The sequence below is a fragment of the Filicampus tigris genome, chromosome 21 (genome assembly GCF_054856515.1).
Source record: "Filicampus tigris isolate MCC_2025a chromosome 21, RoL_Ftig_1.0, whole genome shotgun sequence".
Taxonomy (NCBI): domain Eukaryota; kingdom Metazoa; phylum Chordata; class Actinopteri; order Syngnathiformes; family Syngnathidae; genus Filicampus; species Filicampus tigris.
Window position 1 is genome coordinate 25,001 of NC_141237.1, and position 118,242 is coordinate 143,242.

At 53.0% G+C, this 118,242-nt stretch overlaps 9 protein-coding genes across 45 annotated transcripts; 4 read left to right on the forward strand and 5 right to left on the reverse strand.

Annotated features, from left to right (window-relative positions):
• The first annotated feature begins 18,175 nt into the window (after positions 1 to 18,175).
• Positions 18,176 to 38,321, forward strand: lama1 (laminin, alpha 1). Of its 2 annotated transcripts, XM_086021428.1 has the most exons (64): positions 18,176 to 18,245; positions 21,110 to 21,280; positions 21,445 to 21,557; positions 21,623 to 21,674; positions 21,752 to 21,942; positions 22,027 to 22,206; positions 22,295 to 22,384; positions 22,477 to 22,594; positions 22,819 to 22,997; positions 23,105 to 23,198; positions 23,473 to 23,630; positions 23,708 to 23,848; positions 24,562 to 24,720; positions 24,777 to 24,878; positions 24,944 to 25,158; positions 25,235 to 25,346; positions 25,424 to 25,534; positions 25,650 to 25,777; positions 25,854 to 25,940; positions 26,018 to 26,229; positions 27,056 to 27,162; positions 27,233 to 27,413; positions 27,530 to 27,666; positions 27,729 to 27,962; positions 28,038 to 28,181; positions 28,406 to 28,585; positions 28,656 to 28,841; positions 28,921 to 29,048; positions 29,108 to 29,237; positions 29,308 to 29,448; positions 29,524 to 29,642; positions 29,723 to 29,812; positions 29,922 to 30,115; positions 30,189 to 30,331; positions 30,987 to 31,085; positions 31,170 to 31,281; positions 31,343 to 31,490; positions 31,622 to 31,823; positions 32,440 to 32,556; positions 32,637 to 32,800; positions 32,871 to 33,048; positions 33,122 to 33,224; positions 33,302 to 33,418; positions 33,503 to 33,682; positions 33,746 to 33,900; positions 33,976 to 34,119; positions 34,191 to 34,324; positions 34,391 to 34,541; positions 34,607 to 34,731; positions 34,806 to 34,956; positions 35,046 to 35,190; positions 35,272 to 35,413; positions 35,476 to 35,590; positions 35,700 to 35,852; positions 35,940 to 36,091; positions 36,172 to 36,366; positions 36,475 to 36,649; positions 36,725 to 36,831; positions 36,895 to 37,087; positions 37,157 to 37,306; positions 37,375 to 37,528; positions 37,611 to 37,744; positions 37,813 to 38,026; positions 38,110 to 38,321. In XM_086021428.1, the coding sequence occupies exons 1-64, from the start codon at positions 18,191 to 18,193 to the stop codon at positions 38,262 to 38,264; spliced, it is 9,246 nt and encodes a 3,081-aa protein (XP_085877554.1). In that variant the 5' UTR covers positions 18,176 to 18,190; the 3' UTR covers positions 38,265 to 38,321. The 2 variants fall into 2 exon arrangements, 1 of the variants encoding a protein (XP_085877554.1); XR_015084499.1 differs by lacking the exons at positions 36,725 to 36,831; positions 36,895 to 37,087; positions 37,157 to 37,306; ... (2 more) ...; positions 37,813 to 38,026; positions 38,110 to 38,321 and having other exon boundaries at positions 36,228 to 36,366; positions 36,475 to 36,624.
• Positions 38,322 to 39,592: 1,271 nt separating this feature from the next.
• Positions 39,593 to 53,978, reverse strand: LOC147126992 (protein 4.1-like). 16 transcript variants are annotated; one of them, XM_086020916.1, is made up of 26 exons: positions 53,815 to 53,978; positions 52,240 to 52,309; positions 51,998 to 52,174; positions 50,751 to 50,855; positions 50,622 to 50,679; positions 50,400 to 50,475; positions 49,910 to 50,031; positions 49,563 to 49,659; positions 49,396 to 49,483; positions 48,697 to 48,741; positions 48,414 to 48,566; positions 48,229 to 48,326; positions 47,955 to 48,130; positions 47,695 to 47,760; positions 46,861 to 46,992; positions 46,588 to 46,772; positions 45,317 to 45,361; positions 45,208 to 45,243; positions 44,963 to 45,145; positions 44,536 to 44,853; positions 43,495 to 43,590; positions 42,738 to 43,415; positions 42,343 to 42,387; positions 42,005 to 42,094; positions 41,856 to 41,936; positions 39,593 to 40,608 (listed from the first exon to the last, which is right to left on the reverse strand). In XM_086020916.1, exons 2-26 carry the CDS (start codon positions 52,297 to 52,299, stop codon positions 40,600 to 40,602), a joined length of 3,219 nt encoding a protein of 1,072 aa, XP_085877042.1. In that variant the 5' UTR covers positions 52,300 to 52,309; positions 53,815 to 53,978; the 3' UTR covers positions 39,593 to 40,599. The 16 variants fall into 16 exon arrangements, with proteins under 16 accessions (XP_085877042.1, XP_085877043.1, XP_085877055.1 ...); XM_086020917.1 differs by having other exon boundaries at positions 50,637 to 50,679; positions 53,815 to 53,977; XM_086020929.1 differs by having other exon boundaries at positions 43,329 to 43,415; positions 53,815 to 53,977.
• A 745-nt stretch (positions 53,979 to 54,723) lies between these two features.
• Positions 54,724 to 60,916, forward strand: zbtb14 (zinc finger and BTB domain containing 14). 2 transcript variants are annotated; one of them, XM_086020938.1, is made up of 10 exons: positions 54,724 to 55,043; positions 56,298 to 56,486; positions 56,548 to 56,718; positions 57,462 to 57,605; positions 57,729 to 57,872; positions 58,634 to 58,878; positions 58,946 to 59,031; positions 59,094 to 59,233; positions 59,306 to 59,401; positions 60,268 to 60,916. In XM_086020938.1, the coding sequence occupies exons 2-10, from the start codon at positions 56,298 to 56,300 to the stop codon at positions 60,406 to 60,408; spliced, it is 1,356 nt and encodes a 451-aa protein (XP_085877064.1). In that variant the 5' UTR covers positions 54,724 to 55,043; the 3' UTR covers positions 60,409 to 60,916. The 2 variants fall into 2 exon arrangements, with proteins under 2 accessions (XP_085877064.1, XP_085877065.1); XM_086020939.1 differs by having other exon boundaries at positions 54,727 to 55,043; positions 57,462 to 57,560.
• On the reverse strand, positions 59,633 to 70,831 carry arhgap28 (Rho GTPase activating protein 28). Its single transcript, XM_086020936.1, has 15 exons — positions 68,692 to 70,831; positions 66,460 to 66,538; positions 65,517 to 66,370; positions 64,856 to 65,088; positions 64,667 to 64,778; positions 64,370 to 64,575; positions 63,973 to 64,129; positions 63,809 to 63,900; positions 63,639 to 63,716; positions 62,546 to 62,699; positions 62,387 to 62,469; positions 62,100 to 62,297; positions 61,875 to 61,991; positions 61,112 to 61,239; positions 59,633 to 60,668 (listed from the first exon to the last, which is right to left on the reverse strand). Exons 3-15 carry the CDS (start codon positions 65,650 to 65,652, stop codon positions 60,548 to 60,550), a joined length of 1,815 nt encoding a protein of 604 aa, XP_085877062.1. The 5' UTR covers positions 65,653 to 66,370; positions 66,460 to 66,538; positions 68,692 to 70,831; the 3' UTR covers positions 59,633 to 60,547.
• On the forward strand, positions 67,410 to 73,233 carry l3mbtl4 (L3MBTL histone methyl-lysine binding protein 4). 3 transcript variants are annotated; one of them, XM_086020935.1, is made up of 17 exons: positions 67,410 to 67,480; positions 68,165 to 68,408; positions 68,494 to 68,598; positions 68,928 to 69,063; positions 69,131 to 69,222; positions 69,337 to 69,479; positions 69,547 to 69,623; positions 69,691 to 69,776; positions 69,869 to 69,979; positions 70,059 to 70,173; positions 70,258 to 70,357; positions 71,116 to 71,220; positions 71,306 to 71,383; positions 71,564 to 71,637; positions 71,734 to 71,885; positions 71,963 to 72,025; positions 72,092 to 73,233. In XM_086020935.1, the coding sequence occupies exons 3-17, from the start codon at positions 68,536 to 68,538 to the stop codon at positions 72,605 to 72,607; spliced, it is 1,911 nt and encodes a 636-aa protein (XP_085877061.1). In that variant the 5' UTR covers positions 67,410 to 67,480; positions 68,165 to 68,408; positions 68,494 to 68,535; the 3' UTR covers positions 72,608 to 73,233. The 3 variants fall into 3 exon arrangements, with proteins under 3 accessions (XP_085877061.1, XP_085877059.1, XP_085877060.1); XM_086020933.1 differs by having other exon boundaries at positions 69,131 to 69,479; XM_086020934.1 differs by having other exon boundaries at positions 69,131 to 69,479; positions 71,734 to 71,879.
• Positions 73,234 to 74,931: 1,698 nt separating this feature from the next.
• On the reverse strand, positions 74,932 to 98,617 carry LOC147126996 (piezo-type mechanosensitive ion channel component 2-like). Its single transcript, XM_086020940.1, has 55 exons — positions 98,216 to 98,617; positions 97,257 to 97,349; positions 95,481 to 95,588; positions 95,355 to 95,397; positions 95,146 to 95,266; positions 94,638 to 94,794; positions 94,313 to 94,526; positions 93,574 to 93,721; positions 93,244 to 93,390; positions 93,041 to 93,140; positions 91,746 to 92,116; positions 90,769 to 90,889; positions 90,482 to 90,699; positions 90,251 to 90,399; positions 90,092 to 90,170; positions 89,715 to 89,809; positions 88,852 to 89,072; positions 88,634 to 88,791; positions 88,394 to 88,564; positions 87,574 to 87,687; positions 87,302 to 87,502; positions 87,023 to 87,227; positions 86,649 to 86,750; positions 86,401 to 86,578; positions 86,245 to 86,331; positions 85,573 to 85,729; positions 85,289 to 85,385; positions 85,019 to 85,184; positions 84,856 to 84,945; positions 84,621 to 84,709; positions 84,483 to 84,548; positions 84,278 to 84,414; positions 83,928 to 84,060; positions 83,786 to 83,851; positions 83,516 to 83,682; positions 83,121 to 83,449; positions 81,909 to 82,151; positions 81,735 to 81,836; positions 81,462 to 81,618; positions 81,027 to 81,209; positions 80,771 to 80,927; positions 80,475 to 80,571; positions 80,252 to 80,399; positions 80,065 to 80,152; positions 79,863 to 79,989; positions 79,576 to 79,734; positions 79,343 to 79,490; positions 79,083 to 79,271; positions 78,921 to 79,013; positions 78,660 to 78,826; positions 78,462 to 78,578; positions 78,250 to 78,329; positions 76,893 to 77,106; positions 76,672 to 76,813; positions 74,932 to 75,619 (listed from the first exon to the last, which is right to left on the reverse strand). Exons 1-55 carry the CDS (start codon positions 98,289 to 98,291, stop codon positions 75,518 to 75,520), a joined length of 7,887 nt encoding a protein of 2,628 aa, XP_085877066.1. The 5' UTR covers positions 98,292 to 98,617; the 3' UTR covers positions 74,932 to 75,517.
• Positions 98,618 to 98,875: 258 nt separating this feature from the next.
• Positions 98,876 to 103,199, reverse strand: LOC147126997 (guanine nucleotide-binding protein G(olf) subunit alpha-like). 4 transcript variants are annotated; one of them, XM_086020023.1, is made up of 12 exons: positions 102,554 to 103,199; positions 102,237 to 102,309; positions 101,482 to 101,536; positions 101,242 to 101,361; positions 100,785 to 100,882; positions 100,606 to 100,660; positions 100,462 to 100,535; positions 100,310 to 100,368; positions 100,100 to 100,220; positions 99,873 to 100,003; positions 99,730 to 99,797; positions 98,876 to 99,647 (listed from the first exon to the last, which is right to left on the reverse strand). In XM_086020023.1, exons 1-12 carry the CDS (start codon positions 102,687 to 102,689, stop codon positions 99,501 to 99,503), a joined length of 1,137 nt encoding a protein of 378 aa, XP_085876149.1. In that variant the 5' UTR covers positions 102,690 to 103,199; the 3' UTR covers positions 98,876 to 99,500. The 4 variants fall into 4 exon arrangements, with proteins under 4 accessions (XP_085876149.1, XP_085876148.1, XP_085876150.1 ...); XM_086020022.1 differs by having other exon boundaries at positions 99,730 to 100,003; XM_086020024.1 differs by lacking the exon at positions 101,242 to 101,361 and having other exon boundaries at positions 99,730 to 100,003.
• Positions 103,200 to 103,362: 163 nt separating this feature from the next.
• sycp2l (synaptonemal complex protein 2-like) lies at positions 103,363 to 112,016 on the reverse strand. 13 transcript variants are annotated; one of them, XM_086020013.1, is made up of 25 exons: positions 111,573 to 111,998; positions 110,529 to 110,648; positions 110,319 to 110,432; positions 110,112 to 110,213; positions 110,021 to 110,045; positions 109,791 to 109,870; positions 109,626 to 109,714; positions 109,502 to 109,536; positions 109,235 to 109,374; positions 107,842 to 107,894; positions 107,660 to 107,705; positions 107,492 to 107,584; positions 107,345 to 107,417; positions 107,096 to 107,259; positions 106,372 to 106,471; positions 106,228 to 106,277; positions 105,979 to 106,087; positions 105,792 to 105,871; positions 105,672 to 105,714; positions 105,268 to 105,369; positions 104,330 to 104,493; positions 104,138 to 104,232; positions 103,954 to 104,053; positions 103,582 to 103,640; positions 103,363 to 103,498 (listed from the first exon to the last, which is right to left on the reverse strand). In XM_086020013.1, the coding sequence occupies exons 1-25, from the start codon at positions 111,678 to 111,680 to the stop codon at positions 103,450 to 103,452; spliced, it is 2,193 nt and encodes a 730-aa protein (XP_085876139.1). In that variant the 5' UTR covers positions 111,681 to 111,998; the 3' UTR covers positions 103,363 to 103,449. The 13 variants fall into 13 exon arrangements, 11 of the variants coding, with proteins under 11 accessions (XP_085876139.1, XP_085876140.1, XP_085876138.1 ...); XM_086020014.1 differs by having other exon boundaries at positions 107,096 to 107,241; positions 109,232 to 109,374; XM_086020012.1 differs by having other exon boundaries at positions 109,232 to 109,374; positions 111,573 to 111,996.
• A 670-nt stretch (positions 112,017 to 112,686) lies between these two features.
• On the forward strand, positions 112,687 to 117,627 carry gcm2 (GCM transcription factor 2). 3 transcript variants are annotated; one of them, XM_086020021.1, is made up of 8 exons: positions 112,687 to 112,951; positions 114,526 to 114,589; positions 114,655 to 114,843; positions 114,951 to 115,063; positions 115,259 to 115,384; positions 115,470 to 115,726; positions 115,796 to 116,027; positions 116,800 to 117,627. In XM_086020021.1, the coding sequence occupies exons 1-8, from the start codon at positions 112,859 to 112,861 to the stop codon at positions 116,887 to 116,889; spliced, it is 1,164 nt and encodes a 387-aa protein (XP_085876147.1). In that variant the 5' UTR covers positions 112,687 to 112,858; the 3' UTR covers positions 116,890 to 117,627. The 3 variants fall into 3 exon arrangements, with proteins under 3 accessions (XP_085876147.1, XP_085876146.1, XP_085876144.1); XM_086020020.1 differs by having other exon boundaries at positions 112,688 to 112,951; positions 115,259 to 115,336; positions 116,629 to 117,627; XM_086020018.1 differs by having other exon boundaries at positions 112,693 to 112,951; positions 116,629 to 117,627.
• Positions 117,628 to 118,242: the final 615 nt, after the last annotated feature.

A 118,242-nucleotide genomic window follows, 5' to 3' on the forward strand; every position in this document is an offset into this window, starting at 1 on the left:
CCGGATCTCTGGGTGAGATGCTCAGCGCACAATGGACCGAGGTGGACACCACTGCCTCGGGATGCACAATATCCCTCAGCACCAAAATTCTCTCACTCTTTTAGCCAAACTGGTTCAGGTAGCACCTGAGCTTCAAGAAGCGGGAGCTGGAGTTCACTTCAGCCACAGCCTTGTCCAGGAGAGAGAGAGCACAAAGGCCTGGTCCCTCTCAAGGACATGGTAGCGGCTCAGGTCTGACGTCCCTTGCTTGGACACGGTAGGGCGGGCTTTGTCCCCGGCCGGGAGCTCCCTCAAGAGACGGCGGAAAGCGCACACCACCGCGTTCAGCATCCCCAGTGCATTCTTTTGAAAAGTCAGACGGTTGTATAGTAGGGGATCGGGTCTCTGGACATAGGCCGGGATGAGGGTGAGTATGAGGGAATAACCGCAATCAACGTATCCAATTGTGTGTCCACATGCATGCCGGAGGACACTTAGGCCAGCGTTGGACACCTTAGTAAGGTCCCAGTGTTTTTTAATGTAGGGATAATGATATTGGACAAGTTGGATTCGAGGAAACAATAAGTAATGGAGCCTTGCTCTCAGTCCTGCCGCACGCGCCAGCTCTACCACCACGCCATCCACATCAGAAGCATAGTCCAACTGGGCCGGGTCCGGAACGGTGGTCGGGTGAAAGCCCATGTGGGTATCAGCCGCCAAAAACTCCCTCAAGGTGGAGTATCCTGCCATGCACTGCTGGAGGGTGTTAAGGTTGGACAGTCCCACATCCACCAAGCTGGTGGGAGTTTCCTCCACCAGCTCGTCCTCCTCTTTGTCCGACATATTTTCGGCAAGGTAGGTGGCGAGGGTTAGGGTTAGGGCTAGAGTTAGGGTTAGGGGTTAGGGTATAGGCATGACAACCACGATCAGCCACTGGCTAATCCTAATTAACCCCATTTACTCCTCGATGGTACGAGCTAGAGACTTGAAACTCGGTCCACCTGTCATCTTCCCCAGTGCGCTGCTGTGCTTAGGGTTAGGGTTGGGGTTGGGATTAGGGTTAGGCTTAATAACCACGATCAGTCCCTGGCTAATCCTAATTAACGCCGGGACTCGCCCTGTGTACTCATACTAGTACCATCATCGGGTTAGGGTTAGGAAAGAAAGCAGGAGCCCCTCTTCCACCTAGGCGGGAGGGGGGAAATACACGGTCCATCCCCCAGTAGTCTCGTCCTCTCTGATACCGGGGTGGTCGGGCATCACCTCCTCGCTGCTGATTGGGTGGACCGTAGCGTTGGCGACGCCAGCCTTATCAAACCACGGTCCAACCATCGTTGTTTTCCTCATACATAGTTTTATTTTTTTTAAAAAGATAATGTATGAGAAATTGTATGAAAGGTTAAATTAAAATGTGTGTGTGTGTGTGTTCCTAATGTGAATTGAACAATTTATGAACCCAGATATATCTTTTTTTAGATTAGTTTTTTATTTAAGTTTTTAACGTTTTTTTTAATGATTTTTAGGGTTGTTTTTTAGTTTAGTCTTTTAGAGATAAAAAAATAGGGAAAAGAAAAAGAAAAAGCAAAAAAAATGTTTAGGGTAAATTCGAACAAGTGCCCGTCGCAACGTTTCGACCTGTTGAGGTCTTCTTCAGGCATGGGCACCAATAGAAAAGAAAAAAGAAAAAAGAAAGTCTGTTCAGCGTCTTGGCTTCTGCTAACAATTGGGAGATGTTGTCTCTCTGAGAGTCAGAGCAAGAATGAACTTTAGATTGCTGTGCAACTAAATAAATCTTTTTAAAATAGTCAATTGTACACAGGGCTTTTGTAAACATTAACCATGGCGTATGACGTTGGACCTACAAGGTTAAGTATCAAAGACAAGAACATAGTACTGAATCTTAAATGATTGTGTCCATCTCACCTTTAATAGTCATTTCATGAATACTCCAGCATAACGTACACATAGGAAGTAGTGGTTCAGTCTAGTGTCAATCTTAAAATGTCATAAATTTGCAGTGTGGGACTCTGGAGCGCTGCCGGGAGCTGGGACTCTGGAGCGCTGCCGGGAGCTGGGACTCTGGAGCGCTGCCGGGAGCTGGGACTCTGGAGCGCTGCCGGGAGCTGGGACTCTGGAGCGCTGCCGGGAGCTGGGACTCTGGAGCGCTGCCGGGAGCTGGGACTCTGGAGCGCTGCCGGGAGCTGGGACTCTGGAGCGCTGCCGGGAGCTGGGACTCTGGAGCGCTGCCGGGAGCTGGGACTCTGGAGCGCTGCCGGGAGCTGGGACTCTGGAGCGCTGCCGGGAGCTGGGACTCTGGAGCGCTGCCGGGAGCTGGGACTCTGGAGCGCTGCCGGGAGCTGGGACTCTGGAGCGCTGCCGGGAGCTGGGACTCTGGAGCGCTGCCGGGAGCTGGGACTCTGGAGCGCTGCCGGGAGCTGGGACTCTGGAGCGCTGCCGGGAGCTGGGACTCTGGAGATACTGACACTCTTACCAAGACGTTCTGCTCGTGTTCCAAGCAGGTTAATTGTCCCAACATTGACTCCAAAGATGAGGCAAAGCTGACCAAGCTGCTGGACAACAACAGATGCTCAAGATGGGTCTCGTCTATTGGGCAAGATATCAGAATGTCTTTGGAGAAAGGCATTTCATCATGAGCAAACGTAAGAGAAGAGTGTCAAGAGCAGCTTTGAGGATATTCATTTTAACATAACCTCAAAAACACTTTCAAGGGGCACGGCCATTTTGTTAATAACTTGAGAAAAAGGATCAAGTTGAGGTCCAAAGGACAGGAAAGGCTCGAAGAGTTGATACCGAAAAACAACCAGTAAATGAGACTGAGAAAGAGCGAGATAAAGTTTGAGGTGGGTCCTTGGAACTGGAATGACCTCCGACACTCCTAACCCACGCAGCTCTGCTTGTGTTCTAGGCACGCCAATTGTTCCTAATGTTGACTCAGCCTACCCCTCCTGCCCAAAAAACAAAAAGGAACCACAATATTTTCACCCAATCTGACAAGACAATGCCATGACCAAGCACTACTGACAAGGTAAAGATGAGTTTGCAACTGAACAAACCAATTAAGACAAGATGATTCTTAATGACATGTAATAAGACAGGATCAAGGACAGAGCGTTAAGGTTTGGACTGGGGTTTTGAAGTTCAGAGTGTGCCACAATGGCGGACCGGTGAGATTTTCATCAGGATTGGTCAATAACGGGAAAACTATTGAGTCACTCAAGAAGGATGGTGGTGTCTAAATCCTTGTCAAGAATGGCAGTGCAGAATCCACTGTCATTGAGAGGTCGATTTTTTAAGCACGGCTGTCTATGTACAGTGTGAGGATGGAAAACATACCAGAGTTCTTCAAAAATGGTTGGTGAAAAGGTGAATGAGGAGCATCAAGATTTTGGATACAAATGTGGTGGAGAACAGGCAAAATTTATCAAGGTATCTGGGATAAACAACTGAGTGCTGGAATCACTCAAGCTCATGGGACAAGACTAATGTGTTGAAAAAAGATGACAAGGAGGCTAGGCATAGAGCTGAGATTACAGTCAATCCATCCAGCAACAAGGTTGAAAGGAACCAAAACTCTAGCTTTAGGTTCAAGTTATCCATCTCGTTTTGCCATAACGCATCACTGAATGTCAAAAGCTCTGCACTAAGAATTTTTCTTTATTTAGCAAGCATGAATTTTTTACAGAGTCGTGAAAAGCTTAAAGTAGGGGTCCAAAGACGGGCAAGATTTGCCATGTTGATGCCAGAGAAAGTAGCAAACATGGCGATCAAAAAGAACCGAGTCCTTGGAAATGGAGAGGTACTGACACTCTTAACCAAAAAGTTCTGCTCGTGTTCCAAGCAGGTTAATTGTTCCCGACGTTGACTCAGTCACTGTAATGAGGTCCACTATGAAGAGTTTTTTAGTTGGATGGCAAAGTGTTAGAGAGAAAGACGTGATAGCCAAGGGACTTAACTTTGCCATCTCAACAACAACTCCTCATGGCGGGCCTTATCACAGCAGAGTCAGTCATTGGGACAACTAACCGTCTGAAACAGAGGCAGAAGATTTCAGGGCAATCGTGTCAGCACCTCTCAAGTGTCCAAGTACCTCTGTGCAAGATCATACAATCCCTAAGGGTCAAAAGATCACAATATCCCAATCCTAACCCAACATGGGAAATAACACCAAGGACTAGGCAAAGCTGAATATGTTGCTGGACAACATCAGATGGTCAAGATGGATCTCATCTATTGGGCAAGGTATCACAATGTCTTTGTAGAAAGGCATTTCATCAGGATGTGCTAATGTAAGAGAAGAGTGTCAAGAACAGCTTTGAGGATATATTCATCTTAATCCTGAAAAACCTTCAGGGGGCACGGCCATTTCGTTAACGGATCAAGTTCAGGTCCAAAAGACAGGAAAGGCTAGCTGTAGGGTTAACACCCCCAAAAAAAGCCAGTGAATGAGACTGAGAAAGAGCGGGATAAAGTTTGAGGTGGGTCCTTGGACCTGTTAAGACATCGATACTCTTAACCCACGCTGTTCTGCTTGTGTTCTAGGCAAGCCAATTGTTCCTAATGTTGACTCAACTTACCCCTTCTGCCCAAAAAACAAAAAGGAACCACAATATTTTCACTCAATCAGACAAGACAATGCAGTGACCAAGCACTACTGGCAAAGGAAAGATGAATTTGCAACTGAACAGATGCAAACTGTTCGTTGGATTACAACCAATGGATATCACATGAGAACGCCTCTATACGTTAGAAAAGGAAGCCAAATCCCAAAGAGAATGGGAATGAGAAGCATCAAGACGGATGCACGGTGGAGAACAGACAAATGTTGACGGTTTCTTGGACAAACAGTGCCGGAATCACTAAAGCTGATGGGACAAGCACAGGGATGTGTTATAAAAGGATGAACTAGGCATGGAGGTGAGGTTACAGCCAATCCATCCAGCAACAAGGTTTAAGGAACCAAAACATGAGGTTTAGATGCAAGTAACCCATCTCATTTTGCCATGACTCATCACCAAATGTCATGAAAGCTTTGCACGAGTGGATCCTTTTTTGCAAGCACAAACTTTGACATTAACGTGAAAAGCTTACATTTAGGGTCAAAAGACGGGCATGGTTTGTCATGACGCCAAAGAAAGTCGTAAACATGGCGATGCCAAAAGGGCCAGATAAAGTAGTAGCCCGAGTCCTTGGAACCGGAGAGATACTGACACTCTTACCAAGAAGTTCTGCTCGTGTTCCAAGCAGGTTAATTGTTCCCGACGTTGACTCAGTCACTGTAATGAGGTCCACTATGAAGAGTTTTCTAGTTGGATGGCAAAGTGTTAGAGAGAAAGACGTGATAGCCAAGGGACTTAACTTTGCCATCTCAACAACAACTCCTCATGGCAGGCCTTATCGCAGCAGAGTCAGCCATTAGGACAACCAACCGTCTGAAGCAGAGGCAGAAGATCACAGGGCAATAGTGTCAGCACCTTTCAAGTGTCCAAGTACCTCTTGTGCAAGATCATACGATCCCAAAGGGTCAAAAGACCACAACATCCCAATCCTAACTCAACATGGGACATAACACCAAAGACAAGGCAAAGCTGACCAATCTGCTGGACAAAATCAGATTCTCAAGATGGATCTCGTCTATTGGGCAAGATATCAGAATGTCTTTGGAGAAAGGCATTTCATCAAGATGAGGTAATGTAAGAGAAGAGTGTCAAGAACAGCTTTGAGGATATATTCATTTTAACATACCCTGAAAAACACTTTCAAGTAGCACGGCCATTTCGTTAATAACTTGAGAAAAAGGATCAAGTTGAGGTCCAAAGGACAGGAAAGGCTCGTAGGGTTGACACCGAAAAACAACCAGTAAATGAGACTGAGAAAGGGGGGGATAGTTTGAGGTGGGTCCTTGGAACTGGAATGACATCCGACACTCTAAACCCACGCAGCTCTGCTTGTGTTCTAGGCACGCCAATTGTTCCTAATGTTGACACAGCCTACCCCTCCTGCCCCCCCAAAAAAATAAAATAAAAATAAAATTTAAAAAAAAAACTTTTTTAACAATGCAGTGACCAATCACTCCTGACAAGGTAAAGATGAGTTTACAACTGAACAACAGATGCAAAATGTTAGTTGGATCAAAACCAGTGGATGTCACATGAGAACACCTCTAAGTTAGAAAAGGAGGAAGCCGAATCCCAACGTGATTCTTAATGACATGTAATAAGACAGGATCAAGGACAGAGTGTTAAGGTTTGGACTGGGGTTTTAAAGTTCAGAGTGTGCCACAATGGCAGACCGGTGATTTTCATCAGGATTGGTCAATGGCGGGAAAACTATTGAGTCACTCAAGAAGGATGGTGGTGTCTAAATCATGGTCAAGAATGGCAGTCCAAAATCCACTGTCATTGAAAGGTCGTTTTTTTTTAAGCAGAGCTGTTTATGTACAGTGTGATGATGGAAAACATACCAGAGTTCTTCAAATATGGTTGGTGAAAAGGTGAATAAGGGGCATCAAGATTTTGGATACAAATGTGGTGGAGAACAGGCAAAGGTTGTCAAGGTTTCTGGGATGAACAACTGAGTGCTGGAATCACCAAGGCTGAAGGGACAAGCACGGATGTGTTAAAAAAAAAAAAAAAAAAAAAAAAAAAGGATGACAAGGAGGCTAGGCATAGAGCTGAGATTACAGTCAATCCATCCAGCAACAAGGTTGAAAGGAACCAAAACTCTAGGTTTAGGTTCAAGTAATCCATCTCGTTTTTCCATAACTCATCACTAAATGTCATGAAAGATTTGCACTAAGAATTTTCTTTATTTAGCAAGCATGAATTTTTTTACAATAACGTGAAAAGCTTAAAGTAGGGGTCCAAAGACGGACAAGATTTGCCATGTTGATGCCAGAGAAAGTAGCAAACATGGCGATGAAAAAGAACCAGATAGTTATAGCCGAGTCCTTGGAAATGGAGATACTGACACTCTTAACCAAAAAGTTCTGCTCGTGATCCAAGCAGATTAATTGTTCCCAACGTTGAGTCAGTCACCGTAATGAGGTCCACTATGAAGAGTTTTCTAGTTGGATGGCAAAGTGTTAGAGAGAGACGTGATAGCCAAGGGACTTAACTTTGCCATCTCAACAACAACTCCTCATGGCAGGCCTCATCACAGCAGAGTCAGCCATTAGGACAACTAACCGTCTGAAACAGAGGCAGAAAATCTCAGGGCAATAGTGTCAGCACCTCTCAAGTGTCCAAGTACCTCTGTGCAAGATCATACGATCCCAAAGGGTCAAAAGACCACAACATCCCAATCCTAACCCAACATGGGAAATAACACCAAAGACTAGGCAAAGCTGAATATGTTGCTGGACAACATCAGATGCTCAAGATGGATCTCATCTATTGGGCAAGATATCACAATGTCTTTGTAGACAGGCAGTTCATCAGGATGAGCTAATGTAAGAGAAGAGTGTCAAGAACTATAGAGTCACTCAAGGATGGCGGTGTCTAAATCCTTGTCAAGAATGGCAGTCCAGAATCCGCTGTCATTGAGAGGTCATTGTTTCAAGCAGAGCTATATGTACAGTGTGATGGATGGAAAACATAGCCAGAGTTCTTAAAAAATGGTTGGTGAAAAGGGGAATAAGCATCAAGACGTTGGAGGACAGGCAAATGTTGAAGGTTTCTGGGACAAACAGTGCTGGAATCACTAGAGCTGATGGGACAAGCACAGGGATGTGTTATCAAAGAATGACAAGGAGGCTAGGCATGGAGATGAGGTTACAGCCAATCCATCCAGCAACAAGGTTTAAGGAACCAAAACATGAGGTTTAGATACAAGTAACCCATCTCATTTTGCCATGACTCATCACCAAATGTCATGAAAGCTTTGCACGAGTGGATCTTTTTTTGCAAGCACAAATTTTCACATTAACGTGAAAAGCTTACATTAAGGGTCGAAAGACTGGCATGGTTTGTCATGACGCCAAAGAAAGTCGTAAACATGGCGATGCCAAAGAAGGGCCAAATAAAGTAGTAGCCCGAGTCCTTGGAACCGGAGAGATACTGACACTCTTACCAAGAAGTTCTGCTTGTGTTCCAAGCAGGTTAATTGTTCCTAACGTTGACTCAGTCACTGTAATGAGGTCCACTATGAAGAGTTTTCTAGTTGGATGGCAAAGTGTTAGAGAGAAAGACGTGATAGCCAAGGGACTTAACTTTGCCATCCCAACAACAACTCCTCATGGCGGGCCTTATCACAGCAGAGTCAGCCATTAGGACAACCAACCGTCTGAAGCAGAGGCAGAAGATATCAGGGCAATCATGTCAGCACCTTTCAAGTGTCCAAGTACCTCTGTGCAAGATCATACAATCCCAAAGGGTCAAAGACTGCAAAATCCCAAGCCTAACCCAACATGGGACATAAAGATGAGGCAAAGCTGACCAAGCTGCTGGACAACATCAGAAGCTCAAGATGGATCTCGTCTAGTACAGCTTTGAGGATATATTCATCTTTAAATGTCCTGAAGAACACTAATTGGGCGCAGAGATAAAGATGTGTTAGCAAGGGACTTAACTTTGCCAAAGCACAACTCCATAAGAGAGTCAGCCACCAGAGACAACCCCACCTAAAGCACGGGTAGAAGAGCTCAAAATAAGGTCATTAGCAATTTCTTCCAGGGCCGAAGTACATCCCTTGAACGTCAGAAGAATGGTGACCCTCAACACTACAAATGTCAGGACAAAGTCAACTGCTACTGGGCGTCGACAAAGGCATAAAAGAGGCAAAAAAGTGTCATGCAGTTGATACAAGCACATTCAAATGAAAATGGGATTCCTGACATATTTCATGACATCAAATGTTGGCAACTACTTACCAGGATGTTCCCAAGAAACAAATTCAGCAAAACCAGGCTTCAAGCTACTATATTACTACTAATACTATACTATACTAATATAAACTACTCAGTTAAGACACATGCACTAATAAGTGGGTCATTGTAACGGCACTGCAGCAGTGGATGCAAATGTCACTTACCTATTGCTGATATGTCAAAGGTGATCTTGCATTTCAAATGAGCAGATTTAAATTCAACATATCCTGCAAGTAGGACAGAGTCAAGCATTTTCAAAATATCTCTTCAGTGGCAGATTTAGCCCAAACAAATTAACTGAGAAACGTGAATGCAGCATGCTTTGGCAATAATGGAATCACAGTATGAGGAAAATTATAATTTGCATAGCTAATGAGGATCACAGACAAGCAACCAATATGCTCAGAATCTGTATTGTTACAAAGTGCCGAGTGCAAATCAAGTGCGCAGCAGAAGAAATGTCACTTACCTTCTAGCCGATACTCTGAGGAACTTGGTGTTCCAAATTTGCATTGATTAAAGTCGAAGCCATCATGCACGTTTCAACAATCACATGTACACGCATGAGTAAAAATGCATTTATACAAAGAGGAAATAAGCACAGACATCCAAGTAAATTAAACATTGCAGGAAACTTTTGCACTGCATAAACTTTCCCTGGTGGGTGTGTCCCTGAAGTAAGTCACAACAACAATAAAGCTTCAACTAGGTACAAGACCAATTGAGATCTTTTACAATATACACCTAACCCAAGGCGGTAGCAAGTCAAAATTTTAAGTATGAGTATACATCACATGAATACCGCGTGCAAATGCTGAATATTTGACATTGAACTCTTTGGTACTCGAGAGCTTATGACACTCATCCGGAGCCATTCCGCCGCTGCTTCAGGCAGGCGCTTGTTCCCAATTGCTGCATTGAAGTCCGCAATGAGGAGAGTGGCATGATGATGAAGTTAAGTCCCTTGGCTAACACATCTTTCTCTCTAACACTTCGCCATCAAACTTCAACTCCCCATAGTGGACCTCACGAGTCAGCTCTCAGGAACAACCACCTCCTTAAAGCAGGAGCAGAACAGTTGAGGTGAAGTGTCGGCAGGTCTCCAATGCCAAGAAGACCCTTCCGACCTTACAGAGAAAGGAAAGCCACGACAACCCGAGAGGAGCACCGCAGCGTCGCAATCCTATCAGCATCCAAAAGACGATGCGTGGCGAGACTCAACACCACGCGCTGCAAGGCAAAGCGGGATCGGAATCTACAGAAGAGCAAGTCGTTGACAGTCTCACGTATCGCCTGTACCCCGGGGAGGCAACACTTGCAAGGGGATGCAAAAGTAGGTATACAGCAGTATCACATTGGTGAAATTAGTTAGATGGGTTCTTTTTTTCCTGCTTTCTTAAACAGTCTTGTATAGTTTTGTTTTTTTGATCTCTTATAACTGCATACCTATGTTTGCAACCCCCTTGTACAATTACAGATGATCATTTACAATAACTTGAAGAAATGCTGAACAGAAATGTCGATGATATTGCTGGAGCTGGGCTGATTTATTCAGAGAATGTCGACACTACAAAAGAAAAGAAAAATAGTTGGTGAGACAAGTGTTCTATGATCACAAGTATGCATTGGAAATGAATTTGGGCTAGCTGGCAGTATAACAATCGGACTGTAATGTCTACAAGATGGATCAAATTACAAGGCACGTTTAGCTTGACTTTTCTGCATTAAACGCAACTATGCCCTTGGCCATTGTGTGCTGCGAGACTTAAAAAGGGAGCAACCAATACTTACCGACAGCTTGTCATGGCCATCTTCAGAGTCTGACGGCGACCCCGTTGGACGAGTGACGTCACGCAGGTACCGGTCCAAAATAGCCGGGTGGCCAGCGGGCGGGCCCAGCTCACCAAAATATTCCATTTTCTGCATCTTTCGAGGCCTTTTCATTGCGTTGTTTGACCAAAGTATTCGTTGGAATCTTATTCTTTGTACTTCTATTCCTTATGACAGTTAGTGTATGGGACATGAAAAAAAGTTTACCCTAAGTTTAACTGTATACAGACATGCTGAGTGTGAAACTCCCATCACGCTTGGGTACAATTTTAGGACAAAGATGTTTGCCTTACGAAAAAAAAAAAAAATCTTCAACATATTACCAATCTGAAAAGTTTAAAACATGCTTAAGCATTTCAATTAAGTTAGGGGTTTGACTTATTTCATCTTGACACCGCAGTAGAGCAGTCAGTTTGACATTAACTCCGTGGTGCTGACAATCACCAAGCATCAACCCCGGTTTGCTGATAGAATTCTAATGTTATGGTTGTCCTTAAGGGGACTGCCCTCGTGATAGTAAGGTCAGAAAGAAGTCTTTGGCACGCGAGAGTTTCTGACACTCGTCCTGAGCCATTCTGCCACCGCTTCAGGCAGGGGTTGTTCCCAATGGCGACTGTTGCTGCATTGAAGTCCGCAATGAGCAGCGCGGCATGATGATGAAGTTAAGTCCCTTGGCTATCACGTCTTTCTAACACTTCACCATCAAACCACAACTTCCCATAGTGGACCTCATCACATCATGAGTCCGGCATCAGGAATAACCACCGTCTCAAAGCAGAGGCAGAACAGTTCACGCCAAGTGCCAGCAGGTCTCCAGTGCCAAAGGGCTACCTTCAAACCGTACTGAGAATGAAAAGCCACAAACAGACTGAAGGAGCAGCTTCGCAGAGCTATCAGCATACAAAGGATGATGCATGGCAAGACCCAACAGACGCTACAAGGCAAAGCCGAGTGCTCAACCGGGACGACGACAGAAAGACTAACCAGAAAGCCAACAGGTCCGAATGTCTGACAGAGGTCTTTGGCACTCGACGGCTTCCGACTCTTCTCCGCTCGTCAGTTATTTTTCTTAAACGCGTGACATTTACCCGTAGGACCAGAAAAGCCACTGAAAGGTACACAGTGGCGTTGGGCATGTACATGTCCACATGCTGGCTGTGGCAGTGTTGCCCTCCATTGGTGCACTGGGAAGACGCAGCCCATCGACATTGACAACGCAAGTCTCAGCTGCTTGGGGACGTGCGGACTTGGTCGCCATCTTTAAGTCACCGGCGATCTCTTCAAATCACTTGAAATTAGGGAACTGTTCGGCGCCAATAAATTTGTAACTCGTCGAAATCTTTAGCGATTTTGACACGGATTGTTTGTTAGAAACCGACATGCAATTATGATAGACACCTAGGCAATTTTATAAGCGGGGCTTTTATGGCATGCTACATTTTAAAGGGATGGTCAAATGCTATTTTTACTTAAGCTGACCAAAAAAAAACCTAAATAAATGACCTTGACCTGAATTTTGTGTTTCTTGCCATCACTGACAACAAATATTCAAAAATTCTATTTTGACCTTATTTGAGACGTGTTTTAAAAGTCAAAATTGAAATATAGGCTAATGTATTTTGGCTTCATATTTTTTTTTTTTATCTGACTGCAGGGGAGTAGTGCCTCAACGCACATCACTGATCGCTCGAGGGAGACACCCACCAGAAAGAAATGCACGTGACACTGATAAACAACAAAGCACCAAAAATAGCAGAGCAATATTCTGTACCAACAGTGACATCTAGTGGAGAAACATTTTAAGACATTTGAATTAAGCACATTACAATTCGTTGCATTTAAGGCCAAAGTACAATCATACAATATTTGTATCCAATGGCAGCGTTAACTAAAGTTATGCGGGGAAACTACACTGAATTAGGAGCATGCACAGAAACTGTAGCTGAGAAATGTGAATGCGGCCTATTTTGCCAAGAATGGAATCACCGTATGAGCAAACATGTAATTGACACAGCTAATGAGGACCAAGAAAATGCAAGGTCTTGTTACAAGCTGGCTAATACAAATGTAGTACACAGCAGATGAAATGGCACTTACCTTTTTGCCGAGACTCAGAGGAACTCAAGTTGAACCATCTTGCACATCCAATGTTTCAACAATCTCATGCACGAGTACAAGCAAACGTACGCGATAACCACACATCTGACGAAATGACATTTTTCCACTGCATAAATTGATCTGGTGGGTGTGTCTCTGAAGAAGGTCACCACAATTTTTAGACCTGAAATGCAAAATGCGGCGGTCTTCTCCCGTTTTGTAGCTTCAAGACATTCGATGGTCCTGCGTCCACTGCGGCAATCCCTCTTGAGCCTCGACAACGTTCAGCCCAGCAGTCCGGTTTGCCTGGAGTCTGCGGCGTTGAGAATCGCCAAGCATCAACCGTGGTCTGCTGAAAGAATTTGGATAACATGGCGGTCCTTTATGGGCCGCTCAGCTTTCCTCTCTTGCTAGTAAGGTCAAAAAGAACTCTTTGGTACTCCAGAGCTTATGACACTCATCCTGAGCCATTCCGCCGCTGCTTCAGGCAAGCGGTGGTTCCCAATTGCTGCATTGAAGTCCGCAATGAGGAGAGTGGCATGATGATGAAGTTAAGTCCCTTGGCTAACACGTCTTTCTCTCTAACACTTCGCCATCAAACCTCAACTCCTCATAGTGGACCTCACGAGTCAGCTCTCAGGAACAAGCACCTCCTTAAAGCAGGAGCAGAACAGTTGAGGTGAAGTGTCGGCAGGTCTCCAATGCCAAGAAGACCCTTCCGACCTTACAGAGAAAGGAAAGCCACGACAACCCGAGAGGAGCACCGCAGCGTCGCAATCCTATCAGCATCCAAAAGACGATGCGTGGCGAGACTCAACACCACGCGCTGCAAGGCAAAGCGGGATCGGAATCTACAGAAGAGCAAGTCGTTGACAGTCTCACGTATCGCCTGTACCCCGGGGAGGCAACACTTGCAAGGGGGTGCAAAAGTAGGTATACAGCAGTATCACAATGGTGAAATTAGATGTGTTTTATGTTTTCTTAAACAGTTTTTTTTTTAATCTCTTATAACTGCATACCTTCATTTGCAACCCCCTTGTACAATTACAGTAGATCATTTGCAATAACTTGAAGAAATGCTGAACAGAGATGTCGATGATATTGCTGGAGCCGGGCTGATTTGTTCAGAGAATGTCGACGCTACAAAATAAAAGGAAAATAGTTGGTTAGACAAGTGTTCTATAATCACAAGTATGCATTGGAAATGAATTTGGGCTAGCTGGCAGTATAACAATCGGACTGTAATGTCTACAAGATGGATCAAATTACAAGGCACGTTTAGCGTGACTTTTCTGCATTAACCGCAACTATGCCTTTGGCCATTGTGTGCTGCGAGACTTAAAAAGGGAGCAAGCAATACTTACCGACAGCTTGTCACGGCCATCTTCAGTGTCTGACGGCCAGCGGGCGGGCCCAGCTCACCAAAATATCCCATTTTCTGCATCTTTCGAGGCCTTTTCGTTGCTTTGTTTGACCAAAGTAATTGTTGGAAGCTTATTCTTTGTACTTATATTCCTTAAGACAGTCGTTAGGGTAACTATTTTTTTTTCATGTCCCATACACTAAGTTTAACTGTATACAGACACGCTGCTGAGCGTGAAACTCCCATCACTTTTGGTTATAATTTTAAGACAAAGATGTCTATTGTCTTAGAAAGAAAAACCTTCAAAATGTTCCCAATCTGTAAAGTTGAAGAAAACATGCTTAGACATTTCTATTAAGTTAGGGGTTCCACTTTTTTTAAATTTCATTTTAAATCTTGACACCAATACTTCAACTTGCACTGCAAATGAATATTGCCTCCTTGACCAGAGTTAGATTTTAGGGCAGATTTATTTATCTATTTTTTTAATTAAATGGAGGGACAGAATGTGCAATGCTTTACTTCACTGACTGCCCAAGTATTTGAGCAGGAAATACAAATACGCAATCATTTGAAACAGAATGATTGGATTGAAATACAAATAAAGCACGGACCATAGAACTAAAATAAAACAATTTGTGTAATCATATGTTAATCAAACTCTGAAGGATTTTCTCCAAGCGCAACATCGCCATGCACTTTCAACTCGGCAGCACCCTCAGACAATTGCTTACAAAAAAGAAAGTCAATCATGTCAGAAAAATGCTCGATTAACGGAGGTTGACACCGCAGTAGAGCAGTCAGTTTGACCTCGAGTCTGTGGCGCTGACAAACGCCAAGCTTCAACCCCGGTTTGCTGTTAGAATTTTGATAAGATGGCAGTCCGTTAAGGGACGCCCAGCTTTCCTCTTGATAGTAAGGTCAGAAAGAAGTCTTTGGCACTCGAGAGCTTCTGACACTCATCCTGAGCCATTCCACCACCGCTTCAGGCAGGTGCTTGTTACCAATGGCGACTGTTGCTGCATTGAAGTCCGCAATGAGGAGAGCGGCATCGTGATGAAGTTAAGTCCCTTGGCTAACACGTCTTTCTAACACTTCACCATCAAGCCACGATGTCCCATAGTAGACCTCAACACATCATGAGTCAGCCATCAGGAATAACCACAGTCTCAAAGCAGAGGCAGAACAGTTCAAGGTAAGCGCCTGCAGGTCTCCGGTGTCAAAGGGCTACCCTCAAAACCTTACGGAAAATGGAAAGCCACAAACAGCCTGAAGGAGCAGCATCGCAGATCTATCAGCATACAAAGGACGATGCGTGGCGAGGCGAGGCCCCAACACCAATCGATTCAAAACTGGAAAAAGCTTGAAATTGTTTTAAATTTCTGATAACTACACAAGATGCTGCTAATCCTGGGATTTGCCACATGGTTTTTGTTCAAACTTAAAAAGCTACGTGAAATTTTGGAAATTTACTGTTGAAAACTTTAGGAAGCTAAACTTGTAAGACATACTGCTGAGCCTGGGAGCTCCTTTCACTTTGCTCAAATTTTAAAACAGATGATTTGTCCATGAAAAAAAAAGTACATTTATCAAAACAAAACTTATTTTAAAAAAATACTCAAAAGGAATCTCAATGAATTTATGGTTTGGCTTTGTATTTTTTTTAAATCTTGATGGCAACATCTTCACTTTTAGCGCAAATTAATATTGGCTCCAAATATTAGTTACCTTTACGACTCAGTATCAGCCCTGCCAACAAAATGTAGCAAAATAACGGCACACCTGATAATCACCACATTTGCTGCACACAAGCGTTTCATTTCAGCAGGCATCGAGGAATCTGTTGCACATTACTCAAGCAGGACGCGCGCGAATCTAAAAAATAAAAACAACTTACCCCCGACTTGTTTGTCAATGTTCCAGAAGGCGCTCAACTTGCACATTTGATGGGGTAGAGTGGCCTACTACTCACGTGAGACGCCTTCGTCAACGTGGAGCCGAGGGAGGCGAGGGAGGCGAGGACCCAAGAAGAAGGAGCAGCAGCAGTAGGAGCAGGAGCAGGAGCAGGAGCAGGAGCAGGAGCAGTAGGAGCAGGAGCAGGAGCAGGAGCAGCCAGCGAGAGCGTCTGCACGCCACGAGTTTCACTCGCACCTGACAGCAGCAACAGCAGCTGCAGCGCATCTCTCATTAACCTCCAACCCTCGGAGCTCCGCCCCTCCTCGACCCGGAAGTCCTTCACGCCCGTGGCCTTCACTTGTGCCTCACCAGTGAGAGGGGAAAGGTGGGGTGCTTCATTTCAAGTTCTTCAGAAACACTGGGCTGTCTGCGGTCATCTACATCCCTTGATACTTGGCCACAATAAATTTGTGTTACCTCATTACATATTTCTATATTTACATATATTTACATATTTCCATACTAATATATTTGCCACAATACTTTTACATTCATTGCATATTTAACAAATACATTTACAATATATTTACAATTGACCCGTACGGAAACGGTACAATAATTGTTTTCAGAACATTCAGCTCTTAGCAACACTGAGAATATTTGTGTATATAAAGAGAAGAGAGAGAGAGCGATCCAGAGAAGTAATGCATATAATAAAAGCTAAATAATCATGTGTGATGTGTATAATTTTTTTTATAGAATAACTGAGAAGAAAAACGTGGTACATTGTTACAATACAACTTTATTCATATAGCGCATTTCACAACAGCTACAGCTGTAACAAACACTTTACATGCAACAACAAAATAGCAATAATAGAACAGGTGAAAGCAATAAATGAACACAAAACACTCTATACAATAGACAACGGAAAAAAGCAGAAAAATGTCCGTCACACGTCGGATCAAAAGGCAAAGAATAGAAATGCGTCTTCAAACGGGTTTCAAAAATGGACAGAGAGGGGGCTTGCCTAACATTCGACGGAAGGTCATTGGAGCGGGAAGGACCGGCAACAGAAAAGGAAGGCGCAATCCCCTCCGAGGCAAGGCTTAGTCCTCGGCCGGCAGGCATCTCCAGCGGCGCCCGGGCCGCAGACCCGAGGCTCCGGGAAGGCGCGTAGGAGTGGAGGAGCTCGGAGAGCTAGGCCGCCGGGGACAGGCCATGCAAAGACTTGTCAACAAATAGAAGCATCTTCAAATGAACCCTGAAATGCACCGGGAGCCAGCCAAAGGGAGGCCAGAATTGGGGTTACGTGCTCCGTCTTCCGCGCTGCAGTCAGGAGGCGAGCGGCAGCGTCTAGCACCAACTGTACATGCGTACAATATGGCTTATGTCATGACAGAAGTTTTTTTTTTCCTTCCACATTGCCCAGCTCTAGCGCACAGCTAGCAAGGGTCCTGCTGGGTGACCTTTTCGTTGCAATTGGGATTTGTATTTTACCGTTTGTATGCTACCACTAGAGGGTGCTGCTCTTTATCAGTTCCAAGTGTAGACAAGTGTGCTCCAGGCACCCAACCACCGCTCAATGGTTTGAACTGAATGGACAGAGAGAGGAGAGCAACGCCCCCAACAAGCGCCCAGCCCGGGCCGGGCCGGGCCGGGCCGGGCCGGGCCGGGCCAGCCAACCATGCAACCCCCAGTCCCTCAGATGGCAGCTCAACCCAAAAGTGCGTGTCAGAAAAACCAAAAGAAGGACTCGGAAAAGAAATCATACACAGCAACAAGAGTTCTTCTATCATGAGCAACATCAACTCCTCTTTTCTACTTTGTGTGTTAGGGTTAGGGTTAGGGTTACATACTGAAAGGATTTCATGGAAAAGCAAGTCAACACATAGGAATGAAATCCCAAGGGAATGTGCAAATATGCTCGAGCGAAATATTGGCTAAGTGCAGGTTTCCCCCAAAATCAAGAGCCAACCCCTCTTCCCCGAGGGAGTGGTATAGTCCTCCCCTCCCCCCTCGCTGAAGAGAATGAATGAAATCACATTGGGATGCAGCAGAGAGTCTGCAGCAACGCATTCTTCAAGTGGGGCCAGCCGGCACACATTCCACTTGCGCTTCTCCCTCTTGTGACTTTGGCGATGAACCTGCTCGTGTTGTTGCTGCTGACGCAGCAAACGGCTTCCCAGCAGAGAGGTGAGACTATTCCTTGTCGTCATAGAAACAGAAATTGCATCAATAGCTCGCCAAACGTGAGCAGGGCCGATATCCGAAGTCTTGATGACCTGCTTTGAAATGCACCTTATTTGGGCCCATCAAATCAAGAAAAAGCTCCACCATGCTACGCGTGAACAGCGCTAGGTGAAATGTGTTTTCATGAATGGTTGATGATTGATTTGCGCAACGGCAAAGAGTTGAGAAAGCACGTGCGTCCTAGAGGCAGAACGCGGACATCCAGGTTTGGTCTGGGAGAGGTGCTCTCGTGCGATGCCTCGTGCCCACTTGCGCCGGGACGCACGCGCAGAGTCGGAAGTAGTCTGGGAGCGCGGTGGTGCGCGGTGCTGCGAGGTGGTGCGCGGTGGTGCGCGGTGGTGCGCGGTGGTGCGCGGCGGTGCGCGGCGGTGCGCGGCGCATTTGCGCGCCACACGGAGATTGCTACGATACGCCCTTGATTTGGGGGCTTGACTCGGGAAGCGGTCGTCACTTGCGCTTTGTCGTCCTCGTCAACCCCAAGCAAGAGCAACGGCGCCCCGCCACAGCGAGCAAATGTTCTCGTGAGGAAGGTTCACACGCGCAACAGCGAGTCTTTGCCAACTCAACAAAATGGCTGTTGTTCAGATAAGACGACTGGTGGCTAACGCGTGAGTGATTGGTTCACCCAGCCATGGCATTGGGCTTTACATTTTACAGATCTTGCCCTTATTTCACATTTGGGCTGGTCAACCCCGTGATACTCATTTGGTGTGTGCTTTCTGCAACACAATCCTTTGCCACCCGCAGGGAAACACACGCTGTGTCTGTGTGTCTGCATGTGGGTGATCATTTGTGTTAACAATAGAACACCACCTCCCCCACACACAAACATACCAAACAAAAGCACCCCCAAACGAGGTTCCTCAATACAACTGTGTGTGCGTGCGTGGGTGTGGGTGTGGGTGTGCGTGCGCGAGAGAGAGAGCCAGAGCGAGCGAGCCCACCCAGTTGATGCTATCACACCTTCGCAGCTGTGCGCACAAGACTGTTGACCCTCTGAAAGTGTCGTCCAGCATCCATGAACAACAGTCGTGCACTTTGGCACCAATGAGCCATTGTTTGTTTTCACGCGTTGTAAGACTTTCCACGCGTCCGTCAATTTTCCACTGTAGCGCTTGTCCTCGCTCAGGTTGCGGGTGAGCTGACATCCTGAACTGCGCGCCAATCAAATGCAGGGCCCCCACCCCATAGATTCACCCCAACTCTCACAACACCCTGGGGCAGTTGACTCTCAATGAGCCTAAGGAGCGCGATTTGGGGCGCAAAGGTGGGAGGAAGGCAGAGTACCCGGAGAAAAGCCACGCAAGCGTGCTGACAACATGCACATTTCACCCTGGGAAGTTGGAGCTAACCCACAGCCGGACTCATGGGAGGCGTCCGCGCCAACCGCCGGGCCCGCGCGCGCTAACAAAAGCAAAACCGCAATTGCTCTTTTGATTCGACGACCACGACATTTGGCACAAATGCTCGTTGGGAGTTGACTTTGGAGAAAACGTCCTCGCCACCTCAAATTCCAAAACGTCAGCCATTTTCCAAAAGGGATGCCGATTCAATGGCTAATAGTCAACCCCTGCCAAGGTCCACGCAGTGACAAATCACTTCACGGCACAGGTGTCAAACCACTCGATCCCGCCCGTCGGACCATTTCTTGCGACCCGCCAAAACAACTTATTGTGCATTCACTTCATGTTTCGTGCTAAAATACCAACTTTGCAAATGGTTGTCACTTGTAAAAATGTTGAGTCATTGCAAGCATTTTTCGTGACCGATTCCATTTTCCAAATAAATGTAACACTGTAGTTGAACAAACATTTTGTACTGGCCTCTGATTTCGAAATTTGAGAGCTCACAGCGACACGACGACCAAGATCCGGCAGGTCACCTATCGCGCCTAATCATATGCGTCAAAGAGGCCGAATCCAACAGCGCATACTTATTGTTTGAAAAAAAAATGAAATGACGGCACGCCGCCACACAAAATGTCCCCAAAAGTATATTTCGTGAAATAATAATGATCTCATCTCAAGTGTAATTATTGAGTGTGCCAAACGTGGGTCAGGTTAGTGTTCGTTCAACACTCGGCTACTATTGCGCCGTATGAATGGCACCAAGTGGAGACGCTGCTTAGCTGGGCCTTCGGCCGTCACGAGGAAGAGCACTGAGTTGTTCTGCCAGTCACTGTAAACCGCCGGCATACGTAGCAGCGTAGGCCAAGAAAAAGGCACTGAAAACATTTTTGGGCCCAGTGAAGTGAAATTGCATCATTTCCCGCGGGTGCGGCACATAACTGAGGTGAGGAATCGCTGACCTGAACAACAAGCGAGACGGACCCACGTGGAAAAGCGCACCTCCACTCATTCCCGTGTTGTAGGGCAACTGTGGGATTAACCTTGAAGCGCTGCTATCCTTGACTTTAGGCCTCGAGAAGCAGACAAAACAGGCCCATGGCAATGAAACCAGACGTTCGACATTTCCACACCGCATTTATTTCCTTTGCCAAATCGGGACTAACAGAGTAGATTGATACCATTCGGGCTTGCATCACCAAACGCTTATTTTAGCAAAACAATCACATGTAGGTGCTCCACTATTTTGCGTGAGACGTGCGCCTCCGATCGGTGGTCGGTCACTGAGGACCATTTTGAACGTGCTCTTCATCTTCTGCCCACTTGGGGATGGAAAAGAAAAGGGCCGAGAAGCAAAATGGTTACGTCGCTGGCGACTGGAAGGAAATCCGATTCAGTCGCCGCTAGCCAATGCTATGCTAGCGACCTGAGGCTGCTAATGCTTCCATTGTTGTGCTGCAGGTCTGTTCCCAGCCATTTTGAACCTGGCCAGTAACGCCGAGATCACCAGCAACGCCACATGTGGAGAGCGGGAAGCAGAAGTTTACTGCAAACTGGTCGAACACGTGCCCGGACGATTAATCAAGAACCCTCATTGTCCAAAGTGTGACGGCCACTCCGTTCTATCCAAAGGTACAAAGTCAACTGAGGGCATTGCAATAGTAACCTCTTTGCCTTGCCAAAGAATTTGGGGATGGACTGACAACGATTCAGCTCAGAGGGACCTCTTGCCTAACAAAAGAGCACGAGCCGTTTATGACGACGGGACTCACGCCAATGCCGCTTTGTCCGTCCAGAACGCCATCCCATCACCAACGCTATCGATGGAACCAACCGGTGGTGGCAGAGTCCCAGCATCAAGAACGGGCGCCGGTTCCACTGGGTCACCATCACGCTGGATCTGAAACAGGTGACGTGTGGTCAACCGACACGTTGCGTCGTACGCAGCTTGTAAGGCCCGTCTTGTCTTTGCAGATCTTTCAGGTGGCCTACGTCATCATCAAGGCAGCAAACTCTCCCCGACCCGGTCAGCGTGTGTTTGTGTACTTGGCAAACTCTGTTGAAAGGGAGCGCTCGGAGATCTGAAGCCAGTCTTTCCCGCAGGTAACTGGATTCTGGAGCGTTCCATGGACGGCGTGACCTTTGAGCCGTGGCAGTTTTACGCCACCAGCGACTCGGAGTGCTTGTCCCGTTACAACGTGGCTCCGAGACTTGGCCCCCCGACCTACAAGGGCGACACGGAGGTCATCTGCACGTCCTACTATTCCAGGCTGGAGCCACTGGAGCACGGAGAGGTGAGTCCGGCTGTCCGCGACGACCGCTTCAGATGCAGCAGGGCTTTGTTTTGTTTTTCTTCACCTGTCTCTTGTCTCTCTCAGATTCACACATCGCTGATTAACAGTCGACCTGGAGCGGACGATTTGACCTCTGAACTCTTGAATTTCACCTCAGCCCGTTTCATCCGACTTCGCTTACAGCGAATCCGAACGCTCAACGCTGACCTGATGACTCTGAGCACACGCGACCCTCGAGACATCGACCCCATCGTAACTCGTCGGGTATGGCTGGCGTCTGGATTGCTCACGTGACTGACGCACCCGGGTCGCCTTTTCCCTCCTGAGTAAAGCGTCCGTCTTTTCTTTACAGTATTATTACTCCATCAAAGACATCTCTGTGGGGGGCATGTGCATCTGCTATGGGCATGCCCGAAGCTGTCCGCTGGACCCTTTTACCAAGGTAGCACCCTGCTCTCATTCCCACCTGTTCCCCGCTCTCTGATCAATACGTAGAAGTGAAACACGTCCGTGTGTGTGTGTGTGTGTGCGTAGAAACTGCAGTGTGTGTGTGAACACAACACTTGCGGAGCGAGCTGCAGCCACTGTTGCCCCGGTTACCACCAGCAACCATGGCAAGCAGGGACTATCTCTGAGGGAAACACATGCGAAAGTAAGACTTGCGATTGAGAAGACAAATGTCTTTGGATGATCAATGAAACAGTCCCCGTTTCTGTTGTCTTATGAAGGTCTCGTGTCTTTCTAAGCTCTAGCTGGTCGCCTGCGGACTTGCCGTTGCTCTTATTAAACGGGTGGATAAACGTTGTATCGAAAATGTACCGGCGCGTAAACCCTCGACGCTAACGCCAACCATTTCTCTCTCGGTGTGCCTCTCAGAGTGCAACTGTCACAACAAAGCCAGCGACTGCTTCTACAATCAGACGGTTGCTGATCTCAGATTGAGCTCGAACATCCATGGCGTTCGCCACGGGGGCGGAGTCTGTGTTGAATGTCAGCAGAACACAGCCGGGATCAACTGTGAGACCTGCGCCGACCGCTACTTTCGACCTGACCAGGTAAGCGCAGCGACATGTACGCACACAAGCCGCTTGCACGGAAGCCATAACTCAAGCGTGTGTGCGTGCGTGCGTGCGTGCGTGCGTGCGTGCCTGCCTGCCTTCAGGTTTCTCCTTATTCCGAGTCGCCCTGTGTGGCGTGTGATTGTGATCTGAGAGGCGCCGAGTCGTCCATCTGCACCAGAGACCACACTTTGCCAGGTGCCTTTTATGCTTCAAGTCAATGCTTATGTGCGGCTTTTGCAAATGGTTTTATAGACATAGAGTAGTCTTACATGAGTATTTTATTGATACGATCACTTCCGGCTTCATTGGCTGAGTTTTGCATCGACTGTGAAGGAAGATGTGTTGCATTTGTATTCATTTAATTTATCATTCACCCAGGTAAGGAGATGTCACTTGGTAAACTAACCTGACATTAGAAGTTGAGGCGGTAACTGCTGTGTACGTGTATGTGTGCGTGTGCGTGTGCTAGGTGCTAGTGCAGGTCAGTGCGCGTGTAAGAAGGGTTTCGCAGGTCGGAGGTGTGACCGCTGTGCTTTTGGATTCCGAGACTTTCCTCTTTGTGCTCGCTGTGAGTGTAGCCTGGCCGGCAGCACGAACGGGGACCCGTGTGACGACTGCATTTGCAAAGTAGGTCCAATGGCCAGAATCGTGCGATCGGTACAGGATGATATTTGGGACCTGCGCGGTGTTGCACTCCTCCTCAGGCCAACGTGATGGGGGGTCACTGTGACTTGTGCAAATCTGGATTCTACAACCTGCAAGCCGCCAACCCGCTGGGCTGCACAGATTGCTTCTGTTTCGGCGTTTCGGACGTCTGCGAGAGCTCCACTTGGTTGGCTACGCAGGTACGCGCATCCTTTGCGGAGTGAATTTGCATATCTACAGCACAGACCAATACAATCACCTGGACCTCGAATGGCAACTACTGGCCGTACCGAGAAGTGAAGCTCTCTTGCATTGCCACTCCCTAAGCGCGCTTGACTTGATCACGTTGACGTCTGCGTGGCGCGGACACATTCTTTTCTGCCACAGTGGCGTGCCAATAAGCGTGGGAGAAGTTCCGAATGCAGATTTGAGCAGAACCAATGCCACTAAACATATTCTCTCATAAGGGAAAGCTGTGAGTGCCACTCAAAGATTCATCTGCATCACGTTGTCAGAAGCATCAACAATGACGTGAAAGTCTGCCAAGAAAATAAGACAATCACTGTGAAATGTCAACTTAGCATCCTTAAGTCACCATTCTGACGTCATATTATCAAGTCTGAATGGTGGCTGCAGCCAGTGAAGTCGGTGCTCTCTGCGAGGCTCTCCCGACTCCAGAGCGGCATCCTGGCGTCCAACAGAACAGCGGCAAAAACAACCCAAAAAGTTGGTCAGTAACAGTGGCAATGCAAAGATGGCTGCCCTCTAGCTTCAGCCGCGAGAGGCGGCCGGCGGTCTCGCTTTTGCGATCTACAGACACAAGCCGCCACCGTGCGGCGTTTGAGTCTTGCCCCCGTTGACATGACCGCGCCGACGTTGGCGATCGGACGCGTGACGTTGTCAAGTGTTGCAGGTGGTTTCCACAGATGCTTGGCTCCTGCCTTCCTCCTCCCTCCACGAATACCCCACCACCCTGGGTAATGAACTTCCCGCCTCCGGCAACGTCTCCTCTGGACATGGTCAAGCACAAGAGCTGTGGTGGGAGGCGCCTGACAGTTTCCTCGGCAACAAGGTAGGCAATCGGCCGGCGTCCATCCTCGTCCGGCGTGACGCCGTGTCTCTTTTCAGCTGTCGTCCTACGGGGGTCTCCTGAACTATTCTGTCGTTTATCACGGCTCACTGGACGACAAGCATCATTTGGTCCCGGCCCACGCTGACGTCATCATCCAGGTAGCACAAGTACAGCGGTGTCTGAGTGAGTGCGCGCAGGGTGAACAGGATCTTGTCACCGACAGGGCAACGGGCGAGCGCTCCACCTCTCGCCACCCCGCGTCCTCTTCCTCTCGCCGCTGGTCGAGCACTCCGTTGCCATCCGCATGCTCCCAAGCCAATTTGTAGAGCGACAAACGGGAGTCCAAGTAAGCCGCGACGACCTGCTGTTCGTCTTTGCTGAGGTGACGTCGCTGAGGGTCAAAGTTCACCTCAACGCCTCGGCCGGCGGAGCCATGCGGTGAGGATGCGCTCAACAGGAAGAGCCCGTCAGCAGCCGCGCTCACCTGATGCGAAATCAACACTCTTTCTCTCAGCCTCACCTCTGTGTCCCTGGACGTGGCCGACTCTCAGTCTGCGTCTGGTGTCCAGGCGGTCGCCATGGAGACCTGTGAATGTCCGTGGGGCTACAGCGGCGCTTCCTGTGAGGTGAGCTCGTCACTTCCTTTGCGCAGGCGTGCTCTTAAGAGGCTCCTTGCCGAGTGTCTGTCTTTCTGTCCGTGCAGTCGTGCCTTGCGGGTTTTTACAGGGTTGGTGACGTTTTGTTTGGAGGGAACTGTATGCAGTGCGAATGCAATGACCACGCCTCGGACTGTGACCTTAACGGCGCGTGTCTGGTGAGTCACGTCGCAACCGGTTCGAGAGAGTTCTGGGCTCCTCACGTACGAGCGCCCCGCCCCGACCGCGAGCCCAGGCAAGTCGTCAAAACGACGAGCGTCGTCTGTCTCTTAGGGTTGTCGCCATCACACCACCGGTCCTCACTGTGAGCGCTGTCTCCCTGGTTTCTACGGCGATGCCACCGAGGGGACAGCGGACGACTGTCGGCGTTGTGCGTGTCCTCTGACCGAAGCGTCCAACAGGTGGGTCTCATCGCTTGTGCTCTTCGGGCCACAGCTGCAGAATGGCAAAACTCGAAGCCGCTTGCTCGTGTGCCAGTTTCAGTCCGACATGCGTTCTGGACTCGTTTGGACTGGTGTCGTGTGACCAGTGTCAAGAAGGCTACGCCGGGAGCAAGTGTCACAAGTAAGGGGGACCGACAGCCGTTGACGGACGCGCGGCCGAAGCGAGACCGCTGCGATGACTTTCGTTCACGTTGCCAGGTGCTCCGGCGGTTTCTACGGTAACCCGCAGGTAGTGGGCGGGTCTTGTGTTCGCTGCCAATGCAACGACAATGTGGACCGCGAAGAGGCGGGACACTGCGACGCCATCAGCGGGGAGTGCCTCCGCTGCCGCAACAACACGGCCGGGAGGCACTGTGAGATGTGTGCCGCTGGTTTCTATGGAGACGCTGTGCGCCAGAAGAATTGCCAAGGTGCCCCACAGTCATGTTTTGATTGCGGAAGAATGTTGAGCTCTCCAAATCCAGATTACAGCTGACCCTCGACCTCTCTGATGTGCTGTCACGCGCTGCTGTTTGTGTGCGTGTGTGTCTGAAGCCACTCTCACGTGGAAAGTGTATAACATAGCGTCCGTACAACGCGGTCAGATCCGTTCCCTCCATAAGACGTCTTTGGCAGGATATTGCCGCAACTGTGGCACGTCATCTTGCATTCAGATCACGACATGACATCATGACATGCACAACACCACCTGCATCCCTTGCGGTGTGTACGCTCAAATAGTTGCAAGAGAGCCGCTATTGAAGCGAGTGTCGGATGTCGGACGTCCCAAAGCTGTCCCTGCATTCCGCCAGCCACCATTAACACAAGCGACCGCGTAAAAGGAGGCCCGCTGTTCCTCTGCCGTCTTCTTGCGGTCGCTGGTTCAAACTGCAGTCTGAGAGGATTTGGGAGTTGCCAGCAAATGTCACAAAAAGTTGGTCCCTCAACACTCAAGGCCGGTATTGGTCTCAAGATGGGTCTGGAGGTCTTGGCCTCGTCTAGAACTCCACTCCCTAAAGTCTTGGCCTGGGTGAGTGCAGTCTTATGTACAGCACTACTGATAATAACCCTAATCATAATAATCTACAAGGGCAGACGAGTTTAAGATATTCAGCACATGGAGAGTGAACGCAAAGAGTGTGCTTTGGCAATCGACGAGCGAGTACGTGTCCATGACGTGAACTGAAGATGAGTTTGCAAAACCTGACATTTGCCTTTGGATCTTTTCATACTCATGGGCCGTTCCTTTTTTCACAGACTGCGACTGCGATGTCAACGGATCTTTGTCGAGCGTCTGCGACGTCACGTCGGGTCAATGCGCGTGTCGAGACAACGTGACGGGACGGGCGTGCGACCGTTGCCAGGTTTGACGACGCCTTGCGCTTTTCGAGTCCATCGTTCCAAAGTAACGGCGAGGTTCCCGCTTCGGTTCAGCCGGGCTTCTTCGCGCCGCAGGGCGGCTCCGGCTGCGTGGCCTGCGGCTGCGACCCCGAGGGATCTCTGGCCGAGTCCTGCGACGACGGCGGCCGCTGCCAATGTGTGGCCGGCGTGGACGGAGAGAAATGCGACCGCTGCGGCCGCGGTTTCTTTGGGTCGCATGCCGGCGGCTGCGCAGGTAACCGCGGCGCCCAAAGTTGTCAACGCGGCGGCTGCCGAGCGCTCGGCTCCGTGGTCGTCCTCTCCCTGCGAGCGCCTGATGGCCCACGCTGCGTTGTGTCGCTCTTTTCCCAGCATGCACCTGCAACCGCACGGGCGGGAACTGTCACCCCCAAAGTGGGGAGTGCGTCTGCCCTGCCCACACAGAGGGCGACACCTGTGACACGTGTGCGGCAGGATACTGGGGTCACCATCCCGTGGCAGGCTGCAAGGTACGCACACATGCTTGACACAATTTGGCACACGCACATCTCAATCCTGTCCGTCCTTTCAGCCTTGCAACTGCAGTGCAGAAGGAAGCTCCGCCTCTCAGTGCGAGCTGACCAGTGGCCAGTGTCTGTGCAGAGAGGGATTCTCGGGCAGGTCATGTGACCTGTGCGCTCCCGGTCACTACGGCTACCCAACATGCTCGGCGTGTGGCTGCGACGTAGCGGGAACAGAAGAAGACTCGTGCAATCGAACGCTCGGCGTGTGTGACTGCCAACGCACCGGCGAGTGTGCGTGCAAGGTAACACTCGTGCCTGCGTGTGCGTTTGTTGTACCTGCGCCGCGACTGAGTATCCATCCGCGCATGTGTTTTGAGGCGGCGGTTTTGGGGCGACGCTGCCAGGAGTGCATTCGGGGTTTCTTCGCTCTGTCGTCAGCCAATCCGGACGGCTGCTCTCCGTGCTTCTGTTCTGGACTCAGTCAGGAGTGCGAGGAGCGCTCAGGCCTCCGCCGGGCTCTCGTGAGTATGCGTCGACTCCCGTCGCTTGAGCCCAACCGCTCTCACATCGACCGTGTGCAACATAGCGTACGACAGTAGATCTAAAAGGCTCAAGGGGCGCACAAGGCAACAAAGGTCAAGGGGTGCCGAAAACGAGCCAGTGAAGAAGAAAAGGCAGCAGGAAGCAAAAGGCCAAAGCAAAAGGCAGGCGCTTGCTGACGCGTCAGTGTCGCATGTCGTCGTAGATCACGTTGGCTCGCTCCCCTGCTCTGCTGCCATTGGTCAGCCAGTCCGACTTGGAGGCTGTTATAGCCGGAGTCCACCAGCAGGGCGGCGACATGCTGCTGGACACCCGCTACCTCAACGCAAGCGCCCTGAGCGCTCCGCTCTACTGGAGGCTGCCCCCCCAGTTTGAAGGCCAACAGGTAATCACGGCCCGTCGTCAGGTTCAGCTCAGGTCCGCTTCCTCCAACTTGTTCGCGTGCGTGCGTTTAGCTGCTGTCGTACGGCGGCGTGCTGTCATACATTGTGACTTTCTACGCGGACGATGCCGGAGGGCTGGTCAATCAGGAGCCTCAGGTGCTGATCAGGGGAGGAGCCTTGAGGAAGTTGCTCATCTACACCGACATGGTTGCCCCTGGCAACGGCATCAGGACCCAGCATGACATCAGGCTGACAGAGGTACGACCGGGGTTCCCGGCAGTTGCGAGCTACCGGACCACACGCTTACAATGCGCGCGCGCGCGCGTGTGCGCAACAGCACAAGTGGAGGTACTTTAACTCGGTGTCCGAGAAGGCGGTCAGCCACAGCGACTTCCTGTCGGTGCTCAGCGACTTGCAGTACATCATCGTCAAGGCTTCGTACGGGACGCGACTGCAGCAGAGCAGGTGAGTGGCCACGTCCACAAATGTTTGGTGATTGCTTGACTGACTAAAATCTCTTGAAGGATTTCAAACATCACCATGGAAACGGCGCGAGAAGAACCGGAAGCTGGCGAGCCGGGAGCCGGGTTGGGCGCGGCGAGACTGATCGAGTCGTGTTTTTGCCCGCCGGGTTACGCCGGAACATCCTGTCAGGTATGTTCGGGTGCTTGTGTCGCCGCGGTGACCGCGGCTAACCTCAATTCTCCCGGTCGTCCGCCTGTAGGAATGCGCGCCAGGTTTCTTCCGCCAGCCGCTATGGGAATTGCCGCCTCGGGCCCGAAAGTCTGCCTTGGTGCGTCCGTGCGTGGCGTGTCGCTGCAACAACCACAGCAGCAGCTGCGACACACGCAGCGGCCACTGCCAGGTGAGCGGGCGCCGGCCGCGCAGGTCCGAGCGACTCCAGAGCAGCGGTTTGCACACGGGCTCGTTTGTCACGCAGGAGTGCCGACATCACACCAGTGGGCGGAGCTGTGAGCTGTGCTCCCCCGGCTATTATGGGAACGTCAGCGGATCCGCTAGTGACTGCTCGCCGTGTGCCTGCCCCCTGCAGGACAACAGGTGACGCTGCGCCCTTTGACTTCAATGGAGTCGCCCCTTGACAGAGGGAAAAATAACAGTGGCCTATGCGCCGCGCGCAGTTTCAGTCCCACATGTGTGTCGGAGGGAACGCTCGGAGACTTTCGCTGCACTTCCTGTCTGACGGGATATGAGGGGCGCTACTGTGAGCGGTAAGTCCCAGTGCTCCAAAGGCGTCGAGTTGTGTCAAGGCGGCAGGTCCAATACAGGCACAGCACAGTATTCCCTTTGACACTCCTTGGCTCTGCCGTCGTCGCGCAGGTGCTCTCTGGGTTACTACGGCAACCCCTCATTGCCAGGGGGGGCGTGCACCCCATGCAACTGCACCGGTTGGGGTTCCCTGCATCCGCTGTGCGACCCGATGAGCGGCGGGTGCCAGTGCAAAGCCGGGGTCCAAGGGCCAGCGTGCGAGCGGTGCGATGAGCGTCACGTCCTGGAGGGAAGCCAATGCTCGCGTGAGTGTCCGTCGCGCGCCAAAATGCACGCTGACGTCTCGGGGCGGCAGACGACGGTGTTGTTTGCGTCCAGCGTGTGACGACGACTGCGCCGGCGCTCTCCTGGACGACTTGGACGGAACGCACCGACACTGGCAAGCCGTCAACATCAGCAGTGTTGCCGTGGCACCCTATCGGCAGCTGGTGGCGCTCAATAAGCAGACCAGAGACGTGCAGGTAGTCCGAGAAAAAAGGGCTCCACGTGCTACGCGTTATGAGCCTTTTCACATGCCGCCGTCCGCTCGCAGAATTGTCTGGCGATGGTAAATGTTCCGTTTTGTTCACATTCGCCATTTCCTAGCGGCTCATAAAGCAGCCAGGCCCGCTGGGAATGCTCCTGGCGCACCACATTAGCCATCCCGGCCGGGCCTGCGTGGGATGCTCAAACACGGGAGACCCGCCAAGACTTTGCATTTTCTTGTGAACAAATAGACATCCTCATTATCACAGACTGTCATTTTGTAACGATGAGTCAGTGTATAAAAGTCATCCCAGTATGAAATATTGTCTGAAATCAAACAGAGACTCCGCAAAATATATCTACTTAGCCTAAAATAATCAAGAAATGCCATCCCCAAAAAGTTGAGTGTTTAATTTTCAGCCCTGTGGCGTTTACCATCCATGGAGCGCGGGGCTTTTTTTGATAAAAGGTTGGTAAAAGAAACGTGCGCGCTTCCTTGATTTGAGCTCCTCCGCGGAACCTCCTCGACGCTCAACGCGCACTAAAGGCAACTGTGATGAACTTTCGACTGTCGCTACATGTTGCTGCCATAGATAGATGAGCAAAGATAGAGTCATCTTTCAGTGTTTCTTGAACCGCTGCGCCTGTCAGCTGATGCTCGCAGAACGGACGTCTTTGGAGATGCCATCGCACAGAGTGGAAGAAGATGCCACGCACCTGACCTCTGACCTCAGCCTTCTGATAAAGCAGGTACGCTGAGGTCACAAGACCATATGCCAATGAGGCGAGAGGAAAGAGTCTGAACTTTTGACCACCCGTCGCCTGATTGGCCAGGCCGCGAGCGCGTCACGGGACTGGGAGCGAGTGAGCGTCTCCGCCAATGACAGCTGGTCACTCGCAAGTCAGCTGATGGAAAAGCTCAAACGGGTTCAAGACCAGATTGAAGGTAACCGATGTCTGTCATGGCAACATCAAAAGTCCAACTCGCTTACTTGTGATTGCCGCAGCACTCACGAGGGAGGCGGAGCAACTGAACGGGGTGGTGCCGGAAACAGCCAGTCGGGCGCGGCTGCTGGACCACACGGCCTCCGTGACGGCAAGCATGCGAGCCGTCAACCTGAGCACAGCCGCAAGCTGGGCAAGTCTCGAGCTCAGGTTTGTCTTTACGACCTCGCTCCGGTCGCATTCGCCGCTACGCTATTCTGTGATCGGCAGGCGACCAGTCCATCATTTGCTCACCTGGATGAGCACAAGTGCCGCTTCACCCTCGACTCTCTCTCTCTCAGTCTGTCAGAGTCTCTTGTCGAGTCGCTCCAACGACACTTCCTCCCGGGCGCAGGCGACAGGCTCCGGCCCCTCGCCGCTAGCCTGGCCACTCGGGCGCAGATGCTGCAAGAAGCGCAAACACACCTGGAAGACGCTGCAAAAGAAAACATACAAACGCACTTTGTGATGAACGCCACAAACACTCTGCTTGGCCGTCATCAGGTATGTGCACGCACGCAAGCACGCACACACACACACACACATACGCACACCTGACTTAAGACGGCCATCTTGCTTTTAACCCTTGACCTCATCAAGGAGAGCACGCCTCTAAATGCAGTAGCCATATCTGGCCATTGAGGGGCATACTAAACAAAAATGACCACATAAAAGGTATTATAAAATTGTATTGTTGAATAAAAACCTTGCTTGAGTTTTAACCAGAGGGAAAAAAATGCTCCACAAAGTTAGAAAGTTGCTCCACAAATGAAGTCTTTGAGTCGTAAAACTGCTCCACAAAGAAAAGATGTTTTTTTCCCAGCCTTGCACTGTATGTGTTCTCACCATTTGCGTCACAGTAACTGTCCAGTGGCACAATTGCGTCCATGTGCTCAACGTTGCCCATCACCCAAGAAGTACTCGACTAAAAGCAACAAAGATGGACGGACAAACTCAAATGTGACACTGCACATTGCATTTTGCTCATGCATTTTTGCCAGCCTGAATGAGTTTGACAATTTCCACTTGTCTTCCGCGCGCAAGCAACAACTCCAACGGTGGCTTTTGACTTCAGCGCAGTGTGTGTTTGCGCGCGCGCGTGTGTGTGTGTGTGTGTCAGGCAGCCCACCAGAACGTCAGCGTTGCGTGCGTGTGCGTGGAGGACGTGATGGAGGCCAGCCGGCCGCTGCTGAACGATGCGGTCAACCTGACTGAGGCATTCGCCGACATCATCGCCGTAAGACGTCCTCTTGCCAAGCGGCAACAATATTCGTGAGATGCTAATGCTAGCGATTGCATTGCCGCACGTGCGAGAAGCAGGCGGACGTGCTGGGAGGCAAACTGGATCAATGGCGCCCTTTGCTAAGGAGGAAAGTGGAGGCTCTGGTCACGGGTTTGAAGAGCACTGATTCGCTGGAAAGGGTTTACCGAGCGGAGAGCCATGCCCACCTGCTCCACAGCCGCGCCCTCTCCCTGCACCGGTAACTGTGAGACTCACCCGTATCTAATGTAGCAAGGATCTTGTAAACAAAGGGTTTTTGCCCGTCTTAGTGCTCTGCCGTCGGCGGTCTGGAACTCTTCTCAGAACAGCAGCCGATTGGCGGCGCTGGATGCCCATGTCACAAACGGCGTCAACGAGGCCTGGCGAGTCAACGAGGCCTGGCGAGTCAACGAGGCCTGGCGAGTCGCCTCGGACGCCCGCCAGTCTGCCAGTCTCGCTGTCCACATGGTGAAATACTACGCTTGGACAGCACCTGCCAACAGGTCAAAAGTGTCACCGTCTCACTCGATCTGTGTTTTAGACCAACCAATCAAAGCAGGCGGTGTCGGCGGGGGGCGGGGCCAGACTGAGCGTCATCTCTGCTCTGCTTAATGAGAGTCACGCGGTCAACAAGACAGCTGAAGGTCCGTCTGTCCGTCCGTCACAGTGTCTTTGGAGGGAAATATCAGTCTGTCTTTGAAATCGATCGATTGCTCTCCAGACGTGCGGCTGGAGGTGTCCGTGGTAACCACGAGACATCAGATGCTGAGCAGCCATTTGCGCAGCACGGGCGTCCTCCTCCATCAGCCAACGGGGGAGCTGCGGAGCCTCTCCAACGGTGAGACGGCCGACTTGTCGCACCTCGTCGCGACACGTGGATACGCCGATGGGTTGACACTACCGATTGGTGTGGATTTCTCAGGGTCCTTGCAGCTCCAGGAGGCCCGGTCGCAGGCCGCGCTTGCTTACTCCGGCCTACAGGAGGCGCTGCGGCACTTGTACAGCGTCAGACGGCAGCTGCTGGATTCTTCTTCCGTGGTGGAAAAAAGCAACCAGAGCGTGGCGGAGACCAATCAGCTGATGACGCACACGCATTCCACAGGTTTGTTGAGGCGCTTGGAGGATGTTGCAAGTTTTTGACATCGACACCGTGTCACTGGTTTAGCCAATGAGGTGCGGCACAAACTGGAGGAGGCGGAGCATCGCGCGCAGCATTTGAGTGACAAAATCAAGCCGCTGAGCATGCTGGGAGAAAGTTTGAGCAGGAACCTGTCCGACATCCGCGAGCTCATCGCGCAGGCCAGAAGACAAGCGGCCTCCGTACGTCATTTCGCTTTGGGCGCCTTCGAGCGTATTTCGTGAAGTCATGTGCCGGCCCTGCTGTGATGTCATCAGATTAAGGTGGCGGTGCATGCGGATGGAGAATGCGTCCGTTCATACCGACCCCAAATTCAGCCGAGCAACTTCAACACCTTGGCTTTGACTTTGAAGACCAAGAGGCCGAACAATCTGCTCTTCTATGTGGGCAGCAAGACAACGGTACACGCACACGCATGCGCGCGGGTCGCGGGTTGCGGGTTCGCGCTTGCTGACGTTGCTTGTATATCCAGGAGGAGTTCCTCGCAGTGGAGATGCGCGATGGGAAAGTTTCTCTGCTTTGGGATGTCGGATCCGGCAGCACCCGACTGGAATACCCGGGACTGGACATCGCCAACAACAGATGGACCAGTATCAACGCCACACGGTAGCGCAACGCAACACGCCTGCTCGGGGCAGGTGACGTCGCTGATCGCGGCTGCCACGTTTGTAGGCTGGGCTCTCGCGGGTTCCTGTCGGTCCATCAGCTGGAGGCGGCGTCGCCGTCCCAAACGGTGATGGCGGCATCGCCCGGTCCGGCCCGCCTTCTGCACATGGACGACGGCACCGTGGTCCACATCGGGGGGCTGGCGGACGGCACCCAGGTGAGGCACTGCGTGCGTGCGCAGACGTGCCGTCCGACATTAACGCCGCGTGTGTGTGACGTCAGAGGCCGGCGGCGTTGCGGTGGTCGACGTTTCACGGCTGCCTGGGAGAGGCGTCACTCAACGAGAAAAACATCGGCTTGTGGAACTACTTCAGCAGACAAGGACAATGCGGCGGCTGCTTCAGCAGGTTTACACGCACGCACGCACGCACACCTGTCTGACCTGCCACGTGTTCGAAGCTTACGTGAAGGGGGTTTTCAGTCCCCAGGCGGAAGAGACATCGTTCCACTTTGACGGGTCGGGATTGGCATTGATCCAAAAGTCTCTGCGGGCCACATCCACATCCATTGTCTTCTTGTTTAAAACGCTGTCGCCGGGCGGATTGCTGTTGTACCTGGCCTCCAACAACACTGTACGGCCGGCTGACGCCGCACACGTCACCTTGGCGAACCTTGGCTGTGATGCAGCCGAAGGCTTTTGATGTGTTCCCGTCCGTTGCAGAGGGACTTCCTGTCCATTGAGCTGGCGGAGGGCTGCGTCCGTCTGACCTTTGACCTCGGCTCTGGTCCTCTGGTCCTAACTTCCAGCAGGAAGTACAATACCGGTGTGTGGTACAAGGTCACGCTACAAAGGAACCGACGCAAAGGTTAGTCCCGCCCCTGAGTGCACAGCTGCTGCGCTATTTGGCAAATCTGACGGATGTGCAATACCGTGTGTGCGTCTTTAGGTTACCTCTCAATAATGGCCGCCGACCAATCGTCAGAGAAAGAAGTGCTGGAAGCCGAGTCACCTGGAACCGCCTCCGACCTCAACCGGTCTGACCTTGATCCCATCTACGTCGGAGGACTTCCCGCTTCCCAACCAATCAGGTTTGGATCACGTGAAAGAGGAAGTGACATCACAGGCTCACGATTATGAACGTGCTTGCTAGGCGACAAGTGGCCTCTCGATCCTACGTTGGCTGCATCAAGAACGTCGAGATCGCAAGGTTGAACTTTGACCTGCTAAGAGATGCATATGGAGTCAGGAAAGGCTGCGTCCTTGAGGTGCGCGCGCGCGCACACGCTCGCACGCACGCACGCACGCAAACTGCCAAAGTGTGACCTCGGCTCATTTGTTCCCATATCTTGACTCGACAATGTTGTTGTGGTTCAGGCGGTGCGCAGTGTGTCGATGTTCAGCGGCGGTTTCGTTCAGATCGCTCCTCGTTCGCTTGGTCAGGAGGCAGAGTTTCTTTTCACCTTCCAATCAAACAACCAATCGGGAATCCTGTTGGCCGCCTTCACCGACGAGCGTGCCCAGCGACGGGTACGATTCCGCCAAAGGCGCGAGCGGCCCGACATGCCACTTGTATTGAAAGCCCGCCCGCGTGCGCGCACGCCCGTACATCCGCAGCACTTCCTGTCCGTCCACCTGCTCCACGGTTCTTTGGAGGCGGAGCTCGGTTACATCGGTGCGGACGGCCGGCGGGCGGCGGTCGCAGCAGCCGAAGGCGAATCCTTGGCCGACGGAACAAAACACTCAGTCATCGTTAACGTCAATAGGAAGTAAGTGTTACCACGGCAACGGAGAAGCTCATCAGTCGCATCTGTCTGACCGCACACTCGTCCACGCGTCCGTCTCTCAGATCACTTTCCATCCAAGTTGATGAGCGAAATCTGAAATCAGCCTCGCTGTTACCAGGCGGACTTCCCCGTCTCTCCACGGCCTCTTTTTTCATTGGAGGACTGCCTTCGGGCCGTGAGGCTCATTTGCCAATCAGATTACGGAAGATATCCAAGTTGTTCAGAGGCTGCATACAGCACCTGGTGCTTGGCGCCCGGTCAGTGTTATGCCCGCGCACACGCACGCACTGTCAATCTCTCTGCAACCTTGAGCAGAACGCTTGGATGATTGGCGTTGTCTGGCTTGATTGGTTCTGTCTGAACAGGCTCGTTGACCTGTCAGCAGCTGTCAGGTATGAGGGCGCGGCTCTTGACAGCTGCCTACTGGAGGAGAAAATCGGAGGGGCCGAGTTTCCAGAAGACCAGGATGTCGAACCCACTCCGGACCCTTTCCGAGCGTCCGCGGCCCCGCACGCTCATCTGGCACCCGCCCAACGAACGGTAATTCATCAGCAAGTATCCGCTAACACGACGCGACGCTTGGCTATTGTCGCCGACCTGTGATGCGCCTCGCAGTGTACGCCGCAAACAGAGACCGGCTTCCTGCCCGCAGCAGCTCACTTTGGGTCATCGCGGCACAGTCACATGACTTTTACCATCGAGCCGCTCGCTGTCCGCAAAAGGTGAGTTAGCCTCATTTTAGGGGCCGGGGGTGGTGGCCTCCACTTACGTCTCGCTCTGGCCAGCGTGTCGGTGCGCTTGTCGCTTCGAACGCGGGCTCGGGACGGTTTGTTGCTGCTGCTGTCCGACGCCAACCAGACGGACTTCGCCGTCCTGCGGCTGGCGGCCGGCCGAGCTCTGATGTCGGCCGACTTCGGGAAGGGCGCCGCCACCGCCGCCGCCTCCTCGCTTGCTGTGAACGATGGCAAATGGCACACGGTGAGCGGAATGAAGCTCAGGCCTATCGGAAATGCGGACGCGCGGCTAACCGCGCCGCGCATGTTGCAGGTAACCGCAGACATCAGTCGGCGCTCGGTGTCCGTCTCTGTGGACGCCTCCCCGGCGGACTCGGTGGCAGTCAAAGGCAACCAGCTGGGCGACAACGGCAGACTGTACCTGGGCGGACTACCGCGTGCGCACAACACCCGGAGAATCAATGTAAGACGCACGCCGCACCCGAGGAATCGATGCAATGGGTTGACGGAACGTCGGCGTGCCCGTCTCAGGTGACGACAAGTCTTCGGGGATGCGTTCACTCCGTGAGTCTGAACGGCGTCATGCTCGATCTCTCTCGGCCAGCCTCGCAGCACGACGTCGCTTCCTGCTTCAGTAAGGAGGAGACAGGAAGTTACTTTAACGGCAGCGGATACGCCGCGCTGAGTGAGTAACGGTGACAAGGCGTGAGCGCGTAGAAGCTGGTGCCAAATGAGTCTCATGCTGTGCGCGCTTGCGTTGTGCTTAGTGCGGGACGGCTACAAGGTCGGTTCTGACGTGTCCGTGTCTCTGGAGTTTCGGACCAGCCAATCGGAAGGCGTCTTCCTTGGTATCAGCAGCGCCAAGGTGGATGCCATTGGGCTGGAGATGATCCAAGGACAGGTGAGGGCACCAAATGAAATATCGACACAACTTCTACTTCCAATATTTGCATTTTGTATCACACTCAGGTGGTGTTCAACGTGAATAACGGGGCAGGTAGAGTGCGGGTTGCATCCGACGGGCCGGTGCTGTGCGACGGACGCTGGCACCGCTTGCTGGCCAGGAAGACCAAACGCACCCTGAGTCTGAGTGTGGATGGGCGGAGCAACTCCATCACCAACCCCTACCCACAGTCCACCTCTGCCGAGACCGATAATCCCGTGTTCGTGGGCGGGTACCCAGGTGAGACGGACACCCAGACCCATTGTGGCCAGTCATTTAGGAAAATTGATGAGTCTTTTTTTTCGGGGGGGGGGTCGCCACAGATGGAATAAAACAGAATTGCCTGTCAATCAAGTCAGCCTTCAGAGGTTGTCTGAAGAACGTTCGTCTCATCAAGTCGCACCTCATAAGCCCTCTCGACATGATCCAGGCCCACTTCTCGTTGGGTGTCCGCCCTGACTCCTGTCCTGCTGCCTAGCGACGCTTCAAATGTTCATGCTTTATCTTTCTTTGGACAAGTAAAGAGCTGAAAATGTGTGCGTTATCTTTACTGCTCCAATTTCAGTGAGGATCCCTTTGCAGTTGGACACCCAAAAGGCAGAGTTGATGATGGAGTGCAAAGGTGGGCAACTGCGGTCCTCGAGGGCCGCATTCCTGGATGTTTTTCTATGTCCCTAGAACACCTGATTGAAATGATCAGGATCCTTATCCAGCTTCTGCCGAGCTAGCCGATGAACGGATCACTCAAACATCCAGGACGTTGGCCCTCGAGAAACACGAATGTCCAGCCCTGATCTAATGCTTCACGCGTCCCACTAATTGTCCAAAGGTGCGAGTGTCAAAGTCTTCCGCTTTTCGCTGAGCAACTTTCCTTGAATATCCGAACGACACGGCCCGTAAGCACTTGGAGGGAAAAGTTGTCGCGTTCCTAACGATGCTCACGAGAGGTGCCATGATGCAACCGTTAAGCCCACTTGAGCACGGCAGCAATATTTCAAACCGCAGGCCGCTAACAAAGTGAACTGCCCCTAGTCCCGGCAAAGACGCCGAAGAGTTTCACACTCCACTGACATTAAAAATCGTCAGCGATACCGCTCGCCGTCACGCGATTACATCAGTTCGGAAAGGTGGAGTGGAAAGGGTTTGCTCATTTCCAAAGGAAGTGTTGCGTTCAGGTCAAGGAGCGAGGACCCGGGTGCAGAGAATTTGGCAAAGGTTTATGTCAGCCAAAAATGGAACACAAAATCACCACGAGTGAGGAAAAAAGTCATTCAAAAGGCAAAAACGCAAAATCGCCACCAAGGGGAAAACCTTTGACAGTATCAACTGGAAAAAGGAGACTATAGAGCAGCTGGAGAGCAGAGACGAGTGCGCAGTGGAGGCAGCTTACGCAGGTGTGGCTTCACCAGCCCTGCTCTCCGGCAGCCTCTCCGGCAGCCTCTCCGGCAGCCTGGCCTGCTCTCCAGCCTGGCCTGCTCTCCGGCAGCCTCTCCGGCAGCCTGGCCTGCTCTCCGGTAGCTCTGCCCCGCCTTCCTGCGCCAACAGAGGGAGAGTCAATGTGCTCAGTGAGAGAATCAAAGCACAACCATAACAGGAAGAATCTTTTGACTCTTGCCTTGATATGACGACGAGAAAGATGCGAGAAAAGGCGAGGAGATTTGGTTGTCCCGCTTCCATGAGAATTAGGGTTAGGTCAAAGTCCCACAAATGAATTCCACTATTTGTGGAATGACTGCAGATCATTCCGGGGTGACCCCGCCTCCTGGCTGGCACATGAATGAATCGATGAAGGGAAGAACGACTGTACACGGAGCCATGACGTTATTTTATTATGACAGTCAAGTCTCGGACGTGATGTCATATTACACAGCAGGTGGTTTGCGGATCAATAAATCATGTTTTCATATACAGGTGCAAGAACAACATACAGAGGCGAGTGTCACAAAAATGAGTCAGAGTACAACAACATGGTTTCTTCCTGTTTCATGAGAGCATTGACATGCCAAATGAGGAAAAGTGATCTTAGAGCGGAAGTCAACCCAGAAATGTCAAAATATTGTGTTTGTGGAATAGCAATTCAGCAGTAAAATCCGCCCGTTTTTGTCCATGTCAGGGGGCGGCCATCTTGTCACTTGCTGTCAACTGGAAATGACATCACAGTTGCTCAGGGCTCAGCTAACGACCAATCATGGCTCAGCTTCAGAAAATGGCTCATTTTCAGTCCTCAGAAGTAGCAAAATGGCCACTCTCTGAGATGGCTAAAAAAAGCTGGATTTTGCTGCTTAAACCAAATTTCACAAACACAATATTCATCCGAAGGCTATGTTTTGACTAGCGAGGGCTCATAAAACATATTTTTGGCAAAACATTTTGGGGGTTCACTGGAAACAGACACTGTTTTTTGCAACTAGGCAGCAAGATTAGCATGCTAACATAGCTAATGCAGACTGATGCACTTGTTACACGTTCATGGGCTGGTGTGCTAGTAGGAGCTTTTATCAAGTAGGTGACACTACATCAACAAACTGTCATGTTAGTTAACATTACAGTCCTTATTATGTTCTTTTCATCACCCAAATGATAAAATAATAATAATAATAATAATAAGACAATAAATCAAGTATCAAGTATTAGCCGCTATATTCTGCTGGCAGTCATGCTATTTGAACTTGATTGCAGACAGGGAAATGGAAACAATGTGTCAAGCCAAAAGTTGAGCAAATACTCCAGTCGGCTTGTCTGCTTGCTACGGGAACATGAGGCCGGGCTGCAGAGTCAGTGTTGGATTTGGTGACATGGCGTCGTTCGGCCCTTTAAGCATCCTGAAAGACACAAGTGGATGCTCGTGTTCATTATAGTGATGGGCACAACAGATCTTTGAAGTGTACTGAATCATTAGAATCAGTTCATTTGAAAAGATTCGTTCACCCAACTGTTCATTCCGTCCACATGGAAGTTATTGCGAATAGTGCATTGATGTGATTAAAACTGCAGTCAAGTAGGGTGTCCCCCGCCTACTGCCCGAAGACAGCTGGGATAGGCTCCAGCACGCCCCGCGACCCTTGTGAGGAGAAGCGGTATCCATGATGGATGGATGGATGGAGGAAATCAACCCAAACACATTTTTTTCAAGAATATGTTCCCAGCTGGCCCACTAGTTGAAACACGGCATTCTGATGAATATTGCCTTGTGTGGAATATGAGTTAAGCAGCAAAATCCACCCCATTTTTCGCCATCTCGGGGGCGGGCGGCCATTTTGTCACTTCTGTCGACTAAAAATGACATCACAACTGCTCAGGGCTCAGGTAACGAGCAATCGCGGCTCAGCTTCAGAAAACAGGTCAGCCGCGACTGGTCGTTACCTGAGCGGCTGTGATGTCATTTTCAGCCGACAGAAGTGACAAAATGGCCACCCCCCCAGAGATGGCTAAAGACATCCACAAACGCAAAATTTATCAGAATGCCCCGTTTCAACTAGTGGGCTTTCACAGAACATATACTTGGAAAACATATGTTTGGGTTGACTTTGGCTTTAAAGACCTTTTTTGGGTACACGCACGGCAACGCCACTGAAGGTCGGCAGTTTCCCGCTATTTTGGTCAAATCCGCAATGAATTGTGGGTAACATGCATCGGCTGAGTGGCCGTGGATGCGGGCTCAGCCCAAGTGTGGAAGGAGGGCGCAAAAGGGGCGGGGCGACAGAACACTTGGGACAATGGGGACACCCGACACGGTCCCACCTTCGACGGCAACACGTAACCGAGGGGCGCACTGAGGGGATTGGACCACTGACTCATTGGTCATCTTCAGGTTCAGTAAAGTGTCTCCCCTGCCTGACGCCGACTGCCGATTGGTCTTTTGCAAAGATTCATAAGTGAGTGACGGAGAGCATTTCCGTTGCTGCTCCCAGCCGACATGCTGGTTGCACTCAAATGAAGTGACAAAAGTCAAGTGATCCGTTGACTCACAGTCATTGAAAAGACGTGTTCTTTCGTACAACATGTGGAGCCAAGGACACAACACGAGCTAATTAGCTGGTGCTCCAAAATCTGCTGTCGGCCCTTTTACCTGATCATGGTCCATTCCCGCATCTCCAGAAATCACAATTCTCTTCTCAATCCTGCTTTCCGAAATCCCTCGATTCACCATCTGACGACAGAGAGCGAGCGGATAAAGTGACCGTCTTTTTCTTCTTGCGGACTTTCAGGGTTCTTTACCTTGGTAACGTGAGAGGTGCCGGACGTCTCCGCCAGGAAGCTCTGCGAAGTCAGCGGCAGGAGGACAGCAGGATCGGCGTCCGCTCGCCTCTGAAACACGAGCAAACACGGACCCCGCGTCAAGCTCCCCGCTCTCCCTCCGTTAGCCTGTCTCCAAATCACCTTCCAGCCCTCCCCAATAGCGCCATCTTCCGTTCCGATGACTAGGAACATTCTTTCCTTTTCTGTCGCAACTCACAATTACCTGAAAGAGTTTTCTCCCCCCGGTGGTCTCCCTGAATGTTTTTACTTTCTGAAAAATGAGCAAAACCGGGCATGTGATAGAAAAGTGTCCTCACCCCTGGAGCTTCGCTCATCAAAGTCTTCCTCACCATGGGAACCACCTGACAAAGACACATTAAGCACTTGACCCACCAAAACAACAACAACAACAACAACAACAAAAGGTTTGACTCTCAAGCAAACTTTGACTCTTCCAAGCGGGGTTAATTGGGACAGTTCAGCTCAAGCGCTCAAGGAGGTTGCCAGGGGCCGGTCGAATGCGACCACGAGTTCACTGCATGTGCTTTCACAGGGACGGGTTTCAAAGGAAAGGGTTGACAGGGAGTGCTTTCACACAAAGTGCTTCCAATAGAGCAAGTTTCACAAGGACTGGTTTCACAGGCACTAGTTTCACTGGGAATGGTTTCAAAGGGACCGGTTCATGGGACCAGTTGTTGCACATCCATGTTACCTCTCGCAGAGTTTCCCCATCTTTGTCCTGCTTGTCAAGCGCTTGGGCGGTTGAGCTGGGGGAGTCTCGGCAGGTGTGCAGCGGTGGAGTCGGGGAAGGCAAGCTTTGGCAAGTCTCCCGGCCACCCACCTCCTCCTCCTCCTCAGAGTCCTCAACGCCACGGTAGCGGAGTGATGAACTTGTAGCCGGAACAGAACGGGGCCCGATACCAGGGTCGATATTCGCCTCCGTTGTTGCCCCCGCGCGCTGGTCACGCTTACTAGCAAAGCTAGCGCTAATGCTATCTGAAGAAGCAATGTCAGCTGGTGGGCTTTGTCTGACTCCGGTCTCCATGGCTTCTTCCACAACTGCCCGCGCTATCACGCTGATAGCATCTTGGCTAGCCTCACTAACATCATTTTCACTCGCCTGGCTACTCAGCTCGTCATCGTCATCATCACCAAACTTATGCTGACAGTTAAGCCACTGAGCACCTCTGAGAGCATCCCCGACTACGGCCTCTGCGGCGTCACCAGCGTGAACCACGGAAGCCCCCGGTGGAGGCGGCGGGGGAACGCGCGGAGGAGATCCCAGAAAAGCGGCTGCTGCTACCTGACCCATTGACTCCTCCTCCTCCTCCTCTTCCTCCTCCTCCTCCTCCCCTGGCACCGCCGCCATGGTCTGAAGCCTCTCTGAAGTCTGAAACAAGCGAGGAGACGGACGGGCATGAAACGAGAGACAGATGGAGATTCAAGTACGAACAAATGCCAACAAACACCTTCAGCGGATTTTCGTCTCTGAAGCTTTTTGGTTTTCTGGCCGACTTCAGCAAAGCGTTCAGCTCGGGAGACATTTCGTTCAACAGAGGCCTCGGCTGCACACATGTCCACACGGCACACGCACACACACGCATATAAACACACACGCACGCACGCACGCACGAACGCACACACACACACACACACACACCAAGCAACGTCAAACATGATTTGCTTAGGATACATTGAGGACATTGCAGATGAATCAAATTGAGGACTGGCAAGTTGCCTGTCTTTTAAAAGGGCAGGCTACGTTTATGCAGGGGTCATGGGTCATAACATAACCGCGCTACGGCAAAGGCCGAAAGTGAGTGCAGAACACAAAGGGGAATTGAGAACCCTTGTTTTTATTAATCAAAGGTGTCCAGTCAACCCTAGCCATTCGCAAACTCCCTTTCACACTCATTTCTCTATAGAACATACGCAACACCGCTTCGATCTATTGTCTGAAAACACCAGCGATTGCCCGGTGGTCAAAGTAAGCCACTTGAAACCAACAAGGACTAACTACTCAGTCGGGCGAAGGGGCTGCCTCAACATGCCGGCGTACTAACGCGCTGATTCAATCAATACGTTATCAACAAAGTGAATGTGAGGCTTTGTAAAGTGCGTGGGACATCGTACGTATGGAGTAGGTGAAGTGCTAACTACAGTAAGTGCACTCCATTTACCGTTTGGGTCAGATTTTCATTTCCTGGACTATGACGTGTTTTTCTCCAAACGAACAATGAGTAACCCATCTGAGCACAGTCGATAGTTATTCGATGAACGTCAACACGAATAGTGAATCGTTAAAGAATGCCACTTCCACGATAGGTGTCGAAAATATCATTTGCACAGTAACACGTGTTGCTTTGACACATGGCAAGCAGCTGGCTATGTTGGGTTGCCATGCCGACCACTCACTGGCACAGCACAGCGCAGCATAGCATAGCATAGCATAGCATAGCATAGCACTGCTACGAACGGAGAGCTAGCACGGGGTCGGGACTTGCACACACCTCGTCCTGGGGCCACTTTAGGGGAGGGTCTTCACCTCTGCAGACGTTGCCAGTCGCGACTCCTCCGATTGCCGCAAGAGGCGTCTCAGGCTCAGCCGCCTGACTAATGAGGGTGGACCGTCCCCCAGTGATGACATCATCACCTGTGGACAGCCTGCCTCGTACCAACGTTACGTTCAAGGTATTCGAAGTTGCCATGGTAACATAATTGGTTACGGTGACAACGCTGCCAGAGGTGATATCGTAACTCCGCCCCAGAGTGATGCTCTTGTCTTTGATTGGCTGCGGAGCTTCCTGCTTTACTGTGGCCCCACCATGCTGGTTTGCGGGCACACACACACACACACACGCACCCACGCAGGATAACACACACTCACATATTCAGTATCCAATCACAGCGTGGAGCCCGCCCGAGTAGGAATCTCACCCCATCTGCTTCCAAAGGTTCGATCATCGGCGAGTCGTCAAGTCGGCGCACGGGCGAGCCCGCCAAACGTTTTTCCCACTCAGTCTGCCCCGCCGATGGTGCCCCTCCCTCTAAGAAAGAGCGCCGCAGGTCGCTGATGGCGCTCACCCCCTTCTCAACCGTCACCAGGCTTGACATCATTTCCTGACCGCAGAGTCAGGAGGTCGGCTCGACAAGTCTCGAGAAACAATCATCCACCGTTTTACCTGGTGGCTTTTGAAGAAATCGTCTTCCTGCTCGGACTGACACACAGAAAGACAGGTTAGGGTTTCTTCCACATATTAGTCAACTCATCATCATCATCCTCCTCCTCACCTCAGTTCCTGTCAGGTCTCCATCCACAGTCTCTGTCAGCTCTGCCTGAAGACACAAATGAATGAACGTTACCATGGTGACAGCTTCTCTTTCATGACTGACCGTGCACTACACATCCATCCATTTTCGACAGCGCTTGTCCTAGTCTCGTGTGAACCGCAGCCTGTTCCGGCTGACCTGACTCGAGGTACGCCGCGCAACTGGTTGGTAGTCAGTCGCAGGGCTCACAGCACATGCGTGAGCATCGAGAGAGACGTGTCGAAGCGTCCGGTCGGGTCGGGCCTATCCGTGCATTTTGATGCTCTTTGGCTTTGAGGCACCCGGCTGCCGCGCGCCTCGTAAGGCCTCCGGCAACCATGCAAAGTCGGCCAAGAAAGCCATGACACGCCAGGAGGACAACACAGCATGCCGCCGTTTGCCATGAAACGGATTAGAAAAATGAAAGGCCTGAGACGCTTCCACTTGTGTGATACGGGCACGAGGGAAGGATGGAGTCCGCCTCGGCCGCGCTGATGCAAGACAGCCTCCCCTGGGATGCCACGTGTACTCTACCTTTATGCCGAGCTGGGCATTGGACAACAAATTGAGCGTCTGTTATTCCTCATCCGTCTACGGCGTGGGTACACTTGGGTCGTCCGCCATTCGCCTTTTTTGCCGGGGGGAATTGTTTCTACTATAGGCCGGTCCATCTCTAATTTTAAACGGGCATCCGTCGGCGATTCCGACTAAACTTTCACTAGAGCCCCCCCCCCGGGACGAACAGAAATAGCGAAGCCCGTTGACAGCCTTGTGCCTCACTCAAATCTGTCCCCCAAGCAAGCAACAACAACTCCCTATTTTCCTCGCCGCGGCCATCGAAGCCTCGCCGCAAAAATAGACTCATGACGGACTACTGACCAATGGCGGACTAAATAAGTGCTTAGTCCGCCTATTTCAAAAACGTTCCCGTCATTGTCATTTGTCGGAAAAACGGGCATCCGACAGCGACGGCTAGACGAAGAGCTCACACCGTCATCTAGGCGGAGCGCCCGGCTCTGCTAGTTTAGGGGCAACTTGGCACATTTAAGCTTCGGCTCACTGAAGACTCCTGCAACTGGCTAGCGACAAGTTCCTGTGTCTGGCCAAAGGTCAGCTGCAATAGGATCCAGCGGACTCTTACCCTCAACAGGAAGTGCGACATAGCATGGACGGATCGATGACGGAAGATGAGTCGGAAATGATATTGATGGTGGCTTGACATGGGCTCGCACACCGCGAGTGGGGTTACAAACATTTTGAAGCTTGTCGTCGAGTTGCTCGGGAGTCAGCGAACTTTCCGACGCCTCCGTTACTTTGCTCCGCTCCGCCTCTTGCTCCGCCTCTTGCTCCGCCTCTTGCTCCGGCTCTTGCTCCGCCTCTTGCTCCGCCTCTTGCTTCGCCTCTTGCTCCGCCTTCACACCGTCCTGCACCTTCTCAACTAGCATAGAAGAAAAGATGACGACAGCGGGAATGATGAGATGACAAAAGAGAAAAGTCGTTGCTTCGTTTCCCACTTTTTCACTCACTTGATCTAAACGCTCCCTCCTCATCGCTTCCTTCATCGGTCTGCTCCTCCCTCCTCTTCTCAGGTGTCACCGTGGTGATAAGGTCACTGACAGTGATGGCTTTCGACACCATGTACAGGCCCGTTCCCATGTCTAGATGCACGCACGCACGCACAAACACACGCACGCAACGGTAAACTGTCGCAGCAGAATCCATCGCGACAAGGTCTCAACTCATCTGTCTTCTCTCAAAAGCAGCCAATCAGAGATCAGGACACATGCAAAGCAGCCAGGGCAGCAGCCAATCTGCTTGAGTCCCATACAGCCTCGCGGGATGGCCACTTGCGTTTCCTTTAACGCCGCCTCCGAGGCGCAAAGGCGCATTTGGGATGCCGCAATTCAAGGACTCGCCTTCCCCTTCCACAAATGTGAGCCCCATCAGAGCTGTGGCAGAACACAGGCCACTCTTTGCACATTCCGGAGAAGGCGTGATATTGTGGCAACATCTGCATCCCGCACTCCCATCAGTGGATGCGTGATGACTCCAGCGAGTGTTCCTCTAGACGTTACCCGAAAGACAATATGGGAGGGGCAAGCGCGTCCCTCCGCCCTTCTGTGTCCGTGCCGTAGAGCAAACAGAACATCAACAGCCACACAGACAGGACGAGAAAGTCGAGCTTGAGCAGGCAGCGTACAAAAATAAAAAAAAGAAATCAAAAAAAAGGAGGTGTGGCCACCCGTCAAGCTGACGCAGCTGGTTTCCCGCAGCCAATTGGAAGCTTCATAAGGAAACATGTCGGAACGGTGACCAATCATAGCCCAGTTGTGCTGCTTGATTGGCAGATTGCTCTCTACCTGTTTGCGTGCTTCCAGTGGCGGCTGGAGAGCCATTGAGAGAGGATTTGGGCGTGGCACTCGGAGCTGAAGATCAATCAAAACTCCGGTCACTGACACGGATTGCCCCAAAAACAAAGGATTCCAAAAACCTCAGCGGTGAACATGAAGTGGCTAACTCGATAGCCAAAGGATCCTTGATCGGAGTCGCTCGCTTTTTTCCCGCGTCTATTAAGAGAAGCGGACGCGTGGGCGGGCGGGCGGGCGACTGGGCGCCATACCTCCATCCAGGCTGCGACTCAGCAAGTTCCTCTTGCTGACGCATCGTGGGAAATGGGGCGCGGGTCTGCAAATCTGAGCGCTGGCCCTGCGGGTCTGGATTTGAGTGCGACCGCTGTAGCGGAACTTGGAACCAAGGGAGAGAAATCGTTTGGGAGGATCTTCTGGAGAGAGCAGTCTGAGAAGCAGAGAAGGTGCTGGTGAGGCGGGACATGCAAGCTGGTGGCTCCTTGCCTTGGCAACTTGGCCACTTGGCCACTTGGCCACTTGGCTTACCTGAAGAAGGAGTGGTGCTCCACGCAAACTTTCCACAATCTCTTGGCCGCTCTGTGGTTGAGCAGCTTGAAGGCGATGGTCGATTCAAACTGTTCAAACTGGACACAGAGGAGCAGTTAGTTCATCTCTCAGGTTATCTGCCGCCGTTGGACAACCGCTTGATGTCCCCTCGCCGGGACCTTCACCTCTGCGGGGCGGATCTTGATGTAGAAATTGTTCCTTTTGTAGGAGATCTTCAGGATCTTAGGCCATGAAAAGCGGTTGATCCTCAGTCGGTCCCTGTAGACCAGCAGGCCACTACCGCACACGCCCAGCATGATGGCCACGCCCTCAGAATCCTACGCACAGGCACGCACAGCGCGTTGTCAAGTGGCGCCGGTGGCTCTCCCGACATAAAAGGAAGAAAAGCAAAGCAGACACGCGCGGACCGACAGCCCGCCGCCGCCGCCGCCGCCGCCGCCGTCTTACCTCGGGCGGACCTGAAGACAAGCAAGCAAAGCGGCTTCCTACCGTCTAGTCCGTTCAAAGCAAACAAACAGACAAGACAAATACAAAGCAATAAGAAAGCCCGTTCGCAAAGGTCCACAATCATTTTACGGGCTCGGTGGTGCTCCTGCCTCGCGCGCTGCCGTCGCGTACGTACGCACGCGGGGAAAGCAAAGGACATTTGGTGGCAAAAGAGGACCGCTTGAGACTCCGCTCAAATGGCGCGCTCCGGAGGCTTCGCGCAAGCCCGTTGTCGGCAAACAGGTGCGCTCAAGGGCTCGTCTGGGAAAACTTTTTGCGTGCCTCAAACCGAACGCTTTGAAGGGAAGCGGAGAAGCAAACTTTTGGCTGCGGCGGTCGATTCGCTTTGCAGCCTTTGAGCGTGAACTGAATCAGACGTGATGGAAAAATCGGTGGACGGGCACGCGCGCGCACACGCGGGCTCGACTACAGGCAGGAAGTGGGTCGTGTATTGTGAGAGAGCAGGACTCGGACATGTCAGGCATCTCTCGCTTCTCTTGAGCCGGAACGCCGACATGTCCGACGTCAACTTCAGAATGACGCAGAATTCTGGAAATGACGAGCTTTGCCGGACAGCAAAAAACATCAAGCGCAAGCGGGATATCAATTCTCGCCATGAAATAACCGTGCGTGCGTGCGTGCGTGCGTGCGTGCGTTTACCCTGGCGTGATGGAGGTCAACTCCATACATGGAAAGTTTCTTGACGTTTTCCAGGAAAAGCATCTCAGCTTCAGCTGGTGTCATTCCCCTAATGACGATGGCAAATGTTTCAGGAGTTTGTGCATCATCACTGACACCAGTGATAGAAATGCAATCTGCATTTCAACCTGTAACTTTTGTGAAGCTCCATGATCTTCTCTTCCATTTGCTTGCTTTGGTTTGGAGCCAAGCAAAGTTCACTCACGTAGTCAGGGCCGCATTCATCTGAAGGAAGCAAGGAAGGAAGGACGGGAGGAAGGAAGGAAGGAAGGAAGGAAGGAAGGAAGGAAGGAAGGAAGGCAGGAAAGAGGGAGGGAAGGACGAGCGGAAGAAAGGAAGGAAGGATGAGCGGAAGGAAGGGAGGGAGGAAGGAAGGAATTGAGGAAGGAAGGAAGAGAAGAAGGAAGGAAAGGACAGGACCAAGGCCAGGTTGAGTGGCAGCACGGGCGGGAGAAGGTCAAGCGTGACGGCCTACCCGCGTCGTAGTCGCCCAGCTCCGACTGGACGGTGTAGGAGCCCAGGACGGTGTGAGTCGCCAAGGAACACGGAAGTCGGCCCGAGGCGACGTCCTGTCTGAGCTGCAAGCACAGGAAGTACCTGCCCACAAAGTCGTCACAGCGAGGCGGACGCCTTAGCAAACTTGTTCAATCAGGAGCCATCACTCATGCCATTTTGGGCCTTTGTGTTGCCAGCCAACGGACCGGCTGACCCCACCCCAGCTCCCGATGCCACTCACTTTGGCACACCCCTCAAAGGCGCAGGTCCAACGGTATGGGCACAGATTACAGTTTAGAAGCCCGCTTGTTTCTTTACACTCATTTTTAGATCGACGGACCGACGGTCCCGATGATCGGCTCCAAAATGGGGCAGAGCTCACATTCTTCAATGGAAAACCTCTTCAATATTTACAAGCAGACAGACAGACAAATAGATCGAGAGAGCGATCGACAGTTGCATCAAGCTACCTGGTGATGTCCTCAGAGAGCTGGGCGGGGTCAGGGGGGTAAAATTTGACATTGAAGGAGAAATTCCAGGGGATGCCTGCAAGCACACGCACACGCAAATGCTTGACCTCGTCACCTATGACCTCTTCAGGTTAACCCATTGTCCATTGTCACATTCAACAATTCAAAGTGGACTAGCAAGGAAATCAAATAGTCGGCAGGGCGCCACGATGCTCCGCCCACCAGAGACTTGCTGACCTCGGAGCTGCTTCTTCATCTCCTTCCCGGGATCCAACCAGTTCTAGGAGACAGAGTTCAGAGGTCACGGGGGCAACGTGCGAGCCTCGGCGGCGGGGCGGGCGGCTGGCGTACCTTGTTGTCGTCCGCGTCTCTGAAGGACAAGGCAAAGTAGTCTCGCTCCAGCAGGTTGACGTGCTCGCACACTTTGTCCAACAGCTGAAGACCGCGAGCGCGTTTCTGCACACGCAGCAAACGGCAAAGGCCGTCAAGGGCGGCGAGGGCGGCAAGGCCGGCAAGGCGGTCGCCCGACAATCGCCGAGCGTTTCGGAGGCCGACCGACCCGGGGCGGCCGTGTCGGCAAGCAAAAGGAAAATGATTGGTGCCATCTGGGCAGCTCACTTTGAGACAAAAACAACACCGGGTAGCTCGTCTTTTGCTCGAATGGCTCCAGAGGCAGCTCAGACCAAAGGTTAGAGGGCAAACTCGCAAGACGTCAGATACGGCCGTATGAGTCCTAAGTGCGCACGCCACGCTTAATTCCGACTTTTGGGGCTCGTGCCCAATCTTGGCTTCGGGCTCCGTCGTCCCCGCACATCTTACTGGAGTCGCCGGTGCTTCCGCCGCGCGGGACGCTTCTCTGCTTTGCGACGCTATGCTACACGCTGCCGACACTCGCAAGAACGGGAAAAGAACAAGATCATCACGTCACCGTCACGGACCGAAATAGCGCCTTGCGCTGAACCCAAGACGGCTTAAAACAGGGGTGTCTAACGCCGGTCTTCGGGGGCCGCCTTCCTGCTTGTCTTAGAGGTTTCCTGCTGCAACGCACCTGATTCGAACGATCGGGATCAGGGCCCTGCAGAACCCGCTGATGAGCTGATCATTTGAAACAGGTGTGTTGCAACAGGGAGAGATGGAAAACAGGCAGGACAGCGGCCCTCGAGGACCGGACTTCCACACCTGTGGCTTCGGACAAAGTGGACGGACAAAAACACAACAAATGGAAAGAGCAGCGCAAAAATAATAAGCACAGACCACAAAATATGAATCGGTAAGAATGGACTTTTGCTGTCAACGCATTTTGATAACTTGGCACAGTGAAAAAATCTGCACACAAACTAGTTTTCCTCCCCTTGAATCGCGCTCGCACCAAATAACTTTGCTAGCTTTCCGAGAACTGCTCAACACGTCCAACTTGCTTGGAAGGCTTTTTCTCAGAGGGGGTGGAGCATCGGGGCAAGAGCGCCAGCTGCTGCTGCTACTACTGCTGCTGCTGCTTTTGAGGCTGGCACACTCACGCCAGGACGTCACGCTACGGCGCTAGCCTACGTGTGGTCACACGCTATGATGTCACGCGGTGGATGGGCGTGCGCGCTCACCTCCAGCGCGCAGCTGAAAACGGATCCGTCCAACAGCGTGACTTTGCTCTGCACGGTCCTGAAGCTCAGAGACCTTCTGACGGGGGCGCGGGTCTCCGCACCGCTCCGCAACAGGTGAGCGCCGCGCTCGTCGGCCAATGAGACGCCTCGCTCGTGCGGCGGCCCGCCCTCCCCTACCTGAGCGGGTGGCAAGTGATGTCACATCTGCGCTGCGCCAAGGACAAGGCGCCACGTCTCTTTACCTGCACGGGCGCGGCCACTTCTGGGAGTGACTCCGCCTCCTGCGCCTCCTCAGTCGTCATGTCGCCAGGTCTGTGAGAGGGACAAACTCGCTTAACACCCCCGGCAAAAGTCGCACGCCGTATTGACCGGCGACACGAATGAGGTCAGACGCGCTTCGACAAACTGACAGAATCAAATAGATACAATCCAAATAAAAAAGATTTGTTTTGCGGATGGCGATCTTTTGACCCGCCAGCTGTCATGTGAAGGTCGCCATGGCAACGCTTTTGAGCCAGGGATCGGGAAAAAGAGATTAAGAGAACGTGCTCTAATTTTCTGTTAGATGATGTGGGTCAGTGTGTGCGTGCGGGAGGGGCGGGGTCTGAGGGGGGAGCTTACAATGGCGGAGTGGGCTGATTTATTTGTATTTTTTCAATGTGATGTGTGTCGTAAATCAATCCTAAACATCCATCCACTTTCCCAAGCGTTGATGCTCCTGACGGCTTGCGGGCATGCTGGAGCCTTTCCCAGCCGTCTTGGGGCGCGATGCGGGGTACACCCCGAACCGGTCGCCAGCTAAGCGCAGCAATCTTAATCATTTTCATCAATATGATTTGGTTTTCAAGGGAATATGGAGGGGCCCTCCCTGTGATTGGCTGGCAACCAGTTGAGGGTGTACCCCGCCTGCTGCCCGGCGACAGCTTGGACAGGCTCCGGCACGCCCGCGACCCTCGTGAGGTCAGGCGGTTCACATATTGGATGGATGGATGGATGGATGGAAAGGGGGCGGGTGCATAAAATATGCAAATGAAACATTGTGATGAATTGTCCAGTAACTTTCCTTGCTGGCAATCATCTTGGAGTACAGTGTTCACTGTTGGGCATCCTATGTCTACATTTGGTCAATTTACCTTTTTTTTTACAAATGGATACTATTGGTCAGTCTCCACATTGGCGTTTCATCTTTCCAAATGATTGCACAATCTAAAGTGTTACAATTGCTTGCTCTCTTTGACGACGGTATTTTTTTTTTCGTCTTCCTGAAAAGCGATGCTTTTGGAGATGCAAGGATTCCAGCCAGCGCTGTTTTATAACATTGGTTGTTGATATTAAATAATGCAAGTTTGTTTAAAGGTCAACTGAAAAACTTGAGTTGAAAAGGAAACAGAGATCTGCATATGCTTGTAGCTATTTTGTCAAATCGTGAAGATGAAAGTCGTCTTTTTTGAATGCACTATGTTGCATGATCCAATTGACTTTGGATGCAAATGATTGCACGAGGGCGTTCGTGCCGCTTTCATCCTGCGGGAGGAAACACCCCAGCACAGCACAGCACAGCCAGCACAGCACAGCACAGCACAGCACAGCACAGCACAGAACAGAACAGCGCGGCACTGCACTGCAACGCAGGCGCACAGCTGCAGCATGATGAAGCAAGTGCAAGTAGCAAAGGCGCAGGGGCGGGCTAAAAAAAGTCTTGATTCGCTTCAGAGGCTCCGAGTAAAGATCACGCGGCTCGCTCTTGCTTGCGCGCGTCTTCGACATGCAACATCGTCCATCAACATCGAGAGAAGGGGAACGTGTCCTTAGCTTACCTGCCGGCGTCCGGGACGCTCGCTCGCCCTCTTCGTCCCGTTCTTCCACCTCTCACAACGTCATCACAACTGACGCAGTGACGTCGTGACGTACGGGACGGGCGCGGGCGGGCGGGCGGATCTGGCTCAAGCAGTCCCAATTGAAAAGAAAAGCTTCACGGTTCGCATGTTTGCGTGCCTCACATCAACCATTTGGGCCGGGAGTGACTGCTTATGACTTAAGTCATAATTTTGTTGTGATTTCCATCGAGTCTGGTCGAGTGTTTGACGCACTCGAGGAGGAGGTAGCAGAGAAGTTGCTCGACATCACGTGACAACTTGCTCACGAAATCATCTATTTTGGTCATCTGCAGTTTTCCCAGTCGAAATCCTAGCAAGCATACACACCTATGTGCGTTGTGACTCACTAAGGCTGCGTGTGTAATCTGCCACCCATTCCCCCCTCTTAACTTCAATCATGTTATAGAAATTGTGAGCAAAGTGTGGATTCAAACGTGAATACGATACAACTTTATTTAGACGGCGCATGTCATAACAGCTACAGCTGTAACAAAGCACTTCACATTACAATAACAGCAAAAAAGTAATACTATAACAAAAGAAAACAATCAATTAAAACACAAACTACAATAGACACGGTAAACGGCAGAAAACTGGCAGTCTTGCCATTCATTTTTCTGATCAGTCGTCATGGGACTTGATGTCTGTGTCTGATGATTGGCAAGTGGGCAACTTGACTCAACAGTAGGCCTACTGCTTGTGCTTTGTTTTCTCTTGGGCACTTGCGCTTCTTTGTGACTGGTGCGGATTCAGGAGCCCATTCCGATGATGGAATTTCAGTTGCGTTCGGGGGTCCGGCGCTCGTCTCCTCGCGCCCATCGTGCCGTGCGACGTATGTTGACGTCTCGACACATCCAAACGAGCCAAACACGACGAACCGGGTCGGGAACGGTACCACGTGAACATGTGGACCGCTCTGCTCGAAAGCCGCCGCGCCGCGCGTGACGGCACCGCGCATGCGCGATGAGCCAGCAGGCGCTCCGTCCGGGATCTTCGCGTGCAGGCGCAAAGCGCGGCCTCGACGACGACGACATCAACAACAACAACAACATCAACACCAACAACAATTACAACAATAAGAAGAACAAGAATATCGACGGGCGGGCGGGCGCTCCGGGGCCTCCGGTGAGCGGACGCAGCCGTACATCTCGACCGCTGCCGACTCTGAGGTAAGAGCCCGCCGCGCCCGCGCCCTGTTCGCGGGGATGGCTGCGCGTTCTCGATCCGCTCATGGCCGCCTGCTCGCTCGTGCTGCCCGCGTGCCTGCGTCTCGCTCCCGGGTAGAGCCGCGAACGCGAACGGCCGCGCGCAGACGTCCACCACTCAACGTCCCGACCACAACCGACACGCTACGCGAAGAGCGAGAGCTGGGCGGAAATCGCCATTTTGTGCCTCGAGTCCAACGGCAACCAGCAGGCCGCGCGGCCGCCATTTAGCAGTACCAAAAACATACGAGCCGTCCAAGTCGAAGCGGGCGGGCGGCCGGTCGGCTGGCCGGCTGGCCGTCTGACGGGCAGGCAAACAATTGTGCTCCGGTCGTTTATTTCGCCTAATGGCGGCTTCACCACCATCTTTGATGAGCTCTGCGACGAAAGTCGAGCAGCTGCTTGTCCCTTGAACAAGATAACATGCGTTTCAATTTGCCTGTCGTGCTCCTTCGGCCGCCCGCTACCGCCTCCACTCCACCATTCGGCGGCGTCCCATCTTATGTCTCGGCCAAGGTTTCGTGTCCTACTTTCCCTGTTAGCGGCTCCATGCTAATCGTTAGCTCTTTGAAAAACGTCCCCGCGTGACGTCACGAGAACGCACGCGCACACACACTCGCTCTCGGCGCGTGTCCGCGATCCAAAACTTTGACGACGTCCTTACGAAAACTTGACATGGTAGCGCCATCGACCTTTCATTGGTAGTTTGCATTTTGTATTTGCCACTTTTCAAACGCTGCGCTTCACAGGAAAAAGTGTAGATGAATACATCCTTGCATTTTCGACATCCCAGCTGACTTTTGGGCGAGAGGCGTGCGCACATCCCAAAAAAAAATCCACACCTGTGGACAACTTCGAGGTTTCAATGGCCCTAACACGCATACTTTTGGAATGCGGGACGAAGCCGGAGCATCCGCAGAAAACCGACACACTCAGCGGGAGAACATCCGCAAACTTGACTCGGGAAGGCCGGAGCCTCGATACAAAATCACCACCTCAGGACTGTGAGGCAAATGTAACGAAGCACTCCGCCACAGCGCTTTGATTCATACACTTATTTCCTGCACTTTATTCCACTTAGCAGTTAGAATTGTGGCCAACCTGAGCTTCATAATCATTCCAAATGACAGTGCCCTCGTCATAACGAGACCTAGCACGCCCCGTGACACATTGGCGAGAGCCCTTCGAGTGAAGGATGTGTGTGATGCGCACGCGCAGATGGCCGAGACGGTGAAGTACGTGGACGAGGAGCACAAGAACGTCTTCCTCAAGTTGCTCAACGAGCAGCGTCTGGAGGGCGAGCACTGCGACATCGCCGTAGTGGTGGAAGACGTCAAGTTCCGCGCTCACCGCTGCGTCCTGGCCGCCTGCTCCAACTACTTCAAAAAACTCTTCAAAAAACACGAGGTAGCCACACACCGGAGCCCAGGATGGCCCGGGATCGTACTGAGCGCGTGCGCACGTGCAGGTGGACAACTCGTCTGTGATCGAGATTGACTTCATCCGCTCGGACATCTTTGAAGAGGTGTTGAACTACATGTACACGGCCAAGATTTCCATCAAGAAGAGAGACATCAACCTGATGATGTCATCGGGACAAATCCTGGGCATCCGCTTCCTCGACAAACTCTGTTCTCAGGTATGCGCGCACGCGGCAGGGTCTTGTCGTCCAATGTCCACGAAAAGTTTGGGGCTGCTCAAAAAATCAATCCCAAGCCGTAGAGCGGTGCTCGCCAACCTGCTAGCCCCCGAGAAGCACCCAAGTAGCCCCGCGGGCACGGTCCAAGACCAGCTCGCCGGCGACGACGGGACATGGTGATTTTTTTAAGAATGCTGTCGAAAACGCTGGCAGAGTGATTCAAAAGGATACAGGGTTGCCCGTTTATCTCTTTCCTATTTATTGGGAGAAATGAATAAGGTGATCAGTGTCTTCACATAAATGAATATCATTGATTATCAGTAACAAACACAACTTGAGCCAATATGTCAATTCAGTATAACAACTACGGTGGGGTAGAAACGTCGGCGCCGGGTCATGCCTCCGTCTCCCGTGGCATCAGGAAGTCGGGCGAACCTTACGCCCGGCCTTCTCGTGAGCCGGGGGGGATTGACATCAGTGCCGGCCAACCTGCGTGTACTCTTGGCATGGCATGATTATTTGGTGCAAAACACCTCATGTGTGTCAGAGTGTGCGGTGAAGGCTGTACCAGAAGAAAACACGCTCTCCCTTTCAAAAAAGGCTCAGTGGCCCGTGCCGTAAAGTAGGACTTGCTCGGCTGCGCGATGAGCGCGGGCGAGTGGGAGGGGCTTTCTGCGCGCAGCGTTTGTGTGACTCCCAACCGTCTCTTCTCTTTCTTTTTTTTTCCTCCCTTTCCCCTCCAGAAACGAGAAGATGCGCCGTCTGAGGAGAAGGACAAGTTTCCTTACGACATCGTAAAGATGGCGCTGCCTCCCGAGGCTCAGCTGGTGGCTGAGGCCGAGGTCAACACTCGATGCGATTCGCAATATTTGGCAACGTCAACAATGGTCTCCTGCTCTTATTGTCATGAGGGCTGAGGTTGCTCTGCCTTAGCCGAGATCTTTTTTTCTCCTGTTTTAATGATGTGTGGGTGTGTGTGCGTGTGCGTGTGTGTATGTGTGGCAGTGCAGGTTCTCGGGGAGCATGAGGACACGCCCGCCGCAGATGACCTCGTCGGGGCCTCGGCCAATCAGGAGCTAGATAAATCTCCCAACGCGGCACTGCGCGTGCAGGAAGCCATTCTGAAGGAACTGGCCAACGAACACGTACACAAGGTAGAGCACAATCGAGGGGGCTCGAGCCGCCCTTGATGACGTGACCAAACGCAAAAGGCGAGGCTAGATGTTTATGACTCGGGACTGATGATCTAAAAGACTTGCTTGTTGGTCATTTTCGCCATTTGTTTCAAGACAAACTATGCAACGAGTTCACGTGCCAAACCGGGAATGGCGCTGTCCCGTTTGGCACGTCGGCCAGCTAGCCTCTCGCGACGGATCGAGAAGCACCGCCTCTCATATGCGACGGACGGACAGCGTTGGCGCAGCGTCAGGCAGTCGGCGGCTTCGGCAAGAAAAACTACAGTGTTTTGCAAAACGGTGACGAGCAGAACGCAAAATTGATTTGCATTGATCCGTTCCAAAAAGTACAACTTGAAACCGATAGCATTCGATGTTTTCGTGACGTCCGCTTCCAAATGCGTCACGCTAGCAATGTAACAGCCCAGGCCCACGCGGGCTTGTTTCCGGCGCGTGTCGACGTTGGACATCGGTCGATTGCTGCGCCGGTGTGAGAGTGAGCTTCTATGCATAGCGAAAATCGCTCTCTTGGTCTGCTCACTTTGTCAAGACCAAGCAGCGCACGTACGACTGCATGTATAAGGCCACTTGGCTCGACCCGCCCGACACAAAAGGACTTGTGACTAAGTCAAGACTTGAAGATTCCGGACCGGGGCCGACTTGAGACTAAGTTGAGACTGTGAGAGGTCACGCTAAGATGTCACAGCCGGATGATGCGCTCGCTTGCGCGCGGCCTCCAGGTGGCGTGCTACGACCAAGACGTGGTAACCGACATGGAGACGGAGCCCAAAGACCTGGGGGCGGAGCACCACGCCACCCAGACGCTAACGTTCGCAGACAGCATGGGCGAGGTGAAAGACGAGCAGCCGCCCGCTTGGGCGGCGGCGGCGGCCGACATGAAGTTTGAGTATCTGCTCTACGGTCACCGAGAACAGCTGGCGTGCCACGTTTGCGCCAAGACATTCTTGGACGAGTCCCGACTCAGGTAGCTAGCTGACGTCGCGGCCGCCGACCTTGACGCTTGGCGTGCGCGTGACCGCGTCTGTGTTCAGGAAACACGAGAAGCTCCATTCGGCCGAGCGGCCGTTCGCGTGCGAGATCTGCGCCAAAGCCTTCACCACCCACGCTCACCTCAAAGGTAAGAAGCCGCCGTCCGGCTAGCGCTTGGAGGTTGACTCCGCCCTCTCCCGTCTGTCCCAGAACACCTGAAGATCCACACGGGCTTCAAGCCGTACAGATGCGACGTCTGCGGGAAATCCTTCATTCGGGCTCCCGACTTGAAAAAACACGAGCGAGTCCACAGCAACGAGCGGCCGTTTGCCTGCCAGATGTGTGACAAGGTGCGTGGAGAAAGCCATCCGTCCATCGGCCCGTCCGTCCGCCCCTCCTCTCACCCATCCATCTGTCCGCAGGCCTTCAAGCACAAGTCTCACCTGAAAGATCACGAGAGGCGACACCGAGGAGAAAAACCTTTTGTGTGCGCGTCGTGCACGAAGGCCTTCGCCAAGGTGCTCGCATCACATCACTTCCACACGCACAATCTTTGACGCTGCTAGTTGGTAGCGGTGCAAAGAACGGATCCAAAAAACTCACGGTTTGGGTCGGGTCAGGGTTCGGATCGTTTTTGGGATCACCATAACAAAACGAGTGAAATTTACTTTTGAACAAATAAACCCTCAACTGAAAATGCCAATTATGTAGCATAAAGCGGGATCGCTGCTTATTGGATCCATGGGCCGTGAACGAGAAAGCGCTCAAAGTGCAATTCGAGGCACATCGTCTCCCTTTAAGCAGAGAGCGTGAATTCCAACCGAGCCTTTGTCCTCCGCACGATTGAAAAATTCATGAACCAACCAACCGTCCGCAGGCCATGTTCGGCCCGAACCGTGATGGCTCAAGCATGAAAAGGTGATCCGTCGCACCGCAACTAGATAGCGTCCCAAAATAATCTGGCCCCGAGTCAAACCGTCACCAACGTACAACCTTCACCAGGAAAATGGCCAAATACAACCGTACCTTGACTTGGGATTGCGTGGCCTCGTGATTGAAGTCAGGAGCTGGAGTCAGTTTGGCCGCTCAGTCTGCCTGTGAGCTGCGAGTTGTAGCTGACGGCAGCCAGCTCCCAATGAATACATTGCAAATGGCTCGCCCGCTTTGCCCACATCCAAAGACATCACAATACAGTCATTGTGTCACTTGGTTTTTATTCTTCACTCCAGCTGAGCGATGACACCGTTGAATCCCGCTTGGAACGGGAGAAAATCATACGTGGCGGCGGCGCTGTGGATTTGTTTGCTTGAGATGCTCTCCGGCGTTTGACTTTGCGACGGCGCCAACTGCGCGCTGGCGGCGTTTTTCGTTTGTTTGTTGGCAGGCGTCCGATTTGAAGCGTCACGAGAACAACATGCACAGCGAGAGGAAGTTGGCGAATCCGCTGCAGAGCGACACGGAAGCGCTGCAGGCCGCCGCCATGGCCGCCGAGGAGTCGCAAATGGACAACATGAGCTGCTCCTAACGTCGGCAAACGTTCCATTTCAAATGAAACTCTTTGTTCAGTTTCATGAGCACAAACATTGACGTGGCTCGGGTCCCGCCCGCCCGCCCGCTCGCTTCTCTGGTTCCGACGTCATCGGCGACGCGGCGGCGAGGGCGCCTCAGGGTTTGACGAGCCAATCGCAGCCGGGGTTCACGCGGTAAACGTCCAGCAGAAGACAATCCGGGTGGAGACGCCGCTCGCCGATGTTGCCCCCGACTTCGAAGAGTCGACGCTGCACGCTGCTGGGCAGAGATGACGCGGACTTGACGTCTTTTTGATATGCGTCGCGCCAACCGGCAACGGACGTGATCGGAGGACCTTGCGCGGCACACAAAAGCAACTGAGCCTGCGCAAAAGTCAAACGGAGGCAATTGGACTCTTGCTGCTTGGGGGAAACCCGAAAGGCTTCCTCACTTGTACATCTTAGTTCTGTTTTGTGAGTGAATTGAGGTTGGCATTGTTTAATAAAGAATACAGACTACACAAAAAAAAAAAAAAACTCGTTCATCTTAGTTGTGTGTGTGTGTGTGTGTGTGTGTAAAAAGGTGGCCGCCGCTGCCGCCACTGCTGCTTGTTAGGGTTTGTGTAACATGTTCACAAGCAAGAATCCAGTTGCCTTCTTTCAACATGCGCGGATTAGCCGAAGCTGCCCACTTGACAAAATCAACAACGATTCACATACCTGTTGTCACACTGGAAGTGGGCGGTGACATCTTTGGCCGTCATCTGCCTGTCCAGCTGTATCGCCATGGAAACTTTGGCGTGGAGGGGAGCGTGAACCTTAATGATGCCTTCGCACATCTCTGTGACCTGGACAACACAGACAAGTCATTATGGCCGCGGCCAAGATTTCATTACCTGTTTGCAGGCCTCTTTAAAAGCAAAAGCGGTGGAGCCTTGCGGGGGATCCGGAATTGTTTTTGAGCCAAGAGCCCCCTCAGCAGGGCAACGGGAAATATGGCAAACATTTTGGGAGTCACAGCGCCATAGAAAGAAGCAGAGTGTGGCTGGGCATTGGACTACAAATTGAGCGTCCGTTATTCTTCATCCGTCCGCAGCGTTTCTACTATAGGCCAGTCCGCCTCTAATTTTCTGACTAAACTTTTCAGTAGGCCCCCCACGCACGATATCTGAATAGAAATAGTGACACACATAGCTTTGGAAGCCTGTTGACAGCCTGGCGCCTCACGCAAATCTGTCCCCAAGCAAGCAACAACTCATTCTTTTCCTCGCCGCAGCCATCCAAGTCTCGCCGCGGAAAATAGACTCATGACGGACTACCGACCAATGGCGGACTAAATAAATGCTTAGTCTGTCTATTTGAATTTTTTCCCCGTCATTCGTCAGCAAAAGGGTCGGGCGTCCGCCAGTGACGGCTAGACGGCCCGGTCACACCGTCACATAGGCGGAGCGCCTGGCTCCGTAAATAACATTGAGCGTCTTACCTGCTTCTTGTTTTTGTCATTCCTGGTCCAGAGCAGGCGTCCGGCGTGGTAGAGGCCCAGTTTATGATTGGACGCTTGGTTCATCTGTCTCAGCTGCGACAACAAGAAGTCGGGTACCTGCCGCAGGAAGGGTGTGTGTGTGTATGTGTGCGTGTGCGTGTGCGTGTGCGGTGGCAGACATCAGCGAGACAAGACTGCAAGACGCTCGCGGGCGGGCGTACTGACCGTCCACAGCAGATCCTGGTGCGTGATCATGAGCCGGATCAAGTGAGCCCCGCCCACTGCCTCCTCCAGGCCGTTCCGCCGCTTGCCGCAGCGACGGGGGGCAAACAGGTTGGGCGCCATGACCGTGGAAACGTTCCAAAGGGACATCCTGTTGTGCTCCTGATGGGACACCACCTGTCGGAGGAACACCAGCAGAGCCTGGAGGCAGCAGATGAGCGGGCCTCCGTAACCATGGCAAAGGTCTGAGGGGCGGAGCCTAGCAGCCGCCACTGTCAAAAGTCACTCACTTTCAGGGTTTCTCTGTTAGCCTCGGGAAGCAACAAAGACAGCAACTGCAGCGCCTGAACCTGGTGCACCGCCGCCGACACACCTGCGCGCAGGCGCACACGTTACGCGGCGCGGGGTTGACCGCGTGAGAGTGGGAGCGCGTGGGTATTTGTGCGTACCCACAACAGCGCGGTAGGTGGGCAGGTGCGCGTGCGTCAGCAGAGGAGTGGGCAGCTCTCGGATGAAAAGCTTCAATAGACCAGCGGCGTCCACCTGTCGCACTGCCGACCAATCGAAGCCCTCCGGACACCTGTCTAACTCTCTGCGCAGGTACTGCGCACATGCACGCACATGCGCACACATGTATTATCTGTCCACAAATATATTTGCGGTTTCCACGTGTGTGTTTTTTTTTTTTAAAGTTGTGTGTGCATTTATCGTGACTATCGTGAATTTGTAAATGTCCCGTTTTGCGTGTGATTTGTCGAATGTGCCTTTGTGGATCAGTGGACACCTATTAATTTTTGTATCTATTTTCCTACAAACACTTCACGCCGTTTCACGATATTCTCACAGGTGGATGACGCAGCCCAACAGTGGCGCAAGTGGATGACGTGAGATGCACGACTTGTTATTTGCGTAATATACCATTAAAAATGTTGGGGTTTTTTTAAATAGAAGTTTTCTCGAACACTACGTGCATTTCTACCAGGTGTTCATTTCATTGAAGACCGTAGGATGGAATGTGGGCCTTAGTGCCATTACATAGTTGCTACTAACATCAACACAACGCCATCCTCAAATCATATTCAATCGCCGATTTAGGACGCTCGGAAAGCGCAAGTAAATGACGCTGGAGTACCGGAATTTTTTTCCCCCGCTTAAAGCACCGGTGCACGTTGACAGGCTTATGTGTTGTGCTGTCATTTTGTTTGCAACTTGACGTGAGCAAGGTTAGTTTTAATTAGTGAGCACCCAATTGGTGTGTTGCCGTGACACTGGAAACGTGAGGACCGAAAACAATTTTTGGAGTTGAGTTTGAGTGAGACTATGATTTAACATCAACTGGGGGACTCAGAGCACCGCATCCAACGGCGCGTCACTCGTCATAGCCGGACAAAGGGGCGTCTCCACAAGGGGGCGGCAAATTCCCCATTTGAAAGCCAATCTGCGGTATATCAGATTATGGAACCATTCGAAAAGCATTTCAGGCAAGTAGCGTAGGGGGGGTCAGGCACCGGTCATGCTGACTTTGTGTGTGCGCACGTGTACCTTGAGTCGAGCAACTGACCCCGATACTCGGAGAATGCCTTCAGTCTGCAGCCCGCTCTGCTGTAACACACACAACAACTACACGCACATAGGCACACGCATATCAATGCGTGCGTTTCCTCCTAAACTTTGGCAAGAAATCACATGCTAGTAGCTAACGGCAGAACGACCTTGTGAAAGACGACAGGAACTTTGAGCAAAGGACATTTCTTCCTGTCGTTGTCCAGCAGCGCGTTGAGAGGAACGCCAAAGATAGCGCCGTCTGACGGAGGGACCATAGCACTGGTTTAAAAGACATTCGACCTTTGACACCGGCATCACCAACCAAGCGCACCGCCGCTCCTCGTGCGCGTCGGCCGCGTGCGCTTGCTTTGAACGCCCAAAGCCAGCAGGAAAGTGGAGAGCTCGATGTGACAGATGAAGCCCAGTCGCTTCAGGTCGCCCGACGACAGGTCGTCTGCCCGCGTCATGCCCTGGCATGGACACACAAACTACACAAACACGTGTGTGCACGTACTCGAAGGGGCCGTCAGGGACATCGTTCAGGATGACCGCACGCACGCACTCACGCTACTGAAACGTGCTCGCATACTATCGGACTTCTATTCTCTCACACTTCTGAAATCCTCTCACACGTACGCAAATTCTCTCATCCGATACTCATACACGCAGTCACACTCATATGATCAAATTTGCATCTGAGCTTGGGTGAGGTCAAAGGTCACGCTCACCGGCACGTCTCCACCGCGATCCGGCAGGCAGTCCCCACAAGTCCCGCCCCTTTTATGCTCCGCCACTCCGTCCGAGTACGGACAGTCCCGCACCAACCAATCGGCTCGTCCCGACCAATCGGCTTGCGCGCCGGCCGTGTGCGCAGAGGAGGCGGGCGGGGACAAAGGCTTGACGTCGTAGCAGAACGAGGAAAGGCCGGGGTGCGCTGAAAAAGAGCGGTGATCGGTACGCTTCCTCATCCTCCAACCAGGGCGCACTTCGGGCAGCGAGACAGGAAGGGCAAGTGAGACAGGTACCTGACTTGGTGTGTCTTCGTATGGTTTTGGTGGTCTTTTTGTCGTAGCAATTTGCCGCCGGTTGGCTACTGTGACTCGGAGGGGCGGGGCTTACGACCGACTCAAAGTCAGACTGAGGAAAGAAAACATACGCTGACGCCACCGAACGAGCGTGTGCATTCTGCTGGTGCGTGCGCGCGAGAGACGTACGGCAAAGATGTCTTTGACGTGCATGACGGCTTGTCTGTGTGTGTTCTTGAGCGTGTGCGTGTAGTTGTGTAGTCGTGTCTTGACTGTGTGCGTTTGTTGGCGCGTCAGCGTGGCCAAGAGCGCCCGGGCGGGGAGCGGAGCCTGGACGGGGGACGGAGCCGCCTCGGATGACGAACTGACCAGCAGAGAAGATAGCCCCGCCTCTGTTAACCACGCCTCCTCCAGCTCCAGCTCTGCACCACAATGTCATTTCAAGATTAATTTCCAAGTCACGCAAAGAATCCATTTTTGGAGAGCGCTTCCCGTCATTGTGGGCAGTCGGAGTCTTTTGCGGGTGACCGGAGGGGCGCTACACCATGGGCGGGACAACATGAACAATTTGTCGGTGTTCAAGAAAGTCAAGATGCAAACATGTTTCCGGGTTGGAGGGAAGCCCGGCGTCAGACGAGTGAGCGAGGCGGACGCGTGGAAGCCGCCCGCCAGCTCGCTCGCCTGCTAGCTCGCCCGCCTGCCCGCCCGCCCGCTAGCTCGCCCGCCCGCCTGCCCGCCCGCCCGCTAGCTCGCCCGCCCGCTAGCTCACCCGCCCGTACGCCCGCCCGCCCGCTAGCTCGCCCGCCCGCTAGCTCGCTCACTGCGCCGCCATTGGAAACTTGTGTCTTACCGTCCATACTCTTCCCCTCCTCCTCCTCTTCCTCTTCCTCCTCCTCCATGCTCGCCACCTCTCGCCAGTACGTTTCCATGGCGATGTGCTGGGAGTCAGCTGTCATTGTCTGATCAGTCGATGAAGATGACATCATTCCGTAGGCCACCAATCAGAGACAAGCTTGCCGGAGCTTCTCCAACGACGTGGCCGACGGCCGTTTAGCGCGGCTGCCGCTGTCGTCCTGGACCGGCCACAGATCGATGCGTGATGCGCTGGGATTCAAAGCGAGTCAGACGCATCCGGTGTATTGATCTCGCGCGTTTCCATTAAGGGGAAATGGATCTTGGCAGCCAATCAGACAGAAGCGTTTTCACTTCAGCCCTCAGAGTGTAAGGAGACCTCGGTACTTTCCTGGTGCGGTATTTGATGTTTGCCAGCCCAGAACGTGCTTGATTATTTGGCATGCATTTCTTTTGCTGTAAATTGCAATCTTTCATTTGCGGTCATAGTTGCCCCAAACAAGAACCATTGTCGATTGTTGACCAAACTTCCTTTCACGCTCCCTTTGGTTGATGCGAAATGACGTCCTTGATCACGCCAACAACAATATGTCACTGCGCTAATAGAGATTGATGCGTCGTCAAAATATGTCTTGAGTGCAAATTAGAAAGCAACTCACCTGCACGTGCCGCTGCGCCGATGTTGGACGAGAGCAGCGGGTAGGCGGGGGAGGGCGGGCGCAATGATGTGAGCGGGAGGAGCTGGGCGCACGCGCGCAATGGTCGCTCTTCCCCGTCGGACCGACGGCCGCGCCTCCCTCACAGTCAGACTGACGCCGGCCGCGTTGGCGACGCCTCCCTTTCCGCCGCATGCTGTCGTGGCGGCGGGCACGTATGAGGGGGCGGCCACCAATCTTGAGCACCAGCACCTTGGACCAGGTGGAACCGACAAACACACTCACTTGGATGCGGGTTGACTCGACAAATTTGGAATCGGATTGGGAAGCTGGGTCTCGGCCATCCCTCGCAGCGGCCGATACTCTAAGCAAAGTGAAAAAGGGGAGATGGAGCCGAGTTGAGAAACAGGACACCAGAAACAACTTGACATGGTTTCGATTCGAGGGGGCAAGCAAGACATTAAAACAGGAACAAGTGAAGCAGAAGAGAAGAGGTTTGAGATCGTACAAAGATGTGAAATCCAATACATTTGGGGGGACTCACTTTTTAGGGGGGGGCACAACATTTATTTTTATTTATTATTTATTTTGCCCCTGTCGGCCCGAGTGACTTGGCCGTTTTGTCCTGCTGTTGGAATGTTTAGTGAGTGGGCAGTAGCTGGGCCCCTATTAGTGCCTTCGCTGCGGGGGCGGAGCCACGCGGGGGGGGATGCTGGGTTTGCACAGGCCCACCCAGATTGACAGACTGCCTGCATCTTGCCAAGGAGTCAACAAGACAAGAAAAGCTCTATAACATAGACTCAGCTTTAGGGTTAGGGTTGGGTGCAACGTGATGCATTCACTGCGCCGTTCCACACCATCATTTTCTTCGATTCTTGTGTTTTCAAGGCCGCGAGAAGGCAATGAAATCAGGACTTTGGGTGAATAAGGGTCCCCAACAAACCATTCACTCACCCGCCTGATCATTTTGAGGGATTGTTAGTGGACATTTTTTGTCAAGCATATAAAAATCCCTATGTAGTGACTAGTTAGTAGGCAGTGAGTGAAATTTTCCCAACACAACCCCGACACTATGCTTTGCTTTAAATCACTTGAAGTTTATGAATTATTTTAATTGAAATATTCTCAATACACGTATTTCAATGAAAATGTTATTTTTCTCTCTCTTCTGCTTCAACCCGTCAAGCTGTCTGATTGTCCGTCTGTCGATTTGCACGGAGCATGCGCAGTCGACAGCTCGCGCAGCATTTCCGTGTTGTTTGTGTGAAGCGACTGGCTGCGGGTCGGTGGTGGATCTTTGACAACGGTAAATGTTGCTTTTTTTTTAGGGGTGGGTGCGTGTGTGTGTGTGTGTGTGTGTGGGGGGGGGGGGGGGGGTCTCGGCAGGTGTCCGCCGTGTCAGGAGCCGCTCGATGATCTACGGGAGCCACTTTTGTGCCTTTGGGGTCCTGGAACGAACTAACTATGGCAAGCTAGCGATGACGCGTCTCGTGTTACCGCTCCCGCCTTCGCAATAAAGATGATCAGCGATCAAGTCCGATCAATCAGTTGAGGCTTGTTGGATCTCGGCTCGACAAACGGCAACCAGTCTTTGCGTGGTGGTGTTTTTTTTCCGCCTTTCCGTAGTAACAGAAGCCGAGCCGGGCATGTATATGCCGTTTAAAGTGTATCGTGCCACAACTCGTAAACCTTGCGTAAATCTATTCACTGATTATTGATGGCTCCTTGGGGAACTTCTTTTTTCAGATATAAATCTCCAGGAAGTCAAAGTGTTATTATGAGAGGAGCACGTGACCCGCGTGGTCACCTTTCCCAACGCCTATGAACCATAGAGGCCTTTATTTTGAAAGGACGTTGATTTGAATTTCCTCTTTCGTTTTGACCGCCTTGTAGCAAATTGACGAGAGCGGAGCGTTCGCTATTGATTCCATTTGATGAATCCCTTTCCAAATTGTTGTTTCATGTTTGAAATTAACCAAAACACTTATAGTGTGTGTGTGTGTGTGTGTGTGCACGTCTATAAATGCATGGGCACCCCCAAGAAGATGAAGAACAAACCTAGCAGCGCTGCAGGCAAGTAACACACGCGCGCGCGCGCACACATTTTAATTTCTGCAAAACTCTCACGAGTGTGTGCGTGTGTTTTAGTGAGTGGGAGGAGACGTTTGTGGTCATGGCAACACTACCTGAACCAGCAAAACGCCGAAGCTGCCCCTCTGGCGCTCTTTACACAGGTAACACACACACACACACGCGCGCGCGCGCGCGCGGCACACAACGGCAGACAGACGGGAGGACAGCTGTCTGTTCTCATGTCAGTCTCAAGGATTTCCCACAAAGAGAAATGCTTTTAAAGTTGGGATGAAGCTGGAGGGAATCGACCCGCTGCATCCAAACATGTTCTGCGTGATGACTGTTGCCGAGGTAACACGCGCGCGCACGCACGCACGCACACACACGCGCACTCACCGCACCGAGAAGTAAGATGCAAGCGAGGTAACGATGATGACGGCTCACCTGTTTTCTGGGTTTGGCCACGTGACGTCCGCTAGCTGAGCCCGCCTGCCATTTTCAGTCGACAGCAAGTGGCCCAACGGCCGCCGCCCCCCGAGATGGGTCAAAAGGGCTCGATCGCGCCGCTTCCGTCATATCCCACAAAGGCAGTGTTCGTCCGTGTCGAGACCCGTGGTGCCACCTAAGAAAAATGTTATCGTCAAGACGTTTTTGGACTTGCCTTGTCCTCTGGAGAACAGGTGATCGGCTGCCGTCTGCGCGTGCACTTTGACGGCTACTCGGAGTGCCACGACTTCTGGCTCAACGGCGACTCGGCTGACATCCGACCGGCGGGCTGGTGTCGCGGCAACCGACGCAGGCTCCACCCGCCCAAAGGTGAAGGGCCGTAGCTCCACCCCTTGAACGTGTGGCAGCTGACCTTTCTCAATCCGTCTCTCTCAAGGTTTCGGCGAGAAGGATTTTGATTGGTCGCTGTATCTGCAGTCCAGCGGAGCTCAGGCGGCACCCGCGAGCCTCTTCGCCTGTCGCACGGCCGTCAGTCTGTCTGTCTGTCTGTCTGTCTGTCTGTCTGTCTGTCTGTCTGTGGCTCCGCTCACCCGTCCGTCGGTCTGCGCCCGCGCGCTCACCTGTCTGTCTTTCTGCGCTCAGTCGTGCGGCTTCCAAGTCGGCATGAAGTTGGAGGCGGTGGATAAAAAAAACCCGGGCCTGGTTTGCGTGGCGTCGGTGGCCGACGTCGTGGACGATCGCATTCTGGTGCATTTTGACAACTGGGACAACTCGTACGACTACTGGTGAGTTCCCGGTCGCGAGGGAGCGCTCGGGTCGGCGGCTTTGCTGACGGAGCGGTCGACGCGGCAGGTGCGAGAGCGCCAGTCCTTTGATTCGTCCCGCGGGCTGGTGTGCGGAACACGGACAACCTTTGACCGCGCCGCACGGTATGGCGCCGCGCCGCTGAGGTCGAGGCTCGGTTGAACGACGGCTACTAATCGGTCCCGCCTTCAGCTCACCCCGACCCCGAGAACTTCGCCTGGGAGGAGTACCTGCGAACGAGCGCTTGCAAAGCCGCTCCCGGGTCGGCCTTCACCACGGTGAGGAAAGCGGGAAGCGTCGAGAGGGAGCGACGTCGCTGGGATGGGCCTGCGGTTCGCAAAATGTGACGAGCGCTCCTGTGTCCAATCAGAGAGCTCCACACGGGTTCCGCCTCAACCAAAGACTGGAGGCGGTTGATAAGAGGAACCCCGTGCTTATTCGAGTTGCTACGGTAACAGCAACCGAAGACTACAGACTCAAGGTAGTGTCGCCGCACTCGCCGAAAGTCCGACAGACGGCCTTCCGGAGGCTCACGTGCGTGCGGGCGTGCGTGCGTGCAGGTGCACTATGACGGCTGGTCTCATCACTTTGACGTGTGGTGTGACAGCGACCTTGCCGACCTCCATCCGGTGGGCTGGTGTCAGCGCACAGGTCATCCGCTGGAGGCGCCGCCAGGTCCGCAGTCGGCTCGTCCGCTCCGCTTTGTCCTGGTCGGCCTCTGCCAACCGCGCCTGTGCGTGTGCGTGTGCGTGCGTGTAGAATGGTGCGGCTCGCCCTCCCACTCTCAGGGCGCATGTCCCACATCAGGCTGCCGAGGAGCGGGACACATCAAAGGACCCAAATACGCCGGACACCACAGGTTTGCTCTCTCCCCCTTTTTCAGCCTTCGGGCGGCAAAGGAAGTCGGCGATCAAGTGTCACCACAGTTGTCCTCTCACCGTTCTAGTTGGAAACTTTGCTCTCTTCTTTTGCGTCTTTTCTTTCTTCCTGGTCTCGTTGCCGCTCCTTTCACAACGTGGCCCTCGTGCTCAGAGCGAGACGGCGCCTGACGGAAATGTTGGCCACATTACAGTTGCGAAAAAGATGCGATTGGATGTTGAAATGGGAGAAATGGCGAGTTGTGAGCGTAAAAGTGCGATTTGGGAGTCCAACAAGTTTGTTTTCGAGCAACGCTGGCTGGCTGGCTGGCTGGCTGGCTGGCTGGCTGGCTGGCTGGCTTCCAACCACCTTTTCATCACAACGGCCACAACCGAGAGGCGTCTTGTAAGTCGTCGGGCTCCTGCTCAGCCGCGCGCGTGCAGGGTCAGGCAGGGCCAAGCAGAGCAGTCGTAGATGGAACCAGTCTCTTGTTAATTTTCAGGGAGTAGGTTCAGTTTTGGTCTTTTACTTATTTATTGACCTACCTCTTGTCTTGTTATTTTCGAGAGCGTTTTGTTTGTCACGTTGGCCTTCTCTCCCCTAAGAGAATCGAAGCGGCCGCCGTTGCTGGGCTTGCCGGGGGCGGGGCGACTGGGGGAAGCGCCGATGCAAGGTTGCCCTAGACCGGGACGGAGCAAGGACGCAATGAGTCAAGCATTGCAAACACAGTCACTGTTTGTCACCGCCTTTGTGTGTCAGTGCCTTCGGATGTCCGTACTCGGACATGAATATGCGGAAGGAGCCGCTGCTTCCTGATCGGCTCGGGGGCGTTGCTGCGCACGGACCCGTCCGCCGCTCACCGGGGTAACTTTTTTTTTCTTCTTCTTCTCGTTCGGCCACATTTCTAAAGCGGCCGCCGGGGACGTTTCAATAAGTGTGTGTCCGGCAGGGAGAGCGCTAAGGTGAAGACAGAGTCCACAGACTCTCTGCTACCTCCGGTGGTGAAAAGAAGAAGAATGGCTGGCAGGTCAGACGTGCCGCTTTTGCACATGCGACTCGCATGCTCGCTGGGTCGAGGAGAACGCCTCGCGCTTGCGTTTGGACCAGCGCGTACGTTCTCCTGAGTCACATTGCGCTTGTGGAGACCAAGGCTGTGTGGCGCTTTGCACGCTGTCATGATATGTAAGAGTAACAAGTCCACCGCCAGGCTACTCCGGAAGTCCACGTTTGTGCCAGTGAACGTGGAAGACGAGGAGCGCGCTAGGCAAGCCTGCGCTCCAGGTACCGTACCCTACCGCACCGCACCGCACATCACATCACGTGACGTGACCGGAAGCTGTCGACTGACCGTTGCGGGTGGTGGCGTCCTTGTCCCAGAGCTCCTTCATCAGTCCGTCTTCCTGTCCGCCGCGTCGGCCCCGCCCTCCCGCGACCCGTCGCTCTGCTGGGAGCAACACCGCAAACTGCTGCCGGGGGTCACCCGAGCGCACGCCGCCGCCGTCCGCCGCTGGAGCGTGCAGCAGGTCCCGGCAAGCCTTCCGCTCGCGCCGCGCCATTCGCAATTGCCTATGTGACGCCTCTGAGTGTGCGCACGTGTGACTTTCAGGTGTGTGCCTTCGTGGAGTCCCTCCCTGGGTGTGAGGACTTGGCCAAACAATTCAGCGATGAGGTGAGAAGACCAATCAGCTGTTCTTCAACATTGCCGTGATCTGATTGGCCTTTGGCTCTTGTCCAGCAAATCGACGGGAGGGCCTTCCTTCTGCTCACTCAGCGAGACATCATCCGCATCATGTCAATCAAACTGGGTCCCGCCCTCAAGATTTACAATTCCATCTTGATGTTCAAACACGAGGACTGCAAATGGTGCCAGGAAGACAACAGTCCATCAGATCACATGACCAAAAAACAAGAACTCGACTCGGACAAGAGCTCATTGCGAGATGAAGAAAGGAACCGATCGAGTAGCAAAGACGACAACCAAGTTGACGTTGACGTTGACGAGAAGCAAGCGGGGGACAAAGCAAAAAATCTCACACAAGGAGAAGATGAGAACCAATCGCATGCCATGGACAAGAGCCAATCAGGCCGCGAAGATGATCAAAAACATGACATGGACAATAGCCCAACGGCTGATATAGGTACGCACCGATCGCATGACACGGACAGGGACCAGTCACGTGATGAAGACAGGAGCCAATCGCATGATGAGGATAAGCACCAATCAGGTGACCAGGACACGGACACTCGTTAGCTCCAAACCGGAGAAGACAAACTGCCGTCCAAATGTCCAGCCACAAAAGACATTCCCGCCTAGCTACTGTTAACTCGCTAAATGAAGAAAATGATTCAAATGAGCACATGCTAGCCTGTAGCATAGCACATTAAGCTCAGCTGCTCGTTTAGCTCGTTTATTTGCGGATGTTTGTAGCATAGCGCATTCATCTCAACGGATCGTTTGGCTCCTTTTTGGGAGAGTGTTCAGCAGCTGTGTTGTTTGCGCTGACGTCAGAGTTGATATTTATATTTTTGCTCTGTAGAATATGCTAAAGAGAGACGTTTCTATTTTCCACACACTTTGTTGATGTTTTGAGATAATGGATCTATTTCTCTGTGCGAAAGCCTCCACTCAGGGAGACCGAGTCGCCTTCAAATGAGCGCGCTGCATCCAAAATGCCATTCAAAACAACAACTTCAGCCATCTAATCAGCATTTCGCGTGCTACTTTGATCTTGTACCTGTTCCTGCATTGTGACCTCAGTGTTAGCACCGCAGTGTTAGCATGCCACTTTGAACAGAGCAGTAGAAACGTTCCTCAGGTTTCCATGGTAACAGCAGCTATACAAACACTTCAATAAAGTTTCCTGCTCGATAACTGATCATCCGTCACCGATTGATTTGACCTCAGGTGCTAGCTATGTGTGTGTGTGTGGGCCAGGTGGTCAAATTAAGAACAATTTCAGGACCCCAGATGCCAAATCCAGGTCCAGAAAGTCAAAACCCTGCCACAGTTTATCTTTAGCCACAGGTGCTTCTACTCCGCTGGCAGGTAAACGAGCTCCCTGAGTAAAAGCGCCTGTGGCTGAAGCCAAACTGTGGCAGGGCTTTCACTTTCGGGACCTGGATTTGCCATCTCTGCACAGGACTATCAGCGTGCTACACAACGGGGGACCGTGAGGCAAACGACACATGATTTAAAAATGGGACGGACTAAGCAAGGGCGGATGTGGATTTTAGTCCGGCTCACTAATCTTCCCTCATGCGTGTGACGTGGTCGCGAGGCGGCCAAAGTTCATCCCAACCTACGCGGCGAACTGGGCAAACGACAAAAATTGCCTCCGAACACTTCAAACGCGCCACTAGTTACCCAACTGCGCAGAACATTTTTCAACAGGAGATACAGCGCGAGTTCTACTCGTTAGTACGACAAGTGATGAGACCCAGTAGCGCGAGCAGCGTCAGAGCCAGCACACCTGCGAGTGACGTCAGCACGTCGCTTGACTCTCCGCTGCTGGAGTACGTAGCTTTAGTTGTGCTAAAGCTAATGCAAACAAATATTGCCGTTTTGGTAAAGTTCAACAGCTGTAAAAAATAAATAAATAAAAAAAACACACACAAAAAAACTAAAGAGGGTAAAAACACATACCGGGTGTAGCAAGATCCTCGCTCACGGTCCTCCAAGCCTGCTCTCTTTTTTTCTTGTCCCGGTGCGGGTACCAGATGTGATCAGGTGTCCAGATTGCATAGGGTCCTTCGCGCTTGCTGATGGCGTCCCGCTTTATAATATAATTCTGTAATATATCTCTTTGCCACGCCCCCTGGCTACTGTGTTTGTATGTTCTGAGTTACTAAATAAAAAAAATGAATGAACGCCAACTTGATAGATCACGTGATGTTTACATCGCTCTTTGCGTGTCACACGGTTGATCTGATTAACGGGGTGGAGCGAGAAAACGGCCGATCGGAATAGTCACGTAACATTTAAACAGGTGACCAGAGAGCTGAATGAAATCATTCCGAATGACAAAACCAGCCTCTGTGCGAACCTGGCTGGATAAACAATGACCGCTGTTAAATAAAGCAGTTACATGACAACTCTCGACTCGCTCACTTCGTCTCCTTACACACACACAACGTGTGCTGGCAAGCGGTTCGTCAAACCGTTATCCCAGAAGTGAGTGCTCATTCCGATCAGCTGCAATAGTAAATTGGCCAGCCAATTAGCTTTAAACCAACCTCTGCCGTTAGCATCCCTCCCGCGGCGTCATGCACGTCGGCTTTTTTTTTTTTTCGTCAGGACGGAACCGCTTTCAAAGGACGGAGGGACAGGCCGGGAGGGGACCCACGAAGCGAATGGAGGGCGCACCGGCAAAAAAAGGGACGTGTGCCGAGCTCTCAGAAGATGTTGAACCAATTACAACTGACACCGCTAAAAATAAAGTTGTGTTTTGAGTTGCAAGTTTCTTTTCTGACAACATTTTGTACCCCCTCACTCTGACATTTCTTGACGCGCACACTCACTGGATTCTTTGCGTACGTGCGTGATGTGCGCGTTCACTTGACGTCGCATGAGCAGGATTCCAGTTCTCAAACAATTTATTAACATTTCAGACTTTGACCAATTCAGTGCCTACACAGCAAGTGGAAAAAGCTCCAACTTTCGGGAAGAATTCCTATTCTTTTTGTTTCCAGTTACACGGTGTTATATCATGAACTTATTTCAGAGGGATGTGTGGAATGGTAAATAGTCTTTCACTTGTGTCGCGCTTTTCTACCGCTTCAAAGCGCTTCACACTGACTTTCCATTCACCTTCTGATGACGCAGCATCAGGAGCAACTGGAGGCTCAGTATCATGCTCAAACACACCGCGACACGGTCACAAGGGCCGGGGATCGAATCCCAACCTCTGGGTTGGAAGACGACCACTCTACCACTGAACCGTGCCCCCAGACCCAGACCCCCCCGCCCCCCCAAGAGAAAGAACTTGAGGTCATCTTGAGAGCTCGCGAGTGGTTGGGAGGGACTGGAGAATTTCAGCCAGCAAAGGGTGCAAGACTCTCCCGCCTGAGCCGTAGCATTGAAACGGATGACGGTGACGCCCCGTGCAATCAAGCGTAGCGAATGTCACGCGGACTTGAGAGCAGATCATGTCACAGCAGTCTGTCAGCGTCTGGTCCACTTGATTAAAGTCTCTGGCGATCGGTATAAGAAGATGAGTTTGGCGTAAAGCTCCTCCTCCAGTTCCAGCTCTCCCGTCTCTCGCACCTGAAACACAAAGAGCCGATCAGATGCTTGTCTCCGGCCGCTCGGCGTTCACGCTGACAGGAAGTGAGGTATCTGCTTGACAGCGTCCACCAAGTCCATTCACAGAAGTGCTTTTTGTTGGAAACGCGTGCAGCCGATCCTTCCGACTCGGACCACAGATATAGCCGGCCGGCTCACGTAGAGGAAAAGCTTTGTGCGTAGTAGTGAAGACTTAGACGGACTGTATCTGGGGCAGGGGTGCCCGACGCCAGAGAAACCACTAGATGGCAGTACTGTAAGGTGATACGATTATTTCTGACTGCTTTCAAGGACAAACAACTTCAACTACACTGAAGCATGGAATCCCAAAAAATGTGGTTGATCAAACAAGTTGATCTGGCTGTTTGCGGAGCGGCATGGCTCAGTGGCAGAGTGTTCGTTTCCCAACCTGAAGGTTGTGGATTCGATGCCTGGCCAGCCATTGTGACCATGTCAAAGTATCCTTGCGCAAGATACTGATCCCCAGTTGCTCCTGATGCTGCGTCATCAGTAGGTCAATGAGGTACAGGGTGAAGCGCTTTGAGTACCCAAGGTAGAAAAGCTCTATACAAGTGACAGCCCACTTACCATTTGCTGGTACAAGCTGAGCTCCCCACCAACTGGACTGCTCAAGTACTGCACACCTTTATTTGGTACTTGCTTGAAATAAAGTTTGAACAAAGTCGTTCAAACATATTGATGAAGATGTTTGAACGTATTGGTAAAGTCGTCGAACGTACGTACTGGTAAAATGTAGGCTCAATGCTAAAACCATTTTTTTCCCCGATTGTAGTTGTGTCGTTTGAAGGAGTCGGAATGCTGAGCACGCCTCGAGGTGCCCGCCCGCCTCACTTTCCCGACATTCATGGTCACATCGGCCGTATCTTTCGCCACCTCGTGGTCGTGGATCCTGGCAAGTGGAAACTACGCGGTGTTTCGGGGCGCTCTCACGCTAGGCAAATCCTAAGACCTCAAGAGTGCAAGTGCTCCAGTTAGCAGTCACAAGCACGTAAAGCAAGAAAATTAGGTCGTACCAGGAAGATGTCGGTGCACAGCTTGAGGATGCGGTCGACACAGGGAAGCTCCTCAAACATGATGGAGTGACTGATTCCACTGAAGAATTCCCGTACGAATTTCCCAATGACCAACACCACCGAGGCATACAGCCCCATAATGCTGCGGGACACAGGCAGAAAGTAAGAATGTACCGATGCTGTTGTCGTCAAGCCATCACTACGGCAACTCGTCCAAGTACCCGTATCCCGCCAGGAAGCCGAGACTCGGCGGGCTGACTTTATCGCTGAACACAAAGATCTGAAGCCCGGCCTCTCTTCTGTTGTCTGTAGAAGCTCTGCCTCCCAAATGCACGAGGCCGGAAGCCGGTTGGTCGACAATCCACCACTCCTGGATCTCTTGGCTCTCATTGGCTGTTCGCTCCAGGGACAACAAAATGTCCTTGTAGCGGCCGTCTGATTGAACGAGAAACAAAACAACAGTAAGCGCCGCTAAATTTGAAAGAAGAAGAGAAAACGGGAAGTGTCAGCCTCATTTGTGCTGAAGTAGAAAGACTTTTGAATGTCTCAAGCCTCTCCCTTCCTGCCTTTTAGGCATACAGAAAGCAACAACTTGAAGTTCCTTTTCCAATGTCCATCTTTGGGCATGATTACTGATGTACAGTATATTGTGAGATGATTTGTTTGGGGAAAAACGGGGATTTGTTAACTGTAAAAAGAGGGATCGGTGCACTTTTTGTACAATGTCTTTGTTTGATCCTGTCCTCTTTCAATATATTACCGGTACATATCTTTCAATGTGTTTGTATTATTTTCAAGAGTGTTAAGAGACCTTAAAAACTAAAGTGCCATAACAACATGCCTAGGGCGTCATTTTAATGGGGCATTTATGTATCGCGGATTTGGCTTATTGCAGGGGTGGTCTGGATCCTCACCCTGCGTTTACTGTACACATCTTTAGGCTTAAAAGAATGACAGAAGCACAAACACATTCTGATACACAATATAAAAAAGACAAATTAGCCGCTTTAAACACGTGTTCTGCTTTTGAAGCAGGTTTTATGTCTTTTTTTTTTTTTTCGACCGACTTCACAACATTTCAACGTGTCACGTTGCCCAAATTTGCTGTTGTACATACATGGCGAGGATCTGCCAGAAAGAGTCCCGAAGACAGAAAGCATGTCATTGTTTTGTTGGTTCTGCTGTCGTGATTGTCCAATGTCACCATAAGGCATTCGATGACAATACACTCCATAAACGATTTCTCAAAGGGATGTTCATTTATTTTTGAGATTTTAGGCTGCTTACAATCATAAAAAATCCTACTTATCGTGTTAACATTTTTAAGGGGTTTTGAAAGGTGGACTGAAGATATTTCAATGCCAATGAAGGCCGTCTTGTTAGATTGACGGATCGCGTGCCTTTCAAGGCTTTCCGCAGTGACCCTGATTCAAAACGGACAGAAACCGATGCCGCCCACTAGGTCACATTCACATGTACGCTGCATCAAAGTTCACGCTGCGGCGTTTGTCCCAAAGAAAAACGTTTCCCCCGTTACATAGACCAATCCACAGAGACGAGATGATGAAGATTAGAAACCTGCGTAGAGCTGCTCTATGGGTTTGGCGTTGGAGTCACTGGGAGCTCGTAAGAAAGATGGCAACACGCCGTCAATCACGCTGAAACAAACAAACATCCAGTTAGCTCGCAGCAAACGCCGGCCTGCTGCCGGCTGAGCGTTTGACGGCGGACTCAACCATTTGCGAGTAAGGGGACAAAAAGATGCTTCCCTGCCAAAAGGCCTCACTCACACAGGAAGTCTTCTGGTGCCATTCAGCAGCTGGATCAGTTCCAAGCGAGTCTGATCATTTAGGTAGGACACATGTTTACCTGACGCAAGCTCCGCCTTTGCCCCAAGACTTAAGTTCCTGGTTTGGGGGAGAAAAAGGGGGCAATGAGTTAGTTGCTGTCCAAGGGGCTTCATCATTCTTCGAGGAAGTAAATGTGACCTCTGAACTGTCCAGGACAAGGTCAGGGGAAAGTGGTCCAGGTTGAGCACCTGGCTCAAGTATCGCCTGCTTGGTGGACTGATGGTCCACAGAGAGTTACTGCTACCCTGCAGCTCCGCCACAGTCACATCCTCGTGACTGTATGCTTCCAGGAACTGCAAAGCGCTCTGGGGGGGAATAAAGCAATACAGCAATGCTAGAATGGCTGAAGCGGCGCTTGAACAAACAACAAGAACAATGTGAGTTCAGAGGAGGTTTTACCGGGGTGTAACTGTAGGAAGTAACGAAGGCCCGGAAGTCCCCCTCCTTCAGGTCTTTCAGCTGATTCTGCTGCGCGCTCATTGTGAAAATTGGCTGACAAGAACGAACACCGTCAACAGAGGACGGGCTTGGGTCCGGGCCTTTCGGTCGAAGCGCGCTTACCTGGAATCCTCCGAGAGTGATGGTCAGAGAGATGTCCAATGGCCGGTTGACAACACCGGCCACGGACTTGATCAGGGACATGAAGAGCAAAGGAAACCAGACGATGCAGATTAGCAGCAGGACGATCAAGCCTCCCATCCCGTACTTCACCACCCGCTTCTTCTTCTGGCCGCGAGGCTGAGGGTATCGCTGAAGACCAGAGCGCAAAAGGCTTTAGGGCTCCGGAGTCTCACGCTTTTGTTTTTGAACTGAATGTGTACCTTCTCTGACTCTCTCCAGCACTTTAGGACAAAGCAGTGGGCGTAGACGTCCTCAACGCAGATCCAGGATGACAGAGACAAGGTGGTGTCGGTCCACACCCAGTCCATCACCGCCCGCAGTTCAGTCAGGAAAGGAACCAGACGGAAGCTGCGGGTGGGAAACAAATGAATTCGGGCTCCGACAGTCAGTGAACAAATGCGCCACAAAGTGACCGACTGAGCTGGTGACTTACCCTTGGAACAGGAACAGGTTGAGGTAGTTGTAGCTCTTGGTCAGGAAGTTTCCCAGAACGCGCGTCGGATAACCTGAGCGAATCTGATAGGCCGACAACCCGAAGTAAATGCATTTGACGAAATACCACAACTGGGCCACCAAGTTGTGATTGAAGCGTCTGGACAGGCAGGTGGACAGACAGAGGGACAGACAGACAGACAGACAGACAGACGGCTTTTGCTGTCAAAACACTCTGTGCTGGATTTTCTCATTGGGCAAAAGGAAATGATGGAGATGGTTGTTCACCTCTCAGTAACAGTGGGCAGGATGAAGAACATCCAGAAGTGGATCCCCAGCACCAAAATCACCTGAAAGACCAACTTTCCCAATACAGTCTTCCTTAAATACAGAGCTCGGTCGATCACCATGGTACCTGCGGATGAGCAGGGGGATATGAGAGCACGAGACGGAAAGACCATTGGCCAATCATTCGGGCGGGAAGACGTACCAAACTGGATCAGAACCATGACCAAGAACGCTTCGGGAACTTGGTCCTCCGAAAGGGAGGAAGTGATGTCGGCGGCTGCGGAGTGTTTCTGAGAAGTGAGTACGGGGGGGAAAAAAAAAAAAAGGAAAGAAAAATACAGTTGAAGCTGAATCTTTGAAACTTGTGCTCATGAGATACAAAAGCCTACCCCAAAAGCCCAGAAGCCGAAGACGATGATGATGAAGTCGATTGTGTCTGCCAGGAACATGAGGACGTAGACGTCCGTCACTGCGCTGTACTCTGGTCGGACCAGGGCTCGGAAGAACCGACAGACCGGACTGTAAAGAGACTTGCACCTGAAAGAGGTTGGTAGCTAGCGTCACAACTCGGGCCATCGCAGTCCAACTGCTTCTAGCCTAGCTTAAGCGTACTTGCTAACGCAGTATCGCTTGGTCCGGATGGAGAGTTCCCCAAGTTTTTCCAGCAGCAGGTCCAACTTGCTCAGCTGTCCTATGGAACTCAAACTGCCTGAGCACAACAAAAATCAACCATGAAAAGAAGCAACGAGAGCAACATCAAAAGGTACACATTCTATCCATCCAGTTCATGGAGAACCATCACGTGGCGATCTGATTCTGTGTGGCCGCCGGGGCGCCAGAAGCAAAAGCCTTCTTTTGTCTGCTTTGTCTTGTCATGTTGATATTTGTTAAGGTGCAGGTTATTTCACCTGCGGGCGCACAAAGCTGGGCAGAGCTGGAGCGGGCCCGCCTCTCGCCACGCCAGTGCACTATGTCGGCGGGGGCGGAACCTTGACTGAATTCTGCCTGGTCATCATGGTGCCGTTTAGGCTCAGTGGAGATGCTCTGGTCCCAAAGGCCATGGCACTAGGTCAGGTGTCAAAGAAAATAAATCTGGGAGTCAGTGTTTCTGTTCTGTCGCAGCAGCAGCGGCATGGCATCCAGAGTGTCAGTGAGCGCGTTTACCTTCAGTATGGCTCTGTGGTAAAAGAGAGCAAGCAGTTGCAGCAGGTCGTAAAGAACGTAGCCTTCCTTCTTCTCCACCCCCAGAATGTTGGGCGGGTGGAAGGGTTTTGAGCGGTCTACCTCTAGTTTCTGGTTGAAGGGAAAGAACCCAAACTGGAAAAAATACTTGATCACGATGGTGACCTGAAGGAGACAGACCCCAGTGTTAGCCAGGTGACGGGCGCACAGGTGTAGAAGAGGAAGAGAAGACTTGATTGATTGACTGACTGACTGCTTGCAGCATCAAATGAGAATATCCATTTTCTAAAGACAACAGCCATGATCCCAATAGCTACAAAACAGTGTCAAGTCAAAGGAGCTGCGACAGTGAGTGAGGTGTGTTGCCCCTCTTCATCTTTGATTTTGGGGGTGGGGGGATCTACAAGTGGCGCCAACCTCAGTATAGATGATGGCTGTCATCCAGAAGGTCTTACTGGGTCGGGGTACGGACAGAGTTGCCCACAGAAACACCAGAACGGGAAGTACCAAGGTGAGGCAGCTGGCGGACGCCATGTGGTTCAAGACAATGACCAGGTAGCACACCGTCTCGGACCTGGTACAAGCAGGCGCGCATCAGTTCACGGTCAGTCGGAAATCGGACTAGGGAGGTCCCGCACGCTTCTTGCCTCAAGTCACGTTTCCCAACATTTGCCCGTGGAGACAACCTACCTGGCAGCGAGGATGTTGTAAAAGGCGTAGCACAGCTGAAGCAGCTGGGGCTGGTTGCCATAGAAATCATCCGACGCCTCCAGTTCGTCATTGTGGAAAGTCCTGCGGAAAAGAGAAGCCGATTCTAGCGCACCCTCGGGCCAGGTCGATGTGGATGCGCTCAGCCGGGCTCACCTGTTCTTCAGAAGCTCGCTGGCCGTCAGCTCCTGAGGGCGAGATGCCGACAGACACGAACCGGAGGTGCATCCAGACGGCAAGTCGGGCTTCTCCGGGAAGAGTCGCCTTCTTAAACCTGCCTCCGCCCCACGCACTCTCCCGTCGGGATCGTCTTGCTCACTTTCCCGTTCTTGGGTGTCGTCCGGACCCGGAGCGTGGCCATAGGGAGGGGGGGTCACCTGAGAGGAGGGTGAGGCAGCCCTGGAAAAGGCACGTTTGGCAACTTGTTGGCTTGTTGCTCCAGCACTGTTCAAACAACCCTCATGGCGCCACGGTTGCGCACAAAATACACCAAGAGCCCTTGGGGACACGTTTCACTTGGAACACATTGGCCTGTTCAGAGGCGCGGCCATCGGCACCGAGCGAGCTCGCCGGCCGGCGTCTTCCTCTCCGTAGCGGTCAGCCCAACATCTACAACAGGGATTCCCCACTGGCGTGCAGCCGGAAATGAGCCAATGACGATGGGCTGAAATTTCCAATCATCTTTGTCTATGCCAGCAATGTATAGCGACAGGCACACCGATGAAATGCTCTTCCAGGTACAATGTGCCTCAATCCACCTGTTTCCAATCACTCAAATCACTCATCCACTGGGCCAAGCAGAGTGAGTCAATTCCAAACTAAATTGATCATCACTACTTCACTCTGTACGTCGACCTTTGGAGACATTTTGCTTTGAGGGGGGGTGCCGTGAGATTTTTAAAAATGGGCCAAATAGTGCTAGTATGTTCTATGCGGGCCCACTAGTTGAAACAAGGCACTATGATTCAGATTGCGTTTGTGGAATATGAGAAATCCACCCGTTTTTTTAGCCATTTCAGGGGGCAGCCATTTTGTCACTTCTGTCGACTGAAAATGACACCACAGGGCTCAGGTAACGACCAATCACAGCTCGCCTGTCTTCTAAAGCTGAGCCATGATTGGCCATTGTCTAAGCCCTGAAAATGCCCGCCTCCTGAGATGGCTAAAAAGCGGGTGCATTTTGCTGCTTCACTCATATTCCACGCACACAATATTGATCAGAGTGACTTACTTCAACTAGTGGGTGGGCCTGCATAGAACATATTCTGGGAAAAAAAATCTTTGGCTTGACTTCCCCATTAAGGGTTGTGAAACATTAGTCTAAGAGACCTGAGATGAAATTCCTGTTGGTAGCTTGAGGGGAACTACCTGTGCTCTTCCTCATCCGAGGACAAAGACGAGGACGACGTGACTTTCTTCATCCTGGTCAGTTTGGCTCGCTGTGTTGGGCCGGTCATCGCCATGAAGCACTCTGGCCACTCTTCTTCTCTTCCAGGCCCCACAGAGGCATCAGGTTCCCTATCATCTCTCGAGGCAAAGGCGGGTCCGCTTCCCGCTGCCGGGCTCTCGTCTTGGTCCATATGTGCCATCTGGCCCTCTTCCTGGGGGACACCCGAGTCCATTCCCAATTCTGCCGAAGTCCGCATCATTTGTTCCTGGTAGTACACGTGGATGGCCTCCCTGGACGGCACTCGACCCTGAGGACACAAGCGAGAGACATGAGCAGGCGGTCCGGCGTCCCGGTCGCGGCCTTTGAGTCGTACCTGCTTGGCCTGCTGGGTCAGCATGCAGCGCTCCATGCGCAGGACGGCGGAGATGTCCACGTGTTCGTGACACAAACCGCACAGCCAAGCTGTCAGCGAGTCAAGCAGCGCCGCCAACAGAACCCAGCAGAAGCGAAGGATGTTGGAGGCCCGACGCAGGACCGTATCTTAAATGTGAAACGCCAGCACATCAAAATCTATATTCTAAACCTCCCGAGAGGTTTTGGGATCAGCCGAACTGTGCGACATTCACTGAGTAAGTGGTCCTACCCGGTCCGTCCTCCTTGTCCTTCTGTGCATCCTCCTCGTCCTCGGTCACTTCCGAAGCGCCGCACGCTGAACGCAGGATGGGTCACTCACGCTTCCATTCCACAACGTGTTCTGTTTCTTTTCTTCCGAGCAGTGAAAGTACCTGACGTCTCCTCTCCTCCGCTTGGCTCGCAAGACGCCGTCTTCCGCTTGGGCTTCTGCTTCTTGACTTTCTTCTGGCTGTGACGAGCTCGCAGGGCAGTTCTGGGGTCCGTTATCCAGGCGTGGTACACAAACTGCAGCACGCAAGTCGGACATGAAGAAAAGGCAGAAGAGAAGGAGGAAGTGGAGATGCGGCATAGTGGCAAACTCAGCCAAGGAGAGCATCGGCGTGAAGCAGAGGGAGACATAGAAAGATGAGCAGGAGAGGGACAAGAGTACGAAGGAGAGGAGGAGGAGGAGAGAGAAGAGAAATCAAAGAAGGCCATGAGGACAAGGACGAAGAAGAGCCACCTGAAAGGCCGATTTGTCAGGCCCCTCCGCCGCCGCCTCCTCCTCCTCCTTCTCCTCCTCCTTCAGGTCATCCTTTTTGCCATCTTCGTCTTCCTGGCTATCGCTCTCAAACAGGAAGTAGTCGCCGCTCCTCACCACTGCAGACACAAAGCGCCGGCTAGAGCAAAGGCGCAACGAGGACGTCAGGCTGGCTCATGTGACTCACTGGAGGCATGGTTGACCCACGGCCTCCACCAATCCCTTTGCGGTCGGCCCGCTGCCTTTCCCGGAGCTGAAGAACAAACAAATGACCCACACTTAGAGGGCTCCGTTCAGCAACACTAGCTTTTGGGGCTTTACACACCGTCGCTACGGGAGCGCTTTTGGGTCAAACTCAGCATTTTCTCTTTTCCTCTGCGGAACTTCTGCTGGCGACATTTAATCCTCTCCATCCTGAAAAGCAGACTCAGGTTCAAGTGGCACGCCGTGGCGCACGTTTATCCTTCCGGCGCATTTGCGAGTCACTATCGCAGCCCGTGGGGCCGGTTGGCATGGAAACCGGCCTCACGCTGAAGGCCGGGAATGGAAACAAGTCTTACTGTCTCTTCAGCAGGTCCATGGACATCTTCTCCACCTCCAGTCTCGCTCGCGCTGCTTTCACTGTGGACGCCTCGAAAAGCTCCGCTCCCCTACAAAACAGGTGAAGCGTGTGGCGTGAGGCGTGTGGCGTGGAGCTCGCGCAGGCGCACGCCCGTACTTTACCTGGAGGCCAGCAGTTGCGTGTTTTGCAGGTCCAACACCACGTAGAGGAAGTAGTGGCTCCTGAAGACCCTCCGTTGCAATAAGAGGAAGCAGAAGCAGACGCCGTCCCAGATGATTCCCGCCTCGTCGCTGGGCAGTTCGCATTGTTTACTGCTCTGCTGCGCCGCTGCCGAGAGCATGGCGCCGACGGGTGAGCCAAGGCGGCCGGCGGGGCGACCGACGGCGGGGCGACCGACGGCGGGGCGACCGACGACCGGACGGCGTACTCACGCTTGGCGTATCCTCGAATGGTGCAGGCCAGGCTGAAGAGCTGCACCAGCCAGCAGTGGTTGACAACCAGCGACTTGATGAAACCGCACGCCAGGATCTGCGGCCATTCAAAAAAGCCAGAGTCAGCGCTTTGGCGGAGCCGTCGCAGCGGTTGGAGGCCACTGGCTTGACCGCAGCTGGGAGTCCGTTTTCAAATTTGGGCCGTGACTCCCATTTGTCTGGATTTTGCCGATGAGCGCGACGGGGACGACTGACGATCAACGCAGACGGACGGACGAACGTACGGACAGGATGTTCTTCATGGTGATGACAAAGACGTTGTAGCCGATCAGACAGTCCCAATAAAGTAGGATGGAGCCAACTGGTTTCAGCAGAAGTTCTCCGCCCACCAGCAGGAAATAGAAGCACGCCACCAGGTAGCCCATGCAGAAAATGCTGATCCTGCAAAACAAGTCCAAACAAGCTGCAAGTGAACTGAACTGGACTGGACGATGCCATCGTCCAGCCGGAACTCGCTCTGTTTGGCGTTCTGTTCCGTCTTGGTGTCAGGCGGCCAGCTGGGACGAGTGGCGCAATGTGGCGCGACCGGGCGCAGGAGGCGACGTGTCGCGGTCTAAAGCGCCGCGCCGACGGCGGAGGACACCGGATGATGGCTTTCCCCGTTGCGGCCGGTTGCCAGACCACACCCTGTCCTGCTCCTGGCTTCTGAGCGACTACTTGCTGGATGTTTTCCCGGTACGTTCCTTGAGTCTACAACTCCACGTTTCCTGGCAACCCTCCTCGCTGCGCTCCTTCCTCACGTTTAGCAACTATTTTTTCTGCCGGTCCTCTCTTAGCAGTTGTCTTTCTTAGTGATTTTGCCTATTCGTCTGTAGCACTTGGTGTATTTTAACTCCAGCTTTGTTGCGCTTTGCGTCTGCAATAGTGTCACTAAAGGAGCCCTTTCATTCACTCACCTGGTGGTTCCGGTGATGAAGGTGATGGTGAGGACGAACCAGAACATGTAGCTAAAAATGAGGACCTTCATCATATCCAGGTAGGACCTAGGCACAGAGGCCAGCAGATCAGACCCCCAAAGAGCCGAGGACAGACGGGAAGTGTCTGCCGCTCACCTGCACAGCCTGAAGTCGGGGACGGCGCAGAGACGGAGCCTGCTGACCGGATCGCAGACGTCTTGCCCTTCCACGTCCGGCTCGCCGTTGTCGCCCGCCAGCGCCCGCACAACGGCGTCACGCTCGTCCTCGAACACCCCAAGCTGCAGCGAGGCGCCCAGCAGGAGCAGGAAGTCGTCTGGACCGCGCACACAACGTTCTTTCCTGTTCACGCTTGCTTCGAGGAGGAGAAGGACGAGCTTTCTTACAGAGAAGGAAGAGGGGGTTCGGGGGCGTCAGGTGATCGGGCAGGAAAAGCCATTTCACCACGTTGGAGTCCACGTTGGAAGTCGGCGGCCGCCATGGGTAATCTGAGATGGAAGAGAGCGCATACGGTCAGTCAGCACTTTGAGAGGTTGTGCTCATTTTTTAAAGGACAACGCCTGTCCGTTTTCGATCGTGACGAGGCCTGGCGCCGACCGAGTTGGGCGAGCCGACTGGACAAGCGGGAACAAATGAGCGCTACCATCACAGCTGTGAGCCAGACGCGATAGCCGGGCGATATTGCATTCCTGATGATTGTCAGCTTTATTCCATGACGCAAGAGCCCGGTAGCATCGAGGCGCCGGCGGTGACCTTTTACCTTTGCAGGCAGCAGGCGGGGATCCAATACACAACAGATACTGCAGGCACAAGAGCGCTGACAGGAAGTAGCAGTACTTTGGCCACAGCGCAGCGATTCGTTTCCTGCTGCGCTTCGACAGGACGGCGATGAGCCCGAAGGCGTGGCCGACGGCAAACAGATCCATCCGCTGGCCAATCAGGTTGACTGCCAAAAGGAAGCAGGTCTGCCGCGCGGAACAAGCGTGAGCGCGTGTTTCGCCGCGCTCTGACTTGCGCGTGCCGGCCAACAGTCGCTCACCTCCAGGCCAAACTTGTAAAAGAAGTAATTGAGAAAGTATTTGGCGCAGCTCAGCGCGCTTTGATCCAGCTGTTCCCTGCCGATGTCATGGAACAATGTTCTGCTTGGAGGCGGGACTTGGTTGCAGCGCAGACGGTAGAGTTCCTGGTGTCTATAGACGGTCACCTCGAAGGCTAAGAGCGCCAGCATCATCAGGTTGTACTGTGAAGACAAGTTTGCGTGAGGCGCGCCAGCGGCCCCAAAGACACACGGCCCGCGTCCACCGCTCTCACCCTCAAGTAGTCCAGCAGTTTTCCCTCATGTTTGCGAAGCCCCACCCACTGGGCGGGGTCAATCGGAGCAGCGTACAAGACTGAGGTAGACATGTTGCTAGTGGCATTACCTGGCTAAAGACAGACGGACGGACAGTGCAGTACCTTTCTTTAAAAATAATGTGGAAATCATTTCGGACAAAAACTGTTTGACCTCCTAACCGTGTCGGTGCGTGGACTGTCACCTCCTATGCTTATTCGTATTTAAATAAAAAAAAAAAAAAAGCCCGAGAATTCTGGAGCCCATTATCCCTCAGACTTTGACATAGGACTGCAAGATTAGACGGCAAAACTGGACTTTGATTTGTGACAAGTAGAAACCTTACTTGCGGAATGGCCAAATGAGGCCAAGGGAACTGTTGAAAAAAAACAAAAAACAACAACAATTTGTCAACATCCAACATTTGTGATGCTGAAAAGACTCAGCTAGTTTTTCGACAAACAACTGAAAAAAATGGATACTGGGAAATGTGAGCTATTTTTCTTGCGGTCACAAGTCTCACTTTCGTTTTGTTTTCTCTTTCAAATTTTAGGCACCAGAAGATTTGGAAAATGTTCCTTTCTGTTTGGAGTTACAGCTAGTGTTTGGGAGTTACGCCAAAACATTTTTCAGCAGTAAAATTGTCGAAAATATTCTTGAGAGCAAAAGCCTTGGGAGGATTTTTCAGCATGAAAAAAGTGAAGCGCAAAGACTCGGACTCAAGCCGGCCCCTCGCCGTCCGATTTTGAGTCACGTCAACCGACGCGGCCGGCGACACGGACGGACGGACGGACGAGTTACCATGGTGCAGTTGGACGTGTTGGGTTGGACGATGTTGAGCTGGTACAACATCTTGCAAATGGTCACCACGCATGTCCACACGGTGCAGACTCCAGCCAAAAGGGGGCGCCAGGCCCTGCAGGGCAGAGCCACCCCCACACAGGCCACAAACAGCAGGTTGAACACACACACCTGCAGAGAAGACAGCCTGAGACACACGGCCGGACGGCAGGACGACAAACGGCGGCGCACTCGGCCGACCTCCTTCACCGACATCCACATCATGTAGCAGGAGACGATTTTCACAATGTGAAGTTCCAGGAGCCACCAGAGGAGGCGCTGCAGGCTCTGCAGAGACAGCAGGAGGCGCAGGAACAAAACCGAGAGACGGTCCACCACCAATCTCCACGACGCCAAAGCTGCGGACGTACAGTCAGTCCACTTTTTGTTTCCGCCGAGCTGGGAGGAGGCCGTCCTACCTGACGTGTGCTCCGACAGGCTCTCCTCCGCAAATGTGCCGGGGGAGCCCCTTCCCTCCTCCTCCTCCTCCTCCTCCTCCTCCTCTTCTCCTCGTTGTCTCCACTTTTCCTCGGGCTGCTCCTCTTTTTCCCAAGCCGCTCCTCCTTCATCCTCCTCTGCAAAGCGCTGAGAAGCTCCTCCCACCGACATGTCCACAAGGCTGCCCTCAGAGTGGACCAACCTGAAGACGGGCGGCGGCACACAAGTGACATGTCACAAGCCACATGCGGCACACGGCGTGTTCAATCCAAAGGGACCACATGCAAAAGCACCGACGTGAATTTGCCACAGGCGGCAATTCACGTGCGGGGCGGGGGCTGTCTGAAAAGGTTGAGGCGTCCATGCATGGTCAGACCTGTGATTTTTTTTCAACCTTTTGGAAGCATTCCTGGCAAATGTGAAGATTGGAACACGCTTCTTCTATTTTCCCCTATCTATTTTCTATCTTTCCCCCCCACATGAAAACAGCCGTGGCTGGTGGCCATTTTGCCGGTGATGACGATGTCATAGCTGCCGTTGAGGGCTCCCTCGAGTCCCAAACAAAAGAGATCTTCGACACCGGGACAAAAGCGCTTCAGCGCCGTCGGAGCAGGTGTTCGGCCCTTGAGGGGCACGATGGTGAAAAAGAAATGATGGCAAATGCCTTCTCCCTTGGAGCTTTTCTGATGCTTCAGACTTTTGGCACAGCCATCGTAAGAGTTGGCATCAGGGTGCGATGTCAACAAAGCCATCGGATTGCTCTTCTTTAGTCACGGCGCTCCGCTTTGGACACGCAGTCGTCACAAAGCGGCGTCTGGCCTCCGATTGGCTGTTTGCATTCTACCTTGCGATGGTGCTGTTGTGCGTGTCCACCACAGTTTGGAGGTCTGTCAGCTGAAGGAAGGGCTCGTGGAAGTAGTGCAGGTGAACAATACACACCTGCAAAATGAAATCCAGCATCAGCATTGGCATTTAGACCGGGGGTCTTCCATCCCGTCCCTGGGAAACGCCGTCCGTCCCGCCTGTTTTCCGTCGCTCCCTGCTGCCCCGCAACTGATTCAAACCATCAGATAATCAGCAAGATCTGCGCAAGCCGGAGAAACGACCGTGATCATTTGAATCGGGCGCGTTGCGGCAGGGGAGGGACGGCAAACAGGCAGGGCGGCGGCAATTGAAGACCCCCGGTTTGGACGGTGTCTAGTGTCATTTGTCAATCCGCACCAGCAGAAAAGCGGTGGGGATGAAGATCCTCGTGAAGAGGACCGGGACCGAGAACTTCTCCAAACCCAGATCCTCTAACCTGGAGGCACAAAAGACAGCGGAACTTACAAAGGTGTCCTCGGGTTGGATCCGAGCGGCGGCAGGCCGGCCGGCACAAACCTGTGAGTGCTGAGTCCAGTGTAGTAGGTCCAGGTGTGGAGGGAGGAGGGGAACTGGAAGGTGTAGACCAGAAAGAGGACCAACATGGAGTAGACCACCACAGCTACCCAGAAGCCTCGCAGCCAGGCTCGCCACTTTTCGTAGTTCAACTGCAGAAAGAGAAGGCGGCGGCTGCCAATGGCAAAGTCCTTTTCCCATTTTGGGCGTCACGTCACGGCAAGTGGCCGCTACCTGGTAGAGGGCCACGCAGCACAGGAACATCACCATGTAGATGACCTTGTACAGGACCATTTTGCCTTCAAAACTGACGAAAAAGAACATGGTGCCGCACACGTAGATCCAATATTTGACGAACATCCTGGTAAGCACCGCAAGCAGAGCATCCATCTGGACTCCTCCTTTCATCAGAAGAACCTTCTCGTAGGAAATCTCTTCCATCTTCTCCTCGTCTGCAAACCGAGACCCGGGACGACCGCCCATCAGAAAGGAGGACGTAGCGGCGGCCGCCGGCGCCTTACCTTGGATGTGGATGGTGACGGAGGACAGCCGGGAGTTTGGCCGTCGTCCGTCTTTTTGTCCGTCTGCCTTCTCCGTACGAGCCTGCCGCAGCAGCAGCCAGAAGGTGAGCAGGCACACCAGCTGCAAAAAGCGCCGCAAACGTCAGCGACGGCAAAATCCAGCGCTCACATGACACGGAATTGCGCCGGCCGCGGCGCCGAGTACCGCAAGAACCCAAAGTGCTCAAAGATCCGAAGGCCGCACTTCCCGCTCGGTGAACATCGTGAGCTTGATGTCCAAAATGTCCAGTCTCGCTTCACGATCTACGTTGACGCTGGCCAGGACAATGCAATGCATAACCGTGAGCTGGCGGAAGGCGCACGGGCGCATGCCGCGCGCCCTTGATGTTGACGCAGTCGCAGGTGAGCCAAAGTCGAGCACAGCCGAGGTCGCCGATCCATCCCGCGGGAGACATTCGCACACCTCGTGGCACTTTGTAGTCTTCGGTCAACCTTCCGCGCACATGGCACAACGTGGGAAGAGCCGGAGAAAGCCCGAACGTAGACTTAACTTTTTTTTTGACTTTGAACCTTCTTATTTTGCACGTCTGCTGATTTTGTATTTTTGATGCATCCAAGTAGCTTGTTTGCCGTTTTGTTATTTTGAAATGCAATTGCTTTTCGGAGCACAGACCCGCCTCGCTTGCATGCTTCGCCGCATTTCGGTCCTCAACGCTGCCACAATGTAACTGATCCTGTCAACGAGCTCTCGCGATCGGGAAACGGATCAATGTCAACATGCAGCACTTTATGTCTCGAAATCCCCTGTGCCCATGTTTGCGTTTTCAAATGACCACTTCTACAAACATTCCTCGAAAATCCCAATGTCCCATCAGCCGTGAGATGGATTCTTTTCTTCTTACTTTTTCCACGCGGCCCTCGGGGACTACTTGGCGGCACGGCAATGTCTCGGAGTCGCGGGGCGCTCGCGGTCGTACCTTTGAGGAGAGCTCCCGGCAGGGATCGTCCTTTTGGGGAAAGAGTCCCGGCACCTGGCGGATGGCGGCGAAGCTGAAGACGTACTGCAGGACCAGCAGCAGGTTGGCGTAGGCCACCAGCCACGGCGAGGACGCCAGCGTGTAGCGCCGCCGCTGGCGCATCATCCACAGCGCGCACGACCACAGCAGCAGCACGCAGGTCAGCCACGACACGTAGGTGATGGACCAGGCCATCATGGCCACCAGCGCGCCGATGTAGCTCTGCTTCAGGAGGAAGCCCAAGGCCGCCGAAGCCACGCCGGCTCCTCCCGCCGCCTGCGCGTCCCGCCCGCCCCATCCGGCCGCGCGGCCTTCCGACGTCTCCGAGGTGTCTGCCGTACGGACGGAAGGAGATTTGGATGAGGCGGCGGCTCGCCGGATTGGTGGTCAGGCGACTCGTCGCGGCTCTCCCTTTCAACGTTGCGCATGGCAACACTTTGACGCGCGCTCAATGCCGGCAGCGTTGGCATTGTTCATTGCATCATGGAAGCAACATGAGGCCTCCCTCTTTGCACTCGCTCATTCACTGGAACTGGAGAAGTGAGGACAAAACGCAGGGCGCTCGGCGCGAGATTCAAAAGCAGAAGTGTGAGGCAGAAGCGTGAGGCACGTTTTTTTCACGATAGTTCATGTTTCGCTTTGCCTTTTTGAAATCCGGTTTATCTTTGGAGCGAGTTTACATTTTCAATCATGCCGTGTTTCACTTTGGGTTTTTTTCTTCTTTTCTCTGGTGCATTTGTGGAGTGCCAGATGCAAAAGGTGACTAATTCTTGATTTCCTAGTCAAGTAAAGTCCAATCCTCACACAAGTGTTTGGCCTTCTCTCGGGATGGACGGCGAAACCAAACCGAATACAGGACTTCATACGAATTGACCAAGACCAAAACAAAGGCAGGACCGTTTCACTCTTCTTCTACTTACTTTTAGTACGTTTCGTAAACGCAACATGTACTTTTGGTTAGTTTCCATTTTTTTCCCAAAGCAGTCCCCTCATTTTTCAATTGTAGTCGTGGTGATTTTGCCGATGTTTGTTCATCACAATAAACCGGGCTACCCTATGCGACTAAATTGCGGTTGTTGACAACAAAGGCAAATGCGTTCCTTGCTTGGCGGGTGGGAGCCGCCGTGTGCCTTCTTCTTTTGTGTCCCGAAGGGTTGTTTGGTCTGGCACGCAAGACGCAATAGCAAGGCCGGCCCAAGTGAATCTCCTCGGCACCCGCTTCATTTGAATGCGCTTGAAGAAGAACCTGTGTTCACCTGATTGGCTGAAGGAGTGGTGAGGCGTGTCCAACTCCAGCGCTGTGCTCTGCGTGGGCGGGGCCAGAGACTCGGAAGGGCTTTCCAGGCCGGAAGAATCCTGAAAGTGGCGCAGACGCCGTGTTAGCCAGGTTTCGTCCGATCAGACTCCGGCATCAAAGTGCCGATAAGAATGCCACGAATGTTCCCGTCCCACAACGTACATCTCCGTAGCTGCGCCTGTCACGAGCGGCTGTCCACAGCTGTCGTCGCTTCTCTGCCGCGATGCCACTCGGGAGCTCATCGCCGGTGGCGCTGACGTCCAGAGACTCCATTTGGTCTACGGGCGGAGCCCCTCCGTCACGCAGCAGCTGAAGAACAGCAGCGACTCTGACAATCACGTGATGCCTTTCGGCCGATAACGGCTGAGCGTCCCTGTCTGCCTTTCCTGACATGGCCCCCGATGGACTTTGCCCCTTTTCCCATCTGACTTGTCAAGGCCTCGCTTCCTTTCCTCCTCTCCCGACGTGTGCTCGGAGTTTGCGCACGCTCACCCGGTTCCTCCGCAGGCCGGCGACGACGTGGTAGAGCGTCAGGAGCGTCAGGGGGCTGACAAAGTGAAACCAGCCGAGCCGCGGGTTGACGCGCATCCTCCAGGGGGCGGCGCAGTCCACCGACACCAGCGGCGCCAGGCCCAAAAAGCTGCGGCGGCCAAGCAGCCATCCGTCAGTCATCGGCGGCACGCGAGCGGCCGGCGCTTTGCGGTTGGCGCTTGAAGGCGACAAGCTCGACTCAAAGGGATGCGACGCGAAGGTCCCCGACTAAGCTGCAGCGGGCATGGCGCTACGCGGGCGGGGGTTGGGTCCATAGTCCCGTCAGAAATCGGCGGAGCTGCCGTTAAGCCCCTCCAGCCGGCATTTTATTTGATATTGTTAGATATATTTCCGACTGATTTTGTCAACCCGGCTACGTATCGGTCGAGCCCCCTTTAGCATGAAGCTAGCGGACATTCATTAAGGAAAGGCTTTGTTTGAACATTTCAATTGACTAAGTGCAATTCTCTTTTGTTTTGCATGTCAGCTTGACAGTCAACTTGAGCTTAATGAGTCCCTGCAACCCAATTTCTGGGACCAAAGCGCAAAGCAAGTGTCTTTCAACAAGCGTACATGTGTTTGGGCATCGAGCGGTTGACAAAAACAGACACGGCCTGCCCCGCGGCCGTCCCGGTGCGCGTCGGTGGACGTTCGCCGTCTTTGCAACCCATTTCCTTGCGTGCGTGCGTGCGTGCGTTACCTGGCGGCGGTGTGGTCGGGAGGCCACGCCTCCTGCAGCGACGGCAGCTGGTAGCCGTAGAGCAGCAGGAAGTGGGCGGCGGAATACAAGAGCGACATGAGCGAGAGAGCGCTGACGAGCGGCGGGGGGAGCCGGCCGCTCCAAGCCCACCAGGTGCACAGCAGCTGGAAAGACAGCAGGTAGGGCAGCGAGGACAGCGACGGCAACACCACACCTGCCGGGGACGCACAAGCCGGCGCCGCTCAGCGTCACAATCCCCACGGCGGGACGAGGGAGGCGGCGAGGCGAGGGAGGCGGCGAGGCGAGGGAGGCGGCGAGGCCTTACCTGTGAGGCCAAGCAAAAGCGCGAGCAGCACCTTCCCTCCGGCGCTCGTCACCTTTGCCAGCATCTTCCTGCTCTTGCCGACCGCGTGCTCCAGTTCGGCTGCGATTCTGCTCCTGGCCGTCGCCCGCTCGTCCTCGTCCTCGCCCTCGCCCGAGACCTGCGGTTCCTGAGGACGGCGAGCACAAACGGGCCTCCTGGGTCCACGCTCGGAAGTCACCTCAGCCGGAGGCCAGAAAGGGCTTCTCGTGAGCGACCGACGCCGCGTGCGCTCTCACGAAAACCCACTCCGACGGGCAGACCGCACGCATCGAAAGCCGCTCATCGGCGTGGACGTGTGCGCGAGCGCGTCTGTCGCGTAACGAGGTTACGATTCCAAACGGCTTACAGAGTTACACAATAATGCACAGCAAATCTCATTAAGAAAGCAGAGGAGACGACTTACAAGGTTACGCCTGGATCATTTACTGTGTGCGTGCGTGCGTGCGTGCGTGCGTGCGTGCGTTGCGACCTGCGCGCGTGCTTGGGGCCCCAATCTCAGGCTCAGTCTCCACGTCAGCAGGCCGAGCAGGAGCACGCCGACGTCGGGAAGGAGGTGTCGCGCCGCCGACGCCGCGTCGCTTCCTGTCAGACTGCTCGGCAGTCAACACAAAGGCGGCGCAAGTCAACACTTGCCAGCTCAGCCGGCGCGGCCGCCGAATCGCCGGTCGGCGCTTTCACCTCACGAAGCCCAGCTGACTCAGCGCCTTCTGCCAGGACGTGCCTGCGCGCGCACACAGAGGGACAGACGGGCGCGCGCGTGAGACAGCAGAGCGGACCAGCGGACAGACGGCCGCGGCGTCTTACAGTTGTAGTCGGGGGCGAGGGCGGCCGTGGTGATCTGGAAGAAAGTCTGCAGCAGCAGGAAGACGAAACTGGCCACGCAAACTGCCGTCACGCAGCGATTGCTGTTGCCTAGGAGACCCATGACAGCAACTTTGACATTCGACCCTTGGCTCAGTCGGCGTCCGCGCATCGGCAGGAGCTCGACGATACATCCGCAGCTCATCTTTGATCCAATTCATCGGCGGCCATTTTCAGCACCGATCAATCGCTTGGAGACCTTGAAATTGGCCACGTCCCCCAAATTTCAGCCGTCGTCCCCGGAGCGAATCTCCGGCCGGTTCCGTGGAAGCCGACCCATTGGGCGTGGCTTTAGAAAGCGGCGTGAGCGGGCCACGCGTTTGCCCCCCCAGTGTTCAACCCAACTCAGTCGTCGTCATGGTGGTCATCTTCAAACTGACCATGCGGAAAACCGCATGGTCAGTTTGAAGAAATGTCCCGGTTCCCAATGAAAGAAAGGAAAGTCCTTTTTCTTTCTTTTTGAATCCAATTCATCAATTGATTGAGAAGGTCGTCTCGAGATTGATCAATTTTCTCAAATGATGGTTAGTCGCAGTCTTAGTTGAGTTGTCCTCCTTTTTGTCAGGTGGCCTGCCATGAGACTTTTCTGATGGCGTCCGGCTGCCTCAGAGTTGGGAAAGTCTCGCTCGGGCCGCACCTCCTTGTGACGTCGTCGCCAGCTACAATCGGCGAGACGGCGACTCGATTCTTTCCTCAGACTGAATCACCCGACATGACGCGACACGCAACTGGTGTGTGTCTCGTACTGAGTGTCTATTGTTTTGCTTTCCCCAGGAAGGAATAACCTGACACACGCCACAATGTGTGCATGTGTGTGTCTCATCTTTTTGTTTCCTCGGGAAGGAATCGCCTGACAGCCACCCGTAAGGCGTGTGCGATATTTGATGTATTTAGCAACTTTGCGCAAACTCCACCTTTGCTCTTTGTGTGGATAAAGAGATGCCACATTCCTTCATATTGATCAGCAGAGACGCCTTCCACTATGATTGCGATGATTGCTACGGTCAGTGTTACGATTACGATGCGTGTAGGCCTCTGCGTCTTGTCCAGGCGTTCCTCGTTGTCTCCTCAACTTGTCTGGATTTAGTTCCCCGCTGTCTTTGGGTCCTTGTCGGTTGGTTGTGGTTTGCCAAGGCCGCGTGTTTGCGTACTTTCATTTGTTTTCATTTTGGCCTCCCGCGTTTGGCTGCTCCTCCTTGCCGCTCGTGACCAAAAGCGTTTGCAGACGACTCGGGTCTTTAAAAGGGGACAAACACTTTTGCGTGACACTGGCAGCCAAACAGGATTGCGACGAGGGATCACGCCGGTCCCTCGACGGATGCACGGACACCACAAGCGTGAGCGGGCCAAAGTTGAACGCAGGCCAGGCGGCGAGCGGAGCAGCCAACAACTTTCAGCGTGGCCTGCACGACTCAACAGCTACACCGTCAATGACCGTTTTCATAACGCAATAAAAATTCATTGTTCAATTCATTCCATTCCTTGGCATGCCTTTAGTCATAAACCGGCGCCTTAGAGTATCAAACAAAAGCATCATGAAATGCCGCTTTTTTTCCCAGTTCGATGACAACCAATTGTTCAATGGAGGAAAAAATGGCGAGGCGAATGCACGAACGCTTGCGGGAGCCTCGCTACTCGGGCTGCGGCTCGGTGCGATGAAAGACGGGAGCGGGCCCTGTGACTCCGCCCCCGGGGGGTGTGACGTGAGGGCGGCGGTACCTGTGGAGGTGGCGCTGGGTTGGGGCAGCAGGGGCAGCAGGAGCAGCAGGAGGACGTAAACCAGCGAGAAGCCGTTAAAACGCAGCAAAGCGCCTGTCAACACGTCAACATGTCAGCACGCGCGTGACGTCAAACAGCTTCATTTGTTTGCAAAGGACACACAGGAAGTGGCCTGAAACCTGCATGGAGAAAGTTTGCACAAGAAAACACCAAGGGAGACAGCGCGGCCTTGTTTTCTAGCGCCTCCCCCCCACAGACACACGCGCACACATTGGTCCCACTTTTCCCGGTAACAACATCTGGCTGTGTGCGTGCGTGCGTGCGTGCGTGCGCGTGTTGACACACTGCTCACCACAGGCGCACGCACGCACGCACGCACGCACGCACGCACCCATCCAGCCACCCACCTCCCCCTCGGTCTGGAATGTGAGGCGCTAGAAGCAGCCACAGAAAGTTTGGGACTATCCGACACTTTGCTAACGCCCAGCATCAGCTCACACGCGCGCACGCGCGCACGCACGCACGCACGCGTCATGATGTTAACACACATCAGCTGCTTTGCTGAACTATTGTTCAGTTCAAGTTAAGATGGTGCTTGGGCCCCCAAAATAAAAGACGTGGGCCCTTGGCCTTCACTTTGCACCCGTTGTTCCTTGAACGGTTGTTGTTGTTCGCTTGAGAAGAGCATTTCCCTTCCACAATGTCTGCAATCAAGCACACGTGCGTGCGTGCCTGCGTGCGACCTTACAATGCTCAAAGCAAATCCAATGTGGACTATGTTTCATTCTGAATTATTAATGTTGTCGCAAATGTCAGGTGAAGGGCAACAAGATGACGAGTTTGTCATGATAATGTCAATCAATACTAAGTGCACAAACGGACTAACATGCAGTTGACGATAGCATCATAGTCATGATATGAAAAATAAAAATAAGCACGTTAAAAGGAAGAAGGCCAACCTGCAGTGAGGCTGAGCGGCAGCAGCAGCCGGAAGGTGAACCCCGCCAGCAGCACTTCGGAGGTGGTCGGCGGCATGCTTCCGTCGCCTGCCGCCCTTCTGCTCTCTGGTCCTGGGCGCGCTTCTGCGGCGGACTGTCAGAGGTGTGACCGCCGAAACGGGACCCGGACCGCCGCCGCCGCCGCCGCCGACATCGCGCACGCACACACACGCGCGCGCGCACACACACACGCGCACCAAGTCGTCGAGCCAACGTGGGAGCCGCTCCGCGCTCAAACTACACAAAAGAGCAAGAGACGCAAAAAAGAAGAAGCAGAAGGTTGTCTTCAGTCTTCACTTCCACACGAAATCTTCTCCGAAGTCTTTTGGGGCCCAAAACAACAACAACTGGGGGCTCGCAGATGTTTTCAGACTTTTTTTCCCCTTTTTTTTTTTTTTTCTCTAGGGCGAACTCCCGCCCCAGGCCCCGCCCCGTAACGCTGACAGACACCCCGTTCAGCCAATCGGCGCTGCCATGAAGACTGCGTCGCCTCCCGAACGCCCCAAAATCCAACGTGAAATTACAGGCAGACTTTTTTTTCAGGTCGACTTTTTAAGAAAAGGGAAGCTGAAGGGCTCGTGTAGAGTTCAAGAGCACTTTCAAACACACACAGCCGAAGAATGGAGAACCACAGCTGCTTTTATTTCACTTGGACAATTTAGCAGAACAACTCGGAGGTACAAGCACAAGCAGCCTACTAAACATATATCGACACGCACGTCTCTAAGGTAGACATAAAGCGTCAACTAGCGAATGACTTCTATCAGACCATCTAGAGCAGGTTGCCCGTGCAAGCGCTGGTCGGCGGCCCGGCTTGGCGTGAGAGAGAACTGGCGGCGGCTGCGCCTGCGGCTGCGCCTGCGGCTGCGGCTGCTGCTGCTTGTCGCTGGCCCCTTTTATTGGCATGAGTGTTGCCCGACCTTTATTGGGCCGACGTCGAGCAACCAGACTTGCCAGGAAGAAATGTGACGGCACATCAGCAAACTAAAGCGGCGCGGCAAGTGGCTCGCTTCTGCCACCTGGCGGAAGATGCTTGCCAGTTGCCTTCGCTTGCCCGTCAGCACGTCGCAGCCAAACGTGGACGAGCGCATGCACGCTCGCTAGATTTTTGGGCCAGTGAATGAAGGGAGCAGGCGGGGGGGGGGTGGGGGGATCATTTTCCGCACTGGTTGACGACCACTGTCTACGTATGAGCTGGCTTGGTTCAGGAAGCGGGCGGGGACTAGTCTTAGGGCCACCTGGCCAATCAGAGGAGCTCGTACTGTCGCAGGTGCATGCGCTGGATGATGTCCCGGCAGTCGTTAAACACTCGGCGAATGTTTTCTGTGTCCACGGCGCACGTGAAGTGTGGATAGCAATAATGTTTGCCGTCGCCGCTCGCCGTGCTGATCCTCTGACAAATACACAAACGGGCACGCGCGTCTTTAAAGCTATATTTGATATTCATGGCCCTATTTGAACGTTTGTTTCCTCACCAGAAACTCATGTCTGATGAAGAATTTTGCTCTGGACACCCTGGCATCTTCATCCGCATCTGGAACAGCTGGAAACACACACACACACACACACACACAACAGTAACTTCCGTCCCGTGCGCGTGCGTGCGTGCGTGCGGTACCATCAGGAGGAAGCGCGTAGCTGCAGTATTCTGGGAAATAGTCCTCCAGTTTGGATTTGCCTGCCAATATTTTGTCGGCGAGCACATCCTGCTTGTTGAGGAACAAGATGACGGAGATGGTCTTCAAAAACCTGCAGCCAATCACAGAGCAGGCCACCTTAACGCGAGCCGTTGAGTGAGCGAGCGGGCGGGCGGGCGGGGTGAAGCGCAGCCAATCGGCAGACGACCTGTTGGTCCAAATGGATGTGAAGAGGTCCAGTGACTCCTGCAGTCGATTGGTGGAGTTGTCTTCCCGGATCACCATGTTGTAGCTGCTACTGGCAGCCACGAAGATGATGGCCGTCACGTCTGCGTGACCAATCGAACAGAGGCACGCATGCGGCGGGGCGCGCGTCAAGAAAAGTTGGATCGGATCGTATGGTGCGCGCGTCCCTTACCATTGAAACACTGAATCCACTTCCTGCGTTCATCCCTCTGTCCGCCCACATCAAACATACTACAGTACGCGAGCGCGCGCACATACACAGGTGGCATTAGAAGCAGCTGACTGGTTGGTGTGGACAGAAGGGGCGGGGCCAAAGACACTCACTGGAAGTTGACCTTGTCCACTTGAAACCTGGTTTCGAAAATCCCTGACGTCAGAACTCGGCAGCGCAACAGATCCTTGAGGAGAAGACCGGACTGAGTGGGCCTATCGCGACGAGGAGCGCTCGCGGTCGCACAGTCGGATTACCTGGTCGGTGGGGGTGTAGTCCACCCTTCTCACAGAGTCCAAACGGTCCAAGAAGCTACGGCGCGCGCGCAGGCACGCGCACGCACGCGCGCGCACGCACACACACACACACACACACAGAGTTGGGATTGACAGCGAAATTGGGCGGGGGGCTTTATAAGTGTGTGCGCGTGTCTTACTACTGAGCGCAGTCAATCAGCTGGTACTCGTTGGCGCGTTCATAGCACGCCTTCACGCCGTCGTCCTCCCAAAGCTTCTGAGCATGCTCAAAAAACTCCTAAGAGAGAGAGAGATTGGGTGTCATTGTGTGCGCGTCTGCGCGTGTCACGCGCACGCACGTAGAACGAGAGTTTCGAGACACCTGTTGTCTTTTTTCGTGTCCTGAGAGATGTGCAAACAACAAAGGCACAGGTGACGCATGCGCGCGCGCACCTGTGTGTGCGTCTGCTCCTTTGTGGTCTGACTCCCAAGATGTCTCATTTGAGCAGCTCATTAACGTGCTGACAACAAACAACAAGTCTCCAGGTGGCTTCCTTCAAGCATCTGTAACATTGTGTGTGTGTGCGCGCGCGTGTTTGTGTGTGTGTGTGTGCGTGCGTGCGTGCATGCGTGCGCGCGCGACCATGCGTGTGTTACCTCTGTGTATTCAAAGTCAGACAGAGGCGCGATGCCCTTGATGTAGTCAACTCGGAACTGGTTGCCAGGGTCACCCAGAGGCATGGGCGGAGTCAACACGCTCATGGCCGACACGATAGTCTGACACACGCACGCACGCACGCACGCACACACACACACACGCACGCACGCACGCACGCACAATATCAGAGCGCGTGCCGTCACTCAGCAGCCGATGTGATCAGAGGTCATGTAACCTACCACGATGGCGTCCTTGACATTCTTCCTGATGTCTTGAATCTTCTGCTGCTTCTCTCTAGAAGATAAAAAAAACAAGCAAAAAAGCACTTTGTTGATCACAATCTAGTCTGCACAAGTTGAACGGAGCCAACCGGACTCTTCTTGCTTGTTGAAGACCTTCCCGGTGTGTGTGTGTGTGTGTGCGTGCGTGCGTGCGTCCCAGCGGAGGTCGCAGGGGCGTGGGGGTGTATTTGTTGGCGGCGGCCATCTTTGAGGGCGCTTTGGTCTTTCTGCAAAGAGGTCAGACGAGCAACGTCCCAGCACGTTCCTTGGCCCCCCCAAAAGGGATTTATTTGTGTACTTCCGCAGAGTTGAGAAAACGCTTCAGGCCAATCGTCAAAGTGCAGACGGGCGGCCAAACGGTCAGACCAAAACAAAAAAAGGGCCCGGTGAGGGAGGGGCAACGTCCGGAGGGTCTTCCCGCTTTCTTTGAAACGTTCGACAAGTTAGCTGGTGCTCGTCAAACGAGAGCGTCTCGCGCTTCGGCATTGAAGTGAGCGAGCGCCGCATTTGCACGTCGGGGACGCGCGCCGCCGTCCATCGCCAGCGACACAAATGCAACGAGAGCGCGCTTGACGTTTTGCAACGAAGGCGGCTTCGGGGCGCCAGCTGAAATGTCTCCAACAAGCGGCAAGACTCCAGTCGCCGCCATTCAACTCACAATCTTCAATTTCAAGTTCAAATGCCAATTTCCAAAAACCTTGAACGGGACTCACTCAGCATTGAAGCCGTCAACATGAAGAATCCTCATCTGCTTGACGATGGTGCTCTTCCCGGACTCGCCCGCTCCTGCACGCACGCACGCACGCACGCAGGCAGGCAGGCAGGCACGCACACGCCGTGAGACACGCGGCTTTGCGCGCAGACTGACAGCAATTCAGAAGCACAGACAGCAATGCGACAGACGGGCCATGAGAGAGAAAGACAGGTCAGCGAGACGGACGGCGAGCAAGTCAGGATGGCAGAAAGCTAGCGAGACAGGCAAACGGACGAGAGGACGGACGGACGGACGGGAGCTGAGACGGGCTCTGACCCAGCAGTAGCAGCCTGTGCGTGGCCTTATACGCTTGACGCTCCTTCTGCAGTTGTCTGTCAATCTTTTTGTTGGCTTCTCGTTTGACTCTCTCATCCAGTCGCTCTTCGTCCGTCTTGCCTCCCAGACAGCCCATGTCTGTCCGAGCAAAAGGCCGCAATCGCCAAGCGCTTCCGTCTCAAGAATCTGCGCCTCCGAGTCTGTCCATCCGAGACGGGTCCTTCAGGCGGAGGGCGTCCGCATCCCGCCGATCTTTGCGCACTAAAGAGCCAACAGAGACTCGGCAGAATCTCAGCAGACTCGCCTGCGCCGCCTCGTGACGCCACGGGCGGCTTCTCTTTGGGGATTCGCTGTTTTCTCCGACTGCGACACGCGCTTGCTGCTCCTTGACAACCGGGCGGCGGCCTTCACCTGCGTCATCTTGAACGTTACCTTATTCACCTTGGCGCATCCATCAGGGTACAAATAGACAAAGAGGCGTTGGCATCATCTGGCGTCATCTAAAGCCGACATCCTGAGCCGCGCAGCGACCCGGCTGAATCGCCGCCATCTTATCTTATCTTATCTTATCACCCTCTTCTCTTGCATGTTTATCATCACCATTAGCATCCACTAACTGGGGGTGTGAGTGGAAACTGGGAAGCTACCAATGGGTTGCCTGTTGAGGGACAAATAAAAGTTGTCTGGATCCGTCTCGGGTCTGACGCATTTGAACGACGGAAGCGCGGAGGGTCAACTTGACCGACTTTTTCCTTTTGGCTCAGCGTGATGCCGGTCAGCTGCTAGTTCAGGAACACACAACAGTTGACTGCTGCTGACGTACTTTTATTTACAAACACAAGAAAGATAGAAATCAAGTGAACGACCCAAAAGGGATCGATGGCATCCGCAGATCCTCATTGGCCGGACGCAGGCTCGGCTCCCGCGCCGTCCGAGGCCCTCAACCTGCGGCGACACAGACACACGCGCGCCGCAAGCTTTAGACCGGCCGCCAGGCCCGCTTCAACTGGGTCAAAGGTCACACTCGCCTCAGCTGGTGCTGTTCACAAAAGTCGGACAGTCGGCGCTTCTCCGACTGGAAGAAACCCTGGGGGGGGGAGAAAAAGATGCATTTGTGCGTGGCCATCGCTTCTCATTCAGGTCTGGATATATTCTGAATCAGAACTGAAAAAGTTGGGAATGAGATCAATGTGTGCTCCGAATCCGATGATGTAAATCTGGTCTGGATACACTCGGCATCTGGTCGCAATCAGGTGTAGATCTTTGCTCAACCAGATTTGGACCTGGTCAGAATCCGGTCTGAGGTTGAGACTCATTACATCGCACGAACGGAAGGATAATTACATTCACAACGTGAAAGTGACGAGTTGAATAATTGAGCTTTTGGTTCCCATCGTTACCTGGATCTGTGAGTACATGTTGTTAAGATACGCCGACGTTTCCTCCAAACACTTGAGATGATCCGACACAGACTTCTCAAAGTTGTGAAGCAGAACCAGCCTACAAGCGCACAAGCGCACGGTGAACAGGCGTACGGCGGTCTGTACCGTGTCGAAGGGCAGATGTTGTGGGCGGGGTCGCGACCTGTGTTGACGGATGTCACTGAAGAGCGAGGTGACGTGTTGCTGATATTCTTTGGGCGACAGGAGAATTTGGGCTTGAACCTTCTGCCGGCAGTCCTGCGAGAAAATTGCAGCTTGTTGAAAGCCAATCAGATTGGTCGTAACGACGGACGGATTTCCCCTAATGGATGAAGAAGTCGCGGACAAGCCTGACGTTGTAATGCTGCTCCAGGTTTCTTTTGAAGACGTCAAAAGCGTTTTGGATGCTGGAAGTCATGTCTAGCTGTGGCTCCGCCCCCTGCAGTTTCACAGGCTCCTCCCCTTCCCAGGGTGGCTTTTCAACGTCACGTGCTTCCGCCGCCTCCTTCGCTAATCCCCCTTTAGGAGAATGACAATCAGGCAGGCCGATAGCGGGCATTTATGAGCTAGCGGTCGAGTCTGGACACTGCAAGACGTCAAACGGCGTGCGTCAATTGGACTTTGAACAAATCACATCTTCAATCTCATTTGTGATACCAAGGCGGCTGTGCTCGGCAAGACCAATGTGAAGCGGCCGCAGCAACGCTGCACCCCCGTCAATTCCTTCACTGGACGCCCTTGCGGTGTGTGGCGGACCAAACGCCGCAAAAACGAGTCCAAGGGGACCCCGCGGGGTCTGCTGAACAACCAAAGCTAGGTCACATCAAATTGTAGCTACTTAGATTTCGAATCAGTGGAGGTTCAAAAAAACAATCGGTTTCATTTCTGTCCAGACTAAAGGGACGGCCTGTGACCAAATGGCCACCACAGGGTTTCACGCCGCCGCCGAGAGCAAACAAAGTGTATCAGCTCCATGTTTCTCGCCAACTCCGTTGCACGTTTTTGTAAGCACTTCTTTCGCTACCAACACTCAAGTCATGTGATGTGATTCCAAACGTTGGCAAAAATGCAAATGTCACGACATGCCGAGGTGAGCTTTTCCGTAGGCGGTTGGATGCCGGAAAGCCGAACTACGGTGCGGTGGTGGCGCCGCGCGCGACAGAGCGGGACACCCCTGGTTCGACAGCGATATTTTGATCATCGTGATCACTCGGGGCAGCGTCAGGGACGTGACGCCCGTGCTGGCGTTGCTCACTGTACTGTGTTCTCAAGAAACCACCAAAAAAGGTGTACCTGCAGGCTGAAGCCCGGCGGGCCGCGACGCCCCATCTTGAGGCCCCCCAGGCTGAGCGCCTCCAGGCTTCCTCGGAGCGTCACATTGGTCAGATAGGTAACCTTCCCCGAGCAAATGAGAAGGCTCATTAGTAACACATTGAGCTTCCTTCCAAGTGTACATAGCGGCTTTGGAAGGTAAACTAAAGCATTCGACGTGCACTGGAGTCCAAACAAAAGCGCCCGCGGACGGCGTGGGCGACGGCGTGTGGAAAATAAAATGTGAGCGATACCACCACCACCACCACCACCTGGAATAGCGCCGCAACGGCAACTCTCACGTGTGCCCTCCCCCTTCCAATCTTGAACAGGCCACCACATTGGGATACCATTACAGACTCAAGGATTCGTGGAGAGTTCGGCACCTGAATCTGGAGCCGCTCGCTTCCGACTCACACAGGAAGCGTCCTGCAAACATTGCAAAGTCAACACTCGACCCCTTCGCTTGACGGGAAGGAAGCATCGGCTTCGCTTTGAAACAGCACCTTTGTTACGGGGGAAATGCTTTCTCCAAAGTCCAAGTTCTCCTCATGAAAGATATCAGGCTCCGCCCCCACGTCAACACCTGCAATTAGCCAGTTTTTCATGAAAAGATCCAAATGTTACATTCGATCAGGAAGTGGCGTTTCCATGACGTCGCTGCGGACGCGCGTCGTCCGCCGCTGATCTCACCGGAGACTTTCAACGGCGTCGAGTGTACGACTTGATCGAAGAGAATCGCTGCTCTGCTTCGACAAGTCTGGTCGGGGATCAAGCGTCCAAGACAAAAGGACAATTTAGCCTGCAAATGAAAGCTGTGACCAAATCATTTTTGAAAATGTTGTCATGCAAAAGAATACAAATAAAAAATGCCTCTGAGTCATCAGCCAGCCCAAAGACAGATTAGCAACACTCGCGATTATGATGTGGTCAAATGGTTACCGTGGTAACGGAGGCCTCGTCACCGCTGCTCGGGGACGAGAGTGGAAGAACTGCGCAAAGGCGGACGGGCGTCAGTCGGACGGCGCGCCATAGTGATCGCGATGGGGGTGGGGGGGGTGCTTCATTTTGTAGGGACACGCCCACCTTTCAGTTGAGCGGGCGGCTTCTTCCTGTAGATTCGGCCCAGTGGTCTTGTCGCGGAGGGCGAGGCCTGGGCTCCACCACCCGTAGCTTTGTCGCATTCCTGCCGAAACAAACAAATGAGCCGGCCGCTCCGCAAAACGGCCGAAGGCGGCAGCGAACGCGTGCGCTCGGCCGCCAAGCGCACGACTGCGGTCGCAACCTGGACGTGCGCCTCGCAAGGAAGTCAAAAGCGGAAACCTTCAACTTGAAAGCGGCCGGTCACCGTTTTGTCTCTCGCTTTCATGTCTTCCCAGTTGAATGACTGGAAGCTTAGCTCACGTTCGGCGCTGCCCTCCGTGAGCTTAACAGTACCGTCGACGTAGCTTAGCCGTCCGTCTCTGTGGCCTTTCTCGTGACGGGAGATTTGACTCGTTGACCCGTCAACCTTGCGCATTGGCATCGGCCTTTTCCCTATCCGATCAAATGCCGCGTCCGCGACGCCGCGTGTAATCGATCGTCTTGACCGACGAGGTGCCCTCTGCGCTCGTGTCGTTCGCCACATGTGTGCACGCTACGCGGAAAAAGACGTTTCAAAGAGCAAACAAACGGCGCACCGAGTTGAAAAAGGAGATTTTCAATTGTAAAGCGGCACGACCCGTCAAGTCACGTCACTGGTGAGTCGCAAGCCTTGAAACGGGTGAGCTCAATTGGAGCGGGATGCGGGCGGGTGACCCGAGTCCCCCACCTCTGCGGCGAAGACCCTCGCAGCCGCCGCCTCCAGCTCTCCGAGCAGCTCCGGCCGGAAGAGCAGCTTGACTCTGTGGCCTTTGCTGCTCAGGTGCGTGATGGGAACCTTCAGATGGACACTGAGGACCGCCTGAGCCACGCCGCCTTCGGGGAAAGTAAACACTTGGAGCAGATTTAGCCCGGACAAAACCTTTGAGACGAGAACCTCGGCTTGTGACGGTGAATGTTTGCCGGCCCTGAAACGCACCGTCCTGCTGGACCTCGAACTGGAACCGCTCCACCTCTTCCTTGAGTAGGTGCACGGAACCCCACAGGAAGCCCTGAAACGCATCACACACACACACACACGCACTCGTACGACACACACAACGCAGCGAACGTGCGTCACAAGTACCTGAGGAAGGTCGATGAAAAAGCTGATGCATTGTGAGCCTAAGTTGAAGTCTACCCAGAACTCATCCAATTTTTCATCCTTGGGGCGACAGAGCTGAAGGGGAGGAGGAGGAGGAGTCAGAGTGAACACAGGAGCCCAAACTACGGCTGGGCCGCGTCTGCTTTCGACCTCTGCGCTCTCCAAGAAGGCTCTGTTGCACGGGAAGGTCCAAACCCTGACGCGCCAAACAACCCGAGTCAGCCGAGCACAAAGCGGAAAGCAAAAAGCGTCGGGGCGCGCGCACGCCCGTCCGTCCGTCCGTCCGTCTCTCTCTCTCTCTCTCTCTCTCACTCACTCGATCGCTCGCTCACCTTCTCGCGCCGCCTTGGCGGTCGTTGAGGAAGTTGAGGAAACGCCGACAATCCTTGCAGTCGCACGGGCCACGCACAAGACAGAAGCAGACAAAGGGGTCAGAAAAAAAAAAACAGGGACCAGTCAAGTCCGGCCAAGTGCATTGATGCCACCCTTCCTGACAAAAGAGCCGCAAAGAGCTTCACAGGCCCACAGTTGGCAAAGAACCCCACAGGAGGGCAAAAATAAGCAGAGGCGGGCATTCCGTCGGACCTTTTTGCACTCAAGTGGATTTTCATCCGCCTGTGTAATCGTCGCTAGCCGAAAGGACCTCGCAGTCCATCATTTTGCTGACGAGAGACGGAGACGCCACCCAGACTGCATTGGGCCAGACTTGGTCAGGCTGACTCACAAGTACAAAAGGAGCTTTGAACACCAAGAACTTCTTGTGAGTTCAGTTGGACATTTCGATCGTTACTTTTGGAAAGTGCGGGGTTAGGAGGTTGCGAAAGGCCATTTTGCAAGCCCACACTCCATTTCACAAGATGGCAGTAATTCACCAAAAGTTGTTTGCCACCCGCTAAAAGGCAGAAGACGACATTTGTCTGAGAAAATTCCACATGGCTTCATTGTGATGGGTACTGGAGTTCAGTTTGCACATGGACTAGGAAGCATTTGAATCCACCAGGATTGTACTTTTGCCAACAACGTGACACGGCGTTGTGGTGAAGGGAAGCAAAGCTTTCATGTCAAACTTGGAGCGCCAGCAGCTTCCCGCTGAACACTTGAATAGATTGGCAAGAAGCGCAGGCCACGCGAGATGTCAAAGGTTACGTTTGAGCAGCAAGCCGACACACGATGACGCATGACGATGACGTCGGGAGTCTTCAATCGCGTTCCTCGAGGACCGGCGTCCCGCCTGTTTTGCGTCCCTCCCTGCTACAGATATTCACCAGAGGTCTGCAGAAGCTGGATAACGATCCTGGTCATTTGAATCAGGCGCGTGTTGCAGCAAGGACAGATGGAAGACAGGCAGGGCAGGACACCGAGGAACACGATTGAAGACCCCCGATGTACGTAGTGCACTCCATGTACTGCTTTCCTCAAATCGCTTCACATCTTGGATGGTTTCATTTGTTGGGCCTTTTTTCCTCCCCCGGGACGGGCGGACCTTGGATGTCGACTGACGGAAGCGCGCTTAAAGTAACGCGACGGACCATGACAATTCGGTTGGGCTTGAAAAAGAGACGAAGCGCCGGACGACGGACCGGCAACAGGTTCGGAAAACGCCCACCTCTGAGGACAAGGGCGCCGCAGATGGCGCGACTCCCCCTTCCAGGACGCCGAGCGGGCCGCGGCGAACGCGTAACGCCGAGGCAGAGAGGCCCGAAGGAGCGGTTGAACACTGACCACCTCAAAGTCCGTGTCTTTGATGTGACAGAAGGCGTTGGAGATGTCAGCGCAGGAGAACCACCGATTGGCTCGCTGGACTCGCTCCTTCCGGGGAGTCAGACGACACAAGGCCTCCGACAGGCTCACCTGCAGCTCGTAGTCTGCACACAGACACAACTGGTGGGGCTCACAGGGAGGCGAGATCCCCGTTGTCCAACAAAACCCATTCATTCATCAGAGCTGCAGTCGGCCTCTCTGGATTTGCGCAGGCCCGCGCACGCCGCTCACCTCCGACTGTCTGAATGGTCGCCACCACCTGCGGCCTGCGGACGCGTCAACCGGTTGAGTCAGAGTCCACTAACGGAACGCAGAAGCATCCTGGAATGGATGCGCGCAATCGGCGAGTACTCACATGGTCTGCAGGAGCATTCGCTCCGACTGGACGCGCCTCCTCTCATCTCTGCCCAGACAATCCAGGATGCTGTTGAAGGTCCTCACCGCCTGAGCGCCGCAAACACCGCAGGCGGCAAATGACGAAAACACGTTCGCGGCGGTCACAGTCGTCATCCGCTCGTACCTCCAGTCGGACACTGAAGTGGAGCTGCGATTCCAGCAGCGTGTGCAGCAGCTCCAGGAGGATCAACGACAGTTCCAAGGCTGGCGGGCGGGCGGACGGACGGACGGACGGACGGACGGACAGACGGACAGACGGACAGACGGACAGACGGACAGACGGACAGACGGACAGACGGACAGACGGAGTGAGCTCACGTGGCTTTTCGTCACGTGAGCTCTCACATGACCAACCTGGAAGACGCGAGCGGCTCAGCAGCTGAAAGACAGAGGCGCAAAGATGTTGTCGTGGCAACGCAGACGGCCCCGCCATCGTGCACCTCACCAGCAGGAAGTCGTAGAAGCTTTCAATCGGCGGCAGCTGCGCCGAGCTTCTCGGGCATCCGGAGGTCAGAAGCTCGCGCAGTGTTTGGAACCAAGACAGCACCTAAGCGCGAAGCGTGACATCGTGACACGGTCACGCCGGCTGATGACATCACGCCCGCCGGATTTGACAGCGCGTACATCGAAGACAATCACATTGGCGTCTCACTTGGTGCGTGATTCCGAGACCGACCAGGGCCTCGTTGAGGTCTCTGTTGTCCACCAGAATCTCCAAAGACTTCAGGACCACATCCAAGCGGCCAAAGTCGGCCAAGCTCAACTGCTGCGCGGCACACAAAGTGATGCTTGTAGAATGTGATGATGATGATGACGATGATGATGATGATGTCACATATCGTGTGGGCAAGTGCGGCCGTACCTTCCGGACCAACAGGCCCAGTCGGGTGAGCGTGCTCCCGTTGACGCCTTCGTCGCGAAGCACACGAGCCAATCGAGACGAGTCTCCGCGGGTCAGACACGCCTCCATCTCCATCTCCAGCTAGCGCACGTTTCGGGAGAGTGACTGACAGCCGTCTCAGCCGACGAGACGAGGGCCGCCGCGTTGCCGTCGCGCAGCCGCAACAACACTTTGGGCTACGGCCAATCACGATCGGCTCCAATTTTTCTCTACTGATTGATTTCTTTTTTACCGTTCCTCTGTCATTCACTGAAAAATTCACCGCTCGCTTTGTTTTTGTGTTCAGGCCAAAGCCCTGTCTAATATCGTCCGTCTCACACTTCTGAGCTCGCGGTCCTATCCAGACTGTGGCCTTTGCGCGCGGACGGCTTTTGCGTTTTGCACGAGGTTCTTTTTTTTCCCCTCTTTCTCCCAAGAATTCTCCCAAATGTAGGAAGACGTTGGCCTGATTGCGAGGCAAACCGCGCGACCCACTCGGCTAAACAAAGTGCCGGTCGACAGCGGCCATGAACGGACACGCACAGGCAGAGGGCGCTCAAGCTCTGACTTTGACCAACTGCTTTGACGTTCGCAGCCAGCAGCCACACTTGAGAAGAAAACCGGCCGACGCGCGCAGCATCTTGCCGGGCTTGCGCTTGAAATGGCAACCGATGATAGCCGTCACCATTTGAAAGCAAGGCCGTTCAATTCATTCACGCCACGCGACGCAGGGCGACGTGACGTGACGCCACGCCACGGCACGGCACGGCACGGCACGGCACGGCACGGCACGGCACGGCACGGCACGCCACGCCACGCCACGCCACGCCACGCCACGCCACGCCACGCCACGCCACGCCACGCCACGCCACGCCACGCCACGCCACGCGACTTTGACAGCCCCAAAGTCGCATATTTAAGGCCAATAAACAAGTCAGAAGACGGAAGGCAAAACTGACCCGAACAACGAGGACGAGGATAAGAATGAGCGAGTAATGCGAAGGCACCGCGTCGCTTGGTTCGTACCATGATGATGAGTCGGCGTCCTTCTCGCAGCTGCAGCTCTTGGTCACTAGTTGGGCGAGGGGGGAGGCGGGGCGGGAGGGAAGGAGGGAGGCGAGACAGCAGCGGCATTTATGCGGCGTGCACGTTCACGCACGACTTGCGTGCGCACCCCAAGTAGGCAAACGCAAGCGCGCTTCCGAAGAAGAAAGCACACGCAGTGCAAGTGAACGATTGAACAAATGATTTGCAAAAGGCTTTCAACGAAAGTTGACGCACGCGCATCGCTCGCTTCAACGCTCGTCAGACTTGACATTTTCAGTCCCTTTTCATTCTTCAACTTGCCGACTTTGCACGTCCTCCTTCGCAAACTCCAATCATAGTAACGGACCACAAGTGTGCAAGAGTTCCGCACCTGAGCCCTCCTCGCGTGAGACTTCAGCTCAATGAGCATCCAAAGGATGAACTCACTCTGTCTCCTGCTTGTTCTTTGGCTTCTTTGGGGATGATGACTGCGCCAATTTCTATTATTATTATCGTTGTTGTTGTTATCAGAACAGAAGATGGCAATGAATCAAATCTCAATGACATGCACACATTCATTTTAGTGAAGATGCTCATGCTAATGTCGAGTTTCACAAGTGACACTTCCCGCGCGCGTACGTTGACAGTGCAACTTAACATCCACGTTTGTCTGTACACTGAATGCAAGAGTGCGCTAATGGGAAGCGTGCGCGCGTGTGTGTGCGGGTGTGAGTGTGTGAGCGTCTGAACACATTTCAGGGAGACATCGGCGTGTCAAACATGTTTCAAGAAGTTTTAGGATAGCAAATTCATCCACCCTACTTACACCATTTCATTTCTGTGGAACTGCAACATTGTAACACACCATTTTCACACACACTTTCTGTAATTGATGACTAATGACTTGTTTGTTTTGGGATAAACATTTCCTTGTTTCCACAACATCACTACACGCTCACACACACATACACGCGCACTCACACGATGCACACAGTCATATATATACCCTCACTCACTCACTCACTCACTCACTCACTCACTCACTCACGCACTCACGCACTCACGCACTCACGCACTCACGCAGGCACACACATGCCCCCCCCCCCCACCACACACAGGTCCCTCCCCCAGGAGTGTGTTGAGCGTTTCACCTTCTTTTTGGTCGCGAGTGAATCGTCGGGCGAGTTGCAGCGAAGTGATCATCTTTTGCAAAGGCTCCCCGCGCACGAGCACGTGAAAGCGGCAGGAGGAGCAGGACCGAGATCAAGCTCAGGAGCAGTTTGAAGATGTCTGGAGCGGAGGATCGCCAGGAGGCCGACTGCGTGTGCTCCTTCGGCATGAAGTCCACTTGGGACATCAACGACCCCAAACTGCCGCAGGTCGTCATTTCCTCATTTTTCATCATTATTGACTGATGGCGTGAAAATGGGATACAAGCAATCTGCATTTCTTTCACACAATTGGATCAAAATCACGCAGGCTTCTCCCCAAAACACCAAAAGAGTCAAATGTTGGAAATAAGATGGCATATTTGAATCAGAGATGGCTTGATGTGTATTGTTTTGAATGGCCCGACTTTTCTTCTCTCGCACATTTTGGAAAATATTTTCATTTTTTGGTTGACCTCTAAAAGCTTGCACAATACGGATTCCACCATGCCTCGTACTTTATAGCTCCTGCGGTATGACCTTTTCGCGCAATGTATCCGTTTATATTGTTGTTTTTATATATTGATTCTTTTTTTATTATTATGAAAACCTGAGGGAAAAACATGAGGGCAGATTAAGTGCAAAAAACTCCCGACAAAAGTTTTCCTGTATCTCGGATTGCAAAACAATAGTCAACATTTGTTGACCGGTGGAATCGTCCATACGACACATGTTTTGTTTGAAAATACACAAGCAAATGCTCGTCTTCACGACGTGTTGGAAATGTCATATTGTGTCCTCAAAAAAAACAAGTTTTGCGACCCTCATTACTATTATTATTATCAATATAATTGTTGTTGTTGTCATTGCAGAAGACGATGAAATACATTTTGGATGAAATGTTCAATGAAACACATTTGGCACACGACAGGCTTTGCTGAGGCTTGTGTGTGTGTGTGTGTGTGTGTGTGTGCAAGTGTTTTGGTTTCACTGGGAACAAAATATAAAAACCAGTTTTGACTGTTTAAACAACAAGCGTGAATTTGCGCACACACACACGCTCACATGCATACACACAAGCACACAAACATGCAGCACATGACTGATCAATATCTTTCAATTGAAAATGGAGCGTCTATGTTTTTTCTTGGAGTATGTATAGCTATCTCTCTCTCTCTATATATATATATATACTTGTATATATATATTTATGTATATACTTATATATATATACTATATATACTATACTATACCCTATATATATATATATATATATATATATATACTGTGTATACCGTATAGTATAATGTAGTGCATATATGCGTCTGCTGCGTACGAGAGGAGCCGTGACACGAGTGGCGAGGGGCTCACGCTCGCATTGCTCCCGCTTTTCCTTCCACTGACTTTGTTGTTTGAATTTGTCATAGTTGCCAGAACGTGGGCCTCACAGTTCAGTTCTGGCATTGTGGGCGGGAATGCGGCCTTCAGCCTTCCCGTGTGTACTTTGCGTGGGTTCCCCAGCACGTTCACCTTCCCAGAACATGTTAGCTGCACGTTAGCTTGATTGAAGACCACAAAGTGTCCTCCGGGATCGCTTGCGCGTACGTGAGCGACCGATGAGCGGTCCGACGTTTGTCTGTGCGCGCCAAGTTCCCGAGTCGACCCTACCGATGACTCGCGGCCAGCGGGGACCGTTTCCGGTTGGCCCGCAACACCAACGACGACAAGCGCTCTGGAAAAGGGACGGCTCGCTGGCTTTGATGCTCTTTGTGGCTAACGTGCTAACGGCTAATGACCATTTGCAGGACGCGAAGCAGTATGACGCCTTCCAGGAGTGGACGGACGGTTACGTGCGTTACATCTACAGCGGTGAGCAGGGGAACGCAGGCGATGTCGCGCTACTACGCCGCGTGCTAAGCCGACGCTCTTTTCAGCCGAGGACAAGAACGCGCAGCGCCACCTGTCGGGCTGGGCCATGAGGAACACCAACAACCACAACTGTCAGATCCTGAAGAAGTCGTGTTTGGGCGTGGTGGTTTGCTCTCGGGGCTGCGCGCTGCCCGACGGTTCCCGACTGCAACTGCGGCCCGCCATCTGCGACAAGGCGCGGCAGAAGCAGCAGAGTGAGGCTTGAGCAGCGCCCCCGCGAGCGGGACCTTTGCCGCCTTGTCATTTTGCCGCCTTGTCATTTTGCCGCCTTGCCTTCTTTCCTTTTCGCGTTCTGGTCCAGAGAAAGTTTGTCCCAGTTGCAGCGGCGCTCTGGAGCTGCTCCCGTGTCGAGGGCACAGCGGCTACCCCGTCACCAACTTCTGGAGAGTGGACGGAAAAGCCATCTTCTTCCAGGTGCGTTTGTGTCGGCGTGTGTGTGTGCGCGCCTGTGTGTGTACAGTGTCAACAGGGCACCGGCTCCATGACGGGGGGGGGGGAGAAAGCGATTTCGATTTGGTTGAAAATGTCAGCTGATCTCTTGCTGAGATGGCCGGCCTCCCTGTTTGGGGTCTGCTTCTCTTACTGCGGTGCACCACTGTGCTCCTTCAGGCCAAAGGGGTTCACGACCACCCGAGACCGGAGTCCAAGTCCGAGACGGAGGCCAGGAGAAGTTCGGTAAAAAGACGAGTAAGCTCGCCGCCGTTCGCACCGAAACGACGCCTCGTTGAATCCCAGGTAGACTAAAACGAGGACCGAGCGCTCCAGGTTGCTGTCCTGGTGCTTATTGTTGCCGTCGCCGTCGTCGTCGACGTGGTTTCAGACTCTCGGCCCTGCCCTACTCTCCTGCGTGGAGCCGGCGGACCGGATCTCCTTTATCGAGCCGAGCTTCCCTCAGCATTACCCGGCGTTCCAAAGCACGGAACCCTACTACAACCACCACAACGCACTGGGAGAGACTTCCGCCGGCCTGCAAAAGACAGCCAGTCCCAGACTCTACGTGGGTCGACCTGGGTACGAGTTCCAAGGTTACCTGACCTCACCCTCCTATCCCGTCACCTCAGAACTCTGCGATCCCAGGTAGCCCAACCCGCTTTCGAGCAGATCCCGGCGGAGCGAACGGGCTAAACCGATCGTTGACCTTTGCAGGGTGGCTCCGGTCCTCGGCTGTCCGACGTCCTCAGCGTCCGCTCCTCTCACGTCGTCCTCCGCCTCCTTCGATCCGCCGCTGCCAAAACCGGGCTGGAAGGATCTCCTGAAGAGTTCCGGTCCCTACGGCGACAACCACCATTATTACAGCCCGGACTATCCGTGCCGCTACCCGGGAAACCCCCCGGCTTCTCCGGCTGCGCTGCAGACCATCATCACCACCACGACCAAAGTCAGTTGACACAAACTCTACACGCTGAAGCATCTTTCACATTTGCAGTCAGTGTAGATCCGCGTTGAGTCCCCAATCCAGAATGCATCAAACTGTCCGGGTGTCCCACGAGAGTCGGCGACGTTGGTGTCGATGTCAGTTTCTTGTAGGCGTCTGGATTTGACACCCTTGTTTTACATCTTACTGCAGCAGCTGGCCCATTAGGGGTGCCCGAGTCCGGTCCCCTGGAGACCCGGTCCGACTTGTTTTCGATGTCTCCCGGATTCAAATGATCGGCTTATCGGCGAGCCTTGCGCAAGCCTGATAACGATGCCGATCACGTGACTCGGGTGCGTCGGTGTGAGGAGGTCGACGTCTAAAAGAGGCTGGATAGGGGCTAGAGGACTGGACTTGGGCACCCCCGCTTTAGAGCCTCGCGCTCAGCGTCGACGTTTGGGATTCGGGAGTCGGCGAGAGTCGATGGAGACGTAGTTGTTGGATCCGCGTCGCAATGATGCGGACGTCCATATTCGATCCGCGTAGATTTGATGTCCGGTCGATGTTCGGCGTGTTTGGAGTTGATGAGCCATTGCGTGTAGCTGATTGTGCCGCCGGTCCTCAGGTGTCCTACCAGCCGTGCCCGAAGGGCGCCGCCTACCAGCCCTGCCCCAAAGTTCAGTCCGGGCACCCCGGCTGCTCGTCGCTGCTGGACGAGTCGTCGGCGGCGGCGTACTCGGCCGAAGTGAAGGTGACGGACGAGAGCGGCGGCGTCATCAAGTCTCTTTCATTTCAGCCCGAAGTCGTGCAGACCAAAACGGAGCGGGCCGACGCCTATGACTATCGCTACGGCTACGGCAACACGTTCCGCTACGACGACTACTGACGCGGCGTGGACGCGCACCTCGTTACCTCCGTTACCGTGACGACTGAACTGGAAAACGGCAGCTCGGGACGCTTTTGGGCTCCCTGCAGAACAAAATGTCACACCATTGGATGGAGACTGATTTCAAGAAAAACATTTGCTGCCTTTTCCTGTGTGGCGGCGACCCTCGCTATTCTGGAAATTGGGGGGTGGGGGGGCGGGGGGGGGAACAACAACACCCGAACATTAAGGGGATGGACAAAAACTCTTTGCTCTTTGGTGAGGTTAACATGGGCGCCATCTGCCAGCAAGTTGCCAAGTTAGCATGTTGAATGTATGCGCCCACGCACCATGCTAGCCTCGACTTGCTCCACGCTAGCATGTCGCGTTCAACATTTCACCTTGGTTGACAAAAGCGTAGCGACAACAATTTGGTCTCCAAAGCCTTTGCGATGTTTTGCTGGGAGCGGCCAACCTGTCATTCATCACGAGGACCCTCGCATGTCATTTGTCCTATTTATTGATCATCAAATCATGTTCTCACTGCCTTCAAATGGTGACGGCCACCACGTACAGGCACACGCACACACACGCACGCTTGCCGGTTGTGTTGTCTTCGACCTTGCAGAGGACGAAAAGCTGAGAGTGAGTCAAGTGTTTGGTCCGGAATGCGTGCGCGCACTAAACCGTGACGAGCAGATCGCGCGTGCGCATGAGCGCACCCAATGTGCGTGCGTAATAAACGTGTGTGGACAGGAAGCGCCGGTGTCTGTCACTAAGCTCCATTGGAGGCGTGCTCGCTCGCAGCTCCCCGTGAGTTGAAGGTCAGGCGCAGGTGACGCGATTCGAGGTCGCCCGGAGGCCGGCGGAGGCGCCAGGTACGTGCACGGGCCAGGTGCGAGCGGGAGGAAAAGGCGCGCCGCGCCGCGCCGCACCGGATTGGCTCGGCTCGCTTGTGCGGCAAGACGTCCACCTGGAGGAAGGACACGCATGGACTGCGCGCGCGCACACACACAGAAAAGCGTCCGTCCGTCCGACGCACGCACGCACGCACGCACGCACGCACGCACGCACGCGTGTCTCTGCAGTCATTCTATCCTTTCAGCAACATGTTCTTATCTTCTCATCTTCTCCTCCTCTGCTGATCTTCATCACGGACTTTTCACACGCAAATCTTCTCGGTTAAGTAAATCATCATCTAACACCCCCTCTCCGCCCACCGATGACTGCCGTGACGTCAACTTCATCATCTTCATCAATTTGTCACTTGATTTGGAATGAAAAGGTTGTTGTGAACAAAGAGTGCTGTGGACAAGAACTCGCGTGATCCCCTCGCCTCGCCTCGGCTTGCCTGCCCCGCCCCCCGCCACCCCA

Coding starts and splice junctions, on each gene's coding strand:
- lama1 (XM_086021428.1), top strand. CDS start 18,191: ATGAACCTGCTCGTGTTGTTGCTGCTGACGCAGCAAACGGCTTCCCAG. Junction 24,879..24,943: donor ACGCTGACGTCATCATCCAG/GTAGCACAAGTA, acceptor TGTCACCGACAG/GGCAACGGGCGAGCGCTCCA. Junction 29,049..29,107: donor ACGCGACTGCAGCAGAGCAG/GTGAGTGGCCAC, acceptor AATCTCTTGAAG/GATTTCAAACATCACCATGG.
- LOC147126992 (XM_086020916.1), bottom strand. CDS start 52,299: ATGACGACTGAGGAGGCGCAGGAGGCGGAGTCACTCCCAGAAGTGGCC. Junction 49,484..49,562: donor GAGCTTCACAAAAGTTACAG/GTTGAAATGCAG, acceptor CATCGTCATTAG/GGGAATGACACCAGCTGAAG. Junction 48,742..49,395: donor TTGACCTCCATCACGCCAGG/GTAAACGCACGC, acceptor TGAACGGACTAG/ACGGTAGGAAGCCGCTTTGC.
- zbtb14 (XM_086020938.1), top strand. CDS start 56,298: ATGGCCGAGACGGTGAAGTACGTGGACGAGGAGCACAAGAACGTCTTC. Junction 57,873..58,633: donor CCAACGAACACGTACACAAG/GTAGAGCACAAT, acceptor CGCGGCCTCCAG/GTGGCGTGCTACGACCAAGA. Junction 59,234..59,305: donor CCTGCCAGATGTGTGACAAG/GTGCGTGGAGAA, acceptor ATCTGTCCGCAG/GCCTTCAAGCACAAGTCTCA.
- arhgap28 (XM_086020936.1), bottom strand. CDS start 65,652: ATGATGTCATCTTCATCGACTGATCAGACAATGACAGCTGACTCCCAG. Junction 64,130..64,369: donor ATCGCGGTGGAGACGTGCCG/GTGAGCGTGACC, acceptor GTGTTTGTGTAG/TTTGTGTGTCCATGCCAGGG. Junction 60,669..61,111: donor CACTTCCAGTGTGACAACAG/GTATGTGAATCG, acceptor TCTGCCCAGCAG/CGTGCAGCGTCGACTCTTCG.
- l3mbtl4 (XM_086020933.1), top strand. CDS start 68,536: ATGAAGCTGGAGGGAATCGACCCGCTGCATCCAAACATGTTCTGCGTG. Junction 69,980..70,058: donor CCGAAGACTACAGACTCAAG/GTAGTGTCGCCG, acceptor GCGTGCGTGCAG/GTGCACTATGACGGCTGGTC. Junction 71,221..71,305: donor CCCGTCCGCCGCTCACCGGG/GTAACTTTTTTT, acceptor TGTGTCCGGCAG/GGAGAGCGCTAAGGTGAAGA.
- LOC147126996 (XM_086020940.1), bottom strand. CDS start 98,291: ATGCCGCCGACCACCTCCGAAGTGCTGCTGGCGGGGTTCACCTTCCGG. Junction 94,795..95,145: donor GGCCCCAAGCACGCGCGCAG/GTCGCAACGCAC, acceptor CAGGAACCGCAG/GTCTCGGGCGAGGGCGAGGA. Junction 76,814..76,892: donor GGCTTCCTGGCGGGATACGG/GTACTTGGACGA, acceptor TGTGTCCCGCAG/CATTATGGGGCTGTATGCCT.
- LOC147126997 (XM_086020022.1), bottom strand. CDS start 102,689: ATGGGCTGTCTGGGAGGCAAGACGGACGAAGAGCGACTGGATGAGAGA. Junction 101,537..102,236: donor GTTGACGGCTTCAATGCTGA/GTGAGTCCCGTT, acceptor TTTATCTTCTAG/AGAGAAGCAGCAGAAGATTC. Junction 99,648..99,729: donor TCATCAGACATGAGTTTCTG/GTGAGGAAACAA, acceptor TGTATTTGTCAG/AGGATCAGCACGGCGAGCGG.
- sycp2l (XM_086020006.1), bottom strand. CDS start 111,680: ATGCCGCTGCTGTCTCGCCTCCCTCCTTCCCTCCCGCCCCGCCTCCCC. Junction 109,715..109,790: donor ACTTCAGTGTCCGACTGGAG/GTACGAGCGGAT, acceptor TGCGGCGCTCAG/GCGGTGAGGACCTTCAACAG. Junction 105,715..105,791: donor GCATTTCCCCCGTAACAAAG/GTGCTGTTTCAA, acceptor CAATGTTTGCAG/GACGCTTCCTGTGTGAGTCG.
- gcm2 (XM_086020018.1), top strand. CDS start 112,859: ATGTCTGGAGCGGAGGATCGCCAGGAGGCCGACTGCGTGTGCTCCTTC. Junction 114,844..114,950: donor GGCGCGGCAGAAGCAGCAGA/GTGAGGCTTGAG, acceptor GTTCTGGTCCAG/AGAAAGTTTGTCCCAGTTGC. Junction 116,028..116,628: donor TCATCACCACCACGACCAAA/GTCAGTTGACAC, acceptor GCCGGTCCTCAG/GTGTCCTACCAGCCGTGCCC.